Raw genomic sequence first — 141,484 nt, 5'->3', positions numbered from 1 at the left:
ATTTCAGATTTGAAATCAGTGATGCAGAAATATATAGAAACAGTTCTAAAACCTCATGCAACAGAAAATGAAAAAAAAAAACCACACAAAATTGTTCCCCAGTGATGGTGATGAGGGAGGCGAACACTGATGTAGTACCTGTATTCCCCTCGGGGGGGCAGGCTGCAAATCTCTTCACCCTCCTTTTCTCCTCAATCCTCACAACGACTCTAGCCCGTCGCCTCTGGAGTTGTTGTTACCCTCAACAGAGATAAGAACGTTGACATGCTAGGATAAAACCCGGTCAGAGTCACTTGGGCAGCAAGCAGGGAAGACGGGCCTTGAACTCAAGCCCGCCTGGCTCCAGCGTCTACAACAGGCATCCCCAAACTACGGCCCGCGGGCCACATGCGGCCCCCTGAGGCCATTTATCCGGCCCCCACCGCACTTCCGGAAGGGGCACCTCTTTCATTGGTGGTCAGTGAGAGGAGCATAGTTCCCATTGAAATACTGGTCAGTTGGTTGATTTAAATTTACTTGTTCTTTATTTTAAATATTGTATTTGTTCCTGTTTTGTTTTTTTTTACTTTAAAATAAGATATGTGCAGTGTGCATAGGGATTTGTTCATAGTTTTTTTTTATAGTCTGGCCCTCCAACGGTCTGAGGGACAGTGAACTGGCCCCCTGTGTAAAAAATTTGGGGACCCCTGGTCTACAAGCTTTATCCGCCACCCTGTGGACTGGCTGGCAGAGATGACGTTGAACCCTCGAGTCAGGATGGGTGTTAGCAGATACTGGCCTGGATTGTAGAGAGCCTGCACGATGCCTTCTGCGAATGCTTGATCCTGAATGAGTGTCCCTCCTGGGACGAGGTTACTGGACCAACAGTGAGCCCCACCCCCGCTCCACCCCCACCCCACCCCCGGGCAGGCTCTCAAGCTGAGTTCAAGCGCGTTTGAACACTATTGCCCTGACATCCTTTCCTCTCACCAGCCCTTCTTAGAACCAAACTTTCCCAGAGGTCCAAGTTCTAGCGAAACAGGGAACAGACCAAAGGGGAAACATTTGCGTCCTTTAGTGGTGGAGAGGAGGTGGGCTTCCTTTTCTGCCTCTCCTCTCTGTCTCTGCCCCGTCCCAGGTGTAAGGCTGGGGGGAGGGTGACTTGGGGAGGGGGGGGAAAACTATATAAAAAGGTGTTTTTTTTTTTCAGTTTCGCAGGGTGGTTGTAAGGGATAAGAGGACCTGTCTGGTGGAAGTGTTTTGCAGAGAGATTTAGATTACAGCTGAGAGGTGGAGAGAGGGTGAGGTATTCTGGGATTTGGGCAGAGTTCGGAGGGGTCCCTGCTGTTTCGGCAAAGCTCCCGGACAAGGGTGTCCCCGACTCGTCTCGCTGTCTGTCAGTCATCTGGAGCACTTGTTAGCACTACAGCTTTTGAGCCGTAACGCAGTCCTACCATACTGTCTGTCGGGGTGGGGTGGGGGGGATTTATTAGTCAGTAGGTGGTTGGCCTGGTTCAAAGGAAAAAGGACTCCCCTCAAAACCGTGTTTGGACTTACTCTCAGAAAGGAGGCAGAGAGGGGCTCTCACGGGGAACAGAAGTGAGCACGGGGCTCCAGCAGTGTCCGCCCCCTCCCGGTGTGGGGCGTTGAGTCGTGGGGGGCACTAAGGGACATGCAGGTGTCACACGGCCGCCAGTCACCGAGAAAGTTACTCTTTCACAAAATCTCTCAATGCTCCTGATCACGCCCAGAGGACTTCTCCGCCTCGCGCTGTGTCCTGCACACCCCCCTTCCTCACTCAGCTCTTATTCCACAGAGAGAGCCGGTCTCAGACTCAGTGTCCAGCAGGCAGCAGTAGCTGAAGAAGGGCAGTAACAGTTTTTTCTTCTTTATTTGGGTATGTTTTTAAGGTGACCTTCGGTTTTGGCAAAGGATACTGGCTTTCTTTCTTTCTTTCTTTCTTTCTTTCTTTCTTTTTCCTTCCTTCCTTCCTTCCTTCCTTCCTTCCTTCCTTCCTTCCTTCCCTTTTCTTTTCCTTCTTTCCTTCTTTCCTTCCTTCCTTCCTTCCTTCCTTCCTTCCTTCCTTCCTTCCTTCCTTCCTTCCTTCCTTCCTTCCTTCCTTCCTTCCCTTCTTTTCTTTTCCTTCTTTCCTTCTTTCCTTCTTTCCTTCTTTCCTTCCTTCCTTCCTTCCTTCCTTCCTTCCTTCCTTCCTTCCTTCCTTTTCCTCCCTCCCTCCCCTCTTTCTTTCTTTCTTTCTTTCTTTCTTTCTTTCTTTCTTTCTTTCTTTCTTTCTTTCTTTCTTCTTTTCTCTCTCTCTCTCTCTCTCTCTCTCTCTCTCTTTCTTTCTTTCCTTTTAGTAATGATTAGGATCATCCTGAAACTATCTAGGTAAAAACACCTATTAAGCATGAAAGGAAAGATGCTTTAATAGGAGTAAATCATCTCGTTCGTCAGAACCTGGGGTGGGTGGAGACCGCGCAGGTGCGTGCTCATGTTGGACGTTCGGGAAACGCCGCTCTGGAATCGTCTTCTGTTTGGAATCTGAGCACAGTGGGAAGGGTGCGGATAATGAAAGGCCCCAAGGAGTACTGTCTCCATCTCTTCCCTTTCCCTGTACTTACAGGGGTGAGGGGATTTGGGGCATTGATACATCGCCTCCTGCACTCTGTTAATAACCGCCCTGACGTGAGCGAGCGGCGGTCCCTGCATTATTAGAGGCGGGGTCGGGGCGGGTGGGAGGCAGAGACAGAGGCAGGGGGGTGGGAGGCGTCAGGGAAGAGGCCGTCGCTGATGGAAATGGAGCAGCATCTCCAAAGTGCACAGCGAGGCCTCGGGCCGTCACTGGGCGAGCAAAGAAGTGCCAAGAAGTCGTGCCAACTGCACGCTTGTCACCGAGGTGGAGGAGCGGGAGCAGAGACCGAGGGGTCGAGGTGGTGGCTGGCGTGCTCGACGGGAGGAGGGACCCACCCGGGAGCAGGGGTGCCCACCGGCCGGCTGGCAGGGGTCCTGCCGTGCTGACCGGCACGGGCCCAGTGACGGCCATGCTGGCGGGCATGGGCCCAGGGACGGCCGTGCTGATGGGTACGGGCCCAGGGACCGCCGTGCTGACCGGCACGGGCCCAGGGACCGCCGTGCTGACGGTACGGGCCCAGGGACCGCCGTGCTGACGGGCCCGGGCCCAGGGACCGCCGTGCTGACCGGTACGGGCCCAGGGACCGCCGTGCTGACCGGTACGGGCCCAGGGACGGCCGTGCTGATGGGCACGGGCCCAGGGACCGCCGTGCTGACCGGTACGGGCCCAGGGACGGCCGTGCTGATGGGCACGGGCCCAGGGACCGCCGTGCTGACCGGTACGGGCCCAGGGACGGCCGTGCTGATGGGCACGGGCCCAGGGACCGCCGTGCTGACCGGTACGGGCCCAGGGACGGCCGTGCTGATGGGCACGGGCCCAGGGACCGCCGTGCTGACCGGTACGGGCCCAGGGACCGCCGTGCTGACCGGTACGGGCCCAGGGACCGCCGTGCTGATGGGCACGGGCCCAGGGACCGCCGTGCTGACCGGTACGGGCCCAGGGACCGCCGTGCTGACCGGTATGGGCCCAGGGACCGCCGTGCTGACCGGTACGGGCCCAGGGACCGCCGTGCTGACCGGTACGGGCCCAGGGACCGCCGTGCTGACCGGTACGGGCCCAGGGACCGCCGTGCTGACCGGTACGGGCCCAGGGACCGCCGTGCTGATGGGCACGGGCCCAGGGACCGCCGTGCTGACCGGTACGGGCCCAGGGACCGCCGTGCTGACCGGTACGGGCCCAGGGACGGCCGTGCTGGTGGGTACGGGCCCAGGGACCGCCGTGCTGACCGGTACGGGCCCAGGGACGGCCGTGCTGGCGGGTATAGGCCCAGGGCCGGCCGGCCAACCGGCTGGAGGCAGCGTGCCGCCCCATGTCTGCTGCTGCATCCCCGTCAACAGATGGAGGTAATAAAGAGGCTAAAAATGGAAACACAAGCTGGTGGGAAGCTTTTGTTGTGGCAGTTTTGTCACAGAACAGTCAAGACATCCCTCACCCCTGGGTCAGTCGGTGTGATTGCCAAGGTCGCCGGGGACGCCCACGGTGTTGAAGCTGACACCACGTCCTTGGCCGCGGGGCTTGGAGCAGGCGGGGGTGGGGCAGGGAGGCCAGGCTCTCGGGGCGTGAGGGAGGTCGGCCGCTGCCCGCTTGCCATCAGCCCGGCTTCCCTTGGGCATCTGGACGCTGTGAGCTCCAGCTTTGGTCACGAGCCTGTGGAATTAATCAGCTTCAAGGCCGTGCCGGGGAAGCGATGGTTCTTGACCCTGGCTGCACACTGACAGTCACCCAGGGAGCTTTGTAAAAACCATGCCCAGTCCTAGACCTCACCCAGGACCAGTGGGCAAGGCCTCCGATGGCAACAGTCTTTATTTTTAAAGCCCCTCAGGTGATTCTAACGGGCAGCCAGGGCTGGGAGTCACTTTGCGAGCTCACTCGGGGACCACGTCTGGACCCGTGGGGGCCACCAGCCTTGTTCCTTCTCTGATCTGTGGCCTCCTCCGAGCACACTCTGATTTGGGGGTGGGGGCGGACCCTGAAAGAACAAGAGGCTATAATCTATTTAAGCAAAAAACCCCTGGTGCAATTTTAAAACTGCTTCCCATTTTATACCAAAAAAAAGCACTATCCCCCACCAAGCCCCTTATGCACAAACCTTTGCACATCTCCATGACCTATTTTCTTGGGGTAAGTCTCTACCCAGAGTAAAAAAGGTATGAACACTTTTTTTTTTTAAGTTGGCAATACACTTGATTCTTTTGGAACAATTTTTTCCAGTTGACGTTATGGAGCCGTATTTTTATTTTGCACTTGACTCACGTTTGATTTTCCCGCTCGTGTTTGAGTCACTAGCACTGGGACACAGTCAGGGCAGGGGTAGGCAGGGCTCTGCCCATCACTAGAAGACACATATACTCCTCTCTGGGTTGGCGGATCGTCCTCACCTCAGATCCTGCAAATACCCCCGACTCCATCTGTTCGGATCACTTCAACCTTCCCCCTTCCCCCCCCATGACCCCAAACTGTCCCATGATCCAGCAACTAAAAGGTTCACCAGCTTTAATGACCGCACAAGGTGAACTCGGGGACTCCCCCTCCCCTTCCTGCTCCAGCCCTGGGGCCCAGGGGTCTCTTCCAGTTGATTGGGGATATTTGACTGGGCTCCCTCCCTGCCTTCGAAGTCATTCATCAAAGCGTGCTTGTAAGAGCAACAGACCGGCTGGGAAGCACTTGAGGCGGACACTGCTGCTAACTGCCTGCCAGACTCCATTTTCTCTTTCACACCAACAGTGTTAACATTCCTTCCCAGCAGGGATCACATGTCCCAGCTTCCCTGGCAGCCAGGGGGGGGTGGCTGCATGATCAAATGCCAGCCAACGCAAGCTGAGTGGCTGTGGACAGATAAAATGGCTACTCAGCCACCGGCTTTCTTAAGCACAATGCAGGCCGGAAGGAGGAAGAAGGACTTGCCTGCTCAGTAATCCGGCTCAGACCTCCCTCTCAGCTGCGATGTCCCAGTAGAGCCCGAGCTCCACGTCGATCAGGCGTCCCCGAGTCGACTTCCCCGCGCAGTGGGACGCTCCTGCTTATCAGCGGGGCTGGCAGCCTCTTTGAGACTGCTCTTGAGGCAGCTGTGAGGATGCTACTGACCAGTGCTGAGACCAGCTGCCACGGGAGGAAAGACACAACCGACACACAGGTTAGTTGCAAGAATCACACAGGCAGTTTTTTACTCACAGATCCTATGGCGTGCCTGGGTGCAGCTTAAGGGGGCCCCGCGGGCGTGCTCCTCTCGGCTGTCTGTGGTCAGAGCAGTGTGGACACAGTCCACATCAACGCTGGAGTCTGGGTGACTACCACAGCAGGGACCCCTCAGCTTTAGTACCTTTTCTGGCCAACGCCTTCTAACAGGTGTCAGACTACAGGAATATCACCTCAAACCACCTTTTTGGGAGTTCCTGGCAGGGAACCCTTTTTATGTTAATCTACCGAAATGTTACATCAAGCCACTTTTAAGGCATTCCTAGGGAAATTTCTTGTTTATGTTGACCTACAGAGTTGTGACATCAAGCCACTTCTTATCTATGTATAACTTCACACACACGCACACACTAACTGGGCCCTACACGAAAGGTAGAGTCTGACCATCATCTCTGCACACGCTAGATGACTTCCTATCCAGACGGCATAGCCTTATCTACTTTCCTTAATTGCTTTTAATATTATACCCTAATTTATTTCTATATACCTTCCATATTTTTCTACATTTCTATATATTTAATTACTACAGCATTGTATCACTGTAACACAGGTGCTAATAAGGGGCGATTGGATCGGGGTGCAGACGGTTTTGAGGAACTGTGGCCACAAACAGAAGAAGCGACCTTGCAGCCGTCTTTGCCCCAGGCCCTTTGACGAATCCATGTAACTAACCCCTGCCCCGTTCCTCCCTCAGGGCCGACACCCTTCACTGGTCTCAGCCTGCCTGCACCCAGGCGCCTGTAACATAAACTTCCCTTTTGGAACGCAGGAGGCTCATGTTTTTGGTTCGACCCGCGGTGTCTGCCTTTCAGATATCAGTGTGGGAGTTCTGGGACATCTTAAGAGGGTCCCCCAAAGCAGTCTCCAGATGGGGGACGGGACTGTGGGCACGATGGCACCCACCCTCACCTGCGAGAAAGGCGAGACACGTCCCAGGTTCCCCAGAGCTGGAAGCCCGGCTGCCTTCCTGGAGGTGTCAGACAGGTCCAGACAGCAGCCTTCTTCCAACCTTCCTGCCAGTGAGAAGCAACCTGATACCCTAACCCAAACTGCCGTCCCGGTGGGCCGCTCGGTTAGATGACGCCAAGCGTAATCCCAACGGAGGCAAAAAAATCACCTGCCTGTTAACAGGGAAATGGCTCACCAGCCATGATCTATCAATTATATAAAAAATCAAAAACAGCCCTGGCCGGTCGGCTCAGTGGTAGAGCGTTGGCCTGGCGTGCAGGAGTCCCGGGTTCGATTCCCGGCCAGGGCACACAGGAGAAGCGCCCATCTGCTTCTCCACCCCTCCCCCTCTCCTTCCTCTCTGTCTCTCTCTTCCCCTCCTGCAGCCAAGGCTCCATTGGAGCAAAGATGGCCCGGGCGCTGAGGATGGCTCTGTGGCCTCCGCCTCAGGTGCTAGAGTGGCTCTGGTCGCGACAGAGCGACGCCCCGGATGGGCAGAGCATTGCCCCCTGGTGGGCATGCCGGATGGATCCCGGTCGGGGGCATATGGGAGTTTGTCTGACTGCCTCCCAGTTTCCAGCTTTGGAAAAATGCAAAAAAAACCACAAAAAAACCCAACCCCCCCCTCCCCCCGAAACAACCGGAAGTGTTGAGAGATGATAAAATGCTTTGCAGGCTGAGTTAAACCGACGGGCACGACCAGACCCAGAAGCGACCTGGGAGCCCATCAGCAGACAAGCGGATGAAGAGGAGGAGGAAGAGGAGGATGAAGAGGAGGATGAAGAGGAGGAGGAGGAGGAGGAGGAAGAGCAGGAGGAAGAGGAGGAGGAAGAGGAGGATGAAGAGGAGGATGAAGAGGAGGAGGAGGAGGAGGAAGAGGAGGAGGAAGAGAAGGAGGAAGAGCAGGAGGAAGAGGAGGAGGAAGAGCAGGAGGAAGAGGAGGAGGAAGAGGAGGATGAAGAGGAGGATGAAGAGGAGGAAGAGGAGGAGGAAGAGGAGGAGGAAGAGGAGGATGAAGAGGAGGATGGAGAGGAGGATGAAGAGGAGGAGGAGGAGGAGGAAGAGGAGGAGGAAGAGGAGGAGGAAGAGCAGGAGGAAGAGGAGGAGGAAGAGCAGGAGGAAGAGGAGGAGGAAGAGGAGGAGGAAGAGGAGGATGAAGAGGAGGATGAAGAGGAGGAAGAGGAGGAGGAAGAGGAGGATGAAGAGGAGGATGGAGAGGAGGAGAGGGCGCAGACGTGCAATGGACCACGACTTAGCTGTGAGAAAGAACGGACCTTCCACCTGAGACGGCGGGGACGGCCCGGGGGTGTCAGGCTGGGTGCAGTCAGTCCGACAACGGAAGACGAGCATCATGTAAGTTCACTGACATGTCGAATCTGAAAAGACCCTAAAAGAAAGAAACAAAATACAACGGAAAGCGAGTCGTAGCTACAGAGAACACAGACGGGCGCTCACCAGAGGAGAGGGGGTCTGGGGAGGGCGGGGTGACCGGGTGAAGAGGTGGAGAGGCACCGGTGAGCAGTGACGGACTATTCCCAGGGGTGGAGAGCCCAGTACAGGGGATGCAGTCGCTAGTGCCGGAATAGCTACGTCTGGGGCCGGCTGGGCACTGGACTCACTGGTGGTGGGATCCTTCCAGAAGTTATCGGATTTTTCGCTCCATAAGACGCACCTAGGGTTTTAAAGGAGGAAAATAAGAAAAAAAAATATTCCGAACCAAATGGTGTGTTAACATATTTAATAAAATACCGTATTTTTCGCTCCATAAGATGCACGGGCATTTTCCCCTCCACTTTTTTTTTTTTTAGCGGGGGAAGGAAAGTGCATTTTATGGAGAGAAAAATACGGTATATAAATGTCTACCCACAATGCTGTACACTTGGAAACTAATGGAATATTGCATGTCGATTGTAATTGAAAAAGAAAAAAAAAAGTGAAAAAAACAGATCCATAGGCATTAACATGCTGAGTGAGAAAAAAAAAAAAACAAGTTGTAAAAGATCATAATTACCTCTGTGCACTCCTCCCGGGCCCCCAGTACAGTGTGCTGGTTTTCCCTACATTTCTACACACAAACGCACATGAAGACTGAACGCATGCCGCCTACACCAGGGGTCCCCAAACTATGGCCCGCGGGCCACATGCGGCCCCCACCGCACTTTTGGAAGGGGCACCTCTTTCATTGGTGGTCAGTGAGAGGAGCACATTGACCATCTCATTAGCCAAAAGCAGGCCCATAGTTCCCATTGAAATACTGGTCAGTTTGTTGATTTAAATTTACTTGTTCTTTATTTTAAATATTGTATTTGTTCCCATTTTGTTTTTCTACTTAAAAATAAGATATGTGCAGTGTGCATAGGGATTTGTTCATAGTTTTTTTTATACTCCGGCCCTCCAACGGTCTGAGGGACAGAGAACTGGCCCCCTATGTAAAAAGTTTGGGGACCCCTGGTCTACACTGTGATCATGGCAGTGACTGTGGGGAAGCAGACAGGGATTGCTGGGGGCTGGTCCAGGGGCCCCTCATCCTCGGCGGTGCCACGCGACCTCTTTTATAAAAGGAACCGTTCGAGGACAGCATGCCCGGTACAGAAGAATTCGTTTTCCCGCCTACCTGCCGGCTGACCTCCTTAGACCGCTGACATGCCCTCTGCTCTGTCCCCCCCAGGGTCTGCATCTGAGGGACTCGTCAGAGCTGAAGACACAGAGCTGGCGGGAGCTGGTGACTCTCGGATTAGCTGGAGGGTCACCACCTGCGGGCTTCTCTTTTTTTGTCAGAGGAGTTCACGGTTCACTCAGAACCCCTCTGTCACAAAGACTGTGTGTCTCCTGGCACCAACTGTGTCCAGAGGAGGGAGGCCCTTGATGGGTCCTCAAGGACAGAGAGAGTGAGAAGACAGCAACGAGTGAGAGGTTGCAATAAAAGAGTGGGAGCAGCACGCAGTGGCAGTGCAGTGCAGTGCGCAGACGGTGGCGCTGAGCCCCGAGCCACCAGAAGCAGGAAACACCGCCCCAGAGCATCTGAAACGGCTCCGGCTCCAACTCCGGCTCCGGCTCCGGTCTCCAGCTCCAGCTCCGGTCTCCAGCTCCGGCCCCAGCTCCGGATCCAGCTCCGGATCCAGCTCCGGTCTCCAGCTCCGGCTCCGGTCTCCAGCTCTGGCTCCGGTCTCCAGCTCCGGCTCCAGCTCCGGTCTCCAGCTCCGGCCCCAGTTCCGGCTCCAGCTCCGGCTCCGGTCTCCAGCTCTGGCTCCAGCTCCGGTCTCCAGCTCCGGCTCTGGCTCCAGCTCCAGCTCTGGCTCCAGGCTCCAGCTCTGGCTCCGGTCTCCAGCTCCGGCTCCGGTCTCCAACTTTGGCTCCAGCTCCGGTCTCCAGCTCCGGCTCCGGTCTCCAGCTCCGGCTCCGGCTCCAGCTCCGGCTCTGGCTCCAGCTCCGGCTCTGGCTCCAGGCTCCGGCTCTGGCTCCGGGCTCCAGCTCCGGCTCCGGGTCTCCAGCTCCGGCTCCGGGTCTCCAGCTCCGGCTCCAGGCTCCGAGGCCTCCAGCGTAGGAGAGGCAGGAGGGGGCATGAGGCTCAGCACCTGGACGCCCAGGGATTCCCTGCCCGGCACACAACAAGGACACTGGGCTGCACATTCTAGTCACTAATTCTATAGGGAACAGAATAGACTTAAGATGCGCTCCAGACAGGGCAGCCCCAAACAATATGGCGGGAAGAGAAGGCGTGTTGGTGTGAAATGAGAGGAATTAGGTTAAAACCCTCCTCTGATGCAGGATGGGGTGGAAGTAGGTAGGCTTGTGGCAGCGAGGGCACGAAACACTCAGCTGGTGCTCGTATTATCTCTTCATTCTTGTATGACTTTCCGTGGGAACAACGTGGACCTGCTTTTGCCCCACCCTGGATAAGAAGTCTGTATTCGTGAGCCTTCTCGTGGTTCTCACGTCTGCAAGGGGCCGGGTCCCAGTCTGCTGGTCGCTGGAGTAGTTTGGGGGCGGGACGGAGGGATCCAGGCAGCGGGCAGTTTTGTTGTGGGTTGATGGTCTCAAGAGAATTCTCCCCAGGCTGACAAGTCTCCAGCCCCAGGGGGTGGATCTTCCCTCTAAGGCAGGGGTCCCCAAACTACGGCCTGCGGGCCACATGCGGCTCCCTGAGGCCATTTATCCGGCCCCCACCGCACTTCCGGAAGGGGCACCTCTTTCATTGGTGGTCAGTGAGAGGAGCATAGTTCCCATTGAAATACTGGTCAATTTGTTGATTTAAATTTACTTGTTCTTTATTGTAAATATTGTATTTGTTCCCATTTTGTTTTTTTACTTTAAAATAAGATATGTGCAGTGTGCATAGGGATTTGTTCATATTTGTTTTTTATAGTCTGGCCCTCCAACGGTCTGAGGGACAGTGAACTGGCCCCCTGTGTAAAAAGTTGGGGGACCCTTGCTCTAAGGTGAGATCGGAAGCCACCAAGGGGGCGTCACACAGAAGGACCCTCCCCTTCAGCATGGAGACGGCTGCAGGAAGGCCTGTTGGCGGCTGGGTACTCGTCCGCCTCTATGTACTCAGGAAAACAGAACCGCTCTAGGCACGCATTTCAAACAGAACGGGTTTAGTACAGGAGATGGGCTCCCGACCTGATGGGAGGGTGGGAGGGGCCACCAGGGATGGATACTGTTGCTTAGCAACCAGGAACGATGGGAACTCCTCCCAGGCTGGCTGCAGGAGCCAAAGGCGCCATGAGAAGGACACCAGACCCGTGACTGTGACCTCACTGGGATTGCTGGGGCGTCTGCTCCTCTCGCCGTTGCCGTAGGAACCACAGCCACACCCGCCCGGTGACAGGAAAGCCCGGGGCCCCCACTCCCGGCAGGACCTTGCTGTCTGAGCGGCAGGGGGTCTGGTCTGTCCCGCCCAGGAGTCCCGCCCTCAGGAGGCTATAGGGATGCCCAGGTCAGCCTCCGTGCTCCGTGCACAGGCGATCAGAGACCTGCACCCACCCGGCACCGGTTGCTGCCAAGTACCGTGTGAGCTGCGTCTAGGCGCAGAACATGGAAGTGTCCTGCCAGGGCCTCCCTGGGGGCAAACCTAATTAAAAACCAGCTTGGGGTGGGGGGGGGGGAGAAAAAATTTTAAAAACAGCTGGCCAGGGATACTGGGGAGTATCGTTTTCAGGTTTCCTGCCTCTTGCCGTCCGAAGGGGAGCGTGGAAGTGTGGGAGGAGGTCCGACCTGGGGTGAGAGAGAGAGAGGGAGGAGTCGAGGCGAACTCTGGGTCAAAGGTGAAAGTTCCTCTGTACTTAGACGACTGAGACCACGATAAAAGCAGGTGTTAGGGGAAGTAGCAAGTTCAGCTGGGGACATATCTGGTTTGAGATACCTATGAAACGTCAGGTGGAGATGTTGAGTAGATCCTTCGGGGGGAAAAGAGGGACACATTTGAGAGGTGGTCGTATTTAAGTGGCATATCTACAGCCATGGGACTTATGGGGTCGCCAGGGTAGAGTACTAAGAGATGATGTTGGAGGACTAATCCCCACGATCCCCCACGTGAGAGGTCACGGAGGCAAAAAGGAGCCATCGAAGGCAGGTTTGGAAGGAGAAGCAGAGAGGCGAGAAGAACACTAGCGGAACATGGCGTCTTGAAACCCCGGCGAACGAAACCTTTCAGGAAGAGGGTCAGCCGCGTCCAGCGCTGCTCACGGGTCATGTTCAAGGAGGACGAAGAAGGTGAGTTCAGCACCGTGGGACGTCACAGGCGACCTTGAGAAGAAGAGCTCTGGAGGAGAGGAGGGAGCACCCATCGGACTGGAACCGGCTCCAAGGGGGGGGGGGGGAGAAAATGCGGAGTCCGGGAGGTTAGCTTACACTTGGGGACAGGACTAGGCACGAAACTCCAGCGGGAGGGAGAGGCGAGGTCCAGACCACGGTGTTCCTCTCTTTCCTTCTGGTGACGAACAAGAAATACCAACGCGTTTGGAAGGACCCGGGGGAGAGGGGGGGGCAGAGCTGGGTGCAGGGGGGAGAGGGAAGGGTGGAGCTGGGTGCAGGGGGGAGAGGGAAGGGCGGAGCTGGGTGCAGGGGGGGAGAGGGAAGGGCGGAGCTGGGTGCAGGGGGGGAGAGGGAAGGGCGGAGCTGGGTGCAGGGGGGGAGAGGGAAGGGCGGAGCTGGGTGCAGGGGGGAGAGGGAAGGGCGGAGCTGGGTGCAGGGGGGGAGAGGGGAGGGCGGAGCTGGGTGCAGGGGGGGGAGAGGGAAGGGTGGAGCTGGGTGCAGGGGGGGAGAGGGAAGGGCGGAGCTGGGTGCAGGGGAGAGGGAAGGGCGGAGCTGGGTGCAGGGGGGGGAAAGGGAAGGGCGGAGCTGGGTGCAGGGGAGAGGGAAGGGCGGAGCTGGGTGCAGGGGGGGAAAGGGAAGGGCGGAGCTGGGTGCAGGGGGGGAAAGGGAAGGGCGGAGCTGGGTGCAGGGGGGAGAGGGAAGGGCGGAGCTGGGTGCAGGGGAGAGGGAAGGGCGGAGCTGGGTGCAGGGGGGGAAAGGGAAGGGCGGAGCTGGGTGCAGGGGGGGAGAGGGAAGGGCGGAGCTGGGTGCAGGGGAGAGGGAAGGGTGGAGCTGGGTGCAGGGGGGGAGAGGGAAGGGCGGAGCTGGGTGCAGGGGAGAGGGAAGGGCTAAGCTGGGTGCAGGGGGGGAGAGGGAAGGGCGGAGCTGGGTGCAGGGGGAAAGGGAAGGGCGGAGCTGGGTGCAGGGGGAGAGGTCAGGGCGGCTGGATGCACACCTGGGGCAGACGAGGGCGGGTGGGAGCCAGCACACACGTCGGAAAACACGGACCGTCCGGTCCTGTCACAACAGGAGAGAAAAGAGCCCGTGAAGAGAGCCATAGGCAGGTGGGAGGAGGTCAGGGTCCGAGATCTCTTCCACTTGCTTCTCTGTACTGGGGAAGGAGGAAGTCAGGTCGTCAGCTGAGCCATCAGAGGTTTTTGAGAAGGAAGGAGAGAGGGAAAGAATTACTTTCGCAGGAAACGGGAGAGAAGGCACGGGCTAGGGAGCACGGTAGGCTGATGATTGCGAGGAACCGTCAAGGGTCCAGTCGAGATCGGAGGCGACGGATTTCGAGAGTGACGGGCATCGTCACGAGCCTGCGCCCGCTGCGTTCGGCTGTGTGGGTGCGGGCGCTGGGCACCGGACGGGCAGAACGTTGATTTTTTTAAACAGGAAATACAGCCGCAGGGAGAGCGTGTGGAGGGAGTGGGTGATATTAAGCGAGAAATAAAAACGGTTAGCGTGTTTCTCCATGGAAGTCAGACTGAGCGCAGAGCGGGCAGAGGATGTCGCTACACAGAGAGTTCAGTCCTGAAGGTCAGTTGTATTGTGTCCTCTTGGACTGAAAGTGTTGTCCTCTAGGTGGACAGAGTGTCGAAGGTCGTAGCTATCTATTTATCCCACACGCACTTGTTGGACACTTGTGATGAGCTATGTCCAGAGAGGACATTTGGTGACTTTCCTAGAAACATTTAAAATAGCAGGGAGCTAAGCTGGAGATCCAGAGCAGGGGCTGTGGGGGAGGGGGTGTCTCAGGTGATTACAAAGAACAGGGACTGATTTTTATTTGCTTGTTGATAAAATTTTCAAGTAGGTTGAAAGATGAAAATCGAATTGAAAAGGACCTATCAGCCTCTGTCAAAATGGCTTAAGTCCAGAAAGATCATTTACTGATGGATGTAACTGAAAAGTTTGCAACATAGTAACGGCTCATGTTGACTGAAGGCTTATCGTTAGCCAGGCTCTGTTCCAAGTGCTTGATGTTTATTTTCTGGGTTAATTCTAGTAGCAGAGCCAGGATTTGAACCCAGGCAGTCTGCGTCCAGACACTGCCCTCCTAACCAGTATGATGCTTTCCTGTCTCTTGAACAGATAGCTTCCGGCAAAGCTGAACCCAGAGCGCAAACACTATTCCCAGGACTGAGTCTTCCATTGTTCCTCCCTTCTGGCATCGCCAGGACAAAGCTATTTTCCCCTTCTGCAAGTATTAGATCTGCATCAGTCTGCCTACAAGGATACAAAGTAGATTCGCAGTATTGTTACGTAAAAATAAAACCTCAGACTTGACCAAAAGAGTAGATAGGGGCTGACCCCTGAGCGAGCAAACAAAGACATTTAAAATTGGAAGGATGTAAATAAAACACAAACAATCGTTATTTTTTAGCTCTATAATTTGAGGGACCGTTTCTTTTGTTTGTTTATTTGCTTCTCAGGATTTTCATTTGTTTCCGCTTTAAATATATATTATCTGTATGACACACGGTGGAAGGGAAACAAAAACTCAATAGAAGCAAACAAACATATTTCTCTACGTTGTTCTCTGGAGCAAGGTACTTTTCCGCTCATCCCTGTCCTATTCCACTAAGATCTGTATCTCAGGAAATTAATAAATTGGGGGGGTGACAATACCAGTGGTGACATTCTTATCTGCTTTCATTTGATTAAAAGGCCAGAAGGGGGGCGAGGGGAGTCTCCCTGGCCAGCTCTACAATATATATATATATTTTTGTATTTTTCCGAAGCTGGAAACGGGGAGGCAGTCAGACAGACTCCCGCATGCGCCCGACCGGGATCCACCCAGCATGCCCACCAGGGGGCGATGCTCTGCCCCTCCGGGGCGTCACTCTGCTGCAACCAGGGCCATTCTAGCGCCTGAGGCAGAGGCCACAGAGCCATCCCCAGCGCCCGGGACATCTTTGCTCCAGTGGAGCCTTGGCTGCGGGAGGGGAAGAGAGAGACAGAGAGGAAGGAGAGGGGGAGGGGTGGAGAAGCAGATGGGCGCTTCTCCTGTGTGCCCTGGCCGGGAATCGAACCCAGGACTTCTGCACGCCAGGCCGACGCTCTACCACTGAGCCAACCGGCCAGGACCTACAATATTTTTAAACAAGGGAACAGGCTTAGAATCTTCCCGACATTCTCACTAATCCACGTCGGCTCAATTCTGAAATGGAATATTCGTTCTTTCTGGGGAAGCCCTCATCCGGTAGCGTTTCGTGGTCCGTCCAGAGGAAGAGGAGACGTACAGAAAGCAAGCGGGTCCCGCCCAGCGTGAGCCGGCAGCCAGAGTTCCAAGCACCGGGCCGATTTGGAAGTAGCCGTGTAGTCCTTGCCCCCAGGCAGTTTACGTCTGGTTCGGAAAGCCGGGTGGCACAGACAGGGCAAATCGCAGACAGTGTGGGCTCGGAACAGCGCTGAGCCGAGGGGACATTACGGGAAGAGCTGGCCGTCCGTCTCCCCGTTCACGCTTCTGGGCGCTGGTTTCCAGCCGACAGCATCTCTGAGAACATGGAAAACTCAACCTGCTTCAGATGTCTCCTGATTCAGTGGTCCCCAACCCCCGGGCCGTGGACCGGTAGCGGTCCGCAGAGAAAGAATAAATAACTTACATTATTTCCGTTTTATTTATATTTAAGTCTGAACGATGTTTTATTTTTTTAAAATAACCAGATTCCCGCTGTCACATCCAAGACTCACTCTTGACACTTGTCTCGGTCACGTGATACATTTATCCGTCCCACCCTAAAGGCCGGTCCGTGAAAATATATATATATATTTTTTTTTTTTTTTGAAGCTGGAAACGGGGAGAGGCAGTCAGACAGACTCCCGCATGCGCCTGACCGGGATCCACCTGGCATGCCCACCAGGGGCACGCTCTGCCCACCAGGGGGTGATGCTCTGCCCCTCCAGGGCGTCGCTCTGCCGCGACCAGAGCCACTCTAGCACCTGGGGCAGAGGCCAAGGAGCCATCCCCAGCGCCCGGGCCATCTTTGCTCCAATGGAGCCTCGGCTGCGGGAGGGGAAGAGAGAGACAGAGAGGAAGGGGGGGGGTGGAGAAGCAAATGGGCGCTTCTCCTGTGTGCCCTGGCCGGGAATCGAACCCGGGTCCCCCGCACGCCAGGCCGACGCTCTACTGCTGAGCCAACCGGCCAGGGCCGAAAATATTTTTCTGACATTAAACCGGTCTGTGGCCCAGAAAAGGTTGGGGACCCCTGTCCTAATTCACCCAGCAGAGATCATGAGAACCCCCATCTTACTGGTTTGTGGAGAGGGTTCGACGCATCTGGATGGCTCAGCCCAGCGCTTCAGGCTGAGAAAATGCTCCATAAACGACGGCGCTCGATCATTACGATGAGGGTACTTATGCTTGCCAACGGCAGCAGTAAAGCAATGTGCAGGGGACAAAGGGTCTGGAACCTTACCAAGCACTTAAACTCAACCGTGGTCCCGGGTCTTGTAGACGGGGTTCCCTCCGAGAGGCAGTACCTGGCTCCTTGAACCTCTGCCCTCTGATTTTATCCAGAGCATGTCTACGGAGCGCGTACAACCTCCTCATCCGCACGCCTGACCTCCTTCCAGAACATAGACTTCATTCACGTCCCCGTGGCTCAGATGGGAACAGCGCCCCCCACACACCCCGCAGACCGTGGGACCCCTTTTCACGGTCCTTGGCTTCATAGAGTACACACACCCTCTTCGGAACAGCGTCTCACGTTTTACAAAACTTGGCTCCAGAAGAAAAAAAAAATGAAACTTACATTGAAGTAAAACTGAATAATAAGGCTTGACCGGTCCAAAGACTTTGAAGGGGGGGGGGGGCAGTGAGAACCTTGTTTTATTATTTTTAAAATTCTTAATGCAGGGTCTGTGAGTGAGAAGGGAGAGACAGGATACTGCCGATGCAAAAGGGGCAGAGAAGCCCTGGCCGGTTGGCTCCGTCGGTTTGAGCATCGTCCCGAAGCACCAAGGTTGTGGGTTTGATCCCAGGTCAGGGCACGCAGGGGAAAGCAACCAATGAATGCACAACTGAGTGGAACAACAAATGAGTGCTGTCTCTCTCTCTCTCTCTCTCTCTCTCTCTTTCTCTCTCTCTCTCTCTCCCTTCCTCGGTCTGTCTCTCTACAAACAATAAAAAAGAATTTGAAGAGACCAAGAAGACTCAGCAAGAGAAGAGAAGAATGCACTCCATGGTGGCCATTCCGGGATGAGCCCGGTTCCCAGCTTCTTGGTAATTCTGTGAGCTTTCCCCAAGCTCTCCTGCTGTCTGAGTCGTTCCAAATTCCTCTTTTTCTTGCATCTTTTGGCCAAAGTCTGTTTCTGCAGCTTGCGAGGCAGCAACCCTTACAGACCCCTACGTGACGGGTGGGGAGAGGGGAAGGCAGTTGTGAGTGGGAATAAAAGAAATGAGGCACGAGGAGCAGTAGAGAAGACGGAGCAAGCAGTTGGATCCTACAACTGCTTCAAGTTTTGAAAGATTCCTGTCCTATTCTGTGTACCCACATCCTTTGAAATGAGTCTCCACCCCATCTCCACCATTTAAAAAAAAATTATTAAAATGGTCTTCGTTCCTCGTCATTGAGGTAGCGGCTGTTTTTGTATTGGTCAGGACTCTTGATTGCAAGTGACAGAGAGGTAACTAATCAGTTGAAGCAAAAATAAATAAATAAAATCCAGGGACTATATGCTTCTAGCATGGCTCGATTCAGAAGGTCAAAGGCTGCTGTCTGAGTCTCCACCGCTCAGCCTTGCTCTCCTCTATGTGTCCTCCCGTCCCCAGAGGGCCCCCTCCTGAAGGCAGAGGCGACCACTGGAAGCTTCACGCTTCTGTGATCCTAACTCATCATCTCAGAAGAAAAAAGAGTTTCTCTTTTCCAGTAGTTTCCATAAAAGTCCTGTGGTGGCTGCTCCCTGGAAAGATCTGAATTGCTTTCAGTGAAGTCTGACCAGAAAGTTCTCATTGTCCAGGCGTGGTCAGATGCCTGTCCTTAGTCTAGGACCAGCCCACACGAACCACACAGGAAACAACAACAACAACAACAAAGGCAAACTATTTCTCCCAGCAGAGTAGAGGTTCCTAGCTGCCCTCTGTCACTCTTCTTCGGTTCTTTCTGTGTAACCAAACATCCAAGCATTTATATTAGCCAGGCATCTAGCCGCCCAGAGTGAAGACTTCATTTTAAAGGATTTTTTTTTTTCTGAAGCTGAAAACGGGGAGAGACAGTCAGACAGACTCCCGCATGCACCCGACCGGGATCCACCCGGCACACCCACCAGGGGCGACGCTCTGCCCACCAGGGGGCGATGCTCTGCCCCTCCGGGGCGTTGCTCTGCCACGACCAGAGCCACTCTAGCGCCTGGGGCAGAGGCCAAGGAGCCATCCCCAGCGCCCGGGCCATCTTTGCTCCAATGGAGCCTTGGCTGCGGGAGGGGAAGAGAGAGTCAGAGAGGAAGGAGGGGGTGGGATGGAGAAGCAAATGGGCGCTTCTCCTATGTGCCCTGGCCGGGAATCGAACCCGGGTCCTCCGCACGCCAGGGCGACGCTCTACCGCTGAGCCAACCTAAAGGATTTCTTGAAGCTACTTTGCCATTGACAACATCCTCACCGATGAATACCGGTGGCAGTCATGAAGGCCACTTGCAGGAAACGTCCTCAAAGGCGGTGGTCCCCAACCCCTGGGGCCGTGGACTGGTACCAGTCCGTGGGCCATTTGGTACTGGTCCGCAGAGAAAGAATAAATAACTTACATTATTTCCGTTTTATTTATATTTAAGTCTGAACGATGTTTTATTTTTAAAAAATGACCAGATTCCCTCCCTCTGTGACATCCGTCTAAGACTCACTCTTGACGCTTGTCTCGATCACGTGATACATTTATCCGTCCCACCCTAAAGGCCGGTCCGTGAAAATATTTTTCTGACATTAAACCGGTCCGTGGCCCAAAAAAAAAAGGTTGGGGACCACTGCTCAAAGGGATATGGCTTCCTTACTTTTGTGCAGAATGTGGGCATGATCACTGCAGAGGACGAGTCATCCTGATCACATGGTCATCTAAGGATGGAGGGGACACATGGCGGAGCCTGGGTCCCCGACACTGTGGGGCCAGACCAGCACCGAGCCAATGGCATCGCCTTCCCAGGGAGAGCAAAAGGAGCATGTCTTGTGTAAGTGAGTGTCTCTGACAAACCCTACGGTCCAAACACCATCCTCCCTGATTCCCTCAAAGGAAAATCACGGTGCTACTGTAAAAAAAAGAGAGGTGGGAGGTAGTGAGCAAGCATGTCCCCAATCCTACGCTCCATGAAGAAGTCCTAGTCAATACTCTGGGTGGAAATTTGAAGAGGCAGAGCTGCCCAGCTCTTCTGGGTATCATCTGAATGCCCAAGAATTTCAGAATTTATACATTCAAAGATAAAAATAAGTTTAAAATGGAGCCAAGCACAAAATGATGAGAAAGAACTATCCTATCTTTTCCTCACTAAGAATAAAGTGCTTGTCAGAGTGGATTAATCTACATTTAAAAAAAAATATTAAGGATTTTATTTATTTAGAGAGAGAGAAAAAGGGGGAAGGAGCAGGAAGCATCAACTCCCATTTATGCCTTGGCCAGGCAAGCCCTGGGTTTTGAACTGGCGACCTCAGCGTTCCAGGTCAATGCTTTATCCACTGCCCCACCACAGGTCTGGCTGAATCAATGTTTCACCTTGTAATTTTTTTTTTTTTTTGTATTTTTCTGAAGCTGGAAACGGGGAGAGACAGCCAGACAGACTCCCGCATGCGCCCAACCAGGATCCACCCGGCACGCCCACCAGGGGCAACGCTCTGCCCACCAGGGGGCGATGCTCTGCCCCTCCGGGGCATCGCTCTGCCGCGACCAGAGCCACTCTAGCGCCTGGGGCAGAGGCCAAGGAGCCATCCCCAGCGCCCAGGCCATCTTTGCTCCAATGGAGCCTTGGCTGCGGGAGGGGAAGAGAGAGACAGAGAGGAAGGAGGGGGTGGGAGGTGGAGAAGCAAATGGGTGCTTCTCCTATGTGCCCTGGCCGGGAATCGAACCCGGCTCCCCCGCACGCCAGGCCAACGCTCTACCGCTGAGCCAACTGGCTGGGGCTTTCACCTTGTAATTTTAACAATGGCAGAATAGCAGGTTCACAGTGTGAAAGTACATATCAGAACTCCTGTCAACATATTTGTTTTAACATTTTTAGTGAGGAGTTAATGAAATAGTAATCAAACATGGAGTAATAGCACCATAGAATTATACATCAGAACCCACAGAGGCTTTGGAAGTTCATTATAACCCCCTTCCCCCATTACACAGGTGAGAAAACTGAGGCTCAGAGAGGACAACCCCCTTGCCCTGGGGTACACCTGGGATCAAGGCTAAAGCTGTTGGGATTCAATCTTCCTACCTCCTCTTTTTTTGAAGAAATAAAAGCCATCACAATTCAAGTGTCTAGACTTTTTTTTTTTTTTTTTTTGGTAAATGGAAGCAGCGAACTGATGAGACCAGATACCATTTAATCAGGTCAAATGTGCAAGGACCGACATGTTCCCTCCACAGAAGCCCCCTGCACAAGCCCCGTGTGGAGCCGACGGACGTGCCTTCATTAGTAGCACCCGTAAAGAAACCCCGGGCGAGGTGACCTGGCTGCAAGCTTGAGGTGCCAGCAGTGTGATGCAGCTCCGAGACACGGAGGTGACATGTTCCTAGGTGGCATCGTGTGGTCCTAGGTGGCATCGCGAGACGCACTTGACGAAAGACAGGTTTGAGTCCCGCCGCACCTTCCCACCCACACCTGCTGCGGCTCCTCCGGTCCCGGGCGTCAGACCTGCGAAGTGATCCAGACAGATGAGTTCAGCTCGGGGATGGAGTTTCAGTTAGAACGGCCCCAGGATGTTAGGGCCCTGCCACGGGCTGTCAGGAAGAGCTTGCCTCTTGAAGTCAGACAGACAGCCGGGGGGTTTCATCCCAACTCCGTCCATCACTGACTTCACCTCGCTGCCTGTACGTGAGGAATTGTACCGGAACCTCTCTCTCCCTTTGGAGACAAAAGAGGTGGCCGATTGTCACGTGATGTGCGCTTTACCGGCACAACACGAGGACTCCCATAAACGTGAGCCACTATTTAGGAGTAAGGAAGCAAAGTGAGGTGGGGACAAGGGTAACAACCTAACAGGTTGTGGTGAGTATTTATCTATAGTTTTTTTTTCATTTATTTATTCATTTTAGAGAGGAGAGAGAGAGACAGAGAGGAGAGACACAGAGAGAGAAGGTGGGGGAGGAGCTGGAAGCATCAACTCCCATATGTGCCTTGACCAGGCAAGCCCAGGGTTTCGAACCGGCGACCTCAGCATTTCCAGGTCGATGCTTTATCCACTGCGCCACCACAGGTCAGGCCTGTGGTGAGTATTTAAAGCAGTCGATACACGCGGAGGGCCTGACGCCAACTTGGTGGTGGCTCTTCTCTCTGGCAGAAGGACTGGCCTACGGTGTCCACCAATGGGCCTGCTTTAGGGACAGAATGCCCTGGCTTGGGGCTAAGGTCCACAGAGCCTGGTCAGTTAGTTCTTCCCTGAAGAAGGATGCTCAGTTTTGTGTGGGGGGGTGGGGGTGGGGGGGTTGGGGGAGTGATGGTGTCGCTCAGACATTTTATGGGAGCACTCACTTGGTTCTACCTGAGCACCGTGACTTGGCATTGTCACGGACTTACCACTTAGCTGCTTTCTGGGCCCTGGTGGTCATTTAGTCCTCCTGTTCTGATGGCCACTAACTAGTGTGATCATTCAGGGCCGACTGGACTGGTCTCCTCAGGCGGACGCTGGTCACGGTCCTGTGGGCAGTCTCTCAGGAATCATTCCAAGTCCTCCCCGCCTCCTCTTCCCTCTTCCTCGGGCCGCTGAGTGAAGCAGTCCGGAGTGCCCAGGACCTTAGGGACGCTATGGGACCCTGCACGGCTCCCCAGGGAGCAGTCCGACGCTAGGGGGCGGCTGCTAGGAGGGAAGGTGGCCCGCGCGCGCAGAGTGGCTGCTTTGGGGCTGGCACTCTGCTTCTCCCGCCCTGCCCCAGGCCCAGCCAGAGGTGGACTGACAGTGGGGTGGTGGGGCCTCACGCTTCCTGGGTGTGAGACAGAGCCAGCCGCCTGGGTGTGAGTCAGCGCGCGGGGGTGGGAGGAGGGCTCCGAAGCTCCCTAAATAGTCACGGAATCTCACTCACGCTCGGCTCCTCCACGCATCCCGTCTCGCGCTCGTGTCCCCGTCCCGAGCATGCCTGCACGCAGGGCACCGTGTCCGGCTCCAGGCTCTGCGTCTGTTTGGTGAGATGATGGGGTGGGGGCCGGAGGTTAGAGTCCCAGTGGGTGTTTCTACGGCCAGGGCAGATTTCTCCCTTCCTCCCCCCCTGTGGGTGTGGGAGGGTCCCGCTCAGGGTAGGTGTGTGTACGTGTATTTGTGTGCGTGCCTGTGTCCGCGCGGGGGTGAGGGGGGGGGCACCGTTCATCCGTGCAGAGTGCTTGCGTCTGCGCCGGTCTCTGTCTGGGTCCGGGTGTTGGCGCAATCTCGAGCCGGGCTCCAACCCCTTGGTGTCGCGAGGCCAGTGTGGTGGTGGGGGCGGGGGGTGTCCAGCCTGCTGGAGGGGTCAATGTTTCCACCGTCTGTCTCCCGCTCCGCCCCCAAGCTAGCCAGGGCTCCCGTAGGGCGCGGCCTGCGCGTGAAGGGCCCGGGCTGTGTGTCAGTGCCCCGGGGAGGGGTCCGGGGATGGGAGGAGGCCAGGCCCCAGGCGGGGCGCGGGCTCCGGGGACCCGCGCGGCTGACGTCAGGCGACTCCTTAAATAGAGCCGGCAGCGCGCTCGGCTCGGCATTTCCCGAGGAGCAGGAACGGGGCCCGCGCCAGCGCCACCGTGCGCCCGCCGCCCGCCCGCCCGCACCGCCGCGCGGCTGCCGGGGTTCGGGCATGGGGCTTCCCGAGCTGGGTGCGCTCCGGCCCCGGCCCGTCCAAGAGCCCAGAAGCGCCGGGAATAGGCCCATCGCCAGGAGCCCCGTCGCCTAGGACCGGGCAATGTGGGAGGCACAGCCGCCCGTGCCCCGAGGAGCCGCCACTCCCTGGCCCCCTGGGCATGGTGCACGCCCCAGCCGGCCGCGCCTGGAAGAGACGGCGCCCCCCGCGGCCGCCCCGCGTGGTCCGGCCAGCCGCGCCGCTCGAGCCCCCTAGGCGGCCGCAGGGTCCCGGGAACCCCGCCGCCGGCGAGCCCTCGGAAACCATGCGCCCCGGCGCGGGCCCATGGAGCCATGGCCTATAGGGTCCTGGGCCGCGCGGGGCCACCTCAGCCGCGGAGGGCGCGCAGGCTGCTCTTCGCCTTCACGCTCTCGCTGTCCTGCACGTACCTGTGCTACAGCCTCCTGGGCCGCTGCGACCACCTCGGCCGGAGCCGCCTCCTCCGCGCGCCCCGCTGCCTCCGCGGCCCCGGCGCGGACGGCCAGAAACTTCTGCAAAAGTCCCGCCCCTGCGATCCCGCGGGACCAACCCCCAGCGCGCCGGCCGCGGCCCCCGCTCCGCGCCTCTCGGCGGCCAACGTCTCGGGCTCGCCGAGGCTGGGCACCAAGCGGCTGCCCCAGGCCCTCATTGTGGGCGTCAAGAAGGGGGGCACGCGCGCCGTCCTGGAGTTTATCCGTGTGCACCCGGACGTGCGGGCCTTGGGCACGGAGCCCCACTTCTTCGACAGGAACTACGGGCGCGGGCTGGACTGGTACAGGTAAGGCGGGGGAGCCCCTGGCCCGCCCGGCGCCCAGCGGGCTCCGTTCTCGGGCCGCCCCTGCGTTTTCTCTTCCCCTGAACCCGGCTCATGATGTGGGTTCAGGCTGACACGTGGAGGTGGGAGACACCGGCCGAGGGACTGACCTAGAATTTGCCTTTCTTCACTGGACACGGGGTTTCTTGAACGGCAAAGGGGCCATTGTCACTGGAGTGGCCTGGAGGGGGGAGGGGGGGGGCTTTAGCCAGACCTCAGGGCGAGCCGGAGCCAGAAAGGACACGTGCTCCCTACGCACAGCCCTCCCCGGACTCTCCGCAGGTCCTTCCTGGCCTTCGAAGGACCCTGGGAAAGGTGGAAAGTTAGAGTAGGACAACCCCCTCGCGACAGGGTTCTGTGCTTGGGCGAGGTCCCTGTCCTTCAGGTCCGATGAAAAGTCATCCCCGGACTTCCCGGGGCTGAGGAAGTTCCCTTCTGCAGATACCTGCTGCGGTGGCTGGGCTGAGACCCCCGCCCGCTGACACTGAGTCAGTGGTTTATCTGTGAGGTCCCCGTCCCCGGCGCTGACACAGGCACGCACACAGGCGCTCTGCCGCTCAGCTGGAGCAAATCGCTCAACCTCTTTGCGCCTCGGTTTTCTCCTAGGTTACGTTGGGCAGGGACTACTCCCCTGCCCTCCCTGCCTCCCCTAGGCCTTTCTTTCTAAAGTGCTTTAAAGATGCCACACTGGGCATGCTTCTAGACCCGCCACCAGGATGGGGAGTTTGGGATCCGGGTGGGCAGGGTCCTGGGGGGCAGTCCCTCGGACATAGGTAGACGGTCTGTTCCTCCACCGCCCTGCTGGGGAGGAGAGCCACCCAGGTTGGTGGTGTCGGGAGGGTGGCCAGAAGCTTCTACACCGCGGCAGACTGAACTGTTGTTCCATGTCCGTTGACCTCCCGAGCCCTGTGTGGAGCTGAGGGGTAGACCCGGCCCTCGCATGTGGGCTGAACCGTGCATCCCCGGGGTGTGTGTATGTAATGTATGGGGCTCCCCATGACACACCGCTCACAGAATTCCCACCGCACCCCTGGCTGCGTGAAGACTTTCTGGGAATGCTTGCATCGTATCGGAGCTGGGGAGGGGCACGGTGCTCGCTGCACGGTAACTTAAGCTAATTGTTAATTTTTTTTTTTAAATGAAAGTAACCCCTTTAGGAAGTAGAAAGGCCTCAGTGTATCAGGCAGAGGACCCCTTCATTAGATGGCCCCCACTGGGCTCATAACACGGGGCCCTGAACTGCAAGAAGGGGAGCCCTGGGGCCGACTGGTCACCTCGGCCAGTTAGCCTGCAGTGGTCGTGGCTGTGGGGGGCACGGGCTGGGACCCAAGTTGTCCTCTGGAGACAGACAGACAGACGTGTAATGTCCCCAGTGGGGCCCAGCTGGGAGAGCTGGCCTGTGGGTGGCCCGAGCACCACTCTGTGGGCTCAGTGGAACAGGGTGGCCCGGAACGGCAGGTCTGGCGGGCGCTCTCCAAGCTGTGACCCAAAGGCGTCCCATCTGGGTGTATGAGGTGAGTGAGCCAGGTCAGAGCTGGAGCCCGATCCCAGGGCGGGAAGGAAGGCGGGGGCATCAAACAGCAGAGCCGTGCTGGGGGTCAGCACCGTGGTCAGACTCTAATGCACAGCGGGGTGCCCTGGAGGGAAAGTCTGGAGACCTTTACGAAACCCTCTGCCCAAGTGAAGTGCTTTTTAAGTGCAGAAATCACAAAGTGCTCAGTGTCTGGCTGTTAGCCAGTGTGCCCTCCAATAAAACACCTGTGCCCTGGGCGTCCCTGCCCTCCGCTCTCCCGGCCCCACACCACGAATGCCAGGCCAGGCCAGGCCGCGGGCTCCCTTCTCAGAGCCCCTGTCACTCAGGGGCGGCTGCTGCTTATTTTTAACCTTGGCGTGTGTGATTCTAAGCCAGCTTCGCTGTGAACCTTAGAGATGGGAGCTGTGCCTTTTTTCTCTCCTTTTTTTTTTTTTTCTCTTTTCCTAGCACATTTGGATTCTGCTAAAATTCTCAGCTGAGTCTTTGGTAGGTTTTATTTAACACCAAGCGCTCTGACCGCGCGGCTCCTCAGGGTCTGACTTAGCCTAATCCTCAGCCCTCGTGCTCCTCAGAGGACAGTGGGCGCGGGCGTGGTCGGGGGGACGTCTGGGCGCGGGCGGGCGTGGACGGGGGGACGTCTGGGCGCCGGCGGGCGTGGACGGGGGGACGTCGTCTGGTTGGAGATCACCGTCGAGGCTGGGGAACGCTGTCCCATTGGGATGCGGTTTCAGTAATTCCAGAACATTCTTCTGCGTGTGTTTTACCCTCGATGGTCACCCCAGATAATGTGCATGAGCTGCAGACATGACGGGGATGGCGGAGGGGGCCTCTCACACCCGCCTTCTTGTCCCCGAATTCCCCACGTTGTTGAACGGCAGGTGATACGATTCTTCCTTCTCCCCTGCCTGCTGGCTCTGCTTGTTTGACTGAGGTGAACACGGGGGCCCCAAGAAGAGAGAGTGTGTGAAATGGGGCCACAAAGCAAGTGGATGAGGGTTAGGACCGGAAGTCCCTGGCGCACACACGTGTGTGTGTGTGTGTGTGTGTGTGTGTACCTTTCCAGCCCAGTGCTCTAACCACTGCCCCACACGGCCTACCTCCAGAAAGCCAGTGTCCCCCTGGTCCACTTGGCCAAAGAGCCTTTGCACCCGTTGTGGTGACCGTGGTTTTCCGAAGTGGGGTGGCAGAGTTCTTGGCAGTGGTTCTCACGTGACCCGCCCGGGCTCAGCCCCTGGGGACACCTCCCTGGGCTCCCTGGACCAGCTTTGGACGGACAGTGGAATAAATAATAGCTTTCCTCTCAACCCAAAGGGAAGACTTCTTTCTGTGGGTGGACAGAGACAAACCCGGAGGTGACACACAGAGCCCAAGAGGCACCGTCGGCCAGAAGGACTGGGCAGCAGAGGACCGGACCTTCCTCGTCCCCAGTCCGGGCAGCCTCTTGGGCAGAGGTGGATTAAGGTCGGTGGAGGCCCCGGGAGCAGAATAAAAAATATTGGGCTCTTTAAGAGAGAGAGAGAGACAGACAGACAGACAGGGAAAATACAAATACATGTTAACCATAGTTAAATAAATAAAAAATAGTATGTACTATTATTCATGTTAAAATGGCACATAGGAAAGCAAACTTGGTGTCATTTGAGAAAAGTGTCCAGCTGGGGTTCTTCAGGGCCCTTCAGAAGTTGGGGCCCAGGGCGTGCGCCTGGTGCCCCTGTGGCCGTTACATCCGCCTCTGCTCTTGGGAACCAGCCCGTGTCAGGCTGCTCGAGGGGAGTGCAGCCCAGCCCTCTGCGGTGGGGTACCCCCCGCCCCCCAATCACAGAGGCGGTCTCCTCTGTCCATTGGTTCCCTTTCTCAGTTTCTTCCCCACGGCAGCGGGGGGGGGGGGGGGGGGGGGGGGCTGCGGAGCCTGCAGGGTGCCGGAGGTTGGCTGCTGGGACAGGTGGGCGGAGTGAGTCCCTGTGTGACTGTGATCGGGGCGCTGGGGACGCCGTGTTGGCTGGAAGCACCGGGACCTGCACCTCCGTGTCCTCCGTGTCCTCCGGGTCGAAGGGCACTTGTGCTCCTATCCGAGGAGGCCGTTTTGAAGGGCGAGGAAGCGCTCGGGCCAGGGACTTCTGTGGCGCGTACAGACACGGTGGCAACGTCACGACTGTCCCCCCCTGTGGTTTCAGGGCCCATACTCCCGTTATCCCCCCCAGCCCTATCCGGGGCAAAGCCACTGGTGTCCGGCTCTGCTGCTGTGTCCCCCCCCCCCCCCCCCGTGGGCCTGACGAGTTCACGAATTGCTGGGGAAACAGTTCCGGGAGACGAGGAAGGGGTCCTGGCCTCCGATTCTCCTATCAGCTCCGCTTCAGTTTCATTCTCGGTTTTTTTTTGCTCCGTCGTCGTTGATGAAAAGTCGGTCACTTCCCTTCCCGCCCCCGGTTGTCAGAGAGCTCGCCTTCCCAATGGGGAGGGTGCCGGACCTGCTGGACTCGCCATCTTCCGAAAACTCAGTCAGACGGGGCGAGGGGCATCCTTCCTCCGACCTGAGATGCTCCTGAGATGCTGTCTGGGCCGCCGTGACCGCGAGGGCTCGGGCGTGAGACAATATTCAGGGTCTTCTTTTTTGAGAAGAGAGGTGAGCCGTGTCTCGCCTGCTGGTGTTTAAGAGTCTTGGGGGGGGGGGGAGCTGAATTTTGAGTGAAGTGTTCTCCATTTTGCACGTGGAGGGTCGGGGTGGGGGGGTGGGGAGCATTGTGGAGAGGCTGTGAGTCTCCTTCGAAATGGACCGACCGGCCAACAAGAGCAGGTGACCACGTGGTGATGGACCCCGGGCTCCGGCGTCCGCGTCTCGGTAGAGGAGCCCGTTTCTGTCCCCGTTAGACTCCTTTCCACGGCTGGTTTATCTGTTCGGCGTGATGGTTTTCTGGGCGGGGGTGTAAGACAGAGAGACCAGACACAGTGTCTGCCCCCAGAGGCCACGGTCTAAGTAAGAAAGGGGACAGGACACCCGGAAAGAGGGTCTGTCGCTTTCTGCAGCTCGTTTCCATCAAGAGGTCGATCCCCGAGGACGAGCTGGAGGAAGAAGGAACGCCGGAGGCAGAGACCGGGGACGTCGCGCGCAGAGACTCGAACCCTCTTGAACACGGCGACCAGCCCGTGACCCGCTCGGAGCCACGCCGGCCGTGTGTGCACAGAGGCCTGGGTGGCGTGCGCCCTCGGGCACGCAAGCGCAGCGTTCGTGTGGCGTGCGCCCTCGGGCACGCAAGCGCAGCGTTCGTGTGGCGTGCGCCCTTGGGCACGCAAGCGCAACGTTCGTGCGCGGCCGTCTTCCTAAGGCACAGCCCAGCCTCCGTCTCCGGGCGGACATCCGACCCGACAGGCTGACTAAATGAAACCACGGCGTCCGTAAATCCTCGCCGGCCTCGCAGCTCCGTGTCCGCCCGGCGCACGCTGGAGACAGGGTGGGTCCTGCTCGGGCACCCTGGTTGCCAGGCACGGAGGAACCCTCAGGGTGGGCACACAGCCGGTCCTTCTGCAGAGCTGGCTCTGCTGCCCCCAGAGCTTAGAGGGACCGCGGAGGACCTTGCAATGAAGAATTAAAAAAAAAAAGCGGACCTCCCCCCCCCCCCCAAGCCCTTGGTGAAGGCTGTTGGTTAAAATAGGAACGTATCACTTACCATCGATTCTTAAGAAGCATGTCCCTCTCCCCCCACATTTGAACATCTCTGCAATCAGGATGTATCTGAGATACCACGCTTCCATACTGGATGGAAATCCTCCCCCCAGAGGTGGCTTCCACCCTGGAGAGCCTCTCACTGAGCCAGGGGCGAGTGCCTGGCTCCGCGGGGAGCCCCCCAGCACCAGGGTCTCTTCTGGTCGAGGGGCTGTGCCCGTTTTCTGTGTTTTTTTGGTTTTTTTCTTTTTTACAGAGACAGAGAGTCAGAGAGAGGGATAGACAGGGACAGACAGACAGGAACAGAGAGATGAGAAGCATCAATCAGTTTTTCGTAGCACATTGCGACACCTTAGTTGTTCATTGATTGCTTTCTCATATGTGCCTTGACCTCGGGCCTTCAGTAGATGGAGTAACCCCTTGCTCGAGCCAGTGACCTTGGGTCCAAGCTGGTGATCTTTTGCTCAAACCAGATGAGCCCGCGCTCAAGCTGGCAACCTCGGAGTCTTGAACCTGGGTCCTCTGCATCTATCCACTGCGCCACCGCCTGGTCAGGCCATTTTCTGTGTTTTTGAGTGTCACCCAATGCAATCTCGCTGAAAGCCTCAGTTCTGAAATGGGGGAGGGGCGTGTGGGCCGACACCCACCGGCGGATAAGACTGTGACAGGCTTGTTCTTGACGCGTGGCTGGACCACCCACCCTCTCTCCGCACTCGGGGTACACATCCCGGGTCCCTAACAGGTTCTGGGCAGAGTCAGTGCCCCGCGGGATGCTTGCTGATGGTCCTGCACGGGCACGCACGCACGCAGGACTGTAGGATAACTTCCTTCCCTTTGGTTGCGCCCCACACATCAGTACTGAGCGGTTGAGTGACAGAGTGGGCGGGGAGGCGGGGCAGAAGCCCGCGGTTCCCTGCCTGTCGTCGGGGTCCACAGAAGGCCCTGGAAGGGAAGCCATCTGGACAAGCCAGGGAGGACTCAGCCGCGGGGGCGGGCGCAGTGGGTGGGCGGGCACCCGGGCTGAGTCCGGCTGGAGGGGTCTGAAAGGTCACCCGGCCAACCCTCCCTCCGGAGGACTCACCGTCCTCCGGAGCTCAACCCCCGGGGGGGGGGGGGGCGGGTTAATCCATTTGTTTGTTTGTCAAACGCCCACGACTGCCAGGCTCAGCGCCAGGTTGCCGGAGGCCGGCTGGGCTGCCACTTTGTTCTCCTAATGGGCCGCGCTGATGGGCCCCAGCGCCTGGTAGACCACGGGCAGCTTGGCGAGGGGGTGGGGGAGAGCCACCAGTGAGTGGAAATAGCTTCGCATTCAGAGGTAATTGCTGCCTGTCAAGCCACCCAGCTGGGCCGCTGGGCCAAGGCGGGGTCTCCGCAGGATGATGGCATTGGGAGAGGGACAAAGGGCTGGTCACCGAGCACATTCTCCCCGGGGAACAGGAGCCACACGTGCTGGTTCACCGGGGCTTGAGTGTCACGTGGGTTTCCTGGGCACACGTCCACCTGGAGTCTGCTCCCGGCCTCGAAGCCAGAGGCGCTCACAGTGGCTCCTTCTCGGTGCCCACGGCTGCCAGCTCCCGTGAGGAGACTCAGGGTGTCTGATCCTGGTTGACCCCGAGGACCTCTCCCTGCCGTCTTCTGGGGGGTGGCATCACCCCCCCACACACCGTTCTCTGAGGGTAGCATTTTCCAGTTCCACCTTCCTGATGTTTGCCCAAACCTGGCACGCCTCCTGCTGTCATTCTCCTACTGTTTTGGCTTACGTGAGTGAACACATTAAAAAAATCGTCCATTCCCCCCTCCCCCCGCCCGTAAGGAACTGGGCTTACTTTTTTTTTTTTTCCTTCAGTGCATAGACTTCAGAATAGATAACAGGTTCGCCTAATGCCAGTGTCAGAAGTGACAAAGGACATTGAGTGAGATGGTTCTCCTCTTTCCCACCCGTGTGTCTGCCACGCCTTCCCTTCTCCCGGAAGCCAGCACAGGTGCCCGTTTGTGTGGGTCTTTCTAGAGACGCGCTGCGCGCCTGTAAACCCAGCACGCGGCGTGCAGGTCCGGTTATCACACGTCTCTTTAAGAAACAACGTAGTTTGAAAACCACCCTAAACGGAGCCCCGGGGTCGGTCGCCGTCACCGGAAAGCAGTCGTAAGAAAGACGACCGAACACAAAACGGCACTGTTGGGTTTTTGCTGCCTAAGGTGGCTCGCCTGGCCCCAGCCTGCCCCCTATCCTGGCTTAAAAGAGGCCAGTAGGGAATATTCCTCCTAAAAGCAGCTATAATACTAATATCAACTGTGGGGCTTTTCCCCGGTGCCGTCGGAGGGTTGAGAGTGAAGTGGGAAGTCAGTGCACCTCCTTCCTCCCTGTGAGATTCGGGGATTCTTAGTAGGTCTGCCTTGTGCCCAGAGTCACCGAGATGGGGGGCGCACAGCGTTCCCATGGGACACGTGGCTGGGGGTGGCCGAGAACCCGGCTTCTGTAAGTCTCACGGTGTTTCTAGCCTCCCGTCCCGGTCGATGTGTCGGCGGGAAGGAGAACTGAGCCCAAGGAGGACGCGGAACACAACACAGGAGCGTTGAGCGTGTTTGACTTGCGGTGTTGACCAGACCATCTTAGCCTTCCGAAGAGCAGGCTTCCCTGAATAAGGGGCAGAGCAGGTATTTCCATAAAGAAAACAAAACCGCCGGTTTCTTCACTCCCGTGACTGGTAGGAAATCAGCAGCGTCCCCGCCCGCCCGCGATGACATCTACCAAGGTCGTCCAGGGCCCCGGGGGCGTCAGCGCTGCACAAGTCAAGACAGCAACTTAGGGGGCAGGGGCGTGTCCCTAATTAAAAAAAAGAATTATGAGGCTCATTTAAAAAAAAGAGAAGAAGAATGAAAGCTTACCCTTTGCAACCACAGGAGTGGACCCAGAGGGAACGACAGTGCTAGTGAACAGGACGCAATCAACCAAACAGAAAGACTCGAAGGTGCAGAGAACAGACTGCCGGCTGCCAGGTGGGGGGTGGTGGGGGGTGACAGGGGAGGGGACCGAGACGTGCAGCTTGGTCGTTGCAGGAGACTCTGGGGGGGGGGGGTGTCGGCTGCAGCACAGGGAGTACAGTCAACAACATTGTGATGCCGTGTTTCCCCCTGTGTGAGACGCACCATTTCCTGAAAAATTTGGGGTCTAAAAACTGGGTGCATCTTATACAGGGGCTGCAAACTCTTTTACTTGCACTTCCCGCTTTTTCGCGCTTGTTTTTGCGCCCCTGGTTGAAGACGGGGATGCGTCACCAGACCCGGGGCGAGGACAGGCTCGTGGATGGGAGTCTGGATGGTGACGAGGAGTGGCACGGATTTTACGATGAACAGAACTTGAGTTCAATCACTTTTATGTAAGACTTTTTTTTTTTTTCCTTCAAATTTCAGGCCCCCAAAATTAAGGTGCGTCTCGTACACGGGGCGATACGGTAACTATGTATGGTGCCAGGCGAGGCCCGGAAAGTGTCGAAGGGGACACTTTGTAAAAACGTCTAAACGCCTAACCACTTGGGCTACACACCTGAAACGAATATAAAATAATATCGACTGTCTGCTGTCGTAGCCAAATAAAGTTGTTGACTCGAGGATGTCAAGTGACAAAACGGGAAATTATGAGGCCGAGGTAGGACAGGGGCAGTTAGTTCCTCCCCCGCGCGGTGTGCGGCGTGAGGCTTGGCCATCGCGGCAGGGCAGGTGGTCCCAGCGCGGGGGCTGGAGGCGGGGGATGCTGGTCTGGCTCTGGCAGGGGCAGTGCGGGAGGGTGGGAGGTGGACGGCAGCAGGATTTGTCACTGGGTTGCACAGGGCTGGGGGTGGTGGCAGTGGTGGCTGCGATGATGACATCTATTGAGGGCTTTGTCTTTCAAGCCCTAACAGGTGACAGGCTGGGGTTTGAACCTAACACACTTCCAGAGTGTGACTGGTTGAGTCTTTTATCTGCAGGTGTCCTTGAACTGACCAAAGAAAAGAGTCGTGTTCTGCTGTAACCTAGAGGCCTCCGGGCAGCTCCCAAGTAGCTGGCAGGTGGCATCGTCCCTCTTTCTAGGAGTCTTTGAGGTTTTATATATCGTATATATGTAAAGTGTTCTAGGTGACCTCCTGAGGTCCTTTGGCGGTGAATTAGCTCCACCGCACACCGGAGACGCCCGCCTGTCACTCAGTGTGTCCCGCGGCTTCTCATCCGTGCCCCTCCTGGACATGCACGGCCAGAGAGCCGGCTGCCTGGACTTGGGGGGTTCATGGGTGTGGTTCCCTTCCGGCAGAACTGAGCCCCGTCCTGGCTTCCCGCAGGCTCACCAGGCCCCAAGCTGCCGCCACCGCCGGGGTGAGGGGGAGCGTGCTTGGCCTCTGTGGCCTCCTTGCAGCCCGTTTCTGCTTTAACGGTTTTTTTTTTTTTGTTTTTTTTTTGTATTTTTCTGAAGCTAGAAACTGGGAGAGACAGTCAGACAGACTCCCGCATGCGCCCGACCAGGATCCACCCGGCACGCCCACCAGGGGCGACGCTCTGCCCACCAGGGGGCGATGCTCTGCCCCTCTGGGGCGTCGCTCTGCCGCGACCAGAGCCACTCTAGTGCCTGGGGCAGAGGCCAAGGAGCCATCCCCAGCGCCCAGGCCATCTTTGCTCCAATGGAGCTTCGGCTGCAGGAGGGGAAGACAGAGACAGAGAAGAAGGAGAGGGGGAGGGGTGGAGAAGCAGATGGGCGCTTCTCCTGTGTGCCCTGGCCGGGAATCGAACCCGGGACCCCTGCACGCCAGGCCGACGCTCTACCACTGAGCCAACCGGCCAGGGCCTCTGCTTTGACGGTTTTAATGGAGCTGTGACATCATCTCACAGCTCTCATCCTGCTCGAGCCGAGAGCGAGAGGGCTGCAGGCGGAGGTAGCGTTTCCCCAGGATCAATCCCCATTTCCAGAAGTGGTTGGTTAAAGTCTCTGCAGTTTATGGGCCACTTCTGGCTGAAATAGAGCCGGGGATCTGAATTATTAATTCCGTGAGAAATGAGTCAAGTCATCGCGACGCTCTGCGGTGGCACCGTGCCTCCCGCCGGCCCCCTCTCTGGGATTTTTCTCTGAAGCACTGCGTCTCCGTCTCCGGGAGCAGGGCGTTCTCGGGCGGCGTGGCCAGATCTCTGCCTGTCCTCTGTCGTGTCTCCAGGAGGGAAGGAACCTGACTTCACTCAGTCGTCCTCTCCTGCCGAGGACGGCGAGAAGGGCAGAGGCCTCTGGTGACGCTGGGAGGAGCTTGTGTCAAACCGGTTTTGACAGGAGCGCCCCTATGGACAGGACTCCGATGGCAGGACGGTCCAGCTCTGAGCCGTTCGGAAAATGGCACCGTGAGCCGGGTCAGCGGCCAGCGGCAGAGAGCTCCTGTCCCGCGGAGAAGCCGCCACCCGAGACCAGCGTCCTGGGGGACTCTGTGGACACGCCCATGAATGAATGAGGTTTCCTGTGGGACAGGAAGGACTGGGCATTGTCCCGTTTAGACAAGTCCTGTTCAGAGAGAGTGCGGGTCCCCTTGGCGGGGGCGTGTCCCATTGGGAAGAGACAGCCATAGTCAGTGCCACCAGACGTCTGTGTTTTTGTTTTTCTCTCTCTCTTTTTTTTTTTTTTTTTGCCATTCCTACATTGGCAGATCTTCTAGATATGGTTTCCTTCCTTCCTCCCTTCCTCCCTCCCTCCCTTCCTTTCTTCCTTCCTTCCTATTTTTCCCAGGAAAAAAAAAAAAAAGCTTAAAATATGGCATTTAAAAAATAAAAAGTGAAATGTCGGTTCCAGTTGTGTCTTTCTGCTTCGCGACATTTATAGAACACGTGTGGACCAAACGGGACACGTCTGTGGCTGGATCTTTACCTGGGGATGTCCTTTCATGACTCTGAGAGGATGGGGCCTCAGAAACAGAGACAGGTGTGACCGCGTCCCCCCACCCCCACCTCCGGCTGGCTGTGGGGTCGGCCGCGTCACCGCTCTAAGCACGGGCGTCCTCCCTCCAGAGCGTCACCTCTCTAAGCACGGGCGTCCTCCCTCCAGAGTGTCACCTCTCTCAGCACGGGCGTCCTCCCTCCAGAGTGTCACCTCTCTAAGCACGGGCGTCCTCCCTCCAGAGTGTCACCTCTCTCAGCACAGGCTTCCTCCCTCCAGAGCGTCACCTCTCTCAGCACAGGCTTCTTCCCTCCAGAGTGTCACCTCTCTAAGCACGGGCGTCCTCCCTCCAGAGTGTCACCTCTCTAAGCACGGGCGTCCTCCCTCCAGAGCGTCACCTCTCTCAGCACAGGCTTCTTCCCTCCAGAGTGTCACCTCTCTAAGCACGGGCTTCCTCCCTCCAGAGCGTCACCTCTCTCAGCACAGGCTTCTTCCCTCCAGAGTGTCACCTCTCTAAGCACGGGCGTCCTCCCTCCAGAGCGTCACCTCTCTAAGCACGGGCGTCCTCCCTCCAGAGCGTCACCTCTCTAAGCACAGGCTTCGTCCCTCCAGAGCGTCACCTCTCTAAGCACGGGCTTCGTCCCTCCAGAGCGTCACCTCTCTAAGCACAGGCTTCTTCCCTCCAGAGTGTCACCTCTCTAAGCACGGGCTTCGTCCCTCCAGAGCGTCACCTCTCTAAGCACGGGCGTCCTCCCTCCAGAGCGTCACCTCTCTAAGCACGGGCGTCCTCCCTCCAGAGCGTCACCTCTCTAAGCACGGGCGTCCTCCCTCCAGAGTGTCACCTCTCTAAGCACGGGCGTCCTCCCTCCAGAGCGTCACCTCTCTAAGCACAGGCTTCCTCCCTCCAGAGCGTCACCTCTCTAAGCACGGGCGTCCTCCCTCCAGAGCGTCACCTCTCTAAGCACAGGCTTCGTCCCTCCAGAGCGTCACCTCTCTAAGCACGGGCGTCCTCCCTCCAGAGCGTCACCTCTCTAAGCACGGGCGTCCTCCCTCCAGAGTGTCACCTCTCTAAGCACGGGCTTCGTCCCTCCAGAGCGTCACCTCTCTAAGCACGGGCGTCCTCCCTCCAGAGCGTCACCTCTCTAAGCTCGGGCGTCCTCCCTCCAGAGCGTCACCTCTCTAAGCACGGGCGTCCTCCCTCCAGAGCGTCACCTCTCTAAGCTCGGGCGTCCTCCCTCCAGAGTGTCACCTCTCTAAGCTCGGGCGTCCTCCCTCCAGAGCGTCACCTCTCTAAGCACGGGCGTCCTCCCTCCAGAGTGTCACCTCTCTAAGCTCGGGCGTCCTCCCTCCAGAGTGTCACCTCTCTAAGCACAGGCTTCGTCCCTCCAGAGTGTCACCTCTCTAAGCACAGGCTTCTTCCCTCCAGAGTGTCACCTCTCTAAGCACAGGCTTCGTCCCTCCAGAGCATCACCTCTCTAAGCATGGGCGTCCTCCCTCCAGAGTGTCACCTCTCTAAGCTCGGGCGTCCTCCCTCCAGAGTGTCACCTCTCTAAGCACAGGCTTCGTCCCTCCAGAGCGTCACCTCTCTAAGCACAGGCTTCGTCCCTCCAGAGCGTCACCTCTCTAAGCACGGGCGTCCTCCCTCCAGAGCGTCACCTCTCTAAGCACGGGCGTCCTCCCTCCAGAGTGTCACCTCTCTAAGCACGGGCATCCTCCCTCCAGAGTGTCACCTCTCTAAGCTCGGGCGTCCTCCCTCCAGAGCGTCACCTCTCTAAGCACAGGCTTCGTCCCTCCAGAGCGTCACCTCTCTAAGCACAGGCTTCCTCCCTCCAGAGTGTCACCTCTCTAAGCACGGGCTTCGTCCCTCCAGAGCGTCACCTTTCTAAGCACGGGCTTCGTCCCTCCAGAGCGTCACCTCTCTAAGCACGGGCTTCGTCCCTCCAGAGCGTCACCTTTCTAAGCACGGGCTTCGTCCCTCCAGAGTGTCACCTCTCTAAGCACGGGCTTCGTCCCTCCAGAGCGTCACCTTTCTAAGCACGGGCTTCGTCCCTCCAGAGCGTCACCTCTCTAAGCACGGGCATCCTCCCTCCAGAGCGTCACCTCTCTAAGCACAGGCTTCGTCCCTCCAGAGTGTCACCTCTCTAAGCTCGGGCGTCCTCCCTCCAGAGTGTCACCTCTCTAAGCACAGGCTTCGTCTCTCCAGAGCGTCACCTCTCTAAGCACGGGCGTCCTCCCTCCAGAGTGTCACCTCTCTAAGCACGGGCGTCCTCCCTCCAGAGTGTCACCTCTCTAAGCACAGGCTTCCTCCCTCCAGAGTGTCACCTCTCTAAGCACGGGCGTCCTCCCTCCAGAGCGTCACCTCTCTAAGCACAGGCTTCGTCCCTCCAGAGTGTCACCTCTCTAAGCTCGGGCGTCCTCCCTCCAGAGTGTCACCTCTCTAAGCACAGGCTTCGTCCATCCAGAGTGTCACCTCTCTAAGCACATGCGTCCTCCCTCCAGAGTGTCACCTCTCTAAGCACGGGTGTCCTCCCTCCAGAGTGTCACCTCTCTAAGCACAGGCTTCGTCCCTCCAGAGCGTCACCTCTCTAAGCACAGGCGTCCTCCCTCCAGAGCATCACCTCTCTAAGCACAGGCGTCCTCCCTCCAGAGCGTCACCTCTCTAAGCACGGGCGTCCTCCCTCCAGAGCGTCACCTCTCTAAGCACGGGCGTCCTCCCTCCAGAGCGTCACCTCTCTAAGCACGGGCGTCCTCCCTCCAGAGCGTCACCTCTCTAAGCACGGGTGTCCTCCCTCCAGAGTGTCACCTCTCTAAGCACGGGCGTCCTCCCTCCAGAGTGTCACCTCTCTAAGCTCGGGCGTCCTCCCTCCAGAGTGTCACCTCTCTAAGCTCGGGCGTCCTCCCTCCAGAGTGTCACCTCTCTAAGCACGGGCGTCCTCCCTCCAGAGTGTCACCTCTCTAAGCACGGGCGTCCTCCCTCCAGAGCGTCACCTCTCTAAGCTCGGGCGTCCTCCCTCCAGAGCGTCACCTCTCTAAGCACAGGCTTCGTCCCTCCAGAGCGTCACCTCTCTAAGCACGGGCGTCCTCCCTCCAGAGCGTCACCTCTCTAAGCACAGGCTTCGTCCCTCCAGAGTGTCACCTCTCTAAGCACGGGCGTCCTCCCTCCAGAGCGTCACCTCTCTAAGCACAGGCTTCGTCCCTCCAGAGTGTCACCTCTCTAAGCTCGGGCGTCCTCCCTCCAGAGTGTCACCTCTCTAAGCACAGGCTTCGTCCCTCCAGAGCGTCACCTCTCTAAGCACGGGCGTCCTCCCTCCAGAGCGTCACCTCTCTAAGCACGGGCGTCCTCCCTCCAGAGCGTCACCTCTCTAAGCACAGGCGTCCTCCCTCCAGAGTGTCACCTCTCTAAGCACGGGCGTCCTCCCTCCAGAGTGTCACCTCTCTAAGCACGGGCGTCCTCCCTCCAGAGCGTCACCTCTCTAAGCACGGGCGTCCTCCCTCCAGAGTGTCACCTCTCTAAGCACAGGCTTCGTCCCTCCAGAGCGTCACCTCTCTAAGCACAGGCGTCCTCCCTCCAGAGTGCCACCTCTCTAAGCACAGGCTTCGTCCCTCCAGAGCGTCACCTCTCTAAGCACAGGCTTCGTCCCTCCAGAGTGTCACCTCTCTAAGCACAGGCTTCGTCCCTCCAGAGTGTCACCTCTCTAAGCACGGGCTTCGTCCCTCCAGAGCGTCACCTCTCTAAGCACGGGCGTCCTCCCTCCAGAGTGTCACCTCTCTAAGCACGGGCGTCCTCCCTCCAGAGCGTCACCTCTCTAAGCACGGGCGTTCTCCCTCCAGAGTGTCACCTCTCTAAGCACAGGCTTCGTCCCTCCAGAGCGTCACCTCTCTAAGCACGGGCGTCCTCCCTCCAGAGTGTCACCTCTCTAAGCACGGGCGTCCTCCCTCCAGAGCGTCACCTCTCTAAGCACGGGCGTCCTCCCTCCAGAGTGTCACCTCTCTAAGCACAGGCTTCGTCCCTCCAGAGCGTCACCTCTCTAAGCACAGGCTTCGTCCCTCCAGAGTGTCACCTCTCTAAGCACGGGCGTCCTCCCTCCAGAGTGTCACCTCTCTAAGCACGGGCGTCCTCCCTCCAGAGCGAGGGCATCAAGCATCCCTACCTCCTGAGCTGCCTAGCGACTCGGCATCCTAAGTGCCTGGGAGGTCTTATCCCGGTTGAGGGCCCCCCCTTCCTGGATTGTGCTGGGAGGAGCTGGGACCCCTCACGGAGCTGCCGTCCGTGTCTTGGGAGACAGAGGAATCACGCGGACCTTGGTCAAGGTGAGGAAAGCTGGGGTCTCCTCAGTCAGGCCAGCAGGGAGGTGAGAACCTGGAACCAGGGTGACCCCTGCTGGGAGTAACCCGTTGGGTTGTCAACGCCCCTCCCCCCAGGGCGGGAGCCAGCAATCCCCGCTGATTCTCACTGTCATTGGTTCACGGGCGGGCGTGCTCACAGGGTCCCCCAAGGTCCCTGGGCTTGGAATGGCTCTCCGCTCCGAACGGTTTCTCCACAGGACAGCAGCTCTCTGCCACTGGCCACGGTCCCCACTCACGGTGCCATTTTCAGGGTGGCTCAGAAAGCTGGCCACCCTTCCGCGTCCTCCTAGGGTAGGAGGGCTCAGAGGTACACTCAGAAGTAGGGGGAGGCAGAGAGACAGACTCCCGCATGCACCCAACCAGGATCCACTCGGCATGCCCACCAGGGGGCGATGCTCTGCCCATTGGGGGCGTCGCTCCATTGTGGCCAGAGCCATTCTAGTGTCTGAAGCAGAGGCCATGGAGCCATCCTCAGTGCCCAGGCCAACTTTGCTCCAATGGAGCCTTGACTGCGGGAGGGGAAGAGAGAGACAGAGAGGAAGGAGAGGGGGAGGGGTGGAGAAGCAGATGGGTGCTTCCCCTGTGTGCCCTGGCCGGGAATCGAACCCGGGACTTTTCCACGCTGGGCCAATGCTCTACCACTGAGCTAACCGGCCAGGGCTCAGAGGTGCCTGTTTTCGCTACACACTTGCTTGTTCCAGAACACGAACACCCTTGGTGGTTTGGTGAAGGCAGAAGTCCACCCTGGGGCACAGCGGGGTCTTGCTGACCAGGAGAGGCGAAGGGCTGGACCGTAGAGATCCGCCCGGAAGAAACGTCTGTTCAGCCCCCACTGGTCATCGGCACCTGAAGGGATGACAGGAGAACCTTGGGACGGGGGAGCCGAGGGGCCCAGAGGAGAAAACGAGGATGGAGGGAAGAAGGCAGCTGCCCTCCCTCAAGAGATCTGTAAAGCCAGGCTTTGATGTGAAGGGAGCCCCTCGGGGCTGGGTGCATGGTGGGCCCTGAGGGGCCGGGTGCTGGACCCTCCGTGGAGGAGCCGGCTGACCCTCCAGGCTCCGTCCGCCTCGGGGGGGGGGCAGTCCGCATTCTCTAAAATCCGACCCGCTGCTCCCCAACCCTCAGTCATTTGGGGTTATTTTTAGATGTGCCTAATGATACTTCATTTACTTTTATTTTACGTGGCATTGACATAGCTTCTGATTGAACTTAGTTCCTTAAACACGAAACTCTGTATCACTGTCCTCAATGAGAATCAACGCTTGTTGGAAACAGAAAGTGGTCATAAAACCAAACCCTGTGGCCCCGGCCTGTCCTACTTGAGGCAGCCTCTTTTAAAAAAAAAAAAAAAAAAAAAAAATTCTGTTAAGGAGAGAGAATCAAAACTGTTGGACGGGTGTCCACGACATTTTAGCACCTAAGACCTTCTCCATGATGTATGTCGGCAAAGGAGTTGAGCAGAATGAGAGTCACCTTCTCATGTGGTGATTAAGCGGCATGTCAAGTCATGTCCATGTGTGACCTAAAATGCGTGTTGTTGTTTTTTAAACTACTAGTGGCTCGTACCCCACACCTTGGAAAGCGCTGACCCCACCAGCCCACCTAGGTCCCTCTGGCTTTGCTGTCACTGTGTTATTTTGTCATACTTGGGTGTCAGGGTCTGTTGACAGTGTGGGGGGCGGGGACTGGCTGACATGACAAAGTCTGGGTGGTTTTTTACAAAGCTGTGATTCCGATTTAAATTGCAAATCGGTGGGGCATCATGGGAGAGCGAGGGCCTCCTTGGAGGAACTGGGGGAACAGATTCAGCCAGGCGGTATTTTTAGATCTTTTTTTCCCCCCCCAGATCCGTTTTGTATAATTTTATCTGGACTCTGGGTTTGGTAAAGTTGCCATACAGGCTCTTTAAGAGATTACCTGAGGCCGCCCTAACCCAAAGTGTTCATACAATACCAACCTGAGTAACCTCGGTAAAACCTTTATCGGTTGTTTCTTTAAAAAATAAAAATTAAAAATAAAAAAATTGTGACTTGGATGAATCTCAAAGATGTTGTGCCGAGGGAAAAAATGGTCGTGTGTCCTGCATGATTCCATTTACACGGCGCTATCAGACGGACAAAATTAAAACGGGAGAGAGTGACCCGTGGCTCCCGGGTTGGGGGCAGGGGGGAGGGTGTGGCCATCAAGAGGCAGAGGAGGGAATCTTGGGGCCACGCCCTCATTCTTACCCCGAGCACAGCGGTGGTCACATGACTCTGTACCTGTTAAAATTCATAGAGCCAAACGCCAATAAAACATCTGTCCTCCTAGAAGATAGTTTTATTTTATTTATTTTTATTTATTTATTTTTCTAGAGGAGAGGAGGGGGTATATAGTGAGACTGGCTCCCTCATGCACCCCCCAACTGGAATCCACCCAGCAAACCCATTTGGGGGCTGATGCTCAAGTACTGAGCTATTTTTAGCGCCTAAGGCTGATGCGCTCCAAGAGAGCTATCCTCAGCACCCGGGGCTGATGCTCGAACCCATTGAGCCCCTGGCTGTGGGAAGGGAAGAAGGAGAGAAGGGGGAGGCGAAGGGAGGAAGAAGCAGATGGTCACTTCAAACCCAGGACATCCATATGCTGGGCTGACGCTCTATCCACTGAGCTACCCGGCCAGGGCCAAGATACTTTTAAATATAAAATAAAAATGAAAACTTTATTTCCAAAACATCCATGATTATACAACTCAGCTACTGAAAAGCATCCTACACCCCCTTCAATAGAGGGGTCCCTAATTATCAGAGAGACGCAGCCCCCTGAATGTTTCAAGTTAGCAACCCTCTCTAACTTCCATCCTTCTTGTGAGTTCGAATCAAGGACATGGGGTGGTCCTAAAATCTTCCGTGTCCCTCGCCCACATTCCTGACCCGTGACGTGGTCTGAAGCAAAGGTCGAGAAGATTTCACGGTGTCTGGGGCCGTGGTGGCCAACACAGACGTCCAGCCAGGCAATTCATAATTTCCTGAGGGCATGTCCGTCCTCCTGACCACTGAGGCCTGTCACCGGCCTGAGGACTCGTCTAGAAGCACCCCCTGTTCAACCTACCTCCCACCTTGTGTCAACTCAGCAGGGACAACAAGCTCCTGAAATGTACCCCGTCCGGCCAGAGCTGGGAAAGGACACCCCTCCTGCACTGGAGATGCCCACCGTTTCCTCTTCCCGTACTCGGTAAAGAACCCACACCCCCGCACCCCCACACCCCGCACCCCCACACCCCCACACCCCGCACCCCCACACCCATGCACCCCCACACCCTCACACCCCGCACCCCCACACCCTCACACCCCTGCACCCCCACACCCCGCACCCCCACACCCCTGCACCCTCACACCCCCACACCCTCACACCCCCACACCCCTGCACCCTCACACCCCCACACCCATGCACCCCCACACCCTCACACCCCCACACCCATGCACCCCCACACCCTCACACCCCTGCACCCCCACACCCTCACACCCCCACACCCCTGCACCCCCACACCCTCACACTCCTGCACCCCCACACCCCCACACTCCTGCACCCTCACACCCCCACACCCCTGCACCCCCACACCCCCACACCCCTGCACCCCCACACCCTCACACCCTCACACTCCTGCACCCTCACACCCCCACACCCCTGCACCCCCACACCCTCACACCCCCACACCCTCACACCCCCACACCCCTGCACCCCCACACCCCCACACCCTCACACTCCCACACCCTCACACCCCCACACCCTCACACTCCTGCACCCTCACACCCCCACACCCCTGCACCCCCACACCCCCACACCCTCACACTCCTGCACCCTCACACCCCCACACCCCTGCACCCCCACACCCCCACACCCCCGCACCCCATGCCCACACTTCACTCTGGCCCCATCTAAAGATGGGTCACCAACTGGCCTCTGTCTTCTTGTGGCATCTGAAACAGAGACAATGTGGACAACAGGGCAGCCCTTGAAGCCTGGTTGTGGGGACAGCGCAGGGCGCGCCCCTGTGACCTCTCCCGAACCCTGGCTTTACCGGGCTGGTCTGGACGGGTGTGATTTCCTCAGGGGACTCAGACGGTGCTTGGCTGCCTGAGCTGCAGCCGCCTGGGCTGGAGGCCCCGTGGGCGTGTTGCCAACCTGTGGGCGACAACTGAATTTGTGGAAGCGGTTGGTTGCTGTAACTCAGGAGCCTGTACAGCTGGAGAGGGAGGTCCCCAGGGCGGAGGGCGGTGTGATGAGGACGTCACAGAACGCGGTGACGGGGAGGGGTGGAGCGTGGGGTGGTTCCTGTCAGAAACCGCAGTGGAGGACGCGCCCTGAGGCGTGAGGCACCCACCCTCCAACTTCCCTGGCTCTGGGCCGCGTTCTGAGGGAAAGACGGCCTGTGTGGTTCTTCACGGTAACTCAGTTCAAAACGATGGTCATATTGCACATCAGGACGTCTGGCCTGACCAGGCAGCGGCGCAGTGGATTGAGCATCATTCAGGGATGCTGAGGTCCCAGGTTTGAAACCCTGAGGTTGCCGGCTTGAGCGTGGGATCATAGACATGACCCCAAGGTGGCTGGCTTGAGCCCAAAGGGTGACGACAGCTTGAAGCTCAAGGTCTCCGGCTTGAGCACAAGGTCGCTGGCTTGAGCCGGAGGTCACTGGCTCAGCTGGAGCCCCCCCACTCCCGTCAAGGCACGTATGAGAAGCAATCAATGAACAACTAAATGATGCAACTACGAGTTGATGCTTCTCATCCATCTCTCTCTCTCTCTCTCTCTCTCTCTCTCTCTCTCTTTCTCTCTCTCGTTGAAAAAGAAAAGACATCTGACATCTCATAGTCACCATTGTCCCCAACATATAATTACTTATATTTTTCCTGATTATAATTCATCTGTAAGCAAACAAGCAGATAAAGGTCTATTCACACAGAATAATGCGGCATAGCAGATACAAAAAAAATATATGTATTTCCTGTTATGGAAAGTTCTCAAGATATTGTCAGTTAAAAATAACAAGGTGAAGAACATACATTATCTTTTGTGGAGAACGGTGGGAAGGAGTAATAGACATTCAGATCTGTGACTGACGCCTACATTAATTCTGAAAGGAACCGTGAGAAGCGAGTACCAGCAGCCCCCCCCCCCCCCCAGGGTGAGACTGAGGAGACAGGGCGGGGCAGGCGGGGAACGCTACTCTCTGCGCCTTTTCTGTTTCCGAGCTACGTCGGTGTATTCTCTGAGCAATTACAATAGACGTGGGACGTGGTTTAAAAAAAAAAAATTAGGAAATGGATTAGAGAATGAAGAAGTGACCCGAGATGCTGGTGCTTCTAATTGTAACCACTGTTAGAATTTTGCTTGTTGCCACTCCAGGCAAATCACGTGGGTGCTTTATCTACCATTTCATGCACGGATGCATCCATGTCCGTGGTATGGTGTTTTATGATATCGTTCTGTCACGTGCAACTCGTGTGCCCAACAGGACACGGAGCTCTTTCTAGGACAGTGAGCACGGGTCTACAGAGTCGTTTTAAAGGCTTATACTGTGAACTGTTTAACCCTCTCTGAGTCTAGCACGACTGTTCGTGTACGTCCTCACTCAAGGGTGAACCCCAATCTCCTATGGATGGATGTGAGGAGTGTCCCCAGATTTTACTATTTAAAAATAAAAACGACAGCAACAAGCATCTTGTCTACCCCACCCCCCACTCAGGAAGGATGTCTTGCAGAAGAATTTTTGGGTTCGAGAAGAAGCATACTTAAAAAACAAGCAGCTTTTCGGCCCTGGCCGGTTGGCTCAGTAGTAGAGCGTCAGCCTGGCGTGCGGGGGACGCGGGTTCGATTCCCGGCCGGGGCACATAGGAGAGGCGCCCATTTGCTTCTCCACCCCCCCCCTTCCTCTCTGTCTCTCTCTTCCCCTCCGGCAGCCAAGGCTCCATTGGAGCAAAGATGGCCCGGGCGCTGAGGATGGCTCCTTGGCCTCTGCCCCAGGCACTAGAGTGGCTCTGGTCACAACAGAGCGACACCCCGTAGGGGCAGAGCATCGCCCCCTGATGGGCGTGCCGGGTGGATCCCGGTCGGGCGCATGCGGGAGTCTGTCTGACTGTCTCTCACCGTTTCCAGCTTAAGAAAAAAACAAAACAAAACAACAACAAAAAAAAAACCAAGCAGCTTTTGATACAAGATGACGGCTTCCCCCGCCCCCGCCCCATGACAATGTGGCCGAGGTATGTACGTGTTCTCCAAAGGTTGTTACACTGTTAACAGTCTGTTCCATCCCTGCCACCTAACGCATAAAAACATGCGTTTTAATCTGGAAAAAAAAACGTTGATAACTACTGAAAAACGTGTATTGCCCATTTTTATTAATTTTCAGAAATCCTGGTTACTTGTTTTCCTGCTGGGGATTTCTCTTTCTTTTAAAAAGAGGCTGCTTGGTTGGGTTGCCTGTTACGATTACGTATTTCCGACATGTTTCCGGTAGGCTCAGAGAATTTGGTTGGCTTGTCTATTTTCATCTGGACCGCCGATCGTTTCTCAGCGAAAGCGTTTACGTTTTTCTCGTCTCTGTTCTGATTATCGTCTACTGCCATACCACCCTGAACGCGCCCGATCTCGTCGTCTGATTATCAACAATATCGGGACATTTTTCTGTCCTTTGCGTTCTGTTCGTGTTTGTTGTTTATCCCCTCCTCTCCTGACTCGGTGATTGAATTCTGGAGACTTCTGTTTCTTTTTTCGAGGTCACACTGGTTGATAACAGTGGTTTTCAACGTTTTTACACGTGGGAACCTGTGGGGACCCCGCCGGCCGGAAACGGAAACAGGCGACGTGGTTTTATCTCATCGTGCGTGATCGGGCAACACGGCACAAGCCGGTCCTTGATCTCTGAACCTCACGCGTGCAGCGCACTGAAAACCACACACATACACGTGTCCAAACACTTTCTATCAGCTTTAAGTGTGATCTGTAAGTGCTCTGCACGGTGCAAAGGGTTATCTGCATGAGCCTCCAGGTTCTAACGCTGTCTGAGACCACCTCAATAGTCTTGTCATCGATACTACAGGCTGGTAAGTGGCACTCGCCCTGGGCGTAAGCGAATGAGGCTAAGACCATCGGGTCTGTCGTCTTCGTACCATGTCAGGATGGCTAATGCTTTCACCGACCGCCATGAAATTCCTGGTAGACCAGCGGCAGTCTGCGGACAGGTGGTTGAAAAAGCACTGGTTTATTCCGTTCTATAAGTTTCAGGTGTGCAACCTAATTCAACATCTGTACCCATGACATCGTGACCACCATCAAAAGTCCAGCTTCCGTCGTCCCTCGACAATGGGACCCCTTGACCCGTTTTGCCCTCCGTCCACCCGCTTCCCCTCAGCTGACCACCGATCTGTTGTCAGCCTCTGTGACGTATCTTCTTTCTTGTTCATTTTTTTTTTTTTTTTCCGAAGTGAGAAACAGGGAGGCAGAGAGACAGACTCCCGCATGCGCCCGACCAGGATCCACCCGGCACGCCCACCAGGGGGCGATGCTCTGACCATCTGGGGCGTCGCTCTGCCGTGTCCAGAGCCATTCTAGCGCCTGGGGCAGAGGCCAAGGAGCCATCCCCAGTGCCCGGGCCAACTTTGCTCCAATGGAGCCTTGGCTGCGGGAGGGGAAGAGAGAGACAGAGAGGAAGGAGAGGGGGAGGGGTGGAGAAGCAGATGGGTGCTTCTCCTGTGTGCCCTGGCCGGGAATCGAACCCGGGACTCCTGCACGCCAGGCCAACGCTCTACCACTGAGCCAACCGGCCAGGGCCTCTTTCTTGTTCATTTTTAAATATCCCACACAGAAACAGATCACACAGTACTTGTCCTTTTTCTGTCTGACTTGTTTCATGTCACGTCACACCCTCCGGGTCCCTCCACGCTGTCGCACGTGGTGAGGACTTCTCATGACGTCAGCCGTCCTTCTCTGGCGGAATCCTAGTCCGTGGTACAGACACAGCACAACCTCTTGACCCCTCGTCTGTCTGTGGGCACTTCGGCGGTTTCCACGTCTTGTCTTTAGTGGTCTCATGTTTATCTTGTAAAAACGTCTTGGAACGCCCGGCGTGACTTAAACGGGGTCCCCCGTTCCCAGTCCTGGCCCGGATTTCTCCCACCGAGCACCCCGTTTCCGACGCGTGGTCTGCGGCGTAGGGTCTGAGAGGCGTCGTTGACAGTGAGTGGAAGCGTCCTCTCCCCCCTGCAGCCGCTGCAGAGGACGTCCACAGAACTCAGACAGAACCCGTCGCCCCTCGGGTTGCTGTGACGTCCTTGTGTTGTTCCATCCAAGCGGGTTGTGTTGTTCCATCCAAGCGGGTTGGAGCCGAACAATTTGGACCAGAGTCCTCGCTGGGACTGATGCTCGAGCCAGTCGAGCCGCTGGCTGCGGGAGGGGAAGAGGGAGAGAACCCTCAGGAGAAGCTATCGATGAGGTGTCCACAGCGGCTGACACCCTCAGTGGACGTTCCTGCAGCTGCGTTTATGAGAGGGCAGGGGGGGGGGAAGGGGTTCGGAAAAGGGCGGGAATGTGAGTGAGAGAGGAGACCGTTTGGTTACAGAGGACGGTGGCCCCTGAAAAGTTAGTGCTTCCTCCTGTAAGCTGGCGCGGTGAGTGGGACAGGTGTGTCTGTCTGTGAGGTGCCCTCGTCCCCTCTGCCACCTGGAAAAGAGTCCGGGGAATGCTGTTCTTCCCAGGAAGCCCCGCCTTGGTCCTGTGACCCTAGGCTGCGGGCACGGTGAAGCCGACCTGTTCACACCGCGCAGCCCGGGCCGGCCTCATGCCTCTTCGCTGCCGGACCGTGAACGCCACCGCGCACCAGCCGACACCGTCACCCGTCTGTGAACCGCACGCAGCGTGAAGACCACCCACTGTGCGTCCTGCGTGGCCATCGGCGGCTCTGTGGGCGCCGTCCCCCGCGGCACCGACCGTCCTGAAGCACCTGTTGTTGTTCACTGCTGTGGAGTGACGCACTGACCTGTCCTCTGTGCCCGGGAAGGCGTCGGGCACCCAGTGACGCCGGAAACTGTTTGCTGAGTGGACAAATGAATGTTTGCACGACACGGACAGGGCAGGACTCATCCCAGCTCCAGCCACCCACGGACAACATGTGGCCCGTCCACTCACAGCTGCACAGGCAGGAGAGAGAGAACTTTCTCAGGCAGCCGGGAAGGGGGCTCTGGATCAGAAGTCTTAAGTCATGGAGGAGTGTCCTCACCTTACTCCCTTTTGGCCAATAGCTTTAAAAATAGTTGCCCTTCTGAGTGGTCTGCCACTCGCATTTGATAAATTAAATCACATCTTAGAGCAGCATTTCTCAGTGTTGTATACATCTCGGCACAGAAGCTGCAGGATATGGAACCTCTGTGCGTCAGGTGAAATCTCCTTTCCAGCCTGACCAGGAGGTGGCGCAGGGGGTAGAGCGTCAGACTGGGACGCAGAGGACCCAGGTTCCTGGGTCCCCGAGGTTGCCGGCTTGAGTGCAGGCTCACCAGCTTGAGCACTGGCTTGAACGTGGGCTCATAGACATGACCCCATGGTCGCTGGCTTGAGCCCAAAGGTCGCTGGCTTGAAACCCAAGGTCACCAGCTTAGCTCAAGGTCGCTGGCTTGAGCGAGGGGTCACTTGGTCTGCTGTAGCCCCTCGATCAAGGCACATATGAGAAAGCAATCAATGAACAACTAAGGTGCCGCAACGAAGAATTGATGCTTCTCATCTCTCTCCCTTCCTGTCTGTCTGTCCCTATCTGTCTCTCTGTCTCCATCACATACACACACACACACACACACACACACACACACACACACACAGAAATCTCCTTTCCAGGGTAGAAGCCACTACACATTTTTCCTTCAACTGAAGGCAGCATATTCTGTGCTTTTTTTTAATGATGACACACACATTTTCTCCCTTTCACCGGAAGGTTCTGGTATTCCTCCTCCAGTGAACTAGACTGAATGTTGTTAGATGCTTCTAACTGCACTTTTGCTGATGAGCCGCTCTGAGCACGTGAGGAGAGCCGTGTTCCTACGCCCCTCCGATGGACAACAACGTGCATGCAACACTGTTCAGAGAATTTCATCTTCTTGATGGAAGCTGACTGTCTTGTGATCCACCTGGTATCCATGCGGTCTTCGTCAGCTTTTTAATGTAAAGGAAATGGTCACAGTTAGGGGGGGAAAAAAGAAAAGAAGCAAAAATTTGCAAGGTTGTGCAAAAATGAGACAAAAGGTAGCAGCCTTCCACTTGACTCAAAAGCCAGTTTCCATGATAACGCCCCCGGGCACGGACGGACGCTGACGGTGGTGTGCGTGCGGCGAGCAGGTGGTCTTTGACACCAGGTTTCCGTGGGTGGCTTTGCCCGCGAGGGTGGCCTCGTGTCGGAGGGCATGGGGTGCCGTCCTCCCGTCGAATTCCTGCTACTGCACCTCCTGGGCACTCGGGTCCAGGGGTCTGTCCCTCCAGCCGGTCGTTGCTTATTCACAGAGCTCACTTGCTCTTGGGAGGTACCCCAAGCAGCTCATGAAATAGCAGCTCTTCGATGGTGCCCGAGTGCTGCTGGCTGCCCTGGGAGGCAACAGGACTTCCATCTGGCTGCCGAGAGGGGTGCCCCATTTCCCACGACCTCCCCCAGGTGCCTGTGGGGGTGGAACCCAGGGGTTCTGGAGCACCATGCTCCACAGAGCCCCCCACCCCCGACTCCTCTCTGTCAACTGCCTTGGAAGCAACCTGTTCTCCTTCCACTCTCTTAGCGGTTCATCCTCACAGTTTTCACTTAACCGTCTAGCACGGGGGTCCCCAAACTACAGCCTGCGGGCCTCATGCAGCCCCCTGCGGCCATTTATCCGGCCCCCGCCGCACTTCCGGAAGGGGCACCTCTCTCATTGGTGGTCAGTAAGAGGAGCATAGTTCCCATTGAAATACTGGTCAGTTTGTTGATTTAAATTTACTTGTTCTTTATTTTAAATATTGTATTTGTTCCTGTTTTGTTTTTTTACTTTAAAATAAGATATGTGCAGTGTGCATAGGGATTTGTTCATAGTTTTTTTTATAGTCCGGCCCTCCAACGGTCTGAGGGACAGTGAACTGGCCCCATGTGTAAAAAGTTTGGGGACCCCTGGTCTAGCAGGTATCCATGTTTTGCCTTCTTCCTGCAAAACACAAGAACCTTAGCACAGCGATTCCTGTGGGCGACCTCGTCGGCTGTGGTTCCATCTCAGCCTGCACCTCGTTAACCCCCGACCCCAGTCCTGTCATCTCGACACCTTCCTTTTCTGTAAGAAACAGTCAGCCTCTGTGGGGATTTATCCGGGGGGTTCCGAGTGTTTCCTTCCCCTGCGGAAATTTCCATCCCCACTTCCTCCTCCTGAGTCCCGTTGCCGCCCACGGAAGTCCGCCCTGAACCACTTTTCTTCACGGGCACATTCCGTCACTTATTTTTCTGAAAATGTCTGTTTTGCCTTCGAGCTTCGCATGAGCGACCTCGTTACAGGATTCTAGGTGGTCGGCAGGTCTCTATAAACTGGCGGTCACCCCCCCCCCATCCTGGGAGATGTGATTCCGGTGTCTTCCGGACTTCCAGACGGTGTGGAGAAATCCCGGCATCGGGCTCGTTCTTGTGTGGGCGGAGAGGTCTTTTGCTTCCGACGACGAGAGCTTGGGCGTTCGGTGATTCCACTGCCGCGGCTCTAAAGCGTGGGCTGGTTTTTCAGAGTGGTTGGAACACGTGTTGCTTACCCAGCCCTGAGGATGATGCTCTTTTACCGGGTGGGGGAAATTCTCAGCCCTCTTTCCTTGGAGTGTTTCCTTTTCCGTTCTTTCTCCTTCTTCCCTCCAGGACCTCCTCTTAGATGTGTCTGCTGTACTTTTTGATGCCGTTTCTCTCATTTCGACCATTCTCCCCTATTTCCTTCCTTCAATTTCTCTGTGTTAAACTCGATCAGAGTTTCCTTTGTGTTTTTAATGGGTGTCAGAGTCTCTGTGTTTAATAAGAAAAAAAAAAAAAAAAAGCTCCATTTGAAAAGTCTAGAACTTTTGCAACAACTTGGAGTTGCCCATTTTTTCCCCCGCCATCCTGTGTTTATCTTTTCATGGGTGTTTCTCTTCTTTCTCCCTTTAATCTCTTCAATGATGTTAAACACGAAGTGTTTCCTTTAAATTGCTCGGTTATCTCAGGTTCTTGGGAAGGTCCCACTTCCTGGCTGTCTTGTCTTCTTGTTCTCCGTTACGGTGGTTCATGTCGCCGCTGTGTTTTGTGATTTTTCTTTTTTTTTAATTTCAAGCTCATTTTAGCGGGGTTATTTTTGCGTCTAAGCGCCCCGGGGAGATGTTTCTACCGAGCGGCTTGGCGTTGGCTTCTGCTGTGCTGAGACAGACTTCTGGGTCCTCTCTTGCTTTGAGACTGACTCCCGCACCGTGCTCGCCAGGCACAAGCTCAGGGTCTCAGTTTCTCAAGACTTAGCGTGTTTTCCCAGGGCCCTGAGTAAAGGCAGAGTTCCTTACCCTTCTCCTGGGCCACTGGGGAGAGTGTCTCTCGTCTTCCGTCCCAGAGAGGGGAGCCCTTAGGAGGTTCCCAGCCCTGGGCAGGGCTCTGGGTTCCTGGTAACCGCCTCCCCTGAGCGTGAGGCTCCTCACCTTCCTCCTTCAGGGGCGTAACGACTCGTTCAACTAAATCCTAGATGTGAACACGGTTACGCCTGTGGGGGCCACTGGGGCATCATTCTAACGATCAGGACTCTCTTGGTTTCCGGCGTTCAGGGATCTCAATTTCTTTCTTGGGGAGCTCATCTGTGTATCTTTTTTTTTTATGGTAATATTTTACCCAGCTTTTCAATTGACAGGAAAATTTATGTGGGCTCAGTCTGCTTTGCTCGGGGCCTCGTGAGGGGGCTCTTTAATCACGGCGACGTTTGCTGAGCGAGACAATAAACAACTTAGGAGGATGCGGAGGACGAGTCTTTGTGTTAAAGCAGATTCAGTTCTTGGCAAAGGGCTTCCAGTCTTTTCCTGTTGAGTTTCCTTCTCATTCACAAAAGACCGCGTATTGTCTGATGTCATCTCAGCGTGGACAGACAGGAGCGGGCCCTTCGTACCGGTCACCGCGCCAGGCTCAGAGGCCCGGGCAGCCCTTGCTAAGATACAATTATCGGCTTCAGACAGTGGTGTCTGCTTTGCATCTCACTGCCAGCCCTGCCTGTCTCTCCCCACCCCTTGTTGTATGCTTGGCCTCATTCTGTTACCCCCGTGTAGGTGGGGTGAGGTCCCGGACCCTGTCCCATTCTCGTTTGGAATCACCCACGGTGCCCGGCACACAGTAGGCAGTTTAAAACAAGAACAACAACAACAACAACAACGACAACGGCGTGCTCTCTACGCCCGCATTTGTAGATATTAAAATGAAAACTGTCTGAGACGTTGTTTCACACCTATCCGACTGGCCACATCTAGAAAAAACACCATGTGTCGTCGGGGTAGACGAGAGGCCGTGGGACTCACGCCCCGCTGACCAGAAGGAAGGAAGACTTGACTTCTTTCTGAAGAGCCGCTGGGACATTCCCTGTCAGAGGAACCGTCGCCCTCCCCAGGGTTCCAGGCCTGGGCAGAGAGCCCGAAGGCATTCTCACAGAGCTCCACAGAGAGGCAGGTGCAGGGAGGGAGGATGGCGACACAGCTGTGGTGGCCGGGGAGGCGAGCCCAGTCTCGATGTCCGCCGCTGGACACACACACACCGCGTGGGGCCCTGGGCAGCACTCAGAATCAGCACGTGGAAGGAGGAACCCACAGAAACACAGACAGACCTTAAAGGCCCAGCGCCGCGTTAGAAAGGTGCGGAAGGGAACGAGAGGCTCAGCGCGGTACCGCGTAGGCGTGGGTTCTTAAAAACCCATATGCAAAACGTAACATTTTACAAGGACAGACTCAATTTAAAAAGATGCACATTGTGCGGAGGACCCGGGTTCGATTCCCGGCCAGGGCACACAGGAGAAGCGCCCATTTGCTTCTCCACCCCTCCGCCGCGCTTTCCTCTCTGTCTCTCTCTTCCCCTCCCGCAGCCAAGGCTCCATTGGAGCAAAGATGGCCCGGGCGCTGGGGATGGCTCCTCGGCCTCTGCCCCAGGCGCTAGAGTGGCTCTGGTCGCAATATGGCGACGCCCAGGATGGGCAGAGCATCGCCCCCTGGTGGGCAGAGCGCCGCCCCATGGTGGGCGTGCCGGGCGGATCCCGGTCGGGCGCATGCGGGAGTCTGTCTGACTATCTCTCCCTGTTTCCAGCTTCAGAAAAATGAAAAAAAAAAAATTTAAAAAAAAAAAAAAAAAAAAAAAAAAAAAAAAAAAAAGATGCACATTAATTATGGGAGAAAGGGCGGCCTTATTATGGGAGAGAGGGGTGTGAGGAGAAAAGAGGATACAGTAATTAATAAAGACACAAGAAAGGGCCACGCACGGACCAGCACTGCTGGTACGTCAGCCACGGAGAGCGCGGAGTGTGATCAGCCCTCAACCTATGATGATTTAGAGAGCAGCTGGAAGGTGACATCGGTTCGGCTGGGAGTTTCCTTTTCTCTTTGAATCCTGGCCGGATGGGGCCTGCCCACGCCCGCAGGGTGGACAGTCCCACCCTTCTCCCTCCGATGTGCCCGCCCTCCTGGCTGGCTGGCTCCTGGGCTCTTTAGCCGCAGGACTTGTATCTGATTTGCCGTTACGTGCGTGGCTACAAGGTGCCGCGGAAAGAGGATGGGTTCGGGGGTCGGGGGAGCCGCTTCCCCTGACTCTGTGACCTTGCTCAGGGCCGCGTCACCTTTCTGAACCTCCGTTTCCTCGTTTGGGGAAACCAGGGTGAAGAGACCTGTGAGGTCTGTTACGGGGACTGAGGATTGATCAACAACTGTCCCCAGGGCTATTCAACAGCACCCTCTCCTTGGACAGTAGGTGTTCTATCCAGATTTCTTTTCTTTCTTTCTTTTTAACAGAAATGAGCAGATGTTCACCACAGACTGGACGAAAAGATGGCGGTTTCAGTCTGGCAAAAAACAGGACTTCGTAGAGCATTTTTTTTTTTTAAGCCTCAGAAGTGCTTGTAAGTCTGGTTGTGAAACGCTGTCCTCTGAGGACGTGTAGAGAGGCATTCTCTCGTGCACACCACCTCCGCCCTCCCACGCCCCAGGCCTGTTCCTGCGCGTTCAGCCGAGAGGATGCTGCCCCTGCTCCTCCCTCTCTGTCCTCCCTGTCGTCTCCGGGAGGGAGGGGTCCTCTGTGTCTTCACGCCGATTTCTCTCTCCTCCCGTTCTCACCGCCATCGTCTGTGAGAGGGGCCATAATGTACCCTGGGGCCGGATGAGTGCCCCGTGCTGGCTGCAGAGACAGGAAACACCGAGGCGGGCCGTGGACCGTGGTGACCTTCCGAGGCCTCCAGACGGACACGATCGTCTTCGCAGCCGGTGACGTGCGCTGTAGAGTTACCCAGCCGCTTTCCAGAGTCTTTAAACGCCTTCCCACGTTGGACGTTTTCAACCCCGCGGGCTTGGAAGATGCCCTGACTTACTCACTGCGTGTGGGGTGGAGGCTCTTCCTGCCCGCTGTGCCTGTTACCTTTTTTTCCCCTCTCATCTAGGAAACGGGAATGGCGTGTTATTTAAACACCCAGAGGGACGGGAGGGATGCCACGGGCCGTGCGCTGCCAGTGGAGCAGAGATGGTCTCCCTTCTTTTCGGTGGTGGTCACTCCTGACCCCATGTCATTCATGTCTACCTGGCCGGCCAGCACAAGCTCGTATGCATACAGTCCCCTCTCTAAAATAACCCGCCCTCTGCCTCTTTAAAATGATCCAACCGCCCGCCCCTACACCCGAGACTAAGAGCATACACAGAGGGGGAGAGGGACTTTTACTAAAACGTGTGCTCTATCCAGGATTACGCGCAGCGCTACAGCCTGTCGTCTTCTCTCTTTGTGGGAATGCCGCCCCGTGGGTGGTCTCATTCTCCCTCCGGCTCGGTGCAGAGAGACTGAACAGGCCACGTTTGGCTGCAGTAACAAACAGCCCTGGCCCCTCAGCGGTTTGCACAGCCGAGTTTGATGTTTTGCTCACGCTCCATGTTCCTGTGGCCACGTGCGGACCCAGCTCACGGAAGCTCCACCTCCCCATGGGCTTCCAAGGTCACCCCAGAGCTGGAAAGGGAATGTGGTCCGTAGTGTATACCGGCTCTTACTGCTTCCGCCTGGAAGCAGCTGCAGGAAAAGCTCGATTCCGGCACACGCAGGACCACCCCACGCCGTCCCGTGGGGGGGAGGGGGGCTGGCTTCCTCTGGGCCCCTCGATCCACAGGGTCTGCTCGTTCTAGGTGCCACGTCAGCACGGCACCCAGTTCAGCCAAACAGACGGAGCCCCCGAGTGGTTCCTGTGCACACCTGGGGCGCCGGGTCTCGTCGCTCCGATTGAGGACGGTCGCCATCCTGAGGCGATGTGATAACCACGGCTAGCTGCTTTTCTGCATTGCTTATTTAGGCGTTCTGTATCAAGTTCACTTATAAATGGCTTGATTCATTTCTGCCTCTCAGTTGTAATCACTTCCATCATTTCCCTTCATCTCGTCTATGTTTTTGTTTCATGGAGTCTGCATTTTCTTTCATTTTATTGAAAGTACAAAGCGCCCTGGGCGGATGGTTCAGTGGTAGAGCATCAGCCCGGCATGTGGATGTCCCAGGTTCGATTCCCATCCAGAGCACACAGGAAAGACGCCCATCTGTTTCTCCACCCCTCTGCCTCTCACTTCTCTATCTCTTTCTTTCCCTCCTGCAGCTATGGCTCCATTGAAGCAGGTTGGCCCTGGTCACTAAGTATGGCTCCATGGCCTCTGCCTCAGGTGCTAAGAAGAGCTTGGTTGCTGAGCAATGAAGCTGTGCCCAGATGGGCAGAGCATCGCCCTCTAGTGGGCATGCTGGGTGGATCCTGGTCCAGGTGCATGCGGGAGCCTGTCACTGCCTCCCCTCCTCTCACTGAATTAAAAGAAAAAAGAAAGTACAAAGCAAATGCCATGGGTATTTATGCTTATTTCCTGCAGAAAATCATTTTCAAAAGCCTTCCTGTGTCCTTCGCCCATTTTATGACATAGACAGTTTCTTTTAAGTTACTGTTCATTGATGAATGCTCTACCCAGGCCCGGCGTGTCCTCCCAAGTAGAGGGTGTCGGATTCCCTTGCTCATGTTCCTCCTCGGAAGATCTTCTGAGTTCAGGGATTGAGCCTCCTGGGGGGACAGCGAAGGAAGGTGAAGCCACAGATGGTCCCGGCACTGGACCGGGACTTCTCCACACCTTGACGAGGCCATCACGACAGGTTTCAAACCCCCCGGGTGTCCTAGACGCCTTCAAATCAGGGTTTTTTGTGAGACTCAGGAGACTCTTTCATAGACAGATGACTTTAAAAAAAAAAAAAAAGAATAAATGAAACCAAAAACTGGCTTAAGCAAAAAAGAAGTTATTGTCTCACTTAGCTGAAAAAGTTCAGGGGTCATTCTGGCTATTGGTATGGCTGGGTTCAGGGGTGCCACAAATAATGCAAGTCTCTTCCTCCTTCCCTCTCTCTATCTCTCTCCTTCCTTCCCTTCCTCCCACCCTCCTTCTCCTTTCCCCCCTCCCTCCTTCTCTCTCTCCCCCCTCCCTCCTTCTCTCTCTCCCTCCCTCCTTCTCCTTTCCCCCTCCCTCCTTCTCTCTCTCCCCCCTCCCTCCTTCTCTCTCTCCCCTCCTTCCTTCTCCTCCCTCCCTCCCTCTCCCCTCTCCTCCCTGTGCTAACCTCATTCTCCGGCTCTTTGCGGTGGCACGATGCCTGCCTCAGCTTCTGTCCTCACGGCCTCACAATCCCATCCACAGAAGAAATGTGTGCTTCCCTCCCAGCCTCCCAGGAAGAGTTTAGCGGTAGACGCATGGGCCCTGATTAGCTCACACACAAACCTTTGAGCCCCGTATCACTTCCTCCAGCCGGGGTCTCCGACCTGGTTTAGGCACGGGTCCTGCGGCCACTTCTCCAGCAGGGATCAGAACCGGCCCCGGGCGGATCCTAAAGAGAACCGAGGGGATGCTGTTACTACGAGGAGGAACGGCCGGTATTGTGGGGCCAACATAGCTGTCCGCCGTGGAAGCTTCCGCACTGAGTTCTGTAAAACCACCCTCCTTCCTCAGCGTGGTGGAGCCGTGGACGGGCCCAGCAGGGCTGCAGTGGACAGCTGGGCGGGCCGTGCACCACACGGTCACGCAGAGCGAAGCGGGCCCAGGTCACCCACACCGCACACCCGCACGTCTGTATCCCGCTCACCGCGTGGTGGCCGATGGGAGTGTCAGACCAGACGCGGTGTCTCTTGCTCGTGGCCCAGAGGCGCCCCTCGTGGGCTGTATTGAACGGCAAGCCTCTCGCGGCGCCCGCACAGCGGCTCCTGCCCCGAGCTGCGGCCGGTCCCGATGCAGTTTCTCCGGCTTGCTTCTGCGTGTGGGAGGACGTCCATCCTCAGTCCTGTGTCGTTTCCTGGGGGTAGAAGTCACGCCGCGAACACGGGATGATTCTTCTCCGCCCCCTCCCCCCCCCCTGTACCTGGTCCCAGAACACGCCCCTTCACCACGAAGGAAGCCGCCTCCCCCCCACCTCTGAGGGGTTGCGCATTAGTGATGGAGGAGCGAGGGGACGTCCATTCAGGGGTCGGTGGGTTAGGCCCTGGGAGAGAATAACATGTCCCTACGTGTCATGTCTCCTCAACAACAACCCTTCACTCGAGCTGATATCTGACACAACATATGCCCGAGGGCTTTTTATACACACACTGTCATTTAATCCTTACAGCAACCACACAGATATATACTACCATCACCCCCAAAATAAGGAAAGTGAGTCTCAGAGAGGCTGAATGACACCTCTTTGTTAAAACACACTCACACTCACACACACCCACACACACACACACACACTCACACACACACACTCACCCACACACACACACACTCACACACACTCACACTCACACACACACTCACACACACACTCACACCCACACACCCACACACACTCACACTCACACTCACACACACACTCACACACACTCACTCACACTCACACACACACACACTCACACACACTCACACACACACTCACACACACACACTCACACACCCACACACTCACACACACACACCCACTCACACACCCACACCCACTCACACCCACACACCCACACTCACACACACACACTCACACACACACACACTCACACACACACACTCACTCACACTCACAAGAAGGAGGGGATCAGGGAACGTGCAGACCTTCCAGTCTTTTGTCCAGTGCATTTCCACCAATGAGATTCAAGTAGGTTTTGCATCTCATTTGCATGATTGAACAACTTTCTTTGACTTGTTTGCTTCTCTGATGTTCTTGTTTCATTAAAAAAAAAATCAAATGCTTCTTTTTTTTAATCACTTTGAAATATCCCCTCATTTTTGTGAGCAGTATATATACACACACATATACATATATTCAGTTAGGTCTCAAACCCATGTGAGATGTCCTGATGCTAAGTATAGTGACAAAAACAGTATTAATTTTTTTTAGATTTTGTAAAAAAAATTTATTCATTTCAAAGAGGGGAGGATAGAGAGAGAGAGAGAGAGAGAGAAGGGGGGAGGAGCAGGAAGCATCATCTCCCACAGGTGCCTTGACCAGGCAAGCCCAGGGTTTTGAACCGGCGACCTCAGCGTTCCAGGTCGACGACGTTTGATCCACTGCGCCACCACAGGTCAGGCAACAATATTCATTTTAATGACTCCCCTTTGAATAGCAAACGAGGGTGAGCGTGGGAGACCGGCTCAGGCAGGGCTGGGTTCGGATCTGGCCCTGGATGCTCGGTACCTTTTCGACCTCGTGCTTTTATTTATTTGCTCTTCTGTAGATAGTCACACTTGCTCGGGGGATGCCCAGGAGGGTGAGGTGAGTGACTGTGGCCACTGGGCAACGGGGCAAACACTCAGCAAAGAGTCCTCCCGGATCCACTCGTTAGCCTGGGCTTCCCGCCCGGAATGCTTTTTCGTTTTCACCTGCGAAAGCAGGAACTGTGTTTCAGAAGACCTGCGAGTGTCTTTCCACACCAATATTCTGGGAGCCAGTCAGACAGACTCCCGCATGCGCCCGACCGGGATCCACCCGGCACACCCACCAGGGGGCAATGCTCTGCCCATCTGGGGCCATTGCTCTGTTGCAACCAGAGCCATTCTAGTGCCTGAGGCAGAGGCCATGGAGCCATCCTCAGTGCCCAGGGCCAACTTTGCTCCAATGGAGCCTCGGCTGCGGGAGGGGAAGAGAGAGACAGAGAGGAAGGAGAGGGGGAGGGGTGGAGAAGCAGATGGGCGCTTCTCCTGTGTGCCCTGGCCGGGCATCGAACCCGGGACTCCTGCCGATGCTCTACCACTGAGCCAGCCGGCCAGGGCTCTTGCTGGTTTCCTTTAAGAAAGCCTCTCCTAGTTCTTTCCCACGTGGCCTCTCAACGAGGGACTGGAGACGAGTTTACAGCATGAGATGTGAAAAGCGTGTTCGTGAAAATTTCCTTTCCGGCCCCATGTCAGAATGAAAGGGAAATGTATGTATTTGGGGGAAAAAATGCGCTTACAGCTTTTCTGGCCAAGTGCCCAAACTCTCCAAAGAACACAAAGAACCGAGTTAACTCTAAATAAAACCCTGTGTCTCGGGTTCCGGTCCCGCTCTGGGGAGCCCCTCCGGCCGGCTCCCCGTCTACTGATACCCGGACATCCATACTGCAATGTGAGACAAGCTTCTAATCAATTTTCTTTTTCTTTTTTTCTTTCTTTCTTTTTTTTTTTCTTTTGGCTGGTTTAGATGAAAGCACAGAAAATGCCCAAATGCTCCATCTGCTTCCTCTAAGATTTCTGGTAGGCTGGAGCCCAATTACGGCTGCCTTATCCATTTTTAATAACCTCCTTATGAGCCTGCACACGCGGGGAGGGTGTGATGATACCCCCACTGGCTTCTGTTTTAGAGCTTCCATTCCCATCCATAATTAATAAGCCACTCGCGCAACGGAAGGGAGAGGAAGGAGGGACGGGAGGGGTTCTTAAGCAGGAGAGCTGGTTCTGTTGCTGTTCGCTCGTTCACCTTGCAAACCCTGTCCTGATGGGTACAGCGCCTGGGGACGCAGTGCTGGGCACCGGAGGCTGAGGAAGAGCTCTCACTTTGGCCCTCACGGGCAGCTCCAGAAAGAGGGATAAACACAGGCCCTGGCCGACTGGCTCAGTGGTAGAGCGTCAGCTTGGCGTGTGGAAGTCCCGGGTTCGATTCACAGTCAGGGCACACAGGAGAAGCGTCCATCTGCTTCTCTACCCCACCCCTCTTGCTTCTCTCTCTCTCTCTCTCTTCCTCTCCCGCAGCCATGGCTCCATGGGAGCAAGTTGGCCCTGGGCACTGAGGATGGCTCCATGGCTTCCATCTCAGGCACTAAGAAGAGCTCAGTTGCTGAGCAATGGAGCAATGCCCCAGATAGGCAGAGCATCGCCCCCTAGCGGACTTGCCAGGTGGATCCTGGTCAGGGCGTATTCGAGTGTCTATCTCTCTGCCTCCCCTCCTCTCACTGAATAAAAAAATAAATAAAAATAATAAAAATAATAAAAATAAATTTAAAAATAAAAAATGAACAGTTTCATGGTATTTTCCTGGAGATCCATGAAAAATACTAAAAAAAATTTTTTTTGAACAGGAAGAATAAGACTATTACTATATGAAAACACTAAGTTGACCATAATGAAAAGTCTAATGCTACTCTAAGGAAGATCAGTGGAATAGAGTAGAAAAGCCACTTAAAAAAATTTTAATTTAGTATATGATAAAGCGGCATTTGCATCAGTGGGAAGTGACTTATTCAACCAATGGCGTTGGGACAACTGGCTAGCCATTTGGAGAATAATTCTTGCACATAGATCAACATGTCTCAACATGGTTACAGGCTCAGATGTTAAAACCACAGGAGTGCTGGTTATTTGCATGGAGCTTGCCACAGTTGCGGGTACCAGATTGCAGTCACTTTTTTTTTTTTTCCCTGAATAAACCCTTTTTGCTGAGGAAATACCTGGAAGCTCCAGAGAAGACCCCGCCCCCAATCGCTCTGGGTCTGGTGACCCATCAGGTGGGTACCCATAGTCCTCTGAGCTTGCTGGTTCTCTCCCCAGCTCAGGGGCTTGAGGGGTCCTCACAGGAAGACAGCACACACCTGTTACAACGTTGCCATTTTCCAAAACCCAGCTCGTCAACAGGCGCTTGACACACGGACAGATCACCTGCTGACCCCCACTCGTGCTGCTGACCTGCAGGATACCCCCCTCTGGGTGACGCTGACCCCTCATGGTTTACAGATGTGTACAAAATTTGACAAGTAGGCACCCTAAGACGTCTGGGGCAATATCCCATACACTGTCAGCAAAGTTTGTTTATCTCTGTGGGGTGGGGCTCGACAGGATCTGGTCTTTTTCCTCTTGACTCGCCCAGCTGATACGTTATTTATTTCCCTGTAAGTCAGGCAGAGAATGCGATGTCAGGAAGCATTTTTAAAAATCAGCAGTACTCAAGGGTCAGGTGCCTTTCTGAGCTGAGGCCCTGCCCGGGGCTGTTGTTAATCTAAAGGTGAATCCGCCCACCGGGCGGTTATGCCCAGACTGACGGCTCCCGAGCTCGGACGACGCCTGTCTAACTAAATACCAGTCCTCTGCGTCCCTGGCCGGGTCGACTCAGCAGTTTAGTGCTTTTGCTAATTGAATAAAACCCATCATTTCATTTTTTAAAACGCACGGGCCCATTAGTGTCGGTAATTAGACGTTAGCAGACAGGAAGATGGCCCGTTATGGAAACGGCAGGTTCAGGAGGCTCCGCGGGTCGAGTCCCCAGGGGGACTCAGGTACAAGCGCTGCCCCTTGGGGGTTCGAGGGACCTACCGTGGGAAGAGTCGCGGGGCAGCCTTTCCCCTCGGCCCAGCGAGACCCGCCCCCGGGACTTACGTTGTTGGAAGAACAGAAGGAGACCCAGGTGGAGCCAGGGCTGCGGGCTACAAAGTAGCCCTTCCTCCAAGGCAGAGCTGACCCCGCCTTCTGACGGAAGTCCCCTCCCCTGCCCCTCCGGACCACGTTGGGAAGGTAGGGCGGCGTTGTGAAGATCCGGTGCGGATTCACACGCCGCCCGGCCGCCTGCTAGTGCCGGAAACGTGGGGAGACCCTTGCAAATTACTTGGCCCTCAGGAGACCCCGTTTCCCGGTTCAAGTTTCTAGAGTGGGTCTGAGCCCAAACCCCACCTCTTCAACCTCCTTTTCATTTAAGCCAGTGGAGAAAAACAGAGCCCTTGTTGTTTTTTGTTTGTTTTTTTTAATCAAGTGAAAGGCAGGGAAGCAGATAGACTCCCACATGAGCCCCAACCGGGATCCAGATGTCAATCCCTGTCTGGGGCTGCTGCTCTGTGGCTCGGCAACCAAACTATTCCAGTGCCTGAGGTGAGGCCATGGAGCCATCCTCAGTGCCTGAGGCCAACTTCCTCAAACTGAGCCATGGCTGTGGGAGGGGAAGAGAGAGGCAAAAGGGTGGAGAAGCAGATGGTCACTTCTCCTGTGTGCCTTGACTGGGAATTGAACCCGGCACTTCCACATGCCAGGCTGATGCTCAACCACTGAGCCAACCAGCCAGGGCCCAGAGGAGCCCTTTTCCATCATTTGTGGTCCAGCTTAGGTTGGAGGCAAAGCCTCAGAGTCTCCATCTTGTTTGGGCCACTGATCCCTTGAGAAAGTTGGATAAAAATAGCTCACATGGGTTAAGAACACTTACTACGAGCTTTATAGATTCTTACATTACATTTATAAGATAGGTACAGTTATGAATCTCCCTGAGTGTAGAAGTGAGGGCACTGAGACTTACTTGCCTGGGGTGATAGAGAGAGGAAGCAAATCACATGGAATGTGAATTCAGGCCACTGGACCACAGAGCACAATGCACACCCCTGGGATGTACTATCCTATGCTGACCCTCCCATAAAGTTGCCACACAGAGAACAGCATTTTTCTTTTTCAGACGATGCGGGGGATCTGTAGACCACCCCTGAAGCCCACCAGGAATACCCGTTAAGCTGGGGTGGCAGGAATACTGAGGATTTGGGGATTCGGATGCCTCCACCGTCTGACCACTTCTGCTCACTCCCGGCCCAGCCGCGTGCCTGCCCTCTCTGTCCTGGGTGACGGTCGGCAGCCTCCGAACTGATTCTTGCTTCCCTGTCCTCTCCTCTCCGCCATCTGTGCCCAGCACAGCAACCCAGGCCGTCTGCTTCTGGTTCCATTCCGGAGGAACGGACAAGTCCTTCCGCCACCTCCGGCCTCGTCCGCTTTGTCTCTCTGACCTCCTCTCCCGCGACCCCTCCCCTGTGCCCCTTCCAGCAACCCGGGCGTCCTCCTCGCCCTCTGTCCCCAGGGTACACCGGGCACCGTGCCACCTGCAGCGCCACACCCCCGGTCCCCCCGCCGGGAATGCTTGTGCCCCCCCTCCCTCAACGTCCTTTACGTCTCTGCTCAAACAGCCCCCTTCCAGGCGAGGCCTCCCCTGGGCTCCCTGTGTGGAGCGCTGACCTCCCTCGGCCTGTAGCCTCCTGTCCCGGCTTCCTTCTCCTCCTCAGCCTGCGTCCAACACACTGGACCTTCCCTGGATGTGTCCTGTTACGTCCATCTCCCCTGAGTCCAACACACTGGACCTTCCCTCGATGTGTCCTGTTACGTCCATCTCCCCTGCGTCCGACACACTGGACCTTCCCTGGATGTGTCCTGTTACGTCCATCTCCCCTGCGTCCGACACACTGGACCTTCCCTGGATGTGTCCTGTTACGTCCATCTCCCCTGCGTCTGACACACTGGACCTTCCCTCGATGTGTCCTGTTACGTCCATCTCCCGTGTCCGACACACTGGACCTTCCCTCGATGTGTCCTGTTACGTCCATCTCCCGTGTCCGACACACTGGACCTTCCCTCGATGTGTCCTGTTACGTCCATCTCCCCTGCATCTGACACACTGGACCTTCCCTCGATGTGTCCTGTTACGTCCATCTCCCCTGCGTCTGACACACTGGACCTTCCCTCGATGTGTCCTGTTACGTCCATCTCCCGTGTCCGACACACTGGACCTTCCCTCGATGTGTCCTGTTACGTCCATCTCCCCTGCGTCCGACACACTGGACCTTCCCTCGATGTGTCCTGTTACGTCCATCTCCCCTGCGTCTGACACACTGGACCTTCCCTCGATGTGTCCTGTTACGTCCATCTCCCGTGTCCGACACACTGGACCTTCCCTCGATGTGTCCTGTTACGTCCATCTCCCCTGCGTCTGACACACTGGACCTTCCCTTGATGTGTCCTGTTACGTCCATCTCCCCTGCGTCCGACACACTGGACCTTCCCTTGATGTGTCCTGTTACGTCCATCTCCCCTGTGTCCGACACACTGGACCTTCCCTTGATGTGTCCTGTTACGTCCATCTCCCCTGTGTCCGACACACTGGACCTTCCCTCGATGTGTCCTGTTACGTCCATCTCCCCTGCGTCCGACACACTGGACCTTCCCTTGATGTGTCCTGTTACGTCCATCTCCCCTGTGTCCGACACACTGGACCTTCCCTCGATGTGTCCTGTTACGTCCATCTCCCGTGTCCGACACACTGGACCTTCCCTTGACGTGTCCTGTTACGTCCATCTCCCCTGCGTCTGACACACTGGACCTTCCCTTGATGTGTCCTGTTACGTCCATCTCCCCTGCGTCCGACACACTGGACCTTCCCTCGATGTGTCCTGTTACCTCCATCTCCCCACAGCCACATGGCATCCACAGGGGCAGGGGGCGTTGTCTCTGGTTCCGTCCGCTGGACTCTGGAACAGGACCTGGCACGTAGGAGATGCTCAGGAAACGCAGGCCGAATGGATGGACCCGGTCCACTATCCTGCTGCCCGCAGGGCCCTGGTGTTTGGAGGCCGGGTCCCAGGGATACGCAGTGAGGACCAGGAACATTTCCTGGGCTGGGAATCCGTGTGGCTCAGACAAGGACGTCGGCCGGGACAAGGAGGCATTTCCAGGGTCTGGGTGGCTCCCCCCGGGCGGGGCGGACAGGCCTCCGGAACAGCCCTCGAGGAGCCGGCCCCGCGTGAGCGCAAGCAGACGCCCCGCCGGGTGCCGTGGCGTGGTTACAGACGTCCGTGGACTGTTGACGGAGATGGGGTCTGGGAGCCGTGGACGCCCAGAGAGCCGGTCACACAGCAGACACGCAGATAAACATCTCCGCGCCCGGCTTGCCAATCTGCTCTGCACAGGAGGTCGTCTGACTTGTCAGCTGCACGTTTATTTAGGATTTCAGCTCGGAGGCCCTGGAGAGCGACCCACGTGGAAGACTGCTGGGTGATCCACCCTTCACTCCTCGGATTGACCCCAAAGATGTTTATTCCGCACTTATTTTCCAGAAGATAAATTCCCCCCTTTAACTTAGCCTGGATCTTATTGTCATTTACCTTGAATTTTATCTCCGACACCGAATGTAGCAGGTGCTGTTCTTGGGCAATATTTGGACCAAGAAAAGTTTTGTTTGGCTCCCATGGTATTTGAGAGGAAAACAATTTTTTTTTTTTTAATTTGGTACCAACTTAAAAATAAAAAAAACATGGCACGGAATTGAATTACTTACTGGCTTTGTCTTCAAACACGGGGAGATTGGGCAGCTGCGGACCCGTCATCCTGCTTGCTAACAATCATCTGGGAAGAAGTGTCCTCCTTAGGAGAGGCATGCTGCCCGCACGCTTCCCCACCGAACCCCACCCAGCTCACCCCACCGGGACCTGCCTGACCCACGCGCGCGTCTGAACCGGCCACGCCAGCACCCCCCACCCCGGGGCGGCGGGCTCCCCTGCGGAGGCGGGCGGCGGAGGCAGCTCTGAACCCCAGAATAGAAGATCCTCCCAAAGTCATCCCAAAGAATCCAAAATACAGACTTCTTTTAGGCCATCTGCGTCCCTGCCGAGGGCCCTCACGCGGGTTTATGAGAGGCAGAGGGAGAAAGAAGGAGCTATGTAGACGATTTCCGGACGTTCAGCCACTTAACGCGGAACAGTCCGGCTAACTAACGCGGGCTCTCGCGGAAGGAGACCTGGTGTCACATCCTGGCTCCACCCACTCGCCACCCAGGTGGCCACACGTCCAAGAACCTCTCCGCGCCTCGTCTGTGAAGCGGTGACAATGTTGGTTCCTACGCTACCCCGTTAGCGTGGAGGACTGACGGTTCACGGGAAGCCCTCCCCCCCCCGGGGCACGAGAATGGTGACAATGTTGGTTCCTACGCCACCGCGTTAGCGTGGAGGACTGACGGTTCACGGGAAGCCCCCCTCGCCCTGGGGCACGAGAATGGTGACAATGTTGGTTTGTACGCCACTGCCTTAGTGTGGAGGACTGACGGGTCACGGGAAGCCCTCCCCCCGCCCGGGGCACGGGAGTGGTGGCCAACCAGCGTTTTGCCGGCATAGGGACCCTGTGCTGTCATCCCAGCGCTGGACCTCTGAGTTCTCGGAGCAGATTTCAGAGCCTGGCCCCTCCGTCCACCCGTAGGGAGGGCCCCCGTGACCCGGTCTCTGAGCCGGTGGGTCGGCACCCGCGGGCGAGAATCCATCACACAAAAGGGTTGTGAGACGGGGCGTGGCGGAGGAGGCGGACACCACCAAGCAGCTTCAAAGCCCCAAGTTCAAAGCCTGGGTGGGACATTGTCGTAGACGGTTAGGTGGCCATTCGATCTCATCTCACTTCAGGGGCCAGCTGCTTGGGCCGTTTTCGCTTGACCTCTACTTGTCTCTGACGGAAACGTTGGGGCGACCGGGGACCTGGACCGGAAGGGGACAAGCGAGGGCAGATGGCTTCTGTGCCCTGTACAGGTCACTTTGGATACCTAACCACTTCCTCTGTTCTTGCACGAGTTTGTAAATGGCTGTTCTGGAGGGATGTGTCAGAGTCCAGCCGGGTTAAGCCACGTCTACACGGGCAGTCTCTGACAGCACAGAACCCAGGCCAGGTGTTCCGATTCACTTGCATTGTGTAACCAACTGCTGCAAGACATCGGGGTGTATGAAAAACTCCGCCACTCGGCCGGTTGGCAGTCTGGCCTGAGCTCACCCGGGCAGTCCTTCTGACCCGGGCCAGCCTCCCCTGAACTTGGCTGGACTCAGTCACGCGTCGGTGGCCCACGAGTGGGTCGACCGGGGCTGGCTGGTGGTGGGTGGCTGGGTCCAGGGAGCCCGAGATGGTGGGGACCCCGTCCCCGCGTGGTCCCCTGTCCCTCCAGCAGGCTCGGTGTGGGCCACGGGGTCTAAGCAGCGAGCAGGCAAGCCTCAGTGCGCAAGAACTTTTCCAGTGTCTGCGTGTGTTACATTTGCTACCATCCAGTTGACCAAAGCGAGTAGTCATGTGGCCGAGTTTGGAGTCCCCCTGTGGGAGGGTCCTTCCAAACGGGGTTCACACAGGAAGGGATGTTACCGTGGCCGGTTTGGCAATAACCGACCCCGCCGTGACCGATCGCCACACTGGACAGCTGCTTGCTCTGCCTGTGTTGAGTGAGACGCCCCGAGGTGAGTGTTCCTCGTACCTCATCTCCAAGCTCTCGGACTTGCCGGGAACTGGTTCCGTGGTGACTGCACCAGGGTGACTCCAGTGGGGACCCGTGCTCTGCTTCCCCCTCCAGCCTGGTCCGCAGCGGGACCCGCTCCTGTCCTCCAGCCTGGGTTTCCTCGCCACGGCCTGGCTGGGCCGGAGTCGCTTAGGCAGGGGGCCCATGTGGCTGGCTGTGAGTGTCTGGGCCTCTTCAATGCCAAGCTGAGCCAAGGCCATATGCTGTCTGGGAAGAAGAGGCATTATTCACTGGGAACATCCCTGCTGAGAACTGGCAGAGGCAGCTGCTGGGGCTGGAGCCGGTCACCGTCGGGACAGGTCCCTGCGGCCCCAGGAAGCCGAGCCATCTGGGCCAACGACGGAGTCCTGTTCTCCTCAGATCTCTGGGTCCTACGTCCCTGAGCCACTAAAGCACCCAAGAGGCCTCGTGTTCTGAGTCCCCAAGACCCTCTGAAGAGATTCACCGGGGGTTACAGCCCCAGGAGCACTGCCTGGGTCTGGACACTCTGGGGCGTGTCCGATCCTTCTAGAAGCCCTGTGGGGAGGGGAGGCAGCGTGGGCAGACGCCTCTCTGTTTCCGCTAGGGCTGGGCGGGTGCAGTGGGCAGGACTTTTACCTGCCGTCGGCATGGTGAGGGTCAATACCAAGAACGAGAAGGGGTGCTGAAGGCCAGGGCTGTGGCATCATGTCCAAGTGGGACCCTGGTCACAGCAGTCAAGATCGACAGAGCAGGGACCACGGGGCAGGCGTCAGGCTCAGCACGTGCCCTGCAAGGTTGGTATCACCGGCACTGCCATTAAAGAAGGGAAGACGGACACCAGACATACGGTCACTGCACCGGCTCTCCCAGAGGTGCCTGGGGTGGGGGTGGGGGGATGACCTGACGCGGGCCCTTTGTCACCACACCTGATGCCACAGTTGGGAGAGTGAGGTCATCGTGAGAGGTTGGCGGGGGAACTGGGAAGGGCAGAAGCAGAGAAGGGGACAGGTGGACCCTAAATTGGTGGACTCTTGCCATGATGGGGCTGTCACACAAGCCAGATCCCCTTAAAGGGGGCTGGGGCGCTGGAGCTTTGGCCTGGGACAGTCTTCCGACAGCACGCCCCGTTTCGCCCTTAGCAGAGACCCTCCCACCCCCACCCCAGGGAGCCACTCAAGTCCCCTGCCTGAGCGTGACTTCTGGCCTCTGTAGACATCCAAGACTTTTCACTCTGTTGGAAGTCGGGGTGTGAGGAGGGCCGTCCATAAGACAGCGTTCTTCTCTTCCCTTCCCAAGTTCAGAACCAACGGAGTCGGGTCAGACGTGGCGATCAAAATGCCAGCTCCGTCACCGACGCGGGTGGCTTCAGAACGTAGTCAGAAGAGCCTGCTAACCATCCTGCTGAGTCACACTCACCCACCTGGTCACCAGGGTTTGCACGCCCAGGAACCGGGCGACTGCAGGCATCCCGCTCAGCTGCCCCGTGGCGTGGCACTGATGGCCCAGAGAGACAGAGAATACCTATGTTTGGGGACAGCTGGTTCCAGCAGGGATCTGGAGGGAGGCTGGCCACAGTACGGTTGGTCACTTCCTCAAACTTTCCAGCTAGTTAAATCCACATGAGGCATTGCTCAAGGCTGGGGAGACAGACCAGCAGTGCTCGCCTGGCTGAAGCCTTTCTGTGTGGTTTAAAGTGGGCAGGGAGGCCCTGGCTGGTTGGCTCAGTGGTAGAGCGTTGGCCCAGCATGTAGAAGTCCCGGGTTTGATTGCCGGCCAGGGCACATAAGAGAAGTGCCCATCTGCTTCTCCACCCCTCTCCCTCTCCTTTCTCTCTATCTCTCTCTCTTTAATTCCTGCAGCCATGGCTCCATTGGAGCAAGTTGGCCCCGGTCACTGAGGATGGCTCCATGTCCTCTGCCTCAGGTGCTAAGAAGAGCTCAGCTGCTGAACAACAGAGCAAAGGCCCCAGATGGGCAGAGCATCGCCCCCTAGTGGGCTTGTTGAGTGGATCCCGGTCGTGGCACATGCGGGAGTCTGTCTCTCCCTCTCCTCTCCCTCCCTTCTTCTCACTGAATAAATATGTAAAATAAAATAAAATAAAACAAAAGCGGGCAGGGAAATGGAAGTCCATTCTGACGCACTCCATTGGCCAGGGGGACTCAGTGTATGGGGGAGGACGCCTATGCCTTTTGTGCCAGGCTGGGAATTAATCACCTGGACAGAGGACAGGATCTGGACATCCCAGGGAGTCCCAGGGTCACAATGGACCCCGAGGAGGGCTCAGGCCAGCATCTGCTAGGATTTCATCCCAGACTTATCCCCAGAACGCCAACGCGCCAGGCAACCAGATTGTCCTAGAGAGTGTCTGTGAGGTAGTATTCCACCCAACATCGTTTAGCATCTGATATGCACCAGGTGTGGCAGGTATGACGAGGAACAGATAGGACGGTGTGTCCTTCAAGGGGCTGCTGTCTAAACGAGGAAGACGGTGCCGTGGGATTATCGCGATAATAGAGCCGTCGACAAGGTGGTCAGGCGGCGGGGAGGAGCACAGATCGAATGTCGTCTTGCACAGAAGAGTCATGAAGGGCTTCTCAGAGGAGGTGATGTTGACGCTGACCTCTTCAGAGGCACGAACGGGAGTTCCCCCAGAAGACAGCGCCAGGACACCCGTTCGGGGCAGGGCTACGGGGGAGGGGTGGCCGGCGCGAGGGGACCCCGCTGCTGCTGCCTGTCCGTCGTCCACGGTGCAGGAACGGACGTGAGAGACCCCGAGTACCGACGGTGGGAAGGCTGAGCGCCTTGCAGGAGGTTATTCAGACGCTGTTGTTTATACTCCAGTTCCCTAAACATCTGTCCTTCCCGTCGCCCCTTCATGATCGTCTAACTTAAACTGGAAAATACAATCTTGAAAGTACAATGTTATCATGAGGGTCAACGGAAAACCTGTCTTTTTTTGTTTTGTTTTTGTTTTTGTTTTTTTGTATTTTTATATTTTTCTGAAGCTGGAAACGGGGAGAGACAGTCAGACAGACTCCCGCATGTGCCCAACCGGGATCCACCCGGCATGCCCACCAGGAGGCGATGCTCTGCCCCTCCGGGGCGTCGCTCTGCCGCGACCAGAGCCACTCTAGCGCCTGGGGCAGAGGCCAAGGAGCCATCCCCAGCACCCGGGCCATCTTTGCTCCAGTGGAGCCTCTGCTGCGGGAGGGGAAGAGAGAGACAGAGAGGAAGGAGAGGGGGAGGGGTGGAGAAGCAGATGGGCGCTTCTCCTGTGTGCCCTGGCCAGGAATCGAACCCGGGTCCCCCGCACTCTAGGCTGACGCTCTACCGCTGAGCCAACCGGCCAGGGCAACGGAAAACCTGTCTTTTGCCAAAGAAATAAACACAACACAAACAAAATGAAGCTATCTGCTTCGGATTGGACTCCGTTGTCTGCTGACAGCCCAGAGCCTGAGAGCTGCTCTCTCTCTCTCTCTTTCTCAAGGAGAGTAATATGTTAGAGACACAGTAACACCAAACCGAGACTTTGTCCTTGACTAAACAGGGAGCGATCAGAAAGGGATCAACTTTTCCTGTCCGTGGACAAGTGTGAGTTATCACTGCGCACAAGGGCCACCTCCATCACCCCACCCCGGGGGAGACGTGAAACACGGAAGGATAGTGGGCCTGACATGATCCAAGCAACAGAGATAATAAACGGTGGAGTATATTAAAAGTTGGTGAGTGATGCAGAGAAATGAAAGGAGTGAGGTTAAGGAGTACGGGGGAGGGCGCTATAAGCTTAAATACACCGGTCAGGGATGTCTTTCCCGGGAAGGGAGGCATGGAGATCTGCGGGAAGAGCTTTCCACCCAGAGAGAACATGTGCAAAGGTCCTGTGGTAGGAATGTGCCTGGCGTCTTCAGCTGCAAAATAGCCGGTGAGGCAGGAGTGGGGGGGAGGGAGGTGGGAAAGGATCGGAGATGAAGTCAGGGAAGAAAGGGGCAGAGAACAGACATTCTGCTGGCGTTCGCCCAAAGCCCTTTCTGCGTCGTCCTGCAGTAGTTTTTGTTTGTTTGTTTGTTTGTCTGTTTGTTTTGTTGTTGTTTTGGTAGAGAAGAGTGAGAAAAAAGTAGTTATTTTGTACTTCATTTTTAAGAGATCAGCACCAGCCTCCACCTGCCAGTGCCAGGATCATCTATCTACAGTCACAGATGGTCCGGGCTCTTGGCTACATGCTCAACGTGGGTACAATGTCATCACCAGCCTGCCGTCTGTGTCTCGACAGCCCCAAGCAGTCTCTGCTCTCCGAGCAGGTCACCAGATTGATTGGTTTTGGGGAGATTCCCACAGAAGCCAACCAACCGCCTCAGGAGCGGCGCTGCCCCAAAGCCCTGCAGGGTGTGGCTGTGTCGGGAGCTGTCCCGTCCCCTGCCCGGGTCCCTGACCTCCCCCAGGGGGAGGGAGCTCAGCCCTCTGTGGCGTCCGTCTGTCCCTGCCAGTGTCTGCGTGCCGGGCGCCGTGCCCTGGGGAGGAGGCGGGCAGACGGTGGATGGGGCAGGGGTTGAGCGCCCTCTGCTGAGTGGGTCGCCCCGCGGGGGGTCCCCCCCAGGGGTGTGCCGTGGGCGCGCCTGTCTCTAGTGGGCCGGCCCCGTCGTCCGTGAGAGGAACGGCGGGTAAGGTGTGTCGAGGGGAGAGAGGCGCGCGGAGCTCACGAGCTGAGTCGCTGCAGCAGCAATGCGGCTGCCCACCCGGCGGGCACCGCCCTCTGTCCATCCGTCCGTCCGTCTGTCCGCTGGGGTGAAGTTACTCTGTGGGTCGCGACGCCACTGCCGACTTCTCCGGCCAGGCGTGAGGTCTGACGTCTCTCCCTCGGCGCCCACAGTGGGTGAGGCAGGTACTGTGCTCCTCTGGCCCCCAGAGCGCAGGGTTTTCCACGGCCAGGCACCCAGACGGGGCCCAGGGGCCGCTGGCCTGGGAGGGAGACCACGACTGCCCAGCAGGTAAGGGGTGGGTCCGGGCGAGAGAGAAAGAGAGAGAGAGAGAGAGAGAGAGAGAGAGAGAGCACCCGCCCCCAGCCCCGCCCAGCTTCCTGCAGCCTAGAGCCCAGCCCCCACCCCGGGCTCTCCAGGGGCCGCCGGCCCCCCACCAAGGGTGAGAGAGTGATCGAGGGACTGAGGAAAGGCTCAGGTCTGCAGAGTCCCCGGCTCAGCTTGTCCCCTGTCCGGTAACGGTGCCGAGGGGAGGAAGCGCTGACGTCAGGGGGCGTGGACCAGCTCGGTCGGGCTCGCCTGCCTGGCATCTGGTCCCCTGTCCGGCTGGCACTGGACCCGGGCTTTTCTCTGGGGAACCGCCTCTGTGCCAGGTGGCCCTGGTTGAGGGAGGGGTCATGAGACCACAGCAGGCACCCCATCCCTGGAGGGGGCACGAGGGATGGGTTCGGGGATGGCATGTGACTCGAAAGGAGCCAATCAGAGTTCCCCCAGGATATGATCTAATGGACTTTTTTTTGACAGAGACAGAGAGAGAGAGAGGGACAGACAGGAAGGGAGAGAGATGAGAAGCATCAATTCTTTGTTGTGGCACCTTAGTTGTTTATTGACTGCTTTCTCATATGTGCCTTGACGGGGGGCGGGGGGGCTACAGCAGACTGAGTGACCCTTTGCTCAAGCCAGCAACCTTTGGGCTCAAGCCAGTGACCCCGCACTCAAGCTGGTGACCTCAGGGTTTCCAACCTGGGTCCTCTGTGTCCCGGTCTGATGCTCTATCCACTGTGCCATCACCTGGTCAAGGCTCTAATGGACTTCTGATAGAAATGAGTCCTTTTTCCTCTGGGACCTCCAACTGTGCCCGGGGACATCTTTACAGGGGACATCTTTACAGTCACGTGCAGAGAATGGTCTACAAGGTGAGGCTCTGAGAGCCGCCCGCAGGTCCTGCCTCTTACCCTGTCCCTACCAGCTTCCTCTGTTTCCCCGTCTCCCCTCAGTCACCAGCCCCCTCTGTGCTCCGACCAGGGACCAGAGTGCACATCCTGCCCACGTCAGAATAGCAAGACTCTGGGGGAACCTTGTGGAGAGAAAGCAGAGTCCACAGGAAGCTGTGGGAGGGGCACACAGGTTTGCAGTGGGGACGGGCCCGGCAGTTCTAACTTCTCAGCAATGTGGGGACAGAGAGGTCTCCAGTGACCCCGGGAAGCTGGAGAGGGTCCTTCATAGCATCTCAGAAACCGGGGCCCAAGGCCCTTCGCTTAATGTCACCGTTGGAAAGATCCTCAAGTTCTCAGCATATAATTGGCACTTAACGAACATCTGGTCGGAGGCCGGAGGACCAGCCAGGGGCTGGAGGGCGCGCGGTTGTGACCGGCGGCCAGGAAGAGGCTGTGCGTCGGGGACACGTCCGAGTTGGTCCTCACTGTGTGCGTGTGGCTGTTGTTGTGGTTTTATAGCCTTTGCTATATTGTGTAAAACCGCTTGCCAACATTTTATCGCCGAAATGTTTTTCCCATGGAAATCTTTTTTTTTTTCTCTCTCTCTCTGTATTCCTCTGAAGCTGGAAACGGGGAGAGACAGTCAGACAGACTCCCGCATGCGCCCGACTGGGATCCACCCGGCACGCCCACCAGGGGCGACGCTCTGCCCCTCCGGGGCGTCACTCTGTTGCAACCAGAGCCACTCTAGCGCCTGAGGCAGAGGCCACAGAGCCATCCCCAGCGCCCGGGCCATCTTTGCTCCAATGGAGCCTCGGCTGCGGGAGGGGAAGAGAGAGACAGAGAGGAAGGCGCAGCGGAGGGGTGGAGAAGCAAATGGGCGCTTCTCCTATGTGCCCTGGCCGGGAATCGAACCGGGGTCCCCCGCATGCCAGGCCGACGCTCTACCGCTGAGCCAACCGGCCAGGGCCCCATGGAAATCTTTATTTCTGACTTGGTTTGAAAAAAAAAATAGGAAAGTAGCCTGTGTGAGATTTCCAAAGAGCATCCCGGGGGGTCAGCGAGGGGGGTGCGCGTGACCGCGTTCCGATTCTCCGAGCGCGGCAGCTCCCTGCTCACCATACGCTCCGTCTGGGGCAGATTCAGATCGCTCTACAGCCCTCCTGGAACACGGTCCCCCTCCAGCAGGTGCCAGTTCCCGAGGACGCTGACCGCGGGTGCTGGCTGCCACCGCCCTGAGAGGGCAAAGCTCGAGGGCACGTTGCCCACCACGCCCTGTCGGGCAGGTGCCCGCCGGGACAGACCGCAGCCCGGCAACGCCGAGGGCTCCCACAGCCGTGAAGAGAGCCGGCCGGAAGATTGGAGGGGCCATAGGACACCAGCGGGAAAGGACTGTTCCAATGGGCAGGACTGGCCGGAAAAGGAGCGATTGTGCCAGGACAGGACGGCTCCACCACAGAAGGGTCTGAAAAGCCGTCAGGTGGAGACCGGCTCGCAGAAGACCCACCCACCACGGGCCGCGGACGGACGATGGAGGGGAAGGAAGCTCACGCGGCTCACATTTGGCACGAACAACAACAGCAACCACAACAAGAAAGAAATGGAGTGAGCTGTCTCGGGAAGTCATTCGAGTGGCTGGAATAAGCTCTCGGCTGGTTGGGGAGGGGTGTTTTGTTGTTTTGTTTTGTTTTTTGCTTGCTGATAAAATATGAGATGATGGCTGAACTATATACTTCCTTCTGTTGCAGTTTGACATTAGCAATTAATCACACCCCTCCTCACGTCCTAGTTCCAAAAAAAATAAAAGTAAAAAGAATGGATGCAGGGAGAAATGAACATGTCACTTCTAGGCCCTGGCCAGTTGGCTCAGTGGTAGAGCGTCAGCCTGACAAATGGACATCCCGGGTTCGATTCCCGGCCAGGGCACACAGGAGAAGCGCCCATCTGCTTCTCCACCCCTCCCCCTCTCCTTCCTCTCTGTCTCTCTCTTCCCCTCCTGCAGCCGAGGCTCCATTGGAGCAAAGTTGGCCCCGGGCGCTGAGGATGGCTCCATGGCCTCTGCCTCAGGCGCTAGAATGGCTCTGGTTGCAACAGAGCAACACCCCAGATGGGCAGAGCATCGCTCCCTGGTGGGCATGCCGGGTGGATCCCAGTCAGGCGCATGCGGGAGTCTGTCTCTCTGCTTCCCTGCTTCTCACTTCAGAAAAATACAAAAAAAAAAAAAGTCTGATCCATCTTGACATCTACCTTGCTCCCCCGGACACATCGTGAGCCCTAAACCATGATGTCTTTCTCTCTTACGTGGCACACGACCACCGCCCCTGTCTCTGTCTTTTTAACGTGAGAGGCCTCCGTGAGAGGTGGCTGGGAAAGGGACAGCCTCCCCCCACCGTATGCTCCTAAGCCTCCACTTCAGAACAACGCCCGGGCGCCACCCCAGTCCAGGGATGCCCCTCGCCTGGGAACAGAGCGGGCACGCTTCCCTCAGGGGCAGCAGGCACCTCGCCCGGCGTGTCAGGAGGGGAGGTGGGCTTGGGCACACCGCCCACAGAGGGTCTGGGACATGGCGGCTGCATCCAGCCCCCCCCCCCCCCCCGGGAGTCCATGCTGGGAGTCAGAGGTTTCGATGGACCCTCTCTGGCCCAGCCCGGCTGTCTCTGAGGTCAGGTCATCAGAAATGAGCCTGCCTCTGGGGGCTCATGGGACCCAGGCTCCCTCGCACCCCCAGCCTGAGAGCTAAGTGTGTGTTGCTTACGGGGGGGGGGGGTGGAGCCGTTACACACACAGAGCATCTTCTGGACAAAGGGGCCCTACAGCAGAGGCGGATGAAGGTCGGTTGAGGCCCCCGGGTGCAGAATAAAAAATATTGGGCCCTTAAAAAAAAAGAGAGAGACAGGAGAAATAAAAATACATGTTAACCATATTTTTAAATCAATAAAAAATAGTTTGCACTATTCATGTTAAAATGATGCATAGGAAACCAAACTTGGTGTCATTAGAAAAAAGTGTCAAGTGTCAAGTTGGGGTTTTGCGGGGCCCTGCAGAAGTCAGGGCCCCGGGGGGGTGGGGGCGCGCCCGCTGTGCCCCCCCCCCCCGCGGTCAGATCCGCCTCCGCCCTGGGGGCTCATTCGCTTCTTCCCCAGAAACGGTCGGGGCCGCTGCGGACCCCACTTTATACCACGAGTTAGCTGCACAATTAAACCCAGAGCAGCCTGTTTATGAATACGAGTTGCCAGGTCTCCCGGCAAAACACAGCCAAGGAACAGATGCTTTAGAGCAATAAACAAACTGGAATGTAGCTTTTTCTTTTTTTTTTTTTTTTTTTTTTTTTTAGTGAAAGAGACAGGAAGGGAGAGAGATGAGAGGCATCAACTCATAGTTGCGTCACTTTAGTGGTTCATCGATTGCTTTCTCATATGTGCCTTGACTTGGGATGGGGGGGGGGGCTACAGCAGAGCCAGTGACCCTTTGCTTAAGCCAGCGACCTTGAGCTTCAAGCCAGCCACCTTTGGGCTGAAGCCGGTGACCGTGGAGTCGTGTCTATGACCCCACGCTCAAGCTGGTGAGCCTGCGTTCAGCCAGTGACCTCAGGGTTTCGACCCCAGAACCGCAGCGTCCCAGGTCAATGCTCCATCCGCTGTGCCACCACCGGTCAGGTGAAACACAGCTTCTCTTTTCTCTCTCTGATACCAGTCATCGGCAGGAAACCTTCCTTTGGAAGTACAATTGGTGGAAGGGGCGCTGGAAGGTAAGAATGTGCTCACGGTGCCCCACTGGACCCAGGGCCTGGATGACCCAGTGTCGGACGTCCCTATTTGGCTCAAACCCCAGTGAAGGGATCCCTCATGCAGGCCCAGGACCACCTCCAACACAAAGAGACCAAGGTGCCTCTCCCAGTCAGCCCAGCTGCTTGGGGGACGGCTTGGTAAACCCAGTGGAGACGAGACTCCACCCCATTCCTCCCTCGGCCGGCAGGGGACCCCGGGCAGGAAACGACAGACACAAACTTTCAGTAGTGGGCTGATGCCGGTAGGTCTCCACTGCCCGCCAAGGGACCTCTGTCTGACAGATTTCAGAAAACACAGAACCGTGTCGAGAACCCGAGGGGACGTTTGCTCCACTCCGCTCCGCTCCAGGTCATACACACAGACCCCCCTCTTTCAGGGGCGAACCCCCTTCTGAACTGTGAGTCACAGACACGTCATCCGAGTTCCAGCATTTCTGAGAGAGTTTCTTGTGCTTGCCTGGTGGCCTCCCATCCCAACTTTGGTCGTTATTTCCAAACTTCCATCCCACGCGTGTGAGGGGTCTCATCATTCCAAACCTCCATCCCACGCGTGTGCGGGGTCTCATCATTCCAAACTTCCACCCCACGCGTGTGCGGGGTCTCATCATTCCAAACCTCCATCCCACGTGTGTGCGGGGTCTCATCATTCCAAACCTCCATCCCACGTGTGCGGGGTCTCATCATTCCAAACCTCCATCCCACGTGTGCGGGGTCTCATCATTCCAAACTTCCACCCCACGTGTGTGCGGGGTCTCATCATTCCAAACTTCCACCCCACATGTGTGCGGGGTCTCCTCATTCCAAACTTCCACCCCACGCGTGTGCGGGGTCTCATCATTCCAAACTTCCACCCCACGCGTGTGCGGGGTCTCATCATTCCAAACTTCCACCCCACGCGTGTGCGGGGGTCTCATCATTCCAAACCTCCACCCCATGTGTGCGGGGTCTCATCATTCCAAACTTCCACCCCACGCGTGTGCGGGGTCTCATCATTCCAAACTTCCACCCCACATGTGTGCGGGGTCTCCTCATTCCAAACCTTCATCCCACACGTGTGCGGGGTCTCATCATTCCAAACTTCCACCCCACGCGTGTGCGGGGGTCTCATCATTCCAAACCTCCACCCCACGTGTGCGGGGTCTCATCATTCCAAACTTCCATCCCACGCGTGTGCGGGGTCTCATCATTCCAAACTTCCATCCCACGCGTGTGCGGGGGTCTCCTCATTCCAAACTTCCACCCCACGCGTGTGCGGGGTCTCATCATTCCAAACTTCCACCCCACATGTGTGCGGGGTCTCCTCATTCCAAACTTCCACCCCACGCGTGTGCGGGGTCTCATCATTCCAAACTTCCACCCCACGCGTGTGCGGGGTCTCATCATTCCAAACTTCCACCCCACGCGTGTGCGGGGGTCTCATCATTCCAAACCTCCACCCCACGTGTGCGGGGTCTCATCATTCCAAACTTCCACCCCACGCGTGTGCGGGGTCTCATCATTCCAAACTTCCACCCCACATGTGTGCGGGGTCTCCTCATTCCAAACCTTCATCCCACACGTGTGCGGGGTCTCATCATTCCAAACTTCCACCCCACGCGTGTGCGGGGGTCTCATCATTCCAAACCTCCACCCCACGTGTGCGGGGTCTCATCATTCCAAACTTCCATCCCACGCGTGTGCGGGGTCTCATCATTCCAAACTTCCATCCCACGCGTGTGCGGGGGTCTCCTCATTCCAAACTTCCACCCCACGCGTGTGCGGGGGTCTCATCATTCCAAACCTCCACCCCACGTGTGCGGGGTCTCATCATTCCAAACTTCCATCCCACGCGTGTGCGGGGTCTCATCATTCCAAACTTCCATCCCACGCGTGTGCGGGGTCTCATCATTCCAAACTTCCATCCCACGCGTGTGCGGGGTCTCATCATTCCAAAGTTCCATCCCACGCGTGTGCGGGGTCTCATCATTCCAAACTTCCACCCCACATGTGTGCGGGGTCTCATCATTCCAAAGTTCCATCCCACGCGTGTGCGGGGTCTCATCATTCCAAACTTCCACCCCACATGTGTGCGGGGTCTCATCATTCCAAACCTCCATCCCACGCGTGTGCGGGGTCTCATCATTCCAAACTTCCATCCCACACGTGTGTGCGGGGTCTCATCATTCCAAACTTCCATCCCACGCGTGTGCGGGGTCTCATCATTCCAAACTTCCATCCCACGCGTGTGCGGGGTCTCATCATTCCAAACCTTCATCCCACACGTGTGCGGGGTCTCATCATTCCAAACTTCCATCCCACGCGTGTGCGGGGTCTCATCATTCCAAACTTCCACCCCACGTGTGTGCGGGGTCTCATCATTCCAAACTTCCATCCCACGCGTGTGCGGGGTCTCATCATTCCAAACTTCCATCCCACACGTGTGCGGGGTCTCATCATTCCAAACTTCCATCCCACGCGTGTGCGGGGTCTCATCATTCCAAACTTCCACCCCACGTGTGTGCGGGGTCTCATCATTCCAAAGTTCCATCCCACGCGTGTGCGGGGTCTCATCGTTCCAAACTTCCATCCCACGCGTGTGCGGGGGTCTCATCATTCCAAACTTCCACCCCACGCGTGTGCGGGGTCTCATCATTCCAAACCTCCACCCCACGCCTGCGGGGTCTCATCATTCCAAACTTCCACCCCACGCGTGTGTGCGGGGGTCTCATCATTCCAAACTTCCATCCCACACGTGTGCGGGGTCTCATCATTCCAAACTTCCATCCCACGTGTGTGCGGGGTCTCATCATTCCAAACCTCCACCCCACGCCTGCGGGGTCTCTGTCCCGACACCTGCCAGCCCTCGGACGGCGACCCTCTCCCTCCGGTCCGCCCATGGCTCCCATGCAGGGCGCGGCTCACACCGACGCCCTAAGAAACCGGGCCAGGGAGGGAGCTCCAGAGAAGCCAGCCGCCGGGGTGCAGAGAGTCGCATGTAAGAGATCGACCCTAGGAGTTGGCTGTGCAGTTCTGTGGAGGCTGCGGAGTCCCATGGTCTGCTGCCCGTAACTGGAGGCCCAGGAACGCCCTGGGGGGGGGGGGGCAGGGGTGGTCAGTCCAAGTCCGAGGCCTGAGAGCCGGGGAGCTGGTGGTGTAAGTACCCGGAGCCCTGATGTCCAGAGCAGGACAAGGTGGACGCCCCAGCTCAAGAAGAGAGAGCGAGCCTGCCCTTCCCTGCCTTTTTCATCCCAGTGGGGCCTGCGGTGGATTGGACGGCCCCACCCGAGGTGTTTGAGGGTCTTCTTTACTCAGTCTACAAAATCAACCGTCACAGACACACCCCCAGAGATAACCTTTCACCAGCTACCGGGGCGTCCCTTCGTCCAGCCAGGCCGGCACGGAAGGTGACCCATTGCGGAAATATGTCCCTTTCTCCAGCGCACACGTGTGGACACACGGACTCAGAGCGCGGAAGGGCCGCTGGTCAGCCCGGCCCGAGACAGTTTCTCCGCTGGGCGTGCTTGGCCCTCGGTCACTGCGTGGTGACCACACCAGGGGGTGGGGGAAGGGCTGGGTTTCTGGGAATTCCTTTTGCATTCCTTCTTTCTGGGCAATAATGACCTTTGACAAAAATATATATATATTTAAACATTTTAATTAAACTTGGTGGGGTGACCTTGGTTCATGAGATTGTGTTGGTTTCAAGGGGACAAGTCTACGAGGCATGATCCGTGTACTGTATTGCGTGTGGACAAGTCTACGATGCGTGATCTGCGTACTGTATTGCGTGTGGACAAGTCTACGAGGCGTGATCTGCGTACTGTATTGCATGTGGACAAGTCTACAATGCGTGATCCGTGTACTGTATTGCGTGTGGACAAGTCTACGATGCGTGATCCGTGTACTGTATTGCGTGTGGACAAGTCTACGAGGCGTGATCCGTGTACTGTATTGCGTGTGGACAAGTCTACGATGCGTGATCTGTGTACTGTATTGCATGTGGACAAGTCTACAATGCGTGATCCGTGTACTGTATTGCGTGTGGACAAGTCTACGAGGCGTGATCCGTGTACTGTATTGCGTGTGGACAAGTCTACGATGCGTGATCTGTGTACTGTATTGCGTGTGGACAAGTCTACGATGCATGATCTGTGTACTGTATTGCGTGTGGACAAGTCTATGATGCGTGATCCGTGTACTGTATTGTGTGTGGACAAGTCTATGATACGTGATCCGTGTACTGTATTGCGTGTGGACAAGTCTACAAGGCGTGATCTGTGTACTGTATTGCGTGTGGACAAGTCTACGATGCGTGATCCGTGTACTGTATTGCGTGTGGACAAGTCTACGATGCGTGATCTGTGTACTGTATTGCGTGTGGACAAGTCTACGATGCGTGATCCGTGTACTGTATTGCGTGTGGACAAGTCTACGAGGCGTGATCTGTGTACTGTATTGCGTGTGGACAAGTCTACGATGCGTGATCCGTGTACTGTATTGCGTGTGGACAAGTCTACGAGGCGTGATCTGTGTACTGTATTGCGTGTGGACAAGTCTACGAGGCGTGATCTGTGTACTGTATTGCATGTTCGCCACCCAGTCGCCTCTCCTTCCGGCACCGTAGATTCGAGTCCCGGGAGCTTTCTCCACTGCCCACCGCCTCCCCCTCTGGCCACCACCGTCCTGTGGTCTGTGTCCCGGAGTTTCTGTTTCGTGTGTTTGCCTCGTTTGTTCACTTGCTGCCTGCAGGTCTCTGCCCCTCAGACGCGTGGCATCATACGGTTCTTGGTTTCTCCCATCTGACTTGTTTCACTTACCGTGATGCCCTCAAGACCCATCCATGTCATCACAGAGAGCAGTATTTCATCTCTTCTGATGGCTGAGTGGTGTTCTCATGTGTGTCCATCAGGAAAACGTGAGAACATGCATTCCTAAAAGACACAGGCACCCCCATGCTCATGTGTTCATCGCAGCATTACTCACAGCGGCCAAGACGTGGAGACAACCCAAGCGTCCTTCACTAGAGGACTGGATAAAGAAGAGGTGGTACAAGAATATTGCTTTAAAAATAAAAATGGAGCCCTGGCCAGTTGGCTCAGCGGTAGAGCCAGAGTGTGGAAGTCCCGGGTTCGATTCCCGGCCAGGGCACACAGGAGAAGCGCCCATCTGCTTCTCCACCCCTCCCCTTCTCCTTCCTCTCTGTCTCTCTCTTCCCCTCCCGCAGCCAAGGCTCCATTGGAGCAAAGTTGGCCCGGGCACTGAGGATGGCTCCATGGCCTCTGCCCCAGGCGCTAGAATGGCTCTGGTTGCAACAGAGCAACACCCCAGATGGGCAGAGCATCGCCCCCTGGTGGGCGTGCCGGGTGGATCCCAGTCGGGCGCATGTGGGAGTCTGTCTGTCTGCCTCCCCGCTTCTCACTTCAGAAAAATACAAAAAAATAAAGATAAAATAAAAATAAAACAAACCAAAGAGCTACCCTTGGAGCGATGACAGTTCTTTGGTTTGACTTCAAGATAGGCCGCCAAACAGCATCTACCTTCTTCTACGTCCCGAGTGATTCTTGGTATAATAAGGAAACGCCCACGTCTCCTCCGTTACAATCTTCTACCATCAAAACAAAACAAGAAAGCACTGACATCTCTCCTTGGACCTCCTTGACAATCAGAAGATTACTCTCCTAATACGTGCATAGAGTTAAATAATAATTACATGTATACGACAGCCCACCCCTTGAAAAAAATGTTGACACAAGCGATCTCATTGCCCGATGGCAGTCCTAACCCGACTGGGGGGTTTAAATCACTCCTTTAGAATAAAACCTCTAAAAGAATTTAATTAGAGGAGCATTGCTGTATTTTTATTTTTGAAACCGCTGAAATGTTTTTGAGCATTCATGGAATCATACTTTTAAACAGTTTTCCGCACATTTTCCTTTTGAAAGGATAGTTAATAAGCAAAGTATCAGCCTGACACAAAGGCCAGGGTGAATGCTCTTTGCAACTCTCTCTTCTGGTTTTTGCAGGGTTCAGCCACATACATTGTCCTGCTGTAAAGTGACCTCTTTGCTCCCTCTCCTTTGCTACAAAGGATATCACCCTTCCTCTGGATCTTCTGATGAAAAAGCACATATTTATATATCTTTAAGTTTTGTTAACAAATCTTTGAGGCCTTGCAGAGCACCAGATACTGTGCAAAGTACATTTCATTCTCATCCTCACCCCTAATTTTTACAATAATCCTGTAAAGTAGGCACCATAATGGGTCCCTTTTAATGCATGAGAAAACTGAGGCTTCAGGAGGTTAAATAACTTACTTGGGACTTCTCAGTGAACAGGGCATCAATTAGAATTAGAAGCCAGGCCCGGGCAAGTTGGCTCAGTGGTAGAGCATCAGCCTGGTTTGTGGAAGTCCCCGGTTTGATTCCCAGTCAGGGCACACAGGAGAAGCGCCCATCTGCTTCTCCAACCTTCCCCCCTCTCCTTCCTCTCTGTCTCTCTCTTCCCCTCCCGCAGCCAAGGCTCCATTGGAGCAAAGTTGGCCCCGGGCACTGAGGATGGCTCCATGGCCTCTGCCTCAGGCGCTAGAATGGCTCTGGTTGCAACGAAGCAACGCCCCAGATGGGCAGAGCATTGCCCCCCGGTGGGCATGCCGGGTGGATCCGGGTCGGGGTACATGCGGGAGTCTGTCTCTCTGCCTCCCTTCCTCTCATTGAATAAAAAGGAAAGGAAGGGAGGAAGAGTGGAAGGGAGGGAGGAAGGAAGCCAGGTCAGGCTCAGCCCGGAGTTTTGTGGGTTTAGTCACTAAGTCTTTGTGCCTTTCTACTTCTAAAGAGCTATCCAGCTGGCCTGGCGCTGAGGAAAGTCTCCCAGCAGGTTGAGTCAAAGTGAGGCTTTGCTTGCTCACCTCCCCAGGCACGCAGCATCTTGCCGGAGGCTCCCGTGGGCAGAAGGAAGCGCCTGTGTTGAACAGCAAAGGGCCAGGGTTTGCTGACATGCTCAGTGTGAGTCCACATGGAGACGGCTGACGAGGATTCTGGCTAATTAGCTGTGCAGTTTTGAGAAGGAGCAGCTGTGTGGTGGTAGAATGCACTTCCTCCCTGTGCCCCGCGGGGCTCTGAGCTTGGGTAGGTATCTCGATTGAACATTTAACGGCTTTGTTAGCAAGACGCGGGCACCCTGGCTTGGCTCCAGGGTGGGTCGTGGCGTTCTGCTCTGGTCCTCCCTCCAGACTCGGGCAGGTATGAGCTCAGTCCTCACCCTTACGTCTCACAAGCACCTACTCTGCGCCAGCACCTACTCTGCGCCAGCCAGCACACTCGGACAGCCGCATCTGCGCCTCCTCTCCAGCGCTCCCCACAATCCTGCGCCGTAGGCTTTATTTTTATCCCCTTGAACGCAGAAGCAGAGGCTCCGAGAGAGGTTAGTGACTTTCCGAATGCTCTGCTGAGTGACAAAAAGAAAAAAAAATTTTTCCAAAGCCTGTGTCTTTTTTTCTTCTTCCTCTTCTGCACTCATTAAAAAAAAAAAAAAATGCATTTGACAAAAGAGGTCCAAGGATACAAAAAGGCTCTGTAATAAAAATTTTTTTAAAAGTTTCCTTCCAGCTCTCCCCTCAGCCCCCCTCCCCCAGGGCCACCCGCTGTGTTCTTGGTGGGGGGGGAGGGGCAGGTTCAGGGGGGGCGAGGGTCAGCATCACACATCTCCCCTTACTCTTCCACGTTGCTCTTGCACTCTGTGCGGCTGAAATGGAGCGTGGCTCGGCACTGGAGCGTCTTATTGAGAAGTTATACGTGCTCTTGGAGCAAAGTGGGAACAGGTTTCCCAGGATTCGCTCCAGCAAAGCCCAGCCTGTTCTCTGCACCTCACAGGACAAGTCACCGCGCACAGCTGGTCGCATATTTTTATATGTAGGGTGAGCAAAAGTAGGTTTACAGTGTGTGTGTGAAACATAATACAATAATTCATAAATGATCATAGAGGAATAAACTCTGAGTTTGTTTTGTTTTGTTTGTTTTTAGCATGCTCCTGCAAACCTACTTTTGCCCGCACGATAGAGTAGGGAGAGTGAGAGGTGCTAGAGTCAATACCAGGGGGTGACTGCGTTCTTCCTTTTGATATCCAGGTTTAGACAACTTTGCACACACACACGGGAACCAGTTATCATGTATACGTAGTATTTTCTGCTGACAGCTTCATACCAGCATTTCCCCATTGCCTTAAACATTTTCTAAAAATTTTTTTTAATTATCACAGCATCAGCATTTCACAAAATGCATCAACCATCATGTAACCAATATAGCGTTAGGTACATTTGTTTCTGTTCTCTCATGGCTCTAAAGAAATGACACTGTGTTGCTCGTCCTTCTGTCCTATACATCTTTCTGCAACTATCTGAACTTCCTGGTTGTTCAAAAATGCTGTCGTATTTGGATTTGTGTTTCTTTGAAACCTAGTGAATGTGGCTATGTTGCCAATTTTGTACCTTCTTTCAGGAATGTTGTCCTTTCCTTGGTTTTCCCTTGGGGTGTTTTTCTTATTGATTTATAAGGATTCCACTTATGAAAGATAGTAACTAGTTGTTTATTCTATATGAGACAGAGTTGTGTGTGTGGGGGGGGTTGTTTTACATATTATTTACCCTTGTGGTGATTTTTCTGTGTGTGTGACAGAGACAGAGAGAAGGACAGATAGGGACAGACAGACAGGAAGGGAGAGAGATGAGAAGCATCATTTCTTCATTGCGGTACCTTAGTTGTTCATTGATTGCTTTCTCATATGTGCCTTGACCAGGGGACTACAGCAGACCGAGTGACCCCTTGCTCAAGCCAGCAACCTAGGGCTCAAGCTGGTGAGCCTTGCTCAAACCAGATGAGCCTGCGCTCAAGCTGGCGACCTCGGGGTCTCGAACCTGGGTCCTCCATGTTCGCGTCCGATGCTCTATCCCCTGCGCCACCGCCTGGTCAGGCTTGTGGTGATTTTTTTAACTTCCAAACTTTCAACCGTGTCTGTGGTCACATGTCAAGTCTGTGTTTTCTTCCTTTGGCGTCACAGATGTAAACACTTCCCAGTTCTCCAGAGGGTGCACATGTTAGCCCACACATCCATCTTTTACTCCGTTGCCTTCCTGACCTCGAAAGAAAGTTTTCATCTGGAATTAATCCTGATGTAGGTGTGAATCAGAAAACCTGACTTTAAAATTTTTTTCCCAGCTGATTTGCTGACTGTCCCAGTAAAGTTCCAGTAATCCATAATTTCCCAGCAGATTGAAATGCCAACGGTAGCCTGACCAGGCAGTGGCGCAGTGGATAGTGCATCAGACTGGGGTGCAGAGGACCCAGGTTCGAGACCCCGAGGTCGCTGGTTTGAGCATGGGATCAGTAACATGACCCCATGGTCGCTGGCATGAGCCCAAGGGTTGCTGGCTTGAAGTCCAAGGTTGCTGGCTTGAAGTCCAAGGTCGCTGGCTTGAGCCCAAGGTCGCTGGCTTGAGCGAGGGGTCACTCGCTCTGCTGTAGCCCCCTGATCAAGGCACATATGAGAAAGCAATCAATGAACAGCTAAGGTGCCACAACAGAAAATTGATGCTTCTCATCTCTCTCCTTCCTGTCTCTCTCTATCTGTCCCTCTCTCTATCTCTCTGTCTCTGTCACACGCAAAAAAGAAAAAAGAAAAGGAAAGAAAAGAAAAAAAAATGTCAACTTTATCATGTGTTTTGCTGACAGTTGTGCTTGGTTACGGATTTGAGTTCTGTTTTAATAATCCATTCACCTGTTCCTGAGCCACAGGGTTTAAATGACGGTTTTATCCTAGGTATTGTAACAATCTCAGATTCCTGCCTGTGAGTCTTCCTTCTAACACAATCTTATCTGCAATTGATTCGTCTGAAAGGAACTTCATCGTTGCAATGTCAAATTCAATTATTTAAATCCTCTTGGTATTGGATGAGAATTGCATTTGACTGATAAATTAATTTGAGAAGAATAGCTGTCTTTCTGATATGGTGACACTTTCCATTTCCCACCCCCTCACCCCCGTTTATGAAAGTTTTAATTGAACTGTCTATAAATTATAAAACAGTATGAAGTATTCATCGTGTTGGCAGGCATCTTTGTGTTGCTGTACATGAATGAGACTCACAGCCTGGAGGTGACCTGCCCAGTTGTTGAAGTCAAAACCACCGGGCTTCGAGCCTGGGTTCCCAATCAGTTCCTTGGGCGTTTGGGCAGGTTACTTCCCTGCGCCACAATTTCTTACCTGAATAATAAGATTGATAATACCAATACCTGCCAGGTGCTTTTGACTGTCATGAGGTTTAAATGAGCTAAGCTCCTAAGGTTATTATTATTATTTTTTAATCAGCAATGAATGTGGAATTTACGGAGTGACTTTTTAGAATCCGTGGAGAATAATCTTTTCTTTTTTTTTTTTCTTTGACCCACTTCTGTGCTGAATTATGTATGATTCTGTATTAGATGTAATGATATGGATTTCCATGGGACAGGGCGGCTTCTCTTTTAATAAATTGTGCTCTGGTAGCGATCACTCGCAATCTTGACTGGTCAGTCTCCCCTGAGAGGCTTCCTACGGGCCAGCTCGCAGTAGCCAAGCCTGCCTGCCGGCGTCTGGCCAGGGTCTCACCCTGGGCTCAGTGGCTCCAAAGTGTCGTCGTCTCCTCCTCCTCCTCCTCCTCCTCCTCCTCTTCCTCTCCCTCCTCCTCCTCCTCCTCCTCTTCCTCTTCCTCCTCCTCCTCCTCCTCCTCTTCCTCCTTCTCCCTCTCCTCCTCCTCCTCTCCCTCCTCCTCTCCCTCCTCTTCCTCTCCCTCCTCCTCCTCCTCCTCCTCTTCTTCTCCCTCCTCCTCCTCCTCTTCCTCTCCCTCCTCCTCTTCCTCCTCCTCTTCCTCCTCTTCCTCCTCCTTCTCCTCCTCCTCCTCTTCCTCCTTCTCCTTCTCCTCTTCCTCTCCCTCCTCCTCCTCCTCTTCCTCCTCCTCCTCCTCCTTCTCCTCCTCCTCCTCTTCCTCTTCCTCCTCCTCCTCTTCTTCTTCCTCCTCCTCCTCTTCTTCTTCCTCCTCCTCCTCTTCATCCTTCTCCTCCTTCTCTTCTTCCTCCTCCTCCTCTTCATCCTTCTCCTCCTTCTCTTCTTCCTCCTCCTCCTTCTCCTCCTTCTTCTCCTCCTCCTCCTCCTCCTCCTTCTCCTCTTCCTCCTCCTCCTCCTCTTCTTCTTCCTCCTCCTCCTCTTCTTCTTCCTCCTCCTCCTCCTCTTCTTCTTCCTCCTCCTCCTCCTCCTCTCCCTCCTCCTCTCCCTCCTCCTCCTCCCCTTTCTCCTCCCCTTCCTCCTCCTCCTCTTCTTCCTCCTCCTCCTCTTCCTCTGCCCAGATAGGAGGGAGCAGGGTGGTGACCCAGCTGTCCGGCGGGGCAGCTCCACAATCTCAGCGCTCTTTCTACCGACCTCTGACACGGACTGGACTTCTGCCTGCACCTCTCACCCCTCCCGGGGTTCTGCTGCCTCCAGGTCCAGGGTGACCGGAAGATTCTGTGGCAAGAATCCACTTTCTTCTCCTTAGTGACACACCCTCCCTTCTCCCCAAAATACGTCTTCCTTTGTCGCTGGCCACCTGCTCTTCACGCTCTTCGCTGGACACTTTGACTCTCTACCGTTTATCCGTCAACTGGGACCCCAGCGGGAGCCGAGATACACTGTTACTCACAAGCACTGCCGTGCATTGGGCCCTCGATCAATATCAAACGGCGCACTTTGTCCCACGGAATGTCTTTTCTCCTGAATTCTCTCTGTGTCTTCTGGTGTTAAGTGTCATGGCTCAGGTTCTCTTTAGACCGGCATCTTCCTGATGTCGCCGAACCGCTCCGTTTTCCTAGGACACGTTTCCGTCCCCAGGTGCTGGGTGGTCTTGCAAACACAGATATGAGAAATCTTTCTTGGGGTCCTTCTAAAATGTGGCATTGGGCCCGTCTCCAATGGTTTTTAATATTCACATTTCCACACTTGAACTGTGGTTTTTGCCTTTTTTTTTTTTTTTCATGCCCTTCTTTTCCAAGATCAAAACTCTGGCCGGTGTGGTTCCTGGTGAGACCTCTCTCCCTGGTTTGCCGACAGCTGCTTTCTCGCCGGGCCCTCGCACGGCAGAGGGGAGAGGCCACTTCTCTCGTGTCTCTCCTTCCCAGGGCACCAAGCCCCATTCTGGAGGGCTGCACCCCCAGGACCCCTCCTAATACCGCCACTCCGGGGGTTGGGGCGTCGCCCTGCGGGCCTGCGGAGGAAGGCAAGCCTTCAGTCCCCAGCAGACCGTGTGGGCGACTGCTCCACACTGAGGGTCATGTTTTTAAAGTCACACACACCCTGATGTGACACTATCCTGCCCCTCACGACCCGATCACCACGATCCAGCCAGTTAATGCATTCATCACCTCACCTTGCATCAGACCGCGTCTCTTAGCAACTCCCAAGGATCCAATCCAGCATGCTTAACGACAGCCACTCATTCTGGACAGGAGACCCCGGGCGTAAGATGATTCATTGTGTAACTGAAAAGCCGTGCCCTTGGGCCAGCACCTCCCTGTCCCCCCCCCCACACACACACACACCTCGGCCCTGGGAGCCGCCATTCTGATCCCTGGCTCCGAGCTCGACACAGAGTGTCCCCACGTCACTGAGATCCTATAGCGTGTCTTTCTGCGCCTGGCTTATTTCACTCAGCTGAAGAAAAAGAGGGACTGTGGCCGTTTGTGACAGCGTGGAGGAACCGGAGGCCGTTGAGCTCAGGCCAGCAGGCCGCGCGCCCGTTTCTAACGGTCAGCGGGCAGCAGCACGCCACGCCAGCCTGGGGCTCTTGGCTTCCAAGTCCCCTGCTCACCGCCGGCCACTGAAGCAGCCCACGTGCCCCCAGCGGTCTCTGTGTGGCTCTGTCACGCGAGGAGAACCCCTTTCTAGTGTCCACCTGTCACGAGACAGGACCCGGGACGAATCCCATCATAGACGAGGTGCGGGAGAAAGAAACAGGTGTTTCCGGAGGGAACTGGCAAGCCAGGGGTCTCCGCAGAGAGCCGGGCACAGGCTTACGCCGCCTCCCACCATCTCCCCGAGGGACGGGGGACGGGCCAGGGCCTGGACAGACGGCGCTGACACTCCAGCCAAGGGACTCGGCCCTCACACCTCCCTCAACTCCCTTCTGACGTAACAGGGCCGACAGCAGCCCTGCCAGGCGGGGGGGGGGGGGGACCCAATGACGGGGACACCAGGTGTGTGTGGGGGGCTTAGGTGCCGCTTTCTCCGGGAGTTCTCTGGAAAAGCCAGCTTCCTTCCCGGCGCCCGGGACCTTGGGGACCTCCCAGAAACTGGGTTTCGACAGAGCTCTGACGGCCGGAAGAGGGAAGCCACCAGCCCTCATGGGAAGCAGGGCTCAGGTGCAGCTCCTCACACAGGAAAAGGGGACCCACTCACGCTTGTGGTTTATAGGCTGTCAGCGCCTTGCCGACCATTCTGTCCCTGGCATGCCGTAGGTCAGGGGTCCCCAAACTACGGCCCGCGGGCTGCATGTGGCCCCCTGAGGCTATTTATCCGGCCCCCGCCGCACTTCCGGAAGGGGCACCTCTTTTTTTTTTTTTTTTCCTTTTCTGCATTTTTCTGAAGCTGGAAACGGGGAGGCAGTCAGACAGACTCCCGCATGCGCCCGACCAGGATCCACCTGGCACGCCCACCAGGGGGCGATGCTCTGCCCCTCTGGGGCGTCGCTCTGTCGTGACCAGAGCCATTCTTGCGCCTGAGGCAGAGGCCACGGAGCCATCCCCAGCGCCCGGGCCATCTTTGCTCCAATGGAGCCTCGGCTGCAGGAGGGGAAGAGAGAGACAGAGAGGAAGGAGAGGGGGAGGGGGTGGAGAAGCAGATGGGCGCTTCTCCTGTGTGCCCTGGCCGGGAATCGAACCTGGGACTTCCACAAACCAGGCCGATGCTCTACCACTGAGCCAACCGGCCAGGGCCAAGGGGCACCTCTTTCATTGGTGGTCAGTGAGAGGAGCATAGTTCCCATTGAAATACTGGTCAGTTTGTTGATTTAAATTTACTTGTTCTTTATTTTAAATATTGTATTTGTTTCCGTTTCGTTTTTTTACTTTAAAATAAGATATGTACAGTGTGCATAGGGATTTGTTCATAGTTTTTTTTTTATAGTCCGGCCCTCCAATGGTCTGAGAGACAGTGAACTGGCCCCTGTGTAAAAAGTTTGGGGACCCCTGCCGTAGGTGCTCGATAAGTGCTTGTTCGGGATAAATACATACCAGGCACAAGACAAGCATTGTCAGGGAGAGGGGTGAGAGTCGTGACCCCTGCCTTCCGTGACCTTACACACTCTAGGGTGACGATCAATGCAGCGAATGTGTGGAAAACGGTCGATGTCTGCAGTGGGTACCACAGCTTCAGGGGGGCGGGGGGGGGGTGGCAAAGGCCTTGCTCTTCCGGGGAGGGGGTAATAACTAGTGCCGAGACCAGCTCTGCCGTGGGCATGCCCGAGAGGATGGCGCCGCAGGACGTCAGAAACAACACACACAAGACACAACAGAGAGAAAAGTGGGTCCAGGGGACTCCCGGCCTCAAGGACCGAGAGCCCAGATCTCTGCAGCCTCATCGTGTTTATTGGTCTCTTGGCTCATCAAGCAGATTAGCAGAGCCCGGGTCACATTAGTCCACAGTGGATTCAGGTGCAGAGAAAGCTGACCCTCCCCTCCCCCATGCCCCCCAGGCACGTGGGAAAATGGCTACCGGGATCAGCTGCTTCCTATAAACAATCCTCGTAGCGCTGGTGGGGGCAGCGTTCCGCCCCCGCAGGACTTGGCGTTCAGAAGTCCGCGCCCAAGACTCCTCTCGAGGCTGCAGTTGAATCTCTCGGCCATTTTCCTACAAACTGGGACAACCAGGAAAGGCTCCCTGGAGGAGGTGGTAATAAGCTAAGAGCTGGGGAGGAACTTCCCCTGACCGGCTGCAGAGGGCTTCACCCAAAACACACAACATACATGCAAACCGGGGGGGGGGGACTCTGAACAGCCCAGTGCGGCCGGCCAGGTTAAGGAGAGGCGCAGACAGAGGCGGGTTTGACGCAGGCGCCCCGGGTGAGGCCAGGGGACCTGAGAGGCATGATGGCAGGATCCGAGATGAGGAAGACTGGGAACCAGGGGTCCGGGCTCCCCAGGAACGTGAGGGCGAATGCTTTGGGGGTTTGCTCTGTCGTAGGGTTAGGAGGCACAACCTTCTATCGGTGGTTCTCAGCTCTGCCTTCAATTGGAATCACATGAGGAGATTTAAAAAAAAGTACCCAACCCCAAATAGTTTCAATCAGTTGGTCCAGGATGGGGCCCAGATATCTGTATGTTTTAAAATTCCTTGGGTGGTCTAATGGGTGGCCAGCATTAAAAAAAATAATTAATAATAATAATAAACTACTTTAAAGTAAAACATGACCTTCAGAAAGAAGTCATGACCCGGAGCCAGGGGTGTTCCCCTCCATCAAGGTCTGAAAGAGACACCGCTGGGAAGGGGCTTCCACGTCACCCCTGAGAATCTCCTGCAGAGCCAGGGAATTAAGGAGGAAGGGAACGCCTGACCAGGCGGTGGCGCCATGGATAGAGCGTCGGACTGGGATGCGGAGGACCCCGGTTCGAATCCCCGAGTTCCCCGGCCTGCAACGAACAACGAAGGAGACTGAGGAGCCGCAGAGAAGAGTTGATGCTTCTCATCTCTCTCCCTTCCTGTCTGTCTGTCCCTATCTGTCCCTCCCTCTGTCTCTGTCACAAGAAATAAACAAAAACTAAAACATAAGGCCCTGGCCGGTTGGCTCAGCGGTAGAGCGTCGGCCTGGCGTACGGGGGACCCGGGTTCGATTCCCAGCCAGGGCACATAGGAGAAGCGCCCATTTGCTTCTCCACCCCCCCCTCCTTCCTCTCTGTCTCTCTCTTCCCCTCCCACAGCCAAGGCTCCATTGGAGCAAAGATGGCCTGGGCACTGGGGATGGCTCCTTGGCCTCTGCCCCAGGTGCTAGAGTGGCTCTGGTCGCAACAGAGCGACGCTCCGGAGGGGCAGAGCATTGCCTCCTGGTGGGCAGAGCGTTGCCCCTGGTGGGCGTGCCGGGTGGATCCCGGTCGGGCGCATGCGGGAGTCTGTCTGACTGTCTCTCCCCGTTTCTAGCTTCAGAAAAATACAAAACAAAAAACAAAAAAAAAAAACAAAAAAACCCTAAAACATAAGGGAGTGAGAGGTTGCGAGGCCTGGCTTCTGCTCAGGGGCGCACTGGCTTGACCCTGGGCTCCGAGTCTGTATCAGCAGGAAGAGACATTGTGTGTGTGTGTGGGGGGGGAGGGGGAGGGATAGAGCTGAGCTGAGATTTCCTGCCGTGTGACCGGTTAATTCCATGATGAGAGGATACCGATACCTTCGCTTTGTTCACTTTCCCCCTTGCCCCCTACATTCCATGTGATTTTACACGAGTTTCAGGTGCGCAGCACAGGGGGTTGGAACTCAGTTCTGCAACACTGGATATTCCTATAAAATGAGCCTTCCCCCCCACCCCCCACCCCCCCAAAAAACCAAACAGATTTTCTCATGTACAGTATTTGGAGAAAACTCTTTGGCCAGAACGCTATTCAGCGCCTTCCTTGGTATCTCTTCACCGCGTCCTAACCGCGTTAACAGTTTCAGGCGGCGTAAGAAAAATGATGTCACGGAAGTCATGGTCATTCACCCCTGACCTCCTACCACTGCCCCTGCTCTGACCCCTCCCAGAAGCCACGGTGTTCGTTGTTTAGGCGTTTCTCAGTGCCCTCCGAGAGGGGGTTTGTTTCTGCCTTGCTCGGTGCCTCCGGGAGATCCGGCGAAGGTGCTGTGTCTTGCCTTCTGTCACGTCAACGCGTGGTCTTAGAATGACCTTGGGAGTCCCTCTGAGCGCACGCAGGTCTGCCTGAGTGTCTTCACGGGCTGTTCTCTCCTGCTTTCACCCATCCTGATAGGCATGTCCTGTCTTAGAGAAAGCTGTTAAAGACTAAACACCACCAGCAGCAGCAAGAGACATAGTGGGTCCCTCGCCAGGGGAGAGGAGGGGAGCCCCCAGAGGTCACAGGGGAGAGCAGGGGAGCCCCAGAGGTCACAGGGGAGAGCAGGGGAGCCCCAGAGGTCACAGAGGAGAGCAGGGGAGCCCCCAGAGGTCACAGAGGAGAGCAGGGGAACCCCAGAGGTCACAGGGGAGAGGAGGGGAGCCCCAGAGGTCACAGGGGAGAGCAGGGGAGCCCCAGAGGTCACAGGGGAGAGCAGGGGATCCCCAGAGGTCACAGGGGAGAGCAGGGGAGCCCCCAGAGGTCACAGAGGAGAGCAGGGGAGCCCCCAGAGGTCACAGGGGAGAGGAGGGGAACCCCAGAGGTCACAGGGGAGAGGAGGGGAGCCCCCAGAGGTCACAGGGGAGAGCAGGGGAGCCCCCAGAGGTCACAGGGGAGAGGAGGGGAGCCCCAGAGGTCACAGGGGAGAGGAGGGGAGCCCCAGAGGTCACAGAGGAGAGCAGGGGGGCCCCAGAGGTCACAGGGGAGAGGAGGGGAGCCCCAGAGGTCACAGGGGAGAGCAGGGGAACCCCAGAGGTCACAGGGGAGAGCAGGGGAGCCCCAGAGGTCACAGGGGAGAGCAGGGGAGCCCCCAGAGGTCACAGAGGAGAGCAGGGGAGCCCCAGAGGTCACAGGGGAGAGCAGGGGAACCCCAGAGGTCACAGAGGAGAGCAGGGGAGCCCCAGAGGTCACAGAGGAGAGCAGGGGAGCCCCAGAGGTCACAGAGGAGAGGAGGGGAGCCCCAGAGGTCACAGGGGAGAGCCGGGGAACCCCAGAGGTCACAGGGGAGAGCAGGGGAGCCCCCAGAGGTCACAGAGGAGAGCAGGGGAGCCCCCAGAGGTCACAGAGGAGAGCAGGGGAGCCCCCAGAGGTCACAGGGGAGAGCAGGGGAGCCCCCAGAGGTCACAGAGGAGAGCAGGGGAGCCCCAGAGGTCACAGGGGAGAGCAGGGGAGCCCCCAGAGGTCACAGAGGAGAGCAGGGGAGCCCCCAGAGGTCACAGGGGAGAGCAGGGGAGCCCCCAGAGGTCACAGAGGAGAGGAGGGGAGCCCCAGAGGTCACAGAGGAGAGCAGGGGAGCCCCAGAGGTCACAGAGGAGAGGAGGGGAGCCCCAGAGGTCACAGGGGAGAGCAGGGGAACCCCAGAGGTCACAGGGGAGAGCAGGGGAGCCCCAGAGGTCACAGGGGAGAGCAGGGGAGCCCCAGAGGTCACAGGGGAGAGCAGGGGAGCCCCCAGAGGTCACAGGGGAGAGCAGGGGAGCCCCCAGAGGTCACAGAGGAGAGGAGGGGAGCCCCAGAGGTCACAGGGGAGAGCAGGGGAACCCCAGAGGTCACAGAGGAGAGGAGGGGAGCCCCAGAGGTCACAGGGGAGAGCAGGGGAACCCCAGAGGTCACAGAGGAGAGGAGGGGAGCCCCAGAGGTCACAGGGGAGAGGAGGGGAGCCCCAGAGGTCACAGGGGAGAGGAGGGGACCCCACTAGGAGGCGGGGTGGAGGAGAGGACCCCCAGCCGCCCCCTCCCGGGGGAGGGGAGCCCCGTCTCATGGCATCTGCTTCCCCCGGCAGGAGCCTGATGCCCCGGACCCGGGACAGCCAGATCACGCTGGAGAAGACCCCCAGCTACTTCGTCACGCAGGAGGCGCCGCGGCGGATCTTCAACATGTCCCGGCACACCAAGCTGATCGTGGTGGTGCGGAACCCCGTGACCCGCGCCATCTCCGACTACACGCAGACCCTGTCCAAGAAGCCGGACATCCCCACCTTCGAGGGCCTGTCCTTCCGCAACCGCACGCTGGGCCTGGTGGACGCGTCCTGGAGCGCCATCCGCATCGGGCTGTACGCGCTGCACCTGGAGCGCTGGCTGCGTTACTTCCCGCTGACCCAGATCCTCTTCGTCAGCGGCGAGCGGCTCATCACCGACCCGGCCGGCGAGCTGGGCCGCGTGCAGGACTTCCTGGGCGTCAGGCGGTTCATCACCGACAAGCACTTCTACTTCAACAAGACCAAGGGCTTCCCTTGCTTGAGAAGGACGGCCTCCAACCTCCTGCCCCGCTGTCTGGGCAAGTCCAAGGGCCGGGCGCACGTCCAGATCGACCCCGAGGTCATCGACCAGCTCCGGGACTTCTACAGGCCTCACAACATCAAGTTCTACGAGACGGTCGGGCAGGACTTCAGGTGGGAATGAGCCCCGCCCGCCGGGCCCCCTGTGGGTCTCCCTCCCGCCCGGGAGGTTTGTTCCGGGAGCCCGTCACCCCCTCACCCCCGCCCGGGGGGCTCCAGCCCCCTGTCCCCCCTTGGGTCCCACCACCCTGGAACCCAGAAGCCCAGCCAAAGGCCAGGAGACCACGGCGTCCCCGCCTCCAGCTCTCTTCCCGGTCGGTCTGTCCGGGCAAAGTGCACCTGCTTCGGGCCTGTCTGGTCGATTCCAGACCGTTCCCCTGCGGCCGGTAAGCTGCCCGGGGACACTGCTTTAGGAAGAATGGCCTCCCGGTTATGACAGCTGTTCTGAGTGGGGACGGTGCCGCTGTCCCTGTCACTGTCCACCCCAGTGTGAGCGTGGTCATGCCCGCGTGTCCGGGACTGCTCCTCCAAGCTGACCTCTGCCGAGCCGCCCTGGGTGGTGGCATGGGAGACCAGCCTCGTCCTCCTGACCTCACCACGAGAGGCAGAGTGGCACCCCCTCCCACCCCACCCCCGCCACCCCCGGGGCCACTCCTCAGAGACAAGTCCTTTGGTGATGGAATCGCCCAGAGCTTTCTAAGCCTGTGGTCTCAGCTCTGCTTGAAGGGTGACTGTCTCCCGGCTCCCTGTGGACAAAAAAAAAAGAAGAAAAAGCACATAATTCTGCTGTTACGGGTAACGTGCCTCACACGAGCTTTCACATTCAGCATGCGACACAATTATGCTTGTCCATGTGAAATAAATATGGCTCTCTCATGTCCTGAGCACTGGGCTTTTCTCCACACGGCGGACTGGGTTCAGGCCTTCCCTGCACCCTGGGGGCCGGTGCTGGGGACAGCCTGGGGGTGGTGAGAGTGTGGGTGTCAGTGAGGGTGTGGTGTCAGTGAGGGTGTGGTGTCAGTGAGGGTGTATAGATGTGTGCTGGGGACAGCCTGGGGGGGTGGTGAGGGTGTGGTGTCAGTGAGGGTGTGGTGTCAGTGAGGGTGTGGATGTCAGTGAGGGTGTGGTGTCAGTGAGGGTGTGGGTGTCAGTGAGGGTGTGGTGTCAGTGAGGGTGGGTGTCAGTGAGGGTGTGGGTGTCAGTGAGAGGGTGGGTGTCAGTGAGAGGGTGGGTGTCAGTGAGGGTGTGGGTGTCAGTGAGGGTGTGGGTGTCAGTGAGAGTGTGGTGTCAGTGAGGGTGTGGGTGTCAGTGAGAGTGTGGTGTCAGTGAGGGTGTGGGTGTCAGTGAGAGGGTGGGTGTCAGTGAGGGTGTTGTGTCAGTGAGGGTGTGGTGTCAGTGAGAGTGTGGGTGTCAGTGAGGGTGTGGGTGTCAGTGAGAGGGTGGGTGTCAGTGAGGGTGTGGGTGTCAGTGAGGGTGTGGGTGTCAGTGAGGGTGTTGTGTCAGTGAGGGTGTGGTGTCAGTGAGAGTGTGGGTGTCAGTGAGGGTGTGGGTGTCAGTGAGAGGGTGGGTGTCAGTGAGGGTGTGGGTGTCAGTGAGAGGGTGGGTGTCAGTGAGGGTGTGGGTGTCAGTGAGGGTGTGGGTGTCAGTGAGGGTGTTGTGTCAGTGAGGGTGTGGGTGTCAGTGAGGGTGTGGATGTCAGTGAGGGTGTGGTGTCAGTGAGGGTGTGGTGTCAGTGAGGGTGTGGGTGTCAGTGAGAGGGTGGGTGTCAGTGAGGGTGTGGGTGTCAGTGAGGGTGTGGTGTCAGTGAGGGTGTGGTGTCAGTGAGAGTGTGGGTGTCAGTGAGGGTGTGGGTGTCAGTGAGAGGGTGGGTGTCAGTGAGAGGGTGGGTGTCAGTGAGAGTATGGGTGTCAGTGAGGGTGTGGGTGTCAGTGAGAGGGTGGGTGTCAGTGAGATTGTGGTGTCAGTGAGGGTGTGGTGTCAGTGAGGGTGTGGTGTCAGTGAGGGTGTGGGTGTCAGTGAGAGGGTGGGTGTCAGTGAGAGTGTGGGTGTCAGTGAGGGTGTGGGTGTCAGTGAGAGGGTGGGTGTCAGTGAGAGGGTGGGTGTCAGTGAGAGGGTGGGTGTCAGTGAGGGTGTGGGTGTCAGTGAGAGTGTGGGTGTCAGTGAGAGTGTGGGTGTCAGTGAGGGTGTGGGTGTCAGTGAGAGTGTGGGTGTCAGTGAGGGTGTGGGTGTCAGTGAGGGTGTGGGTGTCAGTGAGGGTGTGGGTGTCAGTGAGAGGGTGGGTGTCAGTGAGAGTGTGGGTGTCAGTGAGGGTGTGGGTGTCAGTGAGGGGGTGGGTGTCAGTGAGGGGGTGGGTGTCAGTGAGAGTGTGGGTGTCAGTGAGAGTGTGGGTGTCAGTGAGAGGGTGGGTGTCAGTGAGAGTGTGGGTGTCAGTGAGAGTGTGGTGTCAGTGAGGGTGTGGGTGTCAGTGAGGGTGTGGGTGTCAGTGAGGGTGTGGTGTCAGTGAGGGTGTGGTGTCAGTGAGGGTGTGGGTGTCAGTGAGGGTGTTGTGTCAGTGAGGGTGTTGTGTCAGTGAGAGTGTGGGTGTCAGTGAGGGTGTGGTGTCAGTGAGGGTGTGGTGTCAGTGAGGGTGTGGGTGTCAGTGAGGGTGTTGTGTCAGTGAGAGTGTGGGTGTCAGTGAGGGTGTGGGTGTCAGTGAGAGTGTGGGTGTCAGTGAGGGTGTGGGTGTCAGTGAGGGTGTGGGTGTCAGTGAGAGTGTGGGTGTCAGTGAGGGTGTGGTGTCAGTGAGGGTGTGGTGTCAGTGAGGGTGTGGGTGTCAGTGAGAGTGTGGGTGTCAGTGAGGGTGTGGGTGTCAGTGAGGGTGTTGTGTCAGTGAGGGTGTTGTGTCAGTGAGAGTGTGGGTGTCAGTGAGGGTGTGGTGTCAGTGAGGGTGTGGTGTCAGTGAGGGTGTGGGTGTCAGTGAGGGTGTGGGTGTCAGTGAGAGTGTGGGTGTGAGAGTGTGGGTGTCAGTGAGGGTGTGGGTGTCAGTGAGAGTGTGGGTGTCTGAGAGTGTGGGTGTCAGTGAGGGTGTGGGTGTCAGTGAGGGTGTGGGTGTCAGTGAGGGTGTGGTGTCAGTGAGGGTGAGAGTGTGGTGTCAGTGAGGGTGTGGTGTCAGTGAGGGTGTGGGTGTCAGTGAGGGTGTGGGTGTCAGTGAGAGTGTGGGTGTCAGTGAGGGTGTGGGTGTCAGTGAGAGTGTGGGTGTCAGTGAGGGTGTGGGTGTCAGTGAGGGTGTGGTGTCAGTGAGGGTGTGGGTGTCAGTGAGGGTGTATAGATGTGTGCTGGGGACAGCCTGGGGGGGTGAGAGTGTGGTGTCAGTGAGGGTGTGGTGTCAGTGAGGGTGTGGTGTCAGTGAGGGTGTGCAGATGCGAAGCACCCAGCCCCCAGGTGTAAACATCATGGAGAGACCTGTAAGAACAGCTTTCTGAAACAGACAACGAGCTATGTCCACTCTCAGCTTCTGCTTTTGAAGCTTTGCGTCCCACATGCCACACGAGAGGCCCAGGGGTTGAGAGGACATCAGATATGTTTTGATTAGGCCAGTGTAAGGTTTTGAAATCATTTCTAATGTTTTCATCTTAGGAGGGTTTATATGAAAATAATGGATATCCAGACTTTTTTAAATTAATTTATTTTTTATTTTAGTGAGAGGAGGGGAGGCAGAGAGACAGACTCCTGCATGGACCTCAATGGGGATCCACCCAGCAAGCCCACTAGGGGGCAATGCTATGCCCATCTGGGGTGTTGCTCTGTTGCTCAGCAACCAAGGTCTTCTTAGCACCTGAGGTGGAGGCCATGGAGCCATCCTCAGTGCCTGGGGCCAACTTGCTCCAATCGAGCCTTGGCTGCAAGAAGGGAGGAGAGAGAGAGAAAGAGGGAGAGAGAAGGGGGAAGGGTGGAGAAGCAGATGGGCGCTTCCCCTGTGTGCCCTGGCCAGGAATCAAACCCGGGACATCCACATGCTGGGCTGACGCTCTACCACTGAGCCAACCGGCCAGGGCCCATGTATATATTTTCTAACGGCCGCTTGGGCATGCAGAGCCTGTGCTCTAGCACGGCAGGGATGCACAGCCATCTCCGGGCGGGCTGCACTCCTGGTGTTCCAACCCCGCCTGCCCCTTACTGATCTAGCGGTCTGCCTGACTGCTGTGGGCGTGGAGTTCACAGCCCTGCCCTGGGTGTGCACTGGGACCCCAGAGCACAGAGCCAGTGGTGCCCCGGCATCTGCGATCGCCAGTTTCCTGGGTCATCTGCTGCTTCTCCTCCCTCGCCCTCGGCTCCAGCCTCACGGAACCCCAGCTGGGCCTTCTCCCAACTCTTTCACCCCTTTGCCTGGAATGCCCCGCCCTGCCCCGCCCCACCCCGCCTCTCCAGCCAATAGAAACCCACCCCGCCTCTCCAGCCAATAGAAACCCACCCCGCATCTCCAGCCAATAGAAACCCTCCCCGCATCTCCAGCCAATAGAAACCCTCCCCGCATCTCCAGCCAATAGAAACCCTCCCCGCATCTCCAGCCAATAGAAACCCTCCCCGCCTCTCCAGCCAATAGAAACCCACCCCGCCTCTCCAGCCAATAGAAACCCACCCCGCCTCTCCAGCCAATAGAAACCCACCCCGCCTCTCCAGCCAATAGAAACCCACCCTGCCTCTCCAGCCAATAGAAACCCCGAGCGTGCTCCCGTAAAATTTCACCCCGTGTCCCTTACCGGGTATCTGTGAAGCCTTCCCAGCCAGGCTGAGTCACCTGCTCACTCTTGTGTGTTCACCTGTTGGTGACGGCTTTTTATCAGCACGAGATAATCACTCTTCGTTCAAATGCCTGTCTTGACTCTAGACCGGGAACTTCTTGGGGGTCAAGCGTGTAGCTTGCTAGCATGTAGCAGGCACACAGCACATGTCTGATGGATGAACATGGGACCAGGTAGATGAATGTTGGAGGCCCCGGGGGCCTGGACAGGAAGGTCCCAAGAAACTGAACTTGGGGACACCTCCCAGGTAGCTCCGGAGTACCCACCGGTGGCCAGGGAAGACGACTGAACCCCTAGGGGCCTTTGTCCGCTCCGACAGGCATCGTGGAAGTTTCCTGGAAATGAGAGTCTGGCTTACAAGACCAGGGCACAGAAAAGCCTGAGTGTACGTCCGTGTCTCGACCCATGTTCCTGCCCCAAACGTTTTTACAGGCGTCCAAGTGACTGACACCATGGTGTCTAGAAGCCCATTTCGGGGAGTTTGGCAGGAACACCGAGGCCAGCGGGAGCCACTACCTCCCAGAAGCAGGGACTTTCCCGGAGGGGGTGATGGGGGAGCCACACCAGAAAGCGTGAGTAGGACACCTCCCAGAGAGAGGTGTCTTCTTTCTGCAAGAAAACACCTGCAGAAAGAGTAGGAGTTCTTCTTCTGGAGAAGAATGTCATAGGCCAGCCTGAGATGCCCCTGGGACGTGACTTTTCCAGGTGAGTTAAACTGGGAACCAAGGATTAAGGGCACTGGGCTCAATGCCCGGTCACTGGCTCGGACCCTGGACCCACTGACACCACACCCAGTTCAGAAGCTACCGTCAGTTTTTCTTCCCCAAATTCAAAGTGCACTTCACAGTCTCAGGATATGAGGACAGTTGACCTTTCTGGTCATTGGCTGGTTGGTTGGTCAGAAAAGGGTGGAGTCATGATTCAGCCACAGAGTTACTTTACATTGCCATCGTCAAGATGACCTTCCAAGGTCTTGTCTACATCCAACCCTGGCACCGTGAGCTCATGTCACAAAGGACAAGGACTGAATTCGTGTTAAATTTCACCTTCTCTGTCACCCAATCCCACCAGCGCCCTCTGTCAACATCCCAAATTAGCACCGAGTCTGCTCCCAACAGTCCTGCGTGGCTCACGACAGAGATTGTCTTTTAATGCCGAGACCTTGTAAAGACCCAGCCATAAGATCACGCTGTCTTTTTTCTGAGGGACTATTTGGGGGGGGGGGGAGGGGAATGACTTTCCCCCTGGGAAATGACTTTCAATTTTCGAGCCCAAGCTTACGGCCATTACCTTTTGGGAAACTTTCGCAGCAGAGGACACCCAGGTGTGACCGAGAGTGAATGGACGCTTTGGGTCGGATAACTTCATGTTTCCCATTTGGAGGCCAAGACTTTTCCCCCCCAAAATTCAGGTTTTCTTTTTTGGTATAATTCACATTCAGCTAATTCTACTAGTCACCATGTAACCAACAAGTTTGGCTGTTGTGTGTTGTCTCCTGGAAACCGTGACTGTGACCTTGACAACCAGTGGGCCAAGAATACTGGTCTGTCCGCGAGGTGTGGTGACAAGGACATGTTTCCAATTCACCTAGGGACAGCTTTTCAAATTACAGAAAGGCACAGTCTCATTTTAGGCTATGTTTTAAAAAAAAAGAAAGAAAGAAAAGAAAAGAAATAAATTTGCTACCCTATCCACTCTGATTCTCACAGTGACTTTAGAGAAATGGGCGAAGGAGAGAGAGGGAATTCAAGACCTTGGATCAATATGATTAAGATCATATGACTAGACCCATACATGATTTATATATATATATATATATATATATATATATATATAACAGAAGTCAAAGCCACTGATATATCGAGGGTCTTAGGTGAGTCATTCTAACCACTCTCTATTGAGTGAAACCGAGTCAAGCCATGATCAAGGGTCAGATAAGTCCACCAAAGCTGCTGTCCTCACAGAGGACCTTAGGACGAGAGACCCTGATGTTTGTGAAGGTTCAATGTGGCACTGAGATTTCAGGGACCAGCGTTTCCCAAACTTTAGACATTGGAGCATCATCCTTATTTCGGTCAGATCCCCATACCCCCTGCGCTATTGTTACCTTAATCTTTTCCTTTTCATCAATTCTCTCCTATTTACCTACATTTATTTTGAAAGGAAACCTTATGTTCCTGTCACACGTGGAAAACCAGTCTCACTTACCCTGATTAACTAAAGATACGAAGGCCTAACGACTGCTGGGAGGCGGCGTCTCTGCCCCAGTCCTTTGGCTCCGAAGACCAGGGGTCACAGAACACTCTGAGACTCTTGTCTGCCCTCTCTCCTCTTCCCAAAGGTGGTGAACGTTTTCCCTGGTGGGTGGGTGGGTGGGTGCAGTCATTGGTCCACATTTCCTGGTTGGCTAAAGCTAATTTATCAAACATCCTAGTTCCCGTCTCTTTCTCCTCCCCTCTCCTCCCAGCCTGGACTCAGGCAGTGATTGGGGTAGAGGAGTCTGTTTCTCAGACTCACACATTCCCTCGGGTGGGCTGCCCAGAGTGTTAGGGACAGAATGAGGTAGAGAGGACACTAACACACCAGGTCTCGTCTGAGCCTCCTCCGTGGAGAGAAGGCCACTGCAGCCTCCCACCTGCCTGTGCTTTCGTCTTTTCCTCAGTGGGTTCAGAATTCAGAGTCTTTTATTGGATCCCTCAGACCCTAACAAATATGAAAAAAAAAATTTTTTTTATTAATTTTAATGGGGTGACATTGATAAATCAGGGTACATATGTTCAGAGAAAACATCTCTAGGTTATTTTGACATTTGATTATGCTGCATTCCCATCACCCAAAGTCCAATTGTCTTCCGTCACCTTCTAACTGGTTTTCTTTGTGCCCCGCCCCTCCCCCAACCCCCTCCCTCCCCTCCCCCCCCACCTCTGAACCCCCACACTCTTCAATAGGCTACCTAAAATCCTCTCCTATACCAACAATGAGACCTTCCTCCCGTTTTGAAATACGGGACAGTGATTTGGGAAGTCGTGGAACTTTTTATCTCTTCTAGCTAGAACAGGTTATATTTTGAGTTTATCTTGATGGACTCTATCCAAAGAGTTCACGATAATCATTCGTCATAGTTGAGGCAATCCAAACCGAGACCAAAAAGCTAAAGCTTTCTAGGACCAAATGTTTTCTCCAGGAGCAGGTGATAGTCAGAAGATTTCCCGACCAGTACAACAGCTTCGATACAGCACACCAAGACGGTGGTGCAGCAGGTGGAAGTTACACTCACCTCCTCCCAGGTCCAAACTGGAGTTACAACTCAATTATAGAACAATCAACCTGGAATACCAACTGAAGACTAACTTGGTTTTAAGAACAGAAGTCTTAAAACCGAGGGTTTATAGAGGAAGCCACGTTGAGACTGGAAGGAAGAGCAGAGAGATCAGAAAAAGCTTGTCCTCACACAAAGGTGCCCCCTGAGCCTGACCTGTGGTGGCGCAGTGGATAAAGCGTCAACCTGGAAATGCTGAGGTCGCCGGTTCAAAACCCTGGGCTTGCCTTGTCAAGGCACATATGGGAGTTGATGCTTCCAGCTCCTCCCCCCCTCTCTCTGTCTATCCTCTCTCTCTCTCTCTCTCTCTCTCTCTCTCTGTCTCTCCTTCTCCTCTCTAAAAAATGAATAAATAAAAAAATTAAAAAAAAAAAGATGCCCCCTGAAGAACACGAGGTGGGGGGTGGAAAGGCGGGCTCTCAACCTCATGCTGGGCTCCCCAGCCTGGAACAGCAGAGCTGAGAAGAGGCACCCACATACCATCTGGCTGTGAGAATCAGTGAGGATTCTGCCCACCACGGAGAGACAGGATCCCGCCAGCAACGCCGGTGCCCTCTGAAAGGTCCGGGGCACAAAACCTTGTGTGCAACCGCACGCTGCAGGCCCCCACGGGGAGCGACCGGGGTTGTGCAAGAACACACTGGGTCACGTGGCTCCAGGGACAGGGATGAAGGGACAGCGGGCGGGGTCCCTTGCTGGGTCCCTCTCCCAGACTGCCCACAGATGCCATCTTTCCTGGGTAGATAGAGCACTCCCCACCAAACTACATCCGCCTGCGGGAACACGATAGCTTCACCCTCCTGGCTGCCTGTCCATCTCAAGCCCTGTGGGGGAATCAGCTGCCTGGGCCATGCCGTAGACTCCCCTGGAGGATCCTTGAGGACAAACTCAGGGGGTGTCAGAAACTGAGTTGTGTGGCTCTGGGACAAAGGGGCCACTTCTCCCCCACCTGTCCCCTGCAGGCTAGAGCGGGCACGGTGCACCAGAGAAAGGCCACTCACTGACACCACGTCTCCCCCAGTGGGAGATCCACTAGCCCCACCCTCCCGAGTCCCGGGGGCCCCGCCTGGGCGCCATATGTATCATAGTTATGACAACAGTATCAACTATATTCCCTATGTTGTATTTTACATCCTCATGACCGTTTTTGTCACTACCAATTTGTACGTCTTATTCCCTTCACGTTTTTCACACCCAACCCCCCCTTGCCCCTCCCACCTTACAACCGTCAGTTTGCTGATTCGTTGATGAGCGCCATTCTGACAGGTGGGAGGCGGTATCTCATTGCGGTTTGAACTTGCATCTCTCTGATAATTAGTGACATTGAGCAGCTTTCCCTATGCCCACTGGCCGTCAGTTTGTCCTCTGTAGAGAAGTGTCTGTTCAGGCCCTCTGTCCATTTCTTAATTTCACTGCTTGTTTGTCTGGTGTTGAGAAGTATGAGTTCTTTACACACTTTGGATATTAACCCCTTACCGGATGTATCATTGGTGAATACCTTCTCCCACCCGGTAGGTTGTCTCTTTTGTTTTGTGGCTGCTTTACTTTGCTGTGTAAAAACTTTTTAGTTTGATGTAGTCCCATTGGTTTATTTTTTTTTTCCCCTTTTGGTTTCCATGGCCTGAGGAGCTATAGCAGAAGAAATATTGTGAAGAGTAATGTCCCAGATGTTACTGCCTATGTTTTCTTCTAAGAGGCTTATAGATTCAAGTCTCACATTTAATTCTTTAATCTATTTAGTTTATTATTGTGTTGAGGTCGCCGGTTTGAAACCCAGGGCTTGCCTGGTCAAGGCATATATGGAAGTTGATGCTTCCTGCTCCTCCCCCCTTCTCTCTCTCTCTCTCCCCCCTTCTCTAAAATGAATAAATAAATCTTTTAAAGTTTTTTTAAATTACTAAGAGCTTATGATTGGATATAGTATGTGAGAGTGGTCTAGTTTCATCTTTCTGCAGGTATCGGTCTGTCTGATACTCCCAGCACCATTTATTGAATAGACTGTCTTTACCTACTTACGGGTTCTATGGGCTTGACCTCTCTGTGTCTCTGTTCCTTATAAAAAGGGCTGGTGATGACAGTCCCTGTGTCACGATATCCTCAAGGAGATGACTGCGATGATATCTATCACATATTTGGCAACATCGTCACTGATATTACATATATCTTTTCCTTGATGGAACAAGGGGAAAAAAAGCTTATGAAATTTTAAAATGTAACACCCTGCTTCTTGTTTCAGAGGGTGAATCGAGCCCACTTTCCCTCCATTCTCTCTCCAAATACCCCTGAGACGATAAAAAGCAAAAAAAAAATCTCTGTAAGTCTGGAAGAGAGAGAGAGCGAGGACCGACGGATGCCAACCTCTGGGGAAGTCCTGCGTGGTGTGAAGTGGGTGCAGAAAGACAGACAGACAGACAGCAGACTCCATCAGGCTAAGCCCTGGGACAGACCCTTGAGTGATGCTGGCCCAGAGAAGGGACAGAGGGCGGGGGCTGCTGGCTCTGGGACGATAAAGGGCGGAGCAAGCTCTTCAGGAATGTGTTTTGAATGTTTCCTTGGGTCCAACAGTCTATGTGGGCAGGAGTCACACAATGTGTGTGTGTGTGCGTGCGCGTGGTGTGTATGTGTGTGTGTATGATGTGTGTGTGGTATGTGTATGTATGTGTGTGTGGTATGTGTGTGTATGATGTGTGTGGTATGTGTATGTGTGTGTGTGTATGATGTGTGTGTGGTATGTGTATGTGTGTGTGTGTGGTGTGTGTGGTATGTGTATGTGTGTGTGTATGATGTGTGTGTGGTATGTGTATGTGTGTGTGTGGTGTGTGTGGTATGTGTATGTGTGTGTGTGTGGTGTGTGGTATGTGTATGTGTGTATGTGGTGTGTGTGGTATGTGTATGTGTGTGTGTGTGCATGGTGTGTGGTATGTGTATGTGTGTGTGTGGTGTGTGTGGTGTGTGTGTATGTGTGTGCGTGCATGTGTGTGGTGTGTGTGGTGTGTGTGGTATGTGTGTGTGCATGTGTAGTGTTGCAGGTCCTCGGGCACAGCCGTTGGCACCTGTCTATGGAGGGTGACCAGTTGGACATTTGGGGACCCTGGAAAAGAAGCCTTCCCCCCCCTCCCGTCACATGCACAGGCAGCTGTATGTGAGGCAAAACGTGTCGTTCCAGACCCACTGGCAGACGAGCTCCTTCCTCCAGGGTCCGTGCACCTCCCAGAGCAGGAGGACGCAGAGAGACACTACTGCTTGTTAACAACTTCTGTAATCCTCCGCATCGGCCTCTCAGCCAGGGGCCCACTCCACCGACACGGTGATCATTAACAGCTGTTAACAGGCTGTTTTACAGGAACCCACAGTTATAATTGGATGTCAAGTGTTGGGAATCTCGGCAGGTGGAACGCAACAACCACTGAGCCTGCTGTTTAACATTCTTTTTTTTTAACTCGGTAAAAGGAGGGGAGGCAGAGAGAAAGACTCCCACAAGTGCCCCAACTAGGATCCACCTGGCAAGCCCACCAGGCAGTGATGCTCTGCCCACCTGGGGCGTTGCTCCATTCCTCAACAACCTAGCTCTTCTTAGTGCCTGAGGTGGAGGCCACAGAACCATCCCCAGCGCCTGGGCCAACTTTGCTCCAACGGAGCCTTGGCTGCAGGAGGGGAAGAGAGAGACAGAGAGGAAGGAGAGGGGGAGGGGTGGAGAGCAGATGGGCGCCTCTCCTGTGTGCCCTGGCCGGGAATCGAACCCGGCACATCCACACGCTGGGTCGAGGCTCTACCACTGAACCAACTGGCCAGGGCTGGTGTTTAACATTCTTTTTTTTTTGTATTTTTCTGAAGCTAGAAACGGGGAGAGACAGTCAGACAGACTCCCGCATGTGCCCGACCGGGATCCACCCGGCACGCCCACCAGGGGCGATGCTCTGCCCACCTGGGGGCGATGCTCTGCCCCTCCGGGACGTCGCTCTGCCGCGACCAGAGCCACTCCAGCGCCTGGGGCAGAGGCCGAGGAGCCATCCCCAGCGCCCAGGCCATCTTTGCTCCAATGGAGCCTTGGCTGTGGGAGGGGAAGAGAGAGACAGAGAGGAAGGAGGGGGTGGGGGGTGGAGAAGCAGATGGGCGCTTCTCCTATGTGCCCTGGCCGGGAATCAAACCCGGGTCCCCCGCACGCCAGGCCGACGCTCTACCGCTGAGCCAACCAGCCAGGGCTGGTGTTTAACATTCTAATGCGACTGTTACCTCCCCCATCTCTCTGCCCCTCCGTCTTCTCCCAGCCAGGGCCCCACCCCTGTCCACCCTGTCTCCTCCAGCCCAGAATCTAGGCATTTACCTCTGGAAGCCTGTTTCTGGTCTTACCTCTTTTTACTGAGCAGGGCTAGACAGCCACCCACTGGCCTGGACCCTGCAGAAATAGGGCAGCTACCGACTTTCCTGATGGGGAGCCCGCCCCCCAAACAACCCAGCCGAGAGAGCACCCCCGGCCCCTGGGTTTGCCCAGCTCACGCTGCCCAGACGGAGCCCCGGCGCATTCGGCCCGACCAGCCCTGCCCGATCGGAAGGTGACCACAGGGAGCACTCTGGCCTCCGGCAGCCCAGGGGCTACAGGCTCTCGGGCAGCGCTGCCCGAGCCGCGTGCGGTCAGAACCTGTCCTCAGAATTCTCCTGCGACATCAAGTCGCACAGGACTTGCCCACGGCTCAGTGTCAGGGACGTGGGGCAGCTGTTTGGGGCAGCGGCCAAAGTTGGAGGCGCCATGCAAAGCTTGCTTTTATATGTCCACTCCTGGGTGGACAAGGAGCGACGGCCGTCTCCACGGGGAGGGAGAAAGATCTCCTGAGAGACGAGAGGGGAGGGGCTGGCTGGGCAGGAAAAGGAGAGGACCGTCTAAGAGGGGACGCCACTCTCTGGTGGTGGTCCCGAGCCCACCTGCCTCCCCCATCTCCTCTCACATCTCCCTTCAGCCAAGGCCCTCGGGTCTGAAGCCAACAGCAGAACCCAACGAAACACAAACCTTAGCTGGTCCAGGACCCAGAGTGCCCAGGAAGTTCAGACACCGGCCGAAGGCTCATCTACGTAGAACCCTAGACCCCTCCCCCAGAACCTCTTCCGGAACACAACCGAGTCCAGAACTCGGAGGAAGAGCAGCCCTAAGATCTATCACCAGGGCTCACAGCCCAAGCCCTGGTCAGGACACGGAACAAGGCGGGAGTCCGAAGGACCCAGTGACTATTGGAAACCACCATCCAAAACGATTCCTTACCCACCCCTGGAACCCTCTGACCCGGTGTTTCTCGGCTGGAAGGAAAGCGAGCTCTGAATAGACGTTTGTCCCGTGACACCCCCAAACCCCCTTCTTTTCCACGCCCTCCCCGTCCTCCGGGGAGAGAGGCTACCCTCCCTTCGACTAGGGAACCCCAAGGTCGGCACAGGGCCCGGCAGGATGCAAGCTTCCTCCGTGACTGGAGGGGAAACAGAGTCGAGTAAGAAGGAGGTGGTCTTGGCCGTCCGTCCGACCTGGACGGGAGCCCCCACTCTGCCACTTCGTCTGAGTGACACTGAGCCCTCCCTCCCCCGCCCGCCCTCTGCTGTGAACAGCGTCGCCCTCAAAACCACCCGGGACTCTCCCCCGCCTCTCACAGAATGTCGGTTTCCTTTTTCTTTCTCCAAGGGCAACATCTCCGCGGATGGAATGAGAGAGTATCTTTTTTTTTCTCTTCTTTTGTATCCATCTCTGAGTGCAGAGTCCTCGGAGGGTTTCAGGATCCTGGAGTCGTGACCAGCCTGCTGCCCGGTATTCTATAGTGGGTCTTTCCAGAGGGTTTTCTGTGCAAGCCACCTGCTGCCACACAGGGCTGTGTAACCAGCAAGCCGAGGACACCAGGCGTGCACAGCAGTGAACACTGGTTGTTGGGCATGGTTTCCTGGATTAGCGAGCTTTTCTGCTGAGCTGGGCCATCAAAGGCTGACCTCAGACGTCTGCAGTCAGCTGGGGTCACCAACCCTGCTTCACGGGGTTTCTCATCCTCCAGCCGGTTAACCCAGGCTGTCCTCCCCACCCACCCCCCACCCCGGCAATGACAGGGTTCCAAGAGGTGAATGAAAACCTGTAAGAGCCCGTGAGGTGTGAGCTCAAACCTGACACACCAACACAGGCAGTAACAAGGCCAGCCCGGGTTCCAGAGTAAAGTGCCTCCAGACAGGAAGAACTTCAGGGTCACCTTGCAAGAGAAAAAGATGCAGAAAAGGGAAAGATTGTGACCATTTTCCATAATCAATTCATTATACCTTTTTTTTCCCCTTAAGTGAGAAGCGAGAAGGCAGAGAGACAGACTCCCGCATACACCCCAACTGGGATCTACCTGGCAAACCCCCTCTGGGGCGATACTCTGCCCACCTAAAGCTGTTGCTCAGCAACCAAGCTATTTCTAGTGCCTGAGGCAGGCAATGGAGCCATGCTGGGGCCAACTTGCTCCAAAGGAGCCATGGCTACAGGAGAGGAAGAGAGAGATAGAGAGAAGGGAGAGGGGGAGGGGTGGAGAAGCAGATGGTTGCTTCTCCTGTGTGCCCTGGCCGGGAATTGAATCTGGGACTTCCACATGCCAGGCTGACGCTCTACCACTGAGCCAACTGGCCAGGGTTCATTATACCTGCATTGTCCTCCTTCAGTCTCTATAGTTTTGAAAAGGCACCATATGAGGCTACAAGGACTAGAGTCAGAAACATTTGGGTTCTAACATCAGTTCTATTATGACTTAGCCTTTCGGGACCTCAATTGCTTCATCCATAAAGCGATGTCCATAGTAAGGACTTCCGATGCCTTCATCTATTTCCATTACTCCGTTGGGACATGCCCAACCTCTTGGTAGTAAGTGCAGAATGAAAAAAATCTAAGCAGCAGACTTCCAAAATCCTTGGTGGTGGCCCTGGGCTTACCTGCCCACAGTACAGAGACAAGGGCAGACACTATGCTGTCCATCTCAGATACCAGGTCAGCCACGACCTGGGACACACATCCCCAGGACTCAGAGCCACAGGTCACCAGGGGGCTGGTCTTCCCGTTCCCAAGGACCCGTTCTTTCAGGCGTCTCTGCCCAGGGTGGAACAGGAGGTCAACCTGAACAAGCAACTGCCCGATCTGTCCACCACTCCATTGTTTTGTTGTGTTTTTTTACCAAAGTCTGCGGGAGAAACCGCAGGGGGACGTGCCATTGCCACTCCTCTGGACTGTGGTCTGATCACGACAGGACCCCAGGGACACCCCAACACCACTCCTCTGGGCTGTGGTCTGATCACGACAGGACCCCAGGGACACCCCAACACCACTCCTCTGGGCTGTGGTCTGATCACAATGAGAGGACCCCAGGGACACCCCAACACCACTCCTCTGGACTGTGGTCTGATCACGACAGGACCCCAGGGACACCCCAACACCACTCCTCTGGGCTGTGGTCTGATCACAATGAGAGGACCCCAGGGACACCCCAACACCACTCCTCTGGGCTGTGGTCTGATCACGACAGGACCCCAGGGACACCCCAACACCACTCCTCTGGGCTGTGGTCTGATCACAATGAGAGGACCCCAGGGACACCCCAACACCACTCCTCTGGGCTGTGGTCTGATCACAATGACAGGACCCCAGGGACACCCCAACACCACTCCTCTGGACTGTGGTCTGATCACGACGAGAGGACCCCAGGGACACCCCAACACCACTCCTCTGGACTGTGGTCTGATCACGACAGGACCCCAGGGACACCCCAACACCACTCCTCTGGGCTGTGGTCTGATCACAATGAGAGGACCCCAGGGACACCCCAACACCACTCCTCTGGGCTGTGGTCTGATCACGAGGACCCCAGGGACACCCCAACACCACTCCTCTGGGCTGTGGTCTGATCACGACAGGACCCCAGGGACAGCCCAACACCACTCCTCTGGGCTGTGGTCTGATCACAATGACAGGACCCCAGGGACACCCAACACCACTCCTCTGGGCTGTGGTCTGATCACAATGAGAGGACCCCAGGGACACCCCAACACCACTCCTCTGGGCTGTGGTCTGATCACAATGAGAGGACCCCAGGGACACCCCAACACCACTCCTCTGGACTGTGGTCTGATCACGACAACAGGACCCCAGGGACACCCCAACACCACTCCTCTGGGCTGTGGTCTGATCACAATGAGAGGACCCCAGGGACACCCCAACACCACTCCTCTGGGCTGTGGTCTGATCACGACAGGACCCCAGGGACACCCCAACACCACTCCTCTGGGCTGTGGTCTGATCACAATGAGAGGACCCCAGGGACACCCCAACACCACTCCTCTGGGCTGTGGTCTGATCACAATGAGAAGACCCCAGGGACACCCCAACACCACTCCTCTGGGCTGTGGTCTGATCACAATGAGAGGACCCCAGGGACACCCCAACACCACTCCTCTGGGCTGTGGTCTGATCACGACAGGACCCCAGGGACACCCCAACACCACTCCTCTGGGCTGTGGTCTGATCACAATGAGAGGACCCCAGGGACACCCCAACACCACTCCTCTGGGCTGTGGTCTGATCACAATGAGAGGACCCCAGGGACACCCCAACACCACTCCTCTGGGCTGTGGTCTGATCACAATGAGAGGACCCCAGGGACACCCCAACACCACTCCTCTGGACTGTGGTCTGATCACGACAGGACCCCAGGGACACCCCAACACCACTCCTCTGGACTGTGGTCTGATCACGACGACAGGACCCCAGGGACACCCCAACACCACTTCTCTGGGCTGTGGTCTGATCACGACAGGACCCCAGGGACACCCCAACACCACTCCTCTGGGCTGTGGTCTGATCACGAGGACCCCAGGGACACCCCAACACCACTCCTCTGGGCTGTGGTCTGATCACAACGAGAGGACCCCAGGGACACCCCAACACCACTCCTCTGGGCTGTGGTCTGATCACGACAGGACCCCACCCGTCTCTGAGAGGAAGAATCCAGACAGCCGGGGCCTCAGGGAAGCTGCTTGGGCCTTCTAGTTTTCTCAGGACGACACGTCCATCCCCCAGATGTGTGTGTGTGTGTCCGTAGGTGGGAGGTACTGTCACCTGTGTATTTACCTGCCACCTAGGTCTTCAGGCAGGAGACCCTGTGAGAACGAGCTCTGATTTGGATGATAGGACCCCAGAGCTAGGATGTCCAGAGGCAGAGAGGACACCAGTCAAGGACCAGCAAGGTCTCAGGAAACCATTACTCACAAACTCATTTTTTTTCTTCAAAAAAAAAAAAAAAAAAAAAATCACTCCATTTTTTAAATTTCTTTGGCCTAGCCTTATTCAAAAATTTTTTCTCATACACAATTTGTTTGCTTTTCCAACCAAATTATTTTACTTGCCACTTCCCCACTGATCTGTGGCTTGCCTCCCCGACTCCCAGCACACAGTGATGAACGAGTCCTCCCGGGCGTCCGGTAGTGACCGGCCGTAGAGGCACGTACGTACCCTTAGGACCCGGACTCTAAGAGCCGACCTGCGTAGGTTTGAATTCGGGCTCTGCCGCTCGCTGGCTGCGAGACCCTGGCCCTGTCCGGCTCTCAGTTTCTTCATCTGGAAATGCAGCCGATAGGAGTATCTACTTCATTTTTCTGAAGCTGGAAACGGGGAGAGACAGTCAGACAGACTCCCGCATGTGCCTGACCGGGATCCACCCGGCACGCCCACCAGGGGCGACGCTCTGCCACCAGGGGGCGATGCTCTGCCCCTCCGGGGCGTCGCCATGTTGCGACCAGAGCCACTTCTAGCGCCTGGGGCAGAGGCCAAGGAGCCATCCCCAGCGCCCGGGCCATCTTTGCTCCAATGGAGCCTTGGCTGCGGGAGGGGAAGAGAGAGACAGAGAGGAAGGAGGGGGGGTGGAGAAGCAAATGGGCGCTTCTCCTGTGTGCCCTGGCCGGGAATCGAACCCGGGTCCTCCGCACGCTAGGCCGACGCTCTACCGCTGAGCCAACCGGCCAGGGCAGGAGTATCTACTTCAGAGTTACCGTGAGGACTGGATCAGTTCATCCACGCCCAGCACAAGCGTTCGCTGCTGGTGATGTGGGAAGGCCCACAGAGGGAGGGAGGGGTGCTGCTGAGTGCCGAGTGGGTGCACCGGCTCGGAATCCTGGGGGACGTCCCTGGTTAGACATGCTCCCAGGAAGGGGGTACCGCGCAGACATCACAGCAAGTGGAGGCGCTGCTGTGTACGTGGCAAAGCCTCATCCTCCCTACACAAGGGTTCAGGCTCACACCCTGAGGGCTAGCTGGCAGTCCCTGACATGGCTACCTCACGATCAGCGGTGGTAAAATTTTACTGAGCGATGCCACCTTCTATCCCAGGTGCTGGGCCAAGCGCTTTGCATTATTTTATCCAATTGTCAACACTTAAGGAGCTAGCACAGCATCAGAATAGATCCTAACTGGCAACCGATACACACAAGGTTATCCCCAGATACGTTGTCTTTCTCTAAGTAAGGGCTGGGGAAGAGAGGCAGGTGGATTCGTAACCACGGATGGGATGCCAATTCCTCTAACGCAGTGGCAGTTAGAATGTGCTCCCCGGCCGTAACCGCAGGGAACGCCGCCGTGAGTGAGGTGAAAAGGGTGTCATGGCGATGTAGCTGGAAGCTCTTGGTCTGGCAAGGCCCCCAGGCCAGCGGCCACGTGCAGATTTCATCCTGAACACCAGCCCCAGTTAATGAGCGGCCGCTTGGGGTAATTAATTGAGGCTCTCTGGGCTCAGCAGGAAGGCCTGCCATTGATTAATCATGTCTGCAGGGCTATAGGACTGTGTTTTATAAAATAAAATCATAAACAGGGTGGCTTATAAACAACAGAAATGTATTTCTCACAGCTGGAGGCTGTGGGAAGTCCAGGATCCAGGCACCAGGGGACGTGGTGTCCAGGAAGGCTGAGTGGTGCGGGTGAGCTCCGTGCCTCCTAGACAAGCCCTGTTCCAGCTGCGTCCTCACTGGGCAGAGGAGATAAGAGAACCCTCTGAGGTCCCTAACCGGGCACTAATCCCGCTCATCAGGGCCCCACCCTCATGGCCTGAGCACCTCCCAAAGGGCTCTCCTCCTCCTCCTGTCATCAGAGTGGACATTAGGAACCAACATACGGACGCACAGGGGGTGGGGACACAGGCACTTCAGACCACAGCAGGCTGGGAGCGAACCACCTATTCACCAGTTCCATTTTGCAGATAAGGAAGTTGAGGCCCAAATACATCATTTCCCCAAAGTCAGGCAGTAAGAAGCAAAGCTTCAGTCGCACGCCTCAGCTTGTTGAGTCCGGGGCTGAAGGTGGCAATCGGTATCGTATCATGACAGCCACCAAACTGGACACCAGGTAGAAAGGGGTCAGTCCGGGCTGCTGAGCTACGGCCTCCCTTCAGATCCTGGATCCAATTCCGTCCCCGCCACCCCCTCCCTTATCCAATCCAACAAACCTCCAGGATTCCTCATGACACAAGGGCTCCAGTCAGCCTCTCGTAGGGCGATGCCTGCAGGGTCTGGTCTGGCTCTGCGTGGCCAGTCCGGCAGCCCGGTGGGACCTGGGTCCACTCCGCCCGTGGCAGGGCGGGCAGTCCGGTGCCAGCGCGGCAGGAGCGAGCTCCCCTACCGGGTCCCGCGCCCGGCAGCCGCCTCCGCCCAGAGCCGCAAGTCCCCAGCAGCCCGGGGGTCATTGGCCCCACGCCTCCAAGGCCGGCCGCTGGCGCTTTCAGGCCAGTGCGAAACCCATTTCCAAAAGGGCCACCTTGTGCGCCGCAGCGCTGCCTCCGCCGGAAAGGGAGGGAAGGGAGGCCGCGGGAGCCGAGAGCGCACAAGCACCCACCCCCCAGCTGGGCTGGACTCCCCAGAACCTCTGCAGCCCCGCCCCGCCCCGCCCTGCCTCACCCCCAGGGGCGCAGGAGGGGAGCCAGGTGGCCCTACCTCCGTTTAGGTCAGTTCACAACCCCCTCCCCCCACGCCCCAACTCTCACACTGGTCCCCGCGGACGCCTGCGCCCTGCCCGGTGCCAGGACCCCCAGAGCTAGTACCACCCTCACGCCCATTTCTCAGAGGCTCGGGGGAGGGGGGGGAGGCGGGGACGGGACCGCGGGGGGGGGGGGGTGCGGGGGGGAGTGCGGGGGGGGGGGGCGGGTGTGAAGCGACTTGCTGGAAGGAATTTCGCAGCTGGTACCACGGCGCAAAGCCCGGATGGAAACTCAGGATACTCCCAACTCCAAAAAGCCAGTGGGGCCTCATCACCGGACGGCCCTGCAGCACCCACAGGTGGATCAAGGGGAGGCCTTCCCTTGAGCCCCAAAGGCCAAGCTGCAGAAGTATCCGGTGATACGGTGGGTTTGCAGCAACAGAGGCGAAGGGCCGTTCGGCCCCTAGAAGACCCTAAAGAAGGAACCGTGAACAGCCTCCGCCCACCCGGCTCCAGGCTGTTTCTAGCCCGGGTCTGTTGGCCCCTAAGTGCCCCTCCCACTCGGGGCTGCCCGTCCCACGACCGCCCCTTGCAGGTCACCGTGGTCACTGCTTCTTCGCCCCCCTCCCCTCCCCGCCCCCCACCCCCACCCCCCAGCAATGAGCTCCTTCGCTTATGCATTCCTCCGGTGCCTCGCTGCCCAGACAGGTATTGATTCCTGCTCTGTGCCGGGAGCGGGAGCCCAGGCCCCGGGCTGGACACCAGACCCCGACCGTCCGGGCAGGGGAGACAGACCTTGACACGGGACAGACGGACAGAGGGCTGCGGGGGGAGGGGCCCCTGAAGTTCCTCTCTCCAGGACGGGCGGGCCTGAGCACTATGTTCCAGGCAGAGGGAACAAACAGCAGGGAAGGAACACAGACCCCGTGGGGGTCGCCGCCATCAGTGACAGCGCCGGCTCCTGTATTTCCTGTCATCCCACCACCTTCCTCCCTTCCTCGCGGTGGATCAGGGCGGCGTCTGCCTTCTTAGGCAGCGCTGTAAGCTTCCAGGCCGCACAGCACTCAAAGCCTGGACGGCCTCCCACCCAGGACCGGGCAGGGCGCCTCTGAGGAGAGGCGGGGCCAGCTGGCAGAGGGCCTGGGAGCCGGGTCAACTTGTTTGGCCCTTCTCAAGCAAAGGGGAAATGACACGTTATCGAAGGACTGGGTGACAGGTGACAGCGACCTGACCAGATTCTCCTTTCCGCACCATCCCTGAGGACAGGGTGACAGCTTGGCTGCTTTTAAGTTCCCAAGGAGCCTGGGGCAAAAAGCAAAAAAAAAAAAAATTAAAAAAAGATGCATGCTTGTCGGATTAGAAATCTTGTGAGTTCTTTTTAATATTTTTAGAGGAGTGGGGGAAGTCAGTCTTTAAAAAGCCAGGGAAGGAAGGGATGTTTCTGCCCCCACGTCACACGTCAGCCCCTGGGTCTCTCCGCTCCCGCTGCGCCTGGGGCGGGACCAGCAGGAGAGCTCGGCCCAGAGCTGCCTGTACAGGGGTCTCTCTGCTCCCCCTGCGCCTGGGGCGGGACCAGCAGGAGAGCTCGGCCCAGAGCTGCCTGTACAGGGGTCTCTCTGCTCCCCCTGCACCTGGGGCCGGACCAGCAGGAGCCCAGAGCTGCCTGTACAGGGGTCTCTCTGCTCCCCCTGCGCCTGGGGCCAGACCAGCAGGAGAGCTCGGCCCAGAGCTCCCTGTACAGGGGTCTCTCCGCTCCCCCTGCGCCTGGGGCGGGACCAGCAGGAGAGCTCGGCCCAGAGCTCCCTGTACAGGGGTCTCTCTGCTCCCCCTGCGCCTGGGGCCGGACCAGCAGGAGAGCTCGGCCCAGAGCTCCCTGTACAGGGGTCTCTCCGCTCCCCCTGCGCCTGGGGCGGGACCAGCAGGAGAGCTCGGCCCAGAGCTCCCTGTACAGGGGTCTCTCTGCTCCCCCTGCGCCTGGGGCCGGACCAGCAGGAGCCCAGAGCTGCCTGTACAGGGGTCTCTCAGCCCCCCCTGCGCCTGGGGCCGGACCAGCAGGAGCCCAGAGCTGCCTGTACAGGGGTCTCTCAGCCCCCACTGCGCCCTGGGGCCGGACCAGCAGGAGCCCAGAGCTGCCTGTACAGGGGTCTCTCAGCCCCCCCTGCGCCTGGGGCCGGACCAGCAGGAGCCCAGAGCTGCCTGTACAGGGGTCTCTCCGCTCCCCCTGCGCCTGGGGCGGGACCAGCAGGAGCCCAGAGCTGCCTGTACAGGGGTCTCTCAGCCCCTGCTGCGCCCTGGGGCCGAACCAGTAGGAGCCCAGAGCTGCCTGTACTTGACAGCCTTCCCCAGCAGCTTGAAGCCGCGGCCTCAGCACCCTCCTGACCTCACGGAGACCTGCAGCTGGGAGCCCTCACCCCCTCCACACTCCCTCCGAGGTCATTGGCGTCTCCATGCTGTCGTGCTGTCGTTCTGGGCTTCCCCACCGCCTCGGAAGGCGCGGTCTGCCTCTCTGGGTTGAGTCTAACTTCTCTGCCCGGATTCCGTGCCAACCTGGGTTTTCCAAGGCTTAGCTCTACCTGCTGTCCCACCTCGGGAACTGTCAGTGTTTTCTCCCGCTCCCTCTGCCAGTCAAGCACACTTAAGTGTCCCGAGCTAAGCAAGCAACCTTCTCCCTCAGCTCTGCCAACATCTTTCTTTCTCCACTGTCACACTTTTCTCCAAGAAAACCACCTCTTGGTCCTCACCGATTAACTCAGTGGTAGAGCACTGGCCTGGCGTGTGGATGTCCCGGGATCAATTCTCAGACAGGGCACACAGGAGAAGTGGCCATCTGCTTCTCCACCCCTCCCCTTCTTGCTTCTCTCTCTCTCTCTCTCTCTCTCTCTCTCCCTTCCCCTCCCGCAGCCAAGGCTCCACTGGAGCAAAGTTGGCCCGGGCACTGAGGATGGCTTCATGACCTCCGCCTCAGGCGCTAGAATGACTCTGGTTGCAGCAGAGCAACACCCCAGATGGGCAGAGCGTCACCCCCTGGTGGGCATGCTGGGTGGATCCCGGTCAGGTGCATGCGGGAGTCTGTCTGACTGCCTCTCTGCCTCTCACTGCATAAAGAAAAAGGAAGGAAGGAAGGAAGGAAGGAAGGAAGGAAGGAAGGAAGGAAGGAAGGAAGGAAGGAAGGAAGGAAGGAAGGAAGGAAGGGGAGAGAGAAAGAGAGAGAGAGAGAGAGAGAAAGAAAGAAAGAAAGAAAGAAAGAGAAAGAAAGAAAGAAAGAAACCTCTCTTCACAAACCCTGTATCCTCACTAGGGTGTCTGCCTAAGGCTAGCAAGACTACAACTCCAGAGTATCTGCTGTTGGCCAGCTTTGTGTCCCTTCCTATGCATGGGCTCGCCCATTTTCCACATAACTGTGTGACTCATGACCACCTGCATTTTACAGGTAGGGAAACTGAGGCCCCGGATAGGGCAGATGAAGTAACTTGCTCAGTCTAACCCTTCTAGTCTTAATGAGCCCCCCTGCCCCGGGACCTCCACCTGCCATTCCCGGCTGTCCCTCTGGCAGACTGGAGGCACTGGATACATATCGGTTGAATGAATGAATGTTTAAACACTTTAATTACTTTGTGCCAGCTTGTGTAGAGATCCTTCTTGCAAGTTTTTATAATTTAGTAATGTAATAAATATACTGGGTAGTCAGGTGACGTGTATCACAGTGTCTCACCATCCCAGAATGCCTTTGTAACTTTAGGTCCATTGGAAAAGAAAACGAAGTAGAATTCAACACCGTTCCGCACCTCCTCCTAGCTGTCAAAACGCCGATGTCTTCTTAAACAGGAGAGAATGCTGGCTACATGCTAATTTGGCTGAGCTCCTGAAGTGCACTCAGGCATTGACGGTATAAAGAAATAAATAAAATAAGAGACAAAAATGATCAAAAGGGATGAACTTGGTAAATCCTGTTCAACATGCTGCAGGTCTGAAAATATTTACTGGGGGAAACACACACACGTTTAAAAAGGTTATTCAGCAGACAGAAGAGGGGAAAAAAAGACACTCACAAGAATAACAAAAGTACACACTTGGAAAATGTTTCACCGAAATGAAGTCAAAAATCCCTTCGGCGATTGGAAGCAAACAGCCGCAGAGCTCTGTACAACGAGGCGAATCCGTGTTAGATCACTTAGCTGCTACCAGTCAGAAGGGGTTAAGTTCCGCTGCCGTGACAACCTCCAAGTCTCAGTGGCTGAACACGCAAAGGTTACTACTAGCTTCCTCAACCCACAATTCCAGCACCGGTTGAGAGAGACTCTCTCCAGGATGTCCTCATACCGGGACGCCTGCTGATCAGACCGCTTCCACTTGGAATATTACCGAGACGCGGTTAACACGTGTGCTGGCGTTAAGGGGTTTCGTTTGGAAGGGACGCTTCTGCTCACATGGATTAACCAGAGCAAATCTCATAGCTTTACCCGAGTTCCTCAGGGCAGGGATGCCGAACTTTCCCACAAGGAGGGCGTCACGTGACAACCCTCCCCTTCAGGCAAACTGGATTTAGATCAATAGTCTAGACCAGTGGTGGTCAACCTGGTCCCTCCCGCCCACTAGGGGGCGCTCCAGCTTTCATGGTGGGCGGTAGTGGAGCAACCAAAGTATAAATAAAAAGATAGATTTAACTATAGTAAGTTGTTTTGTAAAGATTTATTCTGCCAAACTTAGCGAAAGTCTGACATAAAGTACTTGGTAAGTAATTATTATTATATGCTTTAACTTGCTGTCACTCTGCTTTATGAATTTTATAAAAAAGTTACTTCCCTACTTTATAAATCACTATTACTGTGGAACTGGTGGGCGATTAGAAAATTTTCCTACTAACAGAGATGCAAAAGTGGGCGGTAGGTATAAAAAGGTTGACTACCCCTGATCTATACTCTCCTTCCTTCCTTCCTTCCTTCCTTCCTTCCTTCCTTCCTTCCCTCCCTCCCTCCCTCCCTCCCTCCCCCTCCCCTCCCTCCCCTCCCCTCCCCTCCCCTCCCCTCCCCTCCCCTTCCTCCCTCCCTCCTTCCCTCCCTCCTCCCTCCCCCCTCCTCTCCCCTCCCCTCCCCTCTCTCCTTCCCTCCCTCCCTCCCTTCCTTCCTTCTTTTAGATCACAGGCTTTATGTGCATAACCCCCCCGGGGGGGGGGACAAGTTGCAATGCAGCTCAGGGACCTACCTCCACAGAGGCTGATTTAGAAGATTTGGGGTGGTTGGTCCCCTGGGCACTGCCTGGTCACCTTGCTGTCTGGTGGATGAAGGAGCATTTTGAGAAACACTGACTGAATCTCAGATGAAGCTTACCATCTGGGTCTTCTTTCTCACATTAAATGACCTTTCTTCCTTCCTTGCTCAAGGTGCTTGCCACCCAACACCCCTCAACCTATCAGTGACTTGAGCAATATAGAAACACATCCCAAAGGAAAAAGAAGGGGGGGGGGGTTGGGGTTTCGTACGTAGCAGAGCAGCTCCCTCGCTGCGATCTATTGAAAGTCAGCCCTCGACACAAAGAAAAAAAAAAAAAAAGAAACACATCCTTCTCTTGCAACAATAAGCCTGGCGCTAGGGAGTCCAGGAAGGCTCTGGTAACCCCACGGTGATCAGGGACTCAGACTCCTTTCCTGATGTTCCGTTCTCCTTAGCTCATCACCTTATGGGCCAAGATGGCTGCCCGTGCTTGGCCACTGCATCCATCTTACAAGCGGCCAGCAGGAAGAAAGGAGGAAAGAAGGATGTGCCCCTTCCCTCTTAAGAAGACTTCCTGGCAACCCTGCACAATCCCTCTTACGTTTCCACAGCCACATTTACCTACAAGACAGAGCAGGAGGTCGCTCCGTTCCAGGTTGCAATGAGCCCCCAGGCGATCAGCATTTTTGTTACAGAGGAGAAGGAGCGAGCCTCTGGCGGTCTCCGCTACCCTGTTCCTCGCCTTTCTGCCGCATTCCTGAGTGCTGGCAGCCCTCCCTTCCCCAACCGCCTCCCCCATGGCCTCTGGGGTGCCCCTCACCTGCGACATAGGCCATCGGGCCAAGACTTCTGGGTCTCGGCAGGGGGACTGGCTTCTTCCTCCTCCTTCACCTCGAAGAGCATCTCTCAGATTTCTGCTCTCCTGACCCACAGGTGAGAGAGGAGCCACAGCCAGGAAAAAAAAAAAAAAGTGATTTGTTTGGCTCATAGAAGGTTGTTGCTCTTATGGTTTTTAAGTGAATGCATTTCTAACGTTTACATCAAACTGAAAAGCTTCCGCACAACGAAAGAGACGACCAGAAGGAGGATGAGGCAGCCTGCAGAGTGGGGGGAAATGTTTGCAGACCACATCTCAGATAAGGGGTTCCTATCCAAAGTACATAAAGAGGTCCTACAACTCCATAGCAAAAAAATAAATAAAATAAATAAAAATTGGCAGAGGACCTGAATAGACATGTCTCCAAAGAAGACATACCAGTGGCCAACAGGTACATGAAAAGATGCTCAACATCGCTAGTCATCCCAGACATGCCTTCTGCAGAGCCCAGCAGGGGTTGGACATGTTGACTTTGATTTCCTTGAGTTTATTTTTTTTTGGACCTTGGCTTGCTGGGGTCAGTGCTCATGCATTTTCATCTTTGACGTGTTTAATGACTAAAGCGTTTAAGACCAGGGGTCGGGAACCTTTTTGGCTGAGAGAGCCATGAACGCCACATATTTTAAAATGTCATTCCATGAGAGCCATACAAAGACCCGTGTACCTGACACATTATCCAATAAAAATTTGGTGTTGTCCTGGAGGACAGCTGTGATTGGCTCCAGCCACCCGCAACCATGAACATGAGCGGTAAGAAATGAGTGGATTGTAATCCATGAGAATGTTTTATATTTTTTATGTTATTATTTCTTTTATTAAAGGTTTGTCTGTGAGCCAGAGGCAGCCATCAAAAGAGCCACATCTGGCTCGTGAGCCACAGGTTCCCGACCCCTGGTTTAAGACCATTGTTTTTCCTGACTCCAGCCGTAGACACTCTCATCAAGTCAAAGATGTGGCTTTCATTTCCACTCTCTTTGAAATGGCGTTCAGAGAGCTGTTAGGGTTGCTTCCTCTAGAAGTAACTGTTTCAGAGACCGTTTTAAATGAAATATAAGTATGATACAGAACAAAAATCATCTGGAATTCTACCATCTTTCCAACCCCTGGGAATCTCTGTCTTATCTGAAAACCCGCTTTCTCTCCTAAGCTCTCTGTGCGGCTGTTAGCACGATGAACTTTGGGGTCTTACAGTAACTTGTGCGAACCTGCAGGTTGTTTGACAAGCACCTGAGAGGGGATTCTGTTAGGGACCTCTGTCCTCCCTTATGTGAGACAGAACGAGGAATTACGACAAAGATTTCGGATATGAGAATCCTACTTTTTGCTTTTATCTCCTTAAAATAGCCACGCCCTCGTCGAGCGTGAAGTCAAGGGAAACGAGAAAAGGTTCCTGGCGCCCTTCTTCTGTCTAGGACCCCTGTTTCCACCCCAACGTCCCCCAGACCGACTGCCAGCTCCATCCTTAGCCCACCGGGCACATCACGTCACCTTTCCGGAACCTGACTTACTTCATCCGTTAAGTGGTCCCTGGCTGGAAAGGCCACGGTGAGCGTTACACCAGTCAACGCAGAGAAAACCGCCCAGAGCAGAAAGCAGGGGCTACGCCCTCTCCCTCCAAAACCATCAAGCCGGAGGGGGCTTCCTGCCAGCGCCCCACCCCTCTCTGCAGTTTTCCAAAAGCCATTACAGCGGCCTGTGAGCCCGAGTCTCTCCATGGCCCTTGAAACCCGCTGTCACCCTATTGAGAGAGGAAGCCGGTGTCCTGGTGCCCGAGAGACAGTGCCTGGGCTCGTTACTGCCGCGGAGCACACCGCCCCCCCCCCCCTGGGGGAGGGTTAATTACTAACAGATTTACCAGTGGAACTGGGTAATCACTAACAGATCCCTAATAGGTATGGACTCCGTGGAAACCAGTCGATCAGGCATGCGGGTCTGTGTCTAAGCTGTTCCCCGCTCGCTCGGGACACACCAGAGACGGCTAACGAAGGATGCACTCCCCAGGCCGAGGGCCCCGACCACCAGGGCCACCCTTGGAAGCCCCGTGCCCCGGGGGGCTTCGACACCCGCTCCTCCCTGCACAACCCGGGGACTCCGAGGCATTCGGGGGAGCTCAGAGGCAGGCGGGTCTGGCTGGAGGTCAGTTAGGGTCTTCCCTGCCCTGGTTGCTGGCCCTGCCCTCTCCAGTGACAGTTTTGGGAGGAGTTTCCAAGATTCCACCTTTGTAAGAGACCTCTTGCAGCAAGCTCGCCTCGCTCCCTGCTCTCTGTCCTTCCGTCCGGCTCAGCGGGACCTCCCCTCCGTCTGACCACAGGCGGCATCAGCCGGAAAACCGGGGTGACGTCTGAAAGCCACCCCCCTGTGCTCAGCAGTTCTCTCAGAGCCCCCACCCCTGCAGTGTGGCCTTGACGTGAAGTGGTTTCATCACTTAGGACGGGGTGTGTGAGTGCCATTTCAGTCCACAAGTTAGGGGTGCAAGAAAGTGTGAGCTTTCCGGATGGTTCTAGAGCTGGCCTTGATTGGTCTCCCAGGCCCCGTTTCCTGTGGGTGTTGGAAACACCGTCTCAGCAATTCGAAAAGCACCCCCCTCCCCCATTAATGCTTGTTCTCTGGATGAGTGGGCGCCTGCATTCTGGGGACAGAACGGCTAAGTGTCAGGGGCTGAATCTGGCCCTTGCTCAGTGTCCACTGCCCGTGCTGGCTTCTTGCAAGCTAGGTGCCCCTCCCCTTGTCTTGGCCACACACACACACACACACACACACACACACACACACCGCCACTGTCCCTGCAGAGGCCCCGCTGAGACCTCACTCTCATGCCGAAGTCACACCGCTCGGTCACTCAGCTCCTTTCAAACCCTTCTCCCCCAATCGCACACGGTCAGCGGCTGTTCTGCTGGACCGTCCCTCCGTAGAAGATCGAACAGTCCCTGACTGAGTGGCAGGGAGGGACAGAGAGTCCCTGGTTCAGGTCTGAATGAGGACGCTCCCAGCACTTTCACAGGAACGGTCACGGGTGGGGAGGGGAGGCTTCCAGGGTCCACAGGGAAGACGCTCAGCAATTAGGGAGCCCCTGTAAGTGCAGTTTGGGGGTGCAGCTGGTGCTCCAGGGAGGAGCATGAGAGCCTGGTGCCGGTGCCTAGGAGAACCCTCTGTGAGAGAGGGAAAACCAACCCACCGTTACCTCTGTCTGACTTGAGCAGCAACAAGGTCCTGTTTGAACAGAGACTGTGGATGAGGACACTTTCCATGGCCCTGGGGACCGTCTCAGAGGGAAGGGCGGAGCTCCGGGCAGAGAAGCACATGCTGAGGCTGTGAGGTGGTGGAGGGCAGGGACACGAGGATGACCGTGGCCCTGGGGACCGTCTCAGAGGGAAGGGCGGAGCTCCGGGCAGAGAGCCACATGCTGAGGCTGGGAGGTGGCGGAGGGCAGGGACACGAGGATCAAGACCCAGAGAGGCAGCCGGTGGTGCGGGGCGGTGTCCGGCAGCCACGCCGGGCAGGGGACGTCACCCCAGAGTCAGGGAAGCCACTGAAGGCTATCAGGGGCCGACTAGACTCAAAATCCACTCAGGGGCCCTGGCCGGTTGGCTCAGTGGTAGAGCATCGGCCTGGCGTGCGGGGGACCCGGGTTCGATTCCCGGCCAGGGCACATAGGAGAAGCGCCCATCTGCTTCTCCACCCACCCCCTTCCTCTCTGTCTCTCTCTTCCCCTCCTGCAGCCAAGGCTCCATTGGAGCAAAGATGGCCCGGGCGCTGGGGATGGCTCCTTGGCCTCTGCCCCAGGCGCTAGCGTGGCTCTGGTCGCGACAGAGCGACGCCCTGGAGGGGCAGAGCATCGCCCCCTGGTGGGCAGAGCATCACCCCCTGGTGGGCGTGCCGGGTGGATCCCGGTCGGGCTCATGCGGGAGTCTGTCTGACTGTCTCCCCGTTTCCAGCTTCAGAAAAATACAAAAAAAAAAAACAACAACAAAAAAAACCCACTCAGGAAGACTCTGAGTGCCCCCCCGCTCCGTCTCAGCCCCCAGAACCTTTCCTGCCTCAGCGTCTCCCAGAAGAGAACCGCGGTGGCCGCACAGGTTGGCATAGCAACCGACAGTGTGACCGTTTCCACCATGACTGCATCTTTACCAGCTCCCGATGGTCCAGCTGGCCCTGGGTGTGTTTGGACCAGCACCGAGTGGTCCCCCGCTGGGCGGGGAAGCGGCCAAGCAGAAGGTCGGCCACCTTTCGGGACGAGGACGGGATGGTTCCAGGAGGTCATGTCCTTGGAGAGACTGAGACCCCCTAACCAGTCCCTTCTGGCCTGACAGTTGCTGCTTGTCTGTCTACTCCTGGGGCTCCCAAGGGCGCCGACTCCTGTGACGAGTGCGTCCTGTACACGGCGTGGGCATCCCGGCGGTCAGCGCACACTCTGGCTTCCCCCACCCCGCCTTCTAACTTTATGACTTCGGGCAAATGCATTCATTGTTCTGTGCCTCAGTTTCCCTGCCTGTCAATCGAGACCTAACTCATCAGGTTGTCATTCATGAGGGCTGGGTGGGGGATAGGTCTGCACGTGTTTGGAACGGTGTGTGGTACACACTGTATGTTCAGTGAACACGAGCTGTCGTTGACAGGACTGACGCCACACGTACCTTCCTCTGTCGTTCAAAGACCATGAACGGTCACATCGTCCCCGCCAAAGCAGGCAGGCTGCAGCCAGTTAACCCTCATCCCCAGTCACTGCATCTTATTGAAAGAAACTCCGTCTCGGAGTCCCCGGGAGTCACTGCCCTTCCTGGGTAAAATCTGCCAGAATGCAACCTCGGGGCCCACGTTGACCCGGTGTGTCGATGGCCCCCCAGTCCTCAGCGACAGCCCTTCCTCAAAGGGCTTCCCGCAGCTGTCCTTGGGCTCTCGGGTCTTCATTCACACGGGGAGGTCTCGGCCGACCCTCAGACCACAGAAAGCAAGAAATCCTTGTGGTTTGAAGATGCTACCTTCTAGAGAACTGGCATCTGAACCGTGCAAGACCCCTCACCGCGCCCCGGTCCTGGGGTGGGAGCCCGGGAGCTGCCACTGACTTTTGTCTGCAGACGATTTCATTCCCACGGCTCCCCCTCCGCCCCCACACCCCCTCCCCGTCTGTCCCGGCGATGAGAATCCCCTGGGCCTCCACCCAGATCTCTCAAACCAGGGAGTCCAAACTGAACACACACACGCGTGCGTAGGGCCGGGCTACAGATGAAAACAGAACTCTGACCCAGTATCCGCGGCAACCGGCCCAGGGAGTAAACAACGACCCTGACCGCCACCGGCCCCGCCCACCAGGACTTCATCAAAGGCTTCCCTGATTTTTGTCCCCACTTTCCATTTAGGACTCGGCAGAGACAGCCAAGTACGCCCTCCTAGCCCATCACAGGATGTCCTGCTTCTCGGTGGCTGTCTCCAGCTCCCCGCGGGGCCCACGGGCCAATCAGGGCACGCCTGGCCCCTCCCCTCTCCTCAGGACAAAGCTCTCTCACTCCCCCACGTGCCTTTGAGTCTCCACCCAGCTCAAGGGACCGGCGGCTGCCTCTCTTGCCTCGTGCCAAGTTCTCAATAAGTAGCCTTTGCCTGTTCTCATGAGGGTGGTCTTCATTCATCCCCATGGGATTCGGATACTTAACAAGAACAGGTGCTTCTTGGCATTGGGGAAGTTTGGAAAACAGCCTCCCAGACCCCCGGCCACTCCAAGTGTGGTCCCCAGAGCAGCAGCAGCATTGCTGGGGACACTCAGGGCTTCCCTCGACAGACAGACAGACTGACTGGGTCAGGACCTGCATTTTGAACAAGGTCCCGAGGTGACCTTCCGGCACGTTACAGTGTGAAAAGCATTGACCAGGAAGCTGTGGCCCAGGTCACTGGGTTCCCGGCCCTGGGCGCACACTAGAATTGTCCGGGGACTGTTTAAAACACTGACGCTTGCTCTCCGTGCTCAGAGCACCTGACTTCACCGGCCCGGGGCAGGACTTGGGCATCACTGGTCATAAAGACTCCCTGGGTGAGCCTCACAGAGCCGGCGCTGAGAACCACGGACGGACTACACTTCAGAGGAGGTCCAGGCTCAGTGCAGACGGAGAGAGTCCTGGGCTCGGCAGGATGACCAAGCTCCCAGGTGGCTCTGGAACTGACCAGCGTAGAACCACTGGTCTGGGAGAGCCCCTGTGGGAGGGTGGCATCCCAGGGAAGCCCCTCGGACAGTGCCCTTCTCTTCCTAACTTCTTCTCCTTCCCCAACTCCACTTGGCCAGCACCGTGACCCTTAAAGGTCAAGGAATCGAAGAATGTCAGGGATCAGCCAGCCCCATCCAGAGCATGGCGTGCATGCTAATGTGTGTATAAGTATGTGGGTGTGCTAATAGGCACAGGTGTGCCTGACCAGCGGTGGCGCAGTGGACGGAGCATCAGACTGGAACACAGAGGACCCAGGTTCGAAACCCCGAGATCACTGGATTGAGCGCAGGCTCACCAGCTTGAGCATGGGGTTGCTGGCTTGAACCCAAAGGTTGCTGGCTTGAGCCCAAGATCACTGGCTTGAGCAAGGGGTTACTCACTCTGCTGTAGCCCCCCGGTCAAGGCACATATGAGAAAGCAATCAATGAATAACTAAGGAGCCGCAATGAAGAATTTATGCTTCTCGTCTCTCTCCCTTCCTGTCTGTCCCTCTGACTCTTTCTTTGTGTCAAAAAAAAAAAAAAAAAAAAAGGCACAGATGTTATTTTTAAAGCTTGAAATCCATTGCCAACATTTTTTTAAAAGAAGAGTTTACATAAAAAGCCAGGTTTCGGGGTGCTCCTGTAAAATCAGGGGACCTAGGAACAATCAGCCAGCATTCCTACGGGTCAAGGATTGCCTAGAACCAACGGCCCCTGAAAGTCAGACGTGTGCCCAGCAGTTTCCTGCAGCCCCTGCCGCCCCGAGTCACTCATGGTTGTCACCTGACTGGCCCCATGGGCATGAGAGTTTGGAACCTTTGTACAAAGAGAGTCCAACCGTCCTTTTGTAGGTGAGAAAAACAAACCCCAGCCACCCCCTCCAGTGGAGCTCAAAGTCTCTGAGTCACCACCAGTGCTAGGGCCTGGGGTCAGAATTCCGCCTGCACCCTGCTTGTGAGGTTGGAGAGGCTGCTTTCTGAGACCAAGTTTCCCAGCAGAGCACACAGATCTCGACTCCCTCCCTGCACTCTCCACTCAGAACCTGAGGCACCAGGAACAGTAAGCCTTTGACCTTGGGGCAGTCACCTGCTCTGACATACCGACACCTACGATGGGCTCACCCTCTCTAAGCCCCGGTGAAATCACCCACGCGGTGAGAACAACAGCAGGGTTTGATCTATAGGGTTTTTGGGGTTTTTTTGAGGGTTGAGTTAAATCGTGTTTGTAAGACAACATTCCGGCTCCTGAGAAGGCTGCTACGGCGAGCCCTGAATGCCGTTAATCATCTTTTCAATGTCTGTGTTCATCTGAGAACCTGTCACCGTCCGGCATTCACGATGGTCATTGTTCCCATTCCTGCCAGCCCCAAACTCAAAAAAAAAAAAGCAATGTGTTGAGAACGTCCTGTTGAATGAACGGCATTAAGCAAAGCTCTTAGAACTTGCTAAGCCTCTGTTTTTGTTTGTTTGTTTTACGTAGCACGCAGGTTTAAATGAAATAACGCGTGTAATGTGCCTTATCATGGTGTCCAGTTCCCAAATAAACCCCGAGTTGTGACTCCTCAAAGCAGGGTCGCCACCTACTGGTGTAGGGCTGTAACTGCAGAAAGGGATGGACGACCTACCCTCGTCCATCTGAGGACAGAAAAAGGTCTGATTTGATGATGGTGGTGGAAAGCGAATTCAGAAAGAGGTGGCCAGCCACTCCCTGAGCTCAGGACCTGTCCCCAGGTCCATTTCTGGGCCACGCTCTGCCACATTGCCATGACAACCCTGGTTTTTCGGCTTGCCTGCGGCGTCTCCTCTGGCTGGTGGCCAGCTGGACATCTGGACGGGACGTGGTGCTTTGGCCTGGTGTGCAACCTGGGCCTGGCGAGCGTGTCCAGTGTCTGGCCCCGACTACTTAAGCACTGGCTGCCATGCGCGTCTGGACGCTGATTTTGCTCGAGCCAGGACTGCTGACCCTTCCTTCCTTGGCCGTCTTCCCAACTGACGTGAGAGGCATCCGGGGCCCGGGTTTGAACGCCGTGGGGGGACGTCCAGCGTGTGCGGACCGTCCGCTGACTCCAGGCTCGGTGTGCGGGTCTCTCTGTAAGCACTTTTCACGCACCACCGCCCAGAGGGGGCTCTTGAGACCGGCCCTGCCTGATATAGTACCCACCCCAGGGGCTAACCCTAAAAGGAGCATTGTCTCAGTGACACCGAGGCAAGGCCGTGTCTCCGATGGCGTTGTGTCCACAATACTTATCCAAGGACAACCCCCACCCCACCCCTCGGATGGCCGCAGGAAGAAACCACCTTGTTGTTAAGTGTCCAGGCTGGTGGGGGCCCCCCCCGGCCCTGACCAGACTGCTCTCCTGGCCGTCTCTCGCCTGCGGCTGCAGGGAGGCTTGAGACCAGAGAGTTTATCAAAAACGAAGCCCACCTCGACGACCTCAGCAGGCGCTGTCCCCAGAATGGCTCGTCGTCGTGCGTTTCCAGTCTGGACCCAGTCTGATCACGAAGGCTTCTTTCCTCTAGTCCACAGGGTCACTAGCAGCAACCCTGAAATCAACAAGTAGCCCACGCCGGCCCCCCAAGAAATGCAACGGCGGCCATCGCCACAGCCCCGTGACGCCGCTGCAGTGACGCAGGAGCTGACCAGGGGGGCTGTGGTCAGAGGGGGCACACGCTCTCCCCTTCTCATGAGACGTCCGCAGAGAGGAAGGCGCGTGTCCGTGGGTGCCTGCCGCCTCTCCGTCTCGGGCTTTGCGCCCTGTGTCTGTCCTACCTCTCACGCCGTGTCTCTCTGTCTGCTCAGCTCACACACACACTCTCTGGATTTGTTTTTCTTTTTTTGGCTTTATAAATAGCATTAAGCACGTGCAACGATAACGACCTCTGAGACAGTTAGCCGACGTTGCATGAGGAAGAAACAAAGGACTCACATCTGGGACAAAGGGACTATCTTACGTTATCATTAAGAGGCAGTGACAAGAAGGTTGTAATTGCCTGTTTGCCAGAAAAAAAAGAAAAAAGAAAAAGAAATTTCATTTTCAAAGTGGAGAAATCAGCCCATATGTTTACATTTATCTTTGTAAAGAAGAATTTTAACAAAATTAAAAAAAAAAAAAACCCTCTCACAGAAATTTACAAAGAAATATGCACATAGGTAAATTCCTTCATTTATAAAACTTATGTTTTAAGTGAATGTTTACCTGCACCAGACATGTTCCTTATCTGTTGTTAAGAAGAAAATGAAATAGCACAGGGCTTGCACTGCTAATAACCTAATAGAGTGGGGGAAAGAATTCTTTTCTGACACAAAACACATAGGAAATTTTGTAAAATAAATACATGGACTGGAGTGCAAGCAACAGAAACCCTTAGGTGGCAAAAGCTAAAGTCAAGCTGGACATGAGAGTGGCCCCTAGACACTGAGGCTCTCGCCAGCTGTGGCTATTTGCCTGGTCTCAGTGACCAAAATGTTTTTACAGTTGTACTGATTTGAACAGTTACACAGAGACAAATGACCAAAGTCCTAGACCTACCCATGTGGGGAAAGACTATACTCTTGGTGAAACATTTTTATTTTATTTTATTATTTTATTTTTGAGAGGAGGGGAAGCAAAGACAGACTCCCCACATGCACCCCAACCAAGATGCACTCAGCAAGCCCACTAGGGGGAAATGCTCTGCCTATCTGGGGCATTGCTCCGTTGCTCAGCAATGGAGCTCTTCTTAGCGCCTGAGGCATAGGCCATGGAGCTATCCTCAGCACCCGGAGCCAACTCGCTTCAATTGAGCCATGGCTGCGGGAGGGGAAGAGAGAGAGAGAGAGAAGGGGGAGGGGTGGAAAAGCAGAGCCCATCTCTTGTGTGCCCTGACTGGGAATCAAACCCAAGACATCCATACACCAGGTCGATGCTCTACTACTGAGCCAACCAGCCAGGGCTTGGTGAAAAGTTTGACTAGAGAATAATTCCTCTGTTGGCAAAGAGCTAAGACTCAGGTGTCTGTTGGACTTGGTCTGGGATCTAAAAGGGAAACAACATATCCTTAAGAATTCATGACCACAGGATTATTCTCACACACCTTTGGGGTTTAAGTCATGGTCTCGACACGATCCAGAAAACCCCAAGACAAAAGAACAAACAGAGTGATGCCAGGTTGGTCGTGCTCAGAGCGCTCAGAAGAAAAAAGTGCCACTTCTCTCTACAGGGACTCACCCTCGACCCCAGCCTCCCAGGACCCCACGGAGAACACCTCACTAAACATCAGCTCACTAATAACAACTGAAAGACACATGAATAAATGAGCCACCATGGATGAAAATCAATAGAAACAACAACTAGCAGACTTAGACCTCTATGAGCATCCTGACACAGAATTGTCAGATTCAGGACAAAAACAATGTATTATTAAAAAAAAAAAGAAAAAGAAAAAGAAAATGTGATCCAAAAAGAGCAAAGGCAAGAGTAAAAAGTAACTGAATATCACTTTCAGAAATAAAAAATAATAATAATTTAAGTGGAAAACTCAATGAACAGTAAATAATCAACAGATGAGAAACAGATAAAGAGAAAATAATGACATGAAACACAGACCTGAAAAAAACTAACCAGCATGTTGCACAGAGAGATAAAACGAGGAGCGGCTGAGAGACGCTGATTCTAGAACATACTGTCTAATCCTACGTCCAGCCTGACCAGGCGGTGGCGCAGTGGATAGAGCGTCTGACTGGGATGCAGAGGACCCAGGTGCGAGACCCCGAGGTCGCCAGCTTGAGTGCGGGCTCATCTGGTTTGAGCAAAAATTCACCAGCCTGAACCCCAAGGTCGCTGGCTCGAGCAAGGGGTTACTCAGTCTGCTGAAGGCCCGCGGTCAAGGCACATATGAGAAAGCAACCAATGAACAACTAAGGTGTTGCAACGCACATCGAGAAACTAATGATTGATGCTTCTCATCTCTCTCCGTTCCTGTCTGTCTGTCCCTGTCTATCCCTCTCTCTGACTCTCTCTCTGTAAAAGAAAAAGAAAAAGAAGAAGGGGGCAGGGGAACTGCGAGGTGAGGTAAGCACAATGGCGGACAGGAGATCCCAGCCCTCACTCCCCAACAGAAATCTCGATTTGAACGACCCTCTGCAGGTGGGAATCCCTCTCTGGGAACCCAGGAGTCCAATGGAGAGATTCCAGCACCCCATTCAAGCAACAAATCCAAAAACAGACACACCGGAGAGGGGAAGAGAAGTTTTACTTTATGTGCATAATCTCTCCCCTCCCCCGGGCAGCCTGGCTGGATGCAGTCGCTCCCACAGGGCTGACTGAGCAGAGCAAATGCCTGGTGGACCCAGCCTCTTCCTCCCCGAGAGGACCACTTTGGCCTCCCCCACCCAGATCACTCAGGGATTGGCGTGGAGAAAGAGGCTCACAGCATCCTCACTGTGGATCTCAGACACCAGCCACAGATCCCGGTGACTGGCTCGCAGACCCCACCGAGAAGCCTGCCTGTGAATCCCGCGGAACGCCTCACCTCTGTCCCCTCTGTCAGCCCCCAGAACTCCACCTGTACCCCCACTGAGAGTGCACGTGAGCCTCCAGAGATGCTGGGCAGGGGTTCCCCAGAGGGCCCACACAAAACCCCACAGACAGACAGGGGTATGAACAGCGGGCTCAACTCCGTGGGATTGGGAGAAAGCACACTAGCAGCCTGAACTGACTCGTCGGGGCACTTACTGCCCTGGTGGAAATGAACAAACGCCCTCGGCCCCTGGCTCTACGTTGTGGATGGGAGAGAGGGCACACATCCGAGGACGTCCACCCTGCCCTTGAGCAAAAGAAGGAGACGGAAACAATGAAGAAAAGGAATCCTGGAAGAAATAATGACTGAAGGTAAGTCAATTAATTAACCCATAAATAAATGGATCCTGAGAGTAGGCAAGCCTACATGTTCAAAAAAGTGGGTTTTTTTTTAAATCCACATTTGTGCACATCATGATAAAACTTGAAGAATCGCTCAGACAGCCCCTCCCCTCTCTCCCACCAAGAGCAAAGATCTTAAAAGCTGCCCAAGGAATATAAATTTGAACAGCAGACTGAGCAAGGGCAGCAATGGAAGCCTGTGGACAATAGAATGAGATCTCCACGGGCCGAAAAGAAAGATGCTGTCAACTTAGAATTGTAGACTAGCTAAACTATCATTCTCTAACAAGAACTACACTGTGCCATTTAAGACCAATAAAATAAAGTGATGTCTTCACTAAGGGGTTAAGAAAGGAGCTAGTTGTGAAGAAAAGGTAAACACACACACACACACACACACACAACAACCAGTGAATCCGAGATGAAATGTCTAAAACGCAGGAAGAGAAGTACATACAAGCTGGTCTGTGGATCTGGTGGTCCCGCGTCACTGTGGTCAGAATCGCAGCATCATGGGGCGTCTCCACGGTGCCCTCCAGCAGAGTGGTCAGGGGGACCTTTTGAAGAGGCGACCATGGGCAGAAGAAGCTCCTGTCCTAAAAAAAAACGCTGGTCCAGAAACTCTTTTGAAACCAGAACTTTAGCCTGACCTGTGGTGGCGCAGTGGATAAAGTGTCGACCTGGAAATGCTGAGGTCGCCGGTTCGAAACCCTGGGCTTGCCTGGTCAAGGCACATATGGGAGTTGATGCTTCCTGCTCCTCCCCCCTTCTCTCTCTATCTCTCTCTCTCCCTCTCTCTCTCCTTTCTAAAATGAATAAATAAAATTAAAAAAGAAAAGAAACCAGAACTTGAGAAAGACGTTTCTGGGGGTCGCTCCAGGGTCACTCCACTGACCACAGGGTCCTTCTCCCTCCGGATGAACCCGATCCACCACTTCTCCTCCCTCAGAACCCTGTTTCCCCGGAAAATAAGACAGTGTCTTATATAAATTAATTTTTGCTCCTAAAGACGCGCTAGGTCTTATTTTCAGGGGATGTCTTATTTTTCCATGAGCAAGAATTCACATAGATTGTTGAACGAAAAAAATCAACATGGATTCCTAGACCGTCGTCCTGTCATCACAAACATCAGCCTAACCAGCCAAACTCTGAATCCCATCCAGGGTTTCCTGTGACTCTGTTTCCATGGACAACAGTCTGCCCTGTTTCCTTGAAAAGAAGACAGTGTCTTATAGTAATTTTTGCTCCTAAAAGTATGCTAGGTCTGATTTGCAGAGGAGGCCTTATATTTCTAAGCTTGAAAAAAAGAATTGCACTAGGTCTTATTTCCGGGGGCTGTCTCATTTTCAGGAAAACAGGGTAGTTGCAGGGCTGTTCATGCTCCAGATCAGGGGTCCCCAAACTTTTTACACAGGGGGCCAGTTCACTGTCCCTCAGACCGTTGGAGGGCCAGACTATAAAGAAAACTATGAACAAATCCCTATGCACACTGCACATATCTTATTTTAAAGTAAAAAAACCAGAACGGGAACAAATACAATATTTTAAATAAAGAACAAGTAAAATTTAAATCAACAAACTGACCAGTATTTCAATGGGAACTATGCTCCTCTCACTGACCACCAATGAAAGAGGTGCCCCTTCCGGAAGTGCGGTGGGGGGCCGGATAAATGGCCTCAGGGGGCCGCATGTGGCCCGCAGGCCGTAGTTTGGGGACCCCTGCTCCAGATCATCCCTCACATCTATACGTCAGCTTTCTACCCACCCCATGAAAACTCTGGGTAAATCAGCCTGATGTCTCATATCAGGAGCAAATGTATTTAAGGCACATCCTCAAACCACACCATTTCCTTTGCCAAGAGGCAAATAAGGCTGTTGGAAGCTTTAATTCCTTTTTCTCCTGAGTCTTTGATTCCATGCCTAGGATTTTCCAAGATCTAGGAACTTCGATACATATCTTCAGGCATTAAGTATCTTACAAGGTCTTTATTTCATGATAAAAAATAAAAATAAAAAAAAACCAAAGCAAGTAAGACCAGTTCGGTAGCAGGTCAAACGTCCATTGCTTTAGCCAGGTCCCCTAATTGAGACCTTGCTGACCTGGTAGGTTGCTTCTCCACGCATTGAGATCATCCTGTTCTTCTTCTATAACAGATACGAAGAGAAGCACCTATTCACACGCTGAGAACGTGGTTTCGTTATTAACCTGAAGGTTTACTTCCATGGACCTCAGGAGACAAGCGGTTCTGGTTTCTAACTGCAATCTTAAAAAGCTAGCTCGATATCCATCTTGTAAAACTGAAAACGATTGTCTTTGGTAGACATCCCTCAAACGCCCTTGATCAATATTAAATGCCAAGTTCGCATTGTTGGGTATCTGTGTCTATTTTGCTGCTAACTGGACCCAGAAGACTCCTAGGAAGACTGTCTTGTCTCTGTTAAATGTCCTTGGTGGGCGTGACTGAATGTTTCCTCATCTGGGGGAAAAAAAATGATAAAAATGATAGCATATACAAATTCATGAAGGCAAGAAATAACAGGGTCGATACCAGCGCTCTAAAGAGTGCTACCGCGTGAGGGCCAGGGGAGGGGTTCAGGAGAAGGGAGGAGTCAGCCAGGGTCAGCCCGCAAGGACTGTCCCAGGCTGTGCTGACAAATGTGAAACTATCTCCTAACTAGGTTTCTACCCGAAGGGTATGGATTTCAGAAATACAATGAAGATAAATGTCAGAAATAGGGATGTAACCAACATAGCATACAAAAGGTAAAACCGCTTTAAAATAGTGTGTCCGTAAAGTCACGGTGCACTTTTGACCGGTCACAGGAAAGCAACAAAAGACAACAGAAATGTGAGATCTGCATCAAAGAAAAGGAAAACCCTCCCAGTTTCATACCCATTCAGTGCAGTTCGATGTGGGCTCAAGCACAGATTTTTTAGGACTCCTTAGGTAGCTATCCCGTGTAGCCTCCTCAGACTCGTCGCTGACTGATGGCCTACCAGAACCGGGTTTCTCCACCAAACTGCCGGTTTCCTTCAACGGCTTATCCCACCGAGTCATGTTATTCCTATGTGGTGGCGTTTCGTTATAAACGCGCCGATATTCACGTTGCACTTTGGTCACGGATTCAAATTTAGCGAGCCACAGGACACACTGAACTTTCCTCTGTACCGTCCACATCTCGACTGGCATGGCCGTGGGCTGCTCCGCTGTATACACGGTGTGACGTCATCATCTGCGCATGCGCACATGCTGCCACATCATCCTACAGAAACTGGGAGGGTTTTCCTTTTATTTGGTGCAGATTTCACATTTCTATCATCTTTTGTTGCTTTCCTGTGACCAGTCAGAAGTGCACCATGACTTTATGGACACACTGTAGCTTTAAAAATCATCCTGATCTCCAATGAGGAAACAGAGCACGACCTTGTAGTTTTTTGAAAGAAGCAAAGTCAGACTCAAAGGAAAATCAAGGAAGGAAGGAAGTCGGCTCTCAAATCTCATTCTGCACCTCATGCTTCGTGTCTGACCCATCTCTGGACATGTTTTTGCCCATTTTTGCCATCTGTGGACCCCACCTGTACCCTCAAGTTCCCAACCAAACACCAGTCCTGTGAGATACTTTGTAACGCCCGTGACCCCGCCGCCACACCGTGCACATGACGCTCTCTCAGTTGTCATTAATGTTTCTACCTCCCTCTCTCCATCACTAGGCTGTGAACTCCCTAAGGACAAAACCCGATTTCTTTGTTTGTTTATCTTTGTATCCCCAAGTCCTGCATTAGGATCTGACGTTTGTAAATGCTGTTCACACATATCTATTGAATGAATGAAGGAATGAATAACACCACCACCCCGCCCCCTGCTCCTGTGGCTCTGGTTTTACAGATGAAATTTTTCAATAGAGACTATTCAATATCCCTAGGTATTCAAGTCCTAAAATCAATTTTCTGGTCTTGGGAAAAGTTGAGCTCAGATCATGTAAGAGCCCCCCCCCCCCCCCAAAAAAAAAAAACCCCACTTCCTAATGAACTGGGAGGGTGCTGTCCACCACAAAGTAAGGAACTAGACGTCCGCCACATCATCCTATCGATGTGCCCGTAAGACCTGAGGTCGAAGTTGTGTGGCAGAGAATAATACAAAACCGAGCTCTGGGACCGGGAGAAATACCAGAGGGCTCTGACACCTTCTCGACCACCGATACTCCTGGGGACGTTTATTGAGAAATGTACTTCTCAGGGTGAGTGACCTGGAGATTTAGACTTGGCTGTGTTCTCTCTAAGCCTCTCATTAACCCGCAGGAAGTTCTCTGAGTCTGGATCATTCCTGCCTGATTAGCATATCATTAATTTCTACGTAAAGCCGGGGTCACAGACCATCACTGTGACACGCACGCACACACACAAGAATTCTCGGACGGTAGGGAATTGAATCATTTCTATTTCTGAGCAAAAATGAAAAGACAGGTCTCCAAAAAAGGGCTCTATGATAACAGAGCAAGAAGCACCTGGAGTGAGAGCTGGCACTTTGGTAGAGTAGGAAAGAGAATGTCCAAACTTCCAAGCAGGAACCCCAGTGAAAAATGTAACCGCCCAGAAATAAGGCACATGATAGGGACAGAGAGCAGATGGGTGGTTGCCTAGGGTGGGGGGTGGGGGAGGACATTCAGAATAAACGGGCTGGCTTGACCTGCGGAGCCGCAATGGGTGAAAGCATCGAATGCCGAGATTGCAGGTTCAAATCCCCGGGCTTGTCCAGTCAAGGCACCTGCAAGAAGCAACTACTACTGAGAGTTGATGCTTCCGGCTCCGCCCCCTCTCCCCTTTCTCTCTCTCTCTCTCTCTCTCTCTCCTCTTTCAAAAATCCAGTAAATAAAATTTAAAAAAAAAAAAAAAGAGTAAATGGGCTCCATAAGTTTTATGGGTGATGGAAATTTGTTAAAAAGTAGATTATAGTAAGAGATGTACCTCTCTGTTGACTTACTAAATATCATTGGATTGAACACTTAAAACAATAAATGTTATGTACGCTATATAAATGATACCTCAATAAAGCTGGGGTTGTTTGGGGGGTTGTTTTGAATGGTTTTAGTGCCTCAGAGCCGAAGCAGCTGGGTCCGCCACCTCCGTGGCAGCTGTGGACCCCGCCGTGCGAGAATTAAGGCGAGGAGACGGATCGGGGAAGACTGCAGAAGCGCACGCTGGCCGCAGCCGCTGTTGAACTTCCACTTAGAGGAAATGTCAGGCACACGCACACACGGGGAGCACAGAAAACGGCACAGCAAACCCTCACGGACCAGCACCCCCGGGTTTAACAGCTGATCGACTCGTGGACAGTTTTACTTAAGCGAAAGCCCCACCCACACCAGCTCAGCCGAGCCACCAGATTCCACCGCACCGCGTCTTATCTTTCCGTTATGGACGATGTCAGATGGACCTGAGGGCGGACACAGCAACCTGTCCCACCCTCAACACCTGTCAGGACGGGCCGGTCTTCTTCCCCCGAACCCTCCTCGCTCCCCACGGCCGGTATTATCGCCAAGCCTGTCTCAGACATCACATCATTTCACGGGCCAATATTTCCTTAAGTAACCTCAAAAGATGAAGAAGGCTTCATTCTTTTAACATAGCCATAGCACCGTATCGCACCCTCTAACCAAATTAACAGCACGTTCCTAATAATAGTACATTTCAGGTTTCCGTTGGTATCATAAATGTCGAAAATACCGTATTTCCCCATGGATAAGGTGCTCCCATGTATAAGACGCACCTTAATTTGGGGGCCAGAAATTTGAAGGAAAAAAAAAAAGTATTACATAAAGTGATTGAGTTCAAGTTTTATTCATCATAAAATTCATATAACTCACCCTGGCTGGTTGGCTCAGTGGTAGAGCGTCGGCCTGGCATGTGGAAGTCCCGGGTTCGATTCCCAGCCAGGGCACACAGGAGAAGCGCCCATCTGCTTCTCCACCCCTTCCCCCCCTCCTTCCTCTCTGTCTCTC

General features: G+C 55.6%; 1 protein-coding gene and 1 non-coding gene across 2 annotated transcripts; one reads left to right on the top strand and one right to left on the bottom strand.

The window, feature by feature from the left end:
* The first annotated feature begins 23,456 nt into the window (after nucleotides 1–23,456).
* HS3ST2 (heparan sulfate-glucosamine 3-sulfotransferase 2) lies at nucleotides 23,457–97,886 on the top strand. Its single transcript, XM_066383425.1, has 2 exons — nucleotides 23,457–24,292; nucleotides 96,785–97,886. Exons 1-2 carry the CDS (start codon nucleotides 23,829–23,831, stop codon nucleotides 97,401–97,403), a joined length of 1,083 nt encoding a protein of 360 aa, XP_066239522.1. The 5' UTR covers nucleotides 23,457–23,828; the 3' UTR covers nucleotides 97,404–97,886.
* Nucleotides 71,737–71,812, bottom strand: TRNAS-AGA (transfer RNA serine (anticodon AGA)). The gene has a single exon. It is a non-coding gene; the product is annotated as a tRNA-Ser (tRNA).
* Nucleotides 97,887–141,484: the final 43,598 nt, after the last annotated feature.

Source organism: Saccopteryx leptura, chromosome 4 (assembly GCF_036850995.1).
Source record: "Saccopteryx leptura isolate mSacLep1 chromosome 4, mSacLep1_pri_phased_curated, whole genome shotgun sequence".
In the NCBI taxonomy this organism is placed as follows: Eukaryota; Metazoa; Chordata; class Mammalia; order Chiroptera; family Emballonuridae; genus Saccopteryx; species Saccopteryx leptura.
Note: the sequence above shows the minus strand (reverse complement) of the source record. Positions and strands in the feature narration are given on the sequence as shown.

What these genes read in the sequence shown, in the direction of transcription:
- HS3ST2 (XM_066383425.1), top strand. Translation starts at nt 23,829, where the DNA reads ATGGCCTATAGGGTCCTGGGCCGCGCGGGGCCACCTCAGCCGCGGAGG. An exon ending in CGCGGGCTGGACTGGTACAG is followed by an intron (nt 24,293 to 96,784) that starts GTAAGGCGGGGG and finishes TTCCCCCGGCAG; the next exon opens with GAGCCTGATGCCCCGGACCC.